The sequence below is a fragment of the Centroberyx affinis genome, unplaced genomic scaffold (genome assembly GCF_046629955.1).
Source record: "Centroberyx affinis isolate AG114_WGS23_722 - 3 ecotype Tasmania unplaced genomic scaffold, CSIRO-AGI_Caff_v1 ptg004468l_1, whole genome shotgun sequence".
Classification (NCBI taxonomy): Eukaryota; Metazoa; Chordata; class Actinopteri; order Beryciformes; family Berycidae; genus Centroberyx; species Centroberyx affinis.
The window spans coordinates 1-122,786 of record NW_027282129.1 but is presented as its reverse complement, the minus strand read 5'-3'; the positions used below and the strand labels follow the sequence as shown (position 1 = coordinate 122,786).

Below are 122,786 nucleotides of genomic sequence, written 5' to 3'. Positions count from 1 at the left end.
GGGGGGGGGGGGGGGGGGGGGGGGGGGGGGGGGGAAGGCAGTCGAGTACTTTATTTATCCCCAAAGGGAAATTACAGTGAAATTACAGTGTTGCAGCAGCAATTCACATAAATGACGAAAAACACACACAATAAGGTAGGTAAAAAGTCAGAACACGGAATTACAAAATATATATATATATATACACACAAAAACTACACTACAAATACTATAAACTATACAACTACAACTACTATATACTATACAACTACTATACTACACTACACTACAACTACTATACTAGATAAAAATAAATAGAATAAAAGTAAAAATGTGCAAAATTAAAGTGCAAAATTGTAAGCTCAATTTGAAATGCATTGGTCTTGTTTGCCATAAATCTAAGGCAAATCTTGAGGGACAACTGTGATTTGCCTCCCTGGTCATGGTCACCCACTCTAATCAGTCAGGCTATAGTGGGTTATTCCACTTCTAGTGTGATTTTGCTACTTGTCTACTATTTTGTTACTATTTCGCCACAAATTTTTCTTGCCACTGCATCAGTAGCTGAGAGAGAAGTAACACCCAAAACAAAAAAAGCAAGCTACACAAATGGGGCAGAAAAACAACAAAAACTGCCCTTGCATGCATAGTTTTCTCAGCCCCAACTTGATGGTAATATGTAGAAAGGATGGATTAAAAAGGGCGAGGGTTGGGATTCAGGGGGCCCCATGCTTGCCTTTGCCTAGGGCCCCCAAATCACTAAGTCCGCCCCTGGGTGGAGGTGGAGGTGGTGAAGCGGTTCAACCATCGTCAGTGAGTCCAGCTTTCTCTGGACGGGTCGCTGATCAGCACACGGTTCTGTATTTTGTTCTTAAGTTTCACTGTGTCACCGTACCTGACACCTGAAATTAGGCCAAATTAAGGTCAATCTACAGCGTCTCAATTAGCGGGGACGGGACGCTCTTCTCTGCTGCGGTCCCACTTTGTGATTTAGGCTGTCAGGATGGGTGTACTGTTACATAAAACTCTTGGCTAGTGCAGCTTTAATTGGACAGGGTGAAGGCACACGCCGCAAGCTGCCACGTTTTTTCACCGCCTCAAAACAGCTCGGCAACCAACGTTTCATCACCCTGTCATCTTAATAATGCGATAACGTTATACTTCACTGATCCCCATTAGAAAAGCAAGGTCAGAATTCAGGATCGGCTTCATAACGGTACCGACGGAGCTGGTAGGGACTCAAGTGTGTTGCTCAAGGACACTTCAGCAGGACAGATGCCTGCTGAAATGGAGGTTTGAACCCGAGTCTTTCAAACAAAAAGGACAGTCTCTTGACCCAACGCCCCGCTGCTGCTGTGTATAGGATTGGATCACAGTGCCACAGACATCTACTGGTTTTCATGTCTTTGCTGTGAGGAGTGCTCAAGGCAAAAAAAAACTGTGAAATAATACTGAAACTCGTCTGTGGAACTATCAGCCGCAAAACAATCTCATCCAGAACGTTCCTTCCCAGACTAAAGCGACGCCCGCTGTGAGAGCAGAGAGTGTGAGATTGGCTTTAGGAGCTTGGGTGCTACTGCAGCGTATTACTGCAGAGAGAGAGGGAGAGAGAGAGAGAGAGAGGGAGAGAGGGAGAGAGAGAGAGAGAGAGAGAGAGAGAGAGAGAGAGAGAGAGAGAGAGAGAGAGAGAGAGAGAGAGAGAGAGAGAGAGAGAGAGAGAGAGAGAGATCTGATAAACACTCCACTGCAGTCTGTGGCTGACAGAGCGGGGGAAAGACAAAGAGAGACAGAGAAAAGGAGGAGGGACAGAGAGAGAGAGAGAGAGAGAGAGAGAGAGAGAGAGAGAGAGAGAGACGAGAGATGAAAAGATTTGAGAGCAGAACAAGGCCGACTTACCAAAATTGGCGTTTACATCATCCTTCTCTACTGATGCATAGTATAACAAAGACTCACTCTGCCCTAAGAAGCAAATTTGGAGAGCCAGCTCAGATAGATACACCAGATATACTGTTTAATTAGGTCAGTGGACTCAACTGCAGTGTGGAAATAGGATTAAGGTTAGAAAAGCTGGCTGTGATTGGAAAGTCACTGGTTTGAAAAGCCAGATCTGCTGGGAAAATCTGGATGGGGGGGGAAGTACAAGCCTCTCCGCTACCTTCCTAAAAAAATGTCCTGTCAAAGTTCCCTTGATCAACGTGCTGAAGCCACGACTGCTCCAGCAGACTGTGGTTGACACCGGTCAGGTCCTGGGTATGTGTGTGTCACGATGTCAGACCAGTCATCCTCTGATTCTTATTGATCTCCTTCTCCTTCCCTGTCTGTCATGTAGTGTGTATGTTTATGCTGGTATGTGCTTGTCTATGTGGTGTCCATCTAGATCATCTCCGCCCACCTATCACGAAGCCACGCCTCACCCTCGGTTACCAGCTGTTCTTGATTATTCATTACAGCTCTGGTGTATATATACCTGACTTTGAGCTTAGTTCCCTGCTGGATTGTCCAGTGTGATTGCTGACTCGCTGTCTCGCTAATTTGATTTTTTTGTTTCATTTATTTTTGTCAGTTTGGTTTTTCTGATATCTGCCTGCCTTGATTTTTTGGATTTGGATTTTGTGTCGTCTTGTTGGATTGGATATCTGTACCATTTTTCTCTACTCCAAGTAAATCCATCTACACAAACTTCTGCCTCCAAGTGTCTGCATTTGGGTCTCTGTCTGGTCTGCCCGTTACAGTGTGTGTGTGTGTGTGTGTGTATACAATTGTACAGTAGGGCATGATGGTGCTTTATCACTGCTAGTTATCCTTGGCAGTATCATTCCCTTTTGACAAGTTAATTTCAAAGAAATATCATCTAAGCTGGCAGCCATCAGAGCAAGGACAGATAGTGGCTGTGCTTAATGAAAATATAATGGGTAATAGAGTGCATGAGACACTAATGTGAGGAGAAGCCATGGATTCTTGAACTGCCGTACAGCTCCTTGTCTGTTTTTGTGTCGATCCCATCAATAAATCCAGTTTCTAGCTCCGGCTCAGCGTTGTGATGCGCAGCAGCCCGGACGTCCTTTTCCCCAGAAACCTCCTCCAACTCCTCCCGAGGGATCCACAGGCGCTCCCGGGCATGCTGGGAGATGAAGTATCATCGTATCATCGCATCCCAGGTCTGCCCCGGGATGGCCGTGCCCGGTGCTCCTCCAAAGGGGACGCGCACCGGGGGGCATCCAGCTGCCTGCACCACCTCAACTGGCTTCTCTTAATGGCTCCTGGCTCCTGGCTGTCCCAGCACCCAGACTGAAGTCTAAGGGTGACAGAGCCTTTGCAGTAAAGGCCTCAAACTGTGGAACAGTGTTCCTGCATGAGAACTGCTGAATCCGTTGACGTTTTTAAATCATGTCTTAAAACTCATCACTACAGTTTTGCATTTTCTCTTTATCTGTCTGGTTATGGTTGCCCCTCTTATAATTTTATTTATGTATTCTTATTTACTTATTTTACTGTTTTATTGTGTCTTCTTTTTATTGTTTTATATTGTACAATGTGAATTGCTTTCATTGTTTTAATTTTTTATTTAAAGCACACACACAAAGACTGGGGCAAGCCACCCTGCGGAGAATCCTCAGCAACGTATCGGCAATCTCATTCTTTCAGTCAAAGCTTGTGAGGGTTGGAACAAAGTTCGACCTGTACATCGGGGGGAAAGGTCAGAGGTCAGAGGTCAGGGAACAGCATCCCTGGAGCTGGTAGGGATTTAGCATCTTGCTCAAGAACACTTCAGCAGGGCGGATACTTGTCAACACCGAGGCTCGAACCCCCTTCTTCCAGCTGAATGAGGGTCTCTCAACTCACTACACCACCCTGTTGTCCCATGGGATATGACACTCGTGGTCATGGGGGATCGAACCTGGGACCTCGCAGTCTCTCTAACCCCATGTGGGTACTTTGCATGATGAGAAGAGCTAAAAGCTTCCCCTGAACTTCCAACATATTATTTAAGCGGGACCAATGACAAGCTAGGTTACTGCTGACTTATCATGCAGAAGTCATGACGGTGCAGTATGACAGACAGCCAAGCCCATACACTGCTCGTAATTCACTTACCTGCACAGAGGAAAAGAGCTAACTGGGGGGGAAAATGGTGACGCTTTTAAAACTTTAATTCTTCCTCCCCGGAGTAAGGCACGAACTCTTTCTGAACCTTGATCCACATAATATTCACTTCCCCACTTCTGCATTTGTACCTCTCCCTCTCTCGCCTTCCTCCTTTCCTTTCTTCCCCCTAAATTACATGCTCGCCCTTTTTTGCCTGATTGGTAAACGTATTATTTTCTTCGTTCCATCGGCATAAGTTTCCTCCGACCGGGACCGGATTTGGGTGTTCCGCCGGGTTTAATAAACATAAAGAAAGCGATTCACTTAAAAACAATTCAGCAGCATGACTCGTTTTTTTCAATATATTGTCAGAATCTGCTTTGTCGGCGTTCCTTTATGTGCTAGAAGTGTGATTTTCAAACTGTTCCTCCGTATAATGGCAGTGAATGCAGAGAGAAAAAAAACACAATTCTCCAGTCTCCTCTACCGGAGCAGCAGATAACAGAGAATCACTGATTTGGGGGTTTTATCATGGAGGAAGATACACAACCCAAGACACTACTAAAGTTCAACATCACTTATTCTACTGCTGAACTCATTGCAAGTCGTTCTGGATACATGCTTAAAAAGCGAAAGTAAACATCGAGAAGGGAGGGAAATAAATTGGGCCGGCAGGTTGAGCTGACAGGTAGAAGGAACTAGAACAGTCACATGTGTATGTAGATCCTCATCTCGGTTCCCCAGAGGAACTTCATGGTCTCCAGTTGTTCAGTACACCGAAACCACATGGGATATTTCTGCCTGTGTATCTGTGGCCCATGATGCTAAAAATACATGCACTAATGGTTCTGAATGTAGTTTTGGATAAGAGCGTACACCAAATGATATACCAAATATTAAGGTTAAAGAATAAAAGGTTAAGCAGACATGTACTGTGAACTAATTTGAGTGGTTATGATGGGTTATGGTTATTTTTTCCCTCTTCCTATCTTTTTAATAGGTTATAATACTGTTATTTCATGTAGATTCATTAAAATGTGACATGTATTTTAACCGTGACATCAACCTGCCCCAGGACAACAGATGGAAATTGGTGGCTAAATTTGGCAAATTTACATTTGGTTTTAAATATTCGTTAATATGCCCTCTCCCTATTAAATAAATCAATCATAAATCATAAGAATGACCCAACACCATACACTGTATTTCAATCATTACACCAACTTTGGGATTTTAGGGATGCGATTTTTCAGTTTTACAGGATTTTGTGTTTTTGGACACAAATCTGGATCATTTCTAATTGAAGATTTTCTTGATTTTGCTTTTTTGTATTCTTCACATCCCTGCAGATTACTGGTTATCATACAAACAGCAGCAGTGGCCTGAGAAAACTTAACACAGCTTAGCTGGGTTTAAAAAAGGCCATGTAGCTGAAAAGGGAAGTCAAACTGCAGCGTCACTTCACAGAAACGCTTTCACCACTGCCTGCATTTCAGCACAGCACAGAAGACTCTGCAGCCTGGTTATAGTAATTCCTCATCGACTCATGAAAATGCCAACACACGGACAGCCGTCCCACATGAGCGGTGTCACCGGGGAGGGAGGCGAGAAATGACACAATGAAGCCTTTTAAAACCTTCGTCACGTCTCGCTCGGTCTCCCTTTGCTTCCTGGGTGAGAGTTTACAGCTGTGCGGGCCCTGATCGAGATGTGCAGGTGGCTGCTAACACCCCTCCCCTATTCATTTATTCACACACACACACACACACACAAAGTTGCTCAGGCTAGGGGCTAAATAGGGAACCGAGATCACACTCTCAAATAATTGCTCACTTCCTCCTCACCATTCTCAAGCCGTGGCAGGCGGCTGTGTTTAGCCAATTAGGCTGAGAGACAGAAAAGGTCGTGCAGGTAATTCACTTTTCTCCACAAACAGCATCGAGAAGCTGGAGAAATGTGACCAGACAGAAAGGCAACTCGTCTGATGCTGCTTTTTGTCTTTTGAAATTGTCTTTTGGAAAGCAGGAGAGAAAGGTGATTTTTATATACAGTAGTTTCAGTGAGAAATCAGAAGCTGCAATTACAGAAACCAAAGAGACTCGCAGAGAAACTTTAAACCTCACACTTCAACACATAAATCAAGGCAAGGTTTGGGCAATTTGTAGCTCAGTAATGGTAACTAGAGCAAAGTTAATCAGATCTTACCCATCCATTGATTACCTTCACATCAACAAGGACTGCAACAAGCAATTATTTTCTTTATCGATTATTTTTTTTAATTAATCGATTCGTCATTTAGTCTATAAAATGTCAAAAATGATGAGAAAGTTCCCAGAGCCCAAAGTGATTCTTAAAATTGCTTCCTTAGTCTGAATAGCAGACAAAAAAAAACCCCAAGTATTCATTATATAAAGATATGAAACGTAAAAAAAAGCAAGCAAATGTTTTTGTGAAGCCGTAACCAGGAAATGTTTGGTATTTTTACTTAATAATGATGATGACAAACGATTATTAAATTGATTATCAGAATTCGAATCGATTAATTTTCAGCACTACGGCCATCCATTCAGAGAACACAAAAACATCACCCACCCACACAACTCTTTCTCAAGCCGTTCACTATCTCACCGCTTTTTGAAATCCTATCCATCCATCTCTCCCTCCACCCCCCTCCCCACCCCCACCCCTCTCCCTCCCTGGTGTCTGACCTGTCTGGCCACCCTGCGGGCCTCCCAGTACGGCTTGGACTCCTCCACCGCCTTGCCGATCTTCTTCACCAGTTCGTCCAGCTTCACCGTTGCCTCCACCAGCACCGAGCGGAACTTCTGCCTCGCATCCTGACGAGAGAGAGAGAGAGAGAGAGAGAGAGAGAGAGAGAGAGAGAGAGAAAAGCTTCAGAAACTCAACTCAACCCATCTATGGAGCATTCTGCAACAAAATGAAAAATTCAGCTACACAGGTGCTAAAATCAAAGCTCACTGGCTATCATGGTTCAGAACTGAAGGTCTGTGTGAGCTTTTGCCTCAATAACGCTCATTTTTATCTTCCAGTCAAAGAGATATACTGTAGACTATTTGTAATACTGCATGTGGCACCGCCTCTTACAACAAAAAATAAATGAAATGGATTGCTCTACTTTTAAAAGGTTAGCAGATACGTAAGGGATAATGCCCAACGAGGTGTCCATTATCAGGAATTAATGGACGACAGGGAGGCCAGTCATTGTCCCCAAATCAATATCAAGATTTTCACGAACAAATGAACGGAGTAAACGGAGGCTTTGACTGCATCCCTGTTGCTATGGTTACTCGTTTTAGATACAGGCTGATACTACGTAGCCAGCGCATTAATTTAGAACGGTGAACAGACAGTTTCACTGGAACTACTTAGTAGGTGTCCATTATCAGGAATTAATGGACACCCTGCAGTCAATCAGAATCGAGTATTCACCCAGACCATGGTATAACTCAAGTTGTTATTTGACAAAATGTGATTCCACTTTCACAGACTGGATTCTCTACATTTGAGAGATTTTGAATGAAACTTCAAGCAATGTTCTTTCTTCCTATTTTCTTTTCCTGATCAATCATTGCTTCTGTATTTGGGACTCACTGACAGACATTTCCTAAGAGTTCCAAATCGAAGTAATGTGGGCCAAGTGATGAATTCATATAAACACTTCATAAAAAAAATAACTGGGTCAAAAATATTGTTGAAAAGCCAATACAATCAACGCCAAAGAGAGCTTCCAAACAAGGCTCAAGATACTCAAACAAAATATTTAATTAATGCGTTGACTTAGCCACTACAGTTTGAAAATCAGCGAGCTACTTCCTGGTTTGTGGATGTACAGCGCAGCAGCCTCCAGTTGATCGATGCTTGTTTGACTTCTACCGTACCGCCTGGTGTACGAGCACACACATTTCCCTTGCGTAGGGCTCGGCCCTCTTGTAAAGATTTAAGATTTATTTATTTTAAATAGGGACAGTGCATATTAACGAACCTTTAAAATCAAATGTAAATATGCCAGATTTAGCCACCAGGCTAATTTTCATCTGTTGTCCCTCTATTGTAAAACTCACTCTACACAATAAACAAGCCCTAAACACATAACATACAGACAACACATCCAGAGGTTTTTTATGATAGATTATGGGAGCAGTTTTGATTATCCAGTAACCATTATTTATGTTTGGTAAATGAAGTAAGGATTGGCAAATCCCTTATGACACTTGGTATCGAGATATAAAGAGCACATTCTCTTAAGTGCTGCACATTGCAAAAAGCAAATTATCCTATTTTAGTCCTCTGCCAAAAAGCCAGTCATTGAAAAATGGTATTAGTGTTTCATCAAGGCAACAGCAGGCAGTTAGCCCATGTAGAGACTCTCAAACAAGAAAGCAGAAAATTGAGTGAAAAGGGCTCTGGGGACACAGCGCTCCATTTCACCACAGTCTACATCTACAGAGCTTTGTGTTCCCCTTTAACTTCCTCTTCTATTTGCAGTGGAAATGCTTATTTATTTGTCCTTGCACTTTTCTATCAGTCGTTATCATTCTGGGACACTCTTTACATCTGTGGTCTGGGCATCGTGGCTCCGACCTTTGCCCTCCTGACTACTGGCAGGTATTGAAGCTTATTCTACCATTGCCCTCACTATAAGTCACTGTGGCTGAGAAGAACCTGAAAATGTAAGAAATCCAAGATAAAAACACAAAGGAAGTAAATAATGTGTTAGCAACATTAGCTCCCAACCTTTGAACGTAATCTAATCTGGAAAAATATTCACACCGGAGAGCCAGATAAAGCTGACGCAGCCTTCTGAGAACAAACATGTGGCAGAATGTAAGCAGCATCCCAAACAAACTCAAACACCTAGCGTGGAAAAACAGACCCAAGCCAATCTGAAGATAGCAGTCTGTGTAGAATTAATGTCTGATATGATCGTGTTAACTTGTAGGGACCAAGCAGTATGTTCAGTCTTAGAGAGCTTTTGTACTTCAGTGACACTTGTTTGTCTGCTCCTACGCCTGTAGTTGATGCTTTTCAGGTAATCCATCCGTGTTCTGTGACTACGCATCAAATGTCTCTCCTCACCTTCCCAACCAACCGAGGTAATGAAGGAGAATGGAGCGCACCACTCTCTATTATATTTATGTGATTTTGTCCATACAATACTTTATCAACAGTAATCGAAAGTCCGTTCTTTGCCGTTGTTTATGGAGTCCAAAGTACCCATAACTACAGTAAAAAAGGGAATGGGGAACGATGGCTTTTAAACAAACAGATGTGCAGTGAACTGAAACTGAAACGTTTTATTCAAGAAGAAAGAAAGATCATTAATTAGCTCTCTGGTTACCACAGCGATTTTTGATAAACTACAACTAGTCATGATTTATGGGAATAACCAACACAGAGGGAACCTGACTGAAAAGGTTGGACAGGTTGAAACTACCTGTTGCATAATGCATGATGCCTCGTATGACCACTCTCAAATCTGCACCAAATCATGGTCCCAATCATGGACATAAAGCTTGTATTTTGAAAAAGCCACTTTTCAATGGAATAAAGAATCATTCTCAGCCTTATTCATTCATTTTTTATCTTTATAATGGCTTTCGTTGGCGTGAGGGTCATGGAGTTTGCTGAACTTAATAAATAAAAGAAGAAGATTAAGAAGAACAAGAAGAACGCAGAAACTTCATTGATCCCTGGAGGGAAATTCTCTTTTCAGGGCGGGGCAGCTGCACAACCTAATAGTGACTCACTGACTTGCACAAGGACACTTCAGCAAGCGGATGTTTGGCAACACTGGGTTGGATCCCAGGTTCTCTGGTTGAACAACAATCTGTTCAACCTGTCCACCCGTCCCCAAAGGAAACCTTCAGCTCAAGCAAAAATAGCCTGGAGGTTTTCCTGTGATAGCAGGCAAGCAGTCTTGTCCTGAAACTATCTGTCCTCACTGGAAATCTGGAGGGCCAAAGAAGAGAGATACTTCCTGTGTCATCGCTCATCCTGCAAAAAAACTCCACCGTCAGGGAATCTGTCCTGCTTATCATGCAAGGGCGCAAGGTCACACCAAGCATGTGTGGAGCGGTTTACTGAGATTCTGGAGTGTTTACTCTTTGAGTTTGTTTTGCTTGTCCAAGTGAGAAAAATGCCATTCTGGACCAACTACAAGAAATAAACCAAAAACACAAAGTTTTATGGGGACAAGGAGGCAAATTTGGAGTCAAGATGAGGTGAAGTGCTTCCTCGATACATGGACCGAGGAGCAAAGGTGTTGAGGATTTGTTCTGATCCCCTCCCCCCTGCTAAAATCTCTAACCTGGTGGGATGACCGGTTACCAAAACTCTAAACGAGCTACTTGTGAGTCATGTGACTTTTGTTTACAAGCCCTGGTTCTCCTGCAATTGGGCAGCGTGAACCTAAACCAACCAAATAGAAAAATGCAACAAAGTACAATTCTCCACTGTGGCTTGCACCAAGGAAAATAGAATGTAGGTGTGTAAAAATATACCAGGGATATTCCTTGCCAGTCACATAAGGTAGGTATGGGGAAGTAAAGGCATGAATTCCCCAATGAAAAACCATGGCAATCTGTCTGCAGGTACAAAAATGTAAAAAGCCTTTATTATAGCAGCTACATAATAAAAACAGTGACTAACACTAACCCGACCAAGAAGAAGTTCTTGGTCTTCGTGATCTTTTTTGGTAATGTACCCGCCAACCATAGATCACCTGTTTTTCTATCCTCTACTACCTCAGATCCAAGAAGATCATTTCTTATTCTTTTTTCACAATGTAGGTGTGATCGCACCCAAACTCTGTGTCCCCTTGAAAGCTCTCACCGACTTCACAGACCGAGCCAGTTTCAAGCACCGACGGCTTTCGACTGCTGAATTCCATTTAGGATGTCATCATGTCCTTCCAGTGTTGTGGTTTCTCTGTGAGCTCTTGTATAATTCATGTAATGAATGGATAAATCGCTGTCTCATTTCTGTAATGAATGAGCGCTGTATGTAGCGTCTGCTTTTTGTGTAGCGCTGACTCTCTGGATGTCCAAGACAAATCCCCCTCTGGACTAATAAAGATCTATGTTACTCTGTTCCACTCTATTAAGTCTGTTCTCAAACTCTCTTACAAGAACATCTGACAACTTCAACCCATCTTCATCATCATGTTTCAAGGTTCTTTTACAACTTCTGCACGTTGTACTGCACTTATATGCAATCCAAAAAAAAAAAATCAAAGACGAAGGACAATTTGGACTAAAAACAGTCAAAGTCACACAGAAGACTGACTTCCCCAAAATGATATCTTCTACATTTTACATTTACATTTCAGGCATTTCTCTGATGCTCTTATCAACAGCAACTTACAATGACAGCAACACAAGAATAAGCTTCAGTTGCCAGTATTACAAGAAACCAATGGTAAGGAGGTCAAAGGTCAGAACCAAATGCCCCCAATAACAGATGCAAGAAATATTCCTGTGCACTTACAACGTTCATGCATAATAGAGAAGAGTAGGCCGTGCTTGGTAAATAAATATGAGGCGGGGGGAAAAGGTAGAGTTTTAAACAAGGCAGGAGCGTGATCAGGTGCAAGTAGAGCAGAAAGACTGAGAAAACTAGTATTTTATATTCATCCAGAACACAAGATGTGTGTTTACTGTACCATATTCATGCAAAATTACAAGGAGATTAGATGTGGCTGAAAGACAGACGTTTGTCTACCGTGAAAAACAACCTTTAGGTGAACCTGTAAACTCCGAGGAGAGGATCCCTCTGAGGCCAGCAGCGGAGAATCTCATTATTTCAGCCTAAAGAATAACAGACTGTGGAAACTGTGCGTGTGTTTGGAGAAGGTGTTTGCTAGTGCTTTGTGGGTAAAGAATTCATTTCACTAGAGCAGAGGGAATAAACGGCAGTCAAGCAAACAACATACAGCTTATACAGTTGATGCTGGATAGCCTTACATGCCTGAATGATCCTAGTTGATCCTGGTCATTAAATTTATATTTTTAGGCATTAAGCTGATGTTTCTATCCAGTGTCTTGCTTGAGGGCGCTTTGATAAATCAGTGATTTTCAGATATGGGATGGTAACTGGAAAACCCTGCCATCACTAGTGAGTTATTTCCCAGAATTTGGATTTGGGACTCATTTAGTATGTTTACATGCTCACCAATACCCCAAATAGTGGGAGTAATCAGCGTTAAGGCAATGTATCTCAATTACAACATTTACATGGTTCAGTTCCTCTTAATAACCCTCTTTACACTACCAGTCAACAGTCTGGACCCACCTGACTGAATGTTCTCTGTTCTTCATTCTCTTAAAGCCATTTTGATCTAAAGGCTTCTGCTTAAATGCTTGAAATGTGTTTCTTAGACAAATATAAATAGTGAAGTTAATCCTATGGATGAATTTCTTTCCAAAGCCTTTGCCTTTCCATCAAGGCAAAGGGCGGCTACTTTAAAGAATCTAAAATATAAGATAGTTTTGGTTTGTTTAACACTTTTTTGGTCGCTGCATAATTCCATTTGTGTTATTTCATAGTTTTGATGTCTTTACTGTTATTCTAAAATGTGGAAAATAGCAAAAATAAAGAAAAATGTTTTTTAATTGGTAGTGTACATGGATTCATTTAATAATCGGTCTACCGCTCGCCACTCCACTGCACAGACCCATGTCGTCTGCTTTGTTAATACAACATCCAGCTTGCTTATTCTAGTGAATTTTGACTTGCACAGTCAAAAATAAAAAGTAATCTGGCAGTTTACATGCCCCAATAAATGGAAAGACTGAGCAGAAATCTGGGTGTTAACCGGCTTCTGCTTACTCCGATTATGACTTTAATCTGATTTATATAAATCCGATAAAAGGTGTTTCATGGAAATTTCAATAGTCGGAGAACTGCTGTAATTGGGCTAAGATCAAATTATTAGCGTGGATATAAACAAACTCCCTGACAGACATTTGGAAATCCATTTAGACTTCGGATCAAGGGTTGAATTCAAAAAACACATTTCATAACTTTAACTGGCCAAAGACACTGTTGAAAAGCTAATTCACTTAACATTAAAGGCATCTTACAAAGGAAACTCAAAACACTTGACGTCTACAAACTCCCAAATAAAAGCTTAACCTGAATTATCCTATTTTAGAACAGTCATTGAAAAATCGTATTAGTGTTTCTTCCAGGCAACAGCAGGCGGTTATGTAAACGCTCTCAGGTCTCTTACAGTCAGACACTGTTTTTCCAAGTCCTGTCTGATATTTCTTCCTCTTCTACTTGCAGTGAAAATGTTTCTGTCTTACTGAAAAAGTCGTCTCCCTTTCCCCTGGATCTTATTTCTTTCTCCTTGCACTTCCTGTTGTTATCGTTCTGGGGCAGAAACTTGCAGCAGCTATGAATCCTAACAATTAAAATCATATATGGTGTTTGGTTGAGTGCTTAAATTTTTAGCATGGGGGGTAAAAAATCTAACTTCTAATCCTCGCAATTGTTGAGGAAGAAATGTAAAAGTACCTATACTATATGCTCACTTAATATGCATTAACCTTTGACCCATATTTACACCTTAAGTGCCGAAAACTCCAGAATACTGAATCTGCTTCACCATTATAAGATTCAACTCTAAAGTAACATCCTGTGTGTTTCTCACAGAACTGTGAGCCCCGAATGTGCAAATAGCCCAAATCTCATAGAAAACATTGTCATTGTTGTCATCTAAGACAGTGATTCTCAACCGTTTTCATATCAAGGACCCCTAATTTAGTCCACATTAGAGCCAAAATATTCTCAGATTTGGGTCCGAGAGACAAAATCTCATCCAATGCGGGTCGCACTGGATGAGAGTTTGTCTCTCGGACCCAAATCTAAGAATATTTTTATTGTCAGATATGATTTCGTCATCAAAACAAGTCATTCTTCTACATTCTCTCATTGCATTAACTTCTTGTAAATTGAATAATGGTGAAGTTTAACAACTCATAATTTTGCTGAGGACCCCCTAGAACCCACTCAAGACCCCTGGTGGTCACCGGACCCCACGTTGAGCACCATCTCCTTAAAGTGCTACAACTATAATTATCATTGGTTGTTCAGTCTTGTTCATATGACCTTATACTTTTTTTTTACCAATAGCCTTATTATATTCTATCTGTATTAACATAATCATGAATATTCAACTCTATAAAACTTGGTGTAATCATCCAGATTTCTTTGGCTCCCAACCTCAAACTGCTTCTCTCTTTTCTTCCACACAGTGTTAGTGTCATGCTCCATCCATTGAGCTATAATGGACTCTCATATACAAGTCCTTTGTTTAGGAGGCACTTGTTTACATGGCAGTCCAATGTGTAATGAAAAAATCAAAATGTGAATGAAAGGTGTTATGGAGAGGCTATCAGACATATCAAACGGGCCTCTGGCAGAAGACCGGCTCAGTCTGGCTGGTCGATCCAGATGACCTCAGGCTGCGGAGGGGCAGAGCAGACCAGAGCATCAGATCTGAAACCCTGAAACCAAAGTTCACTTTCACCGATGTCTGGCTTTCTTCACCTCCGTTCCGCAATCATTTCGATCTCATCCTGCCCTCCAGGCTCAGATAAATTGAGCGTTCCTGTCTCTTCCTCTCCAGGTCGACTTGCAGCCCTCGGCTATTCTGTTCATCTCTCCTCTCAATCTTTTCCTCCTCAACCCCCCCCCCGTCGTCGTCTTCATCATCTCATCAGTAAAGCCGTCTTCTCCTTTTAACCTCCATATCCTTCTGCATGGCCTCCATTTCTTCACCTAGCACCTCTTCAAAATTGCTACATTAATATTTTACTTCTTTTTTACTTCTGCTGTCGTGAAGATGTTGTTTTAAACCTTGACCACCTTACTATTTTTATCAGTAATGTTGGTGATCTAGGAATTGAAGCTTATTCTACATTGTTCAGTTCAAGTTCAAGTTCTTTATTGTCATATCATGCACAGAGAAAACAAGTTGCTCTGAACAATGAAATTATTAGTTTGCTGTCCTCTCTGATGCCAAAAATCTAAAAAAGAAGGAAACTCACTCATCGTAAGTCTCTTAAGGATAAAAGCACCTAAAATATAAATGTAAAAATGCTCGATTTCCTTTGATTCTCTCCCTCAGGTTTCTTTCTCCTCCGCTTTTCATCTCCGTCTCTTCTCCTTCTCCCTCTCCGTCCTTTCCCCTCTCTCTCTCTCTCTCTCTCTCTCTCTCTCTGTCGGATGATAATGATGTGGATGCGGAGGCTGCAGTGCAGTCTCTCTGTCCTCACACCTAGGGGTCGAACGCTCAGACTGTGACGCACTTCACCTCGTCAACATGTCAGCGCCCCCCAGGCATCACGTCTACAGCTCACGGATTTCCACTTTAATAAAATATTACTTGCATCGTGGTTTTTCAAAGTTTTTTCCACTGTTGCCAGCTGCAGGAGTGCGTCCTCCCTATCCCTCTCATCGGTGACATAAACACTTCAATCAAACGCCTACTTGGGTCAGACAATAAGACAACCGCACACTACCGGCCATTCCAATCCATGTGCAATACAGGAAGAGCTACCAAAACTCCTTTTTCAAAAGCCTAAAGTGATGATGAAGACATGCAGACAAGTGTAACACTGAAATCCGGTCGGAGGAAACTTATGCAGATGGAACGAAAAAAATAGTATGTTTACAAATGATTGTAAAAAGGCAAAAAAACAGTGAGAGACTTGTTTTTTGTACATTGTCAGAATCTGCTTTGTCAAAGTCCTGTCTCACACCTGTTTTTTCATCTATTTACAATTACTGATAAACACATTATTTTCTTCATTCCATCGGCATAAGTTTCCTCCGACTGGATTTCGGTGTTACACTTGTTCAAACTGAAAGGTTTAATAAACATCAAGAAAGCGATTCACTTAACCACAATTCGGGAACATGATTACTTTTTAAAATATTGTCAGAATCTGCTTTGTCGGCGTTCCTTTATGTGCTAGAAGTGTGATTTTCAGACTGTTCCTCCATACAATGGCAGTGAATGGAGAGAATTCTCCAGTCTCCTCTACCGGAGCAACAGATAACAGAGAATCACTGATTTTGGGGTTTTATCATGGAAGAAGATACACAACCCGAGGTACCACCAAAGTTCAACATCACTTTAAGTGAGAAAGAACAATCACTCTAGCATGGACTTGGCAAAGGATTTATGTATTTTGGGTGTTTGTATGGGCAGCAAGGCAGCAGAGTGAATAGGAAAACCACCTTTCAAAAGGAGGACACAAAAGATAATTTCCCTATTGATAAAGTATCACATTATTAGTACAAAATGGTATAGATCCATTTAGAGGCAAAAAATCCATTACCAATTTCAATATTTCTATTATCCAGAATGTAAAAGTGTCAATCAAGCACTGAAGTTATATACTATCTTTTCAAAAGTGCTATTCATTTAATTTTTTTTGCTATCAATCATAGGTGTCACTGTTTGTGTCAAGGGGTTTCTTTCATTTTGGAACAAATCTTGATAATTCTTTCATGGACAGGGAACTGAGAATTCATTCAAGGGCACATCATGTTGTTGTCGGACTGTTTGTCGTCATTTAAAATTGCATGAGAAGATGGTATCTGTCCGACCCCTTAACTCTCAATCACACTCCATTCCAAAACGTCTGAAAAACATCCACGACACTTTGTTTTTGCCTGTGCCGTGACTGTTTCTGAGTCTTTTTTCCCAGTAGACGGTCAGCGTTGTAAACAGCAGCCGTCTTTGTCAAGACATGAAAACAACCTGACTTGTGTTTACAGTCTGTGGAGCCATCAAGAAAGGGCAGAGACCTAAATCACTTAAAGCTTCAACGATTTATGCACTGTTGACCCAAAGAGACACACGGCCGGCTACGCTCAGGACAGACGCAAATAAGCTGAACTGACCAGCTGGCTCGCAAAACCACAACTAAGGAGAAAAGGGGCCTTCAAAGAGGACTGAGAAGTCCAGTATTCACATGAAACTAAGAGTCCTGGTCCAAAATACCATGTAGCAATTCTGAAGTTTAACATTCAATATTTCACAAATACAGTAATTACAGTGGGCTTTCAGGTGACGTATCACACCCTCAGTCGGCCATATTGGAGGGCCTAAGCTCTTGGCCAACATGCCTGTCATCTGATTGTGTTTCCAAGTGTACAACTCGTCCGTCTCCAACAGTTCATTTCTGTGCTATTTTTGACTGGGAACTGATCATTTCATCACTGATCTGATTTTGTGTTTAGACTGTCAGCTTGTTAGCTAGCTAACCATAGTATCTGGTCAGGTAGCTATCACCGTCTTGTTGTTAACACATCTGACTAGCACACTAGCTAACATAACATGGCTAGTAGTAGAGGCTAGCAGTTGCATGTTGATATTTACATTAGCACCTTTGCTAAATGAGCCTGCTGCCTAGTTAGCTAGCTAACAGTTTGTTCAGGTGAGCTGACTCTTCTCAAGCTACAACTGTGTTTGAGTGTTTTGGAGTAGAGACTACGGACTTAGGTTAACTAGCCTCTAAAAATTACCATACCTTGTTTTAATTTTGGGCTATGAATCATTTTGTCAGGGTAGGTGTCTCTTTTTCACCAAACTGTGGATCTGTCACTTTGGAACAAAATGAACTAGGTTGGCCTCAACCTCCGCTGCCTCAGAGTTTATGATTCACACAATGTACAGCACAAACAAACTGTGGAGCGTGGCAATACTTTGAACTTCATCTCTGTGGATCTGTGTGACTTTCACCTCAATAAAAAGGTCCATACAAGGTAACTGCCCTATATAAATGTAAGCCATCAGCCTTTATAGGCATTTATCAGTATCCAAAGATCAGAGTTATACAGCTTAAGTGGCCCTGATGGCCCAAATCACAGTCTTGTCTGTACTCCACACCAGTTTAGCCTCAGGAGTCATGTCATAAGTTGCTAGGCGGAAGGGCAGCCTAGTGGTCGGAGAGACTGTCCTGTAACTGCAAGGTCACTGGTTCAATCCCCTAACAGCCATGCGTCCTGTTGAAGTATCCATGAGCAAGACACTCAACTTGCCCAACCCCTGCTCGCTCACTGTAAGCCCCTCCCAAAATATAAATAATTATCACAATTTATTTAGGCATTTTATCCTTTTTTAGTATAACTACCCCATGGTACACTGGTCCAATGCACTGCTGGACACTCAGCATACCTCCTACTGTATGCCATATTGCCTGAATACATATAATCATGAATGAATGAATACATTTCCTTACTGCCATATGTTTTGCAGTTTGCCCTTGCACTGTATTTGAAGTCCTGTTGTCCCTGTACCATGTGTCAGTATACAGTACACACGTTAGTTATTACCTAAGATGCCAAAATGTCTCCAAGACTAAATTTAGCATTTTTATTCTGATTCTGATTCTGACATAAGAGCCTCTTGATTCAGTGATCAAAGTCTTCGAGCTTCAAGACGTGAGCAGCTGAGGCTTGAAAACTTCCACTGTATGAAAGTACAACATCCAGCCACTGCAGAAATCCCCACTTCATGCAAATAATAGAACTACAGATACATCTTTTCCTGCAATGTACACAGTATACCACACAGCAGCAGCTTGGCCTATAGTGGCAACTGAAACATCACAGGTTCGATCCCCAAGGCAGCCAACCTGTCCATTAACACCCATTATGTTCTGTCAAAGTGTCATCGAGCAAGACACTGAACCTGTTTTTGCAAGTCACTCTGGGTAAAATCATGAGTAAAATTACTTAATTAAAAAGGCCAAATCAGAATATTGTAACAAAAGTGCTTCAGCGTTTCTCGCCAAATTAGTTACCAGACGATTCCTTCTATCCTCAAACACTTTGACAGAAAGCAAAAGTTGAATTTTCCAAACAATTTGCCTTGGGGATATAGAGCAAAAGAGCAGCTGTAATTCAGGAAAAAGTGGGAATTCGAAAACAGCTGTATCTGCACACCAGTGAAACTCTCCAAACACAACATGGGTCTGTGTTACAAGAGGGAAACTGAGGTTTGTTTCACAGCTTGTCAGTCAACACTTTATCTGAGCAGAGGGGAACCGGTGAGGTAAAGTCTTATCTGCTGACGGGGGACATGTACTGACACACGGCCGCAGTGTGTGTATATGTGTATGTGTGTGTGTGTGTGTGTGTGTGTGTGTGTGTGTGTGTGTCTGCGCGTTCACCAGCCTCACCTCCAGTTCCGTCTCACATCTGTTGATGTCATCGGTGGACTGGTTGAGTTTCTCCAGCTCTCCCTGGAAGAGAGGGAATGACAGGGAAGATGAAGTACGAGAAAGAGGAAGAGGATGAGGAGAAAGAGGAGGAGGAAGAAGAAGAGGAGGAGGAGCAGGAGGAGAAAGAGGGAGAGAGAGGGAGAAAGGAATGTAATACAATAGCTGGAGGAACCAGCAACATCTGGAATGAATTAGCCTAGACTGTGTGGGGCCGAAACACTACACAGAAAATTAATTTGAGTAAATTAATTTGAAGTAAAAAGCATGCATTAGTATCACCTTTTAAATCAAATTACTTTTATCATAAGGCCTTTTTATAATCTTTGGCTTTTATTCATTTTTATCTTTGTTGCCCTGTCCTTTACTTAATTTGTTTTCTGTATCCCTATGGCTGAGTCTGCTGTTTTATTTTTTTTAATATTTTGACTAGTTTTACCTCATTGTTCTTTCTGATTTATTGATCCATGTCATTTGTTCAGTTTTTTTTATTTCTGAAGCAAGCCAAAGCTTTGTTTTCAAAAGTGCTAAAAAGATAAATTCAATTATTACTGTTGTTATTGTTGTTGTGTTTTTTGTGGAAATATAGGCTAATTGATTTGTTAGCCTACTATTATTGCTGCTTGTTTGTTTTTTGATGATGACCAGCTGATGGTCATAGTTTGCCCTCCTTTTTATTCACCACATCACCAGTCTAGAATAGATTGGCTTCCCTGCTATCCATTACCATCACTAATACATTAGCCTATATATTACACAGCAAGTGCGCAACAGCAAGCCTTTCAGGCAGTACATTAATCATTTTAGATAGTACACCGCCAACCAGTAAAGTTTAGTGCAGTTTACATTTAACACAAGAAATACACAGGAAGACCATTCAGCAAATGCAAAAACTGCGCGCATGATGAGATTTTGCTCCCCATGCTTTCTGATGCATGCACGACCCCGACACTGGGTCTGATCTGCAAAAACAAAACTGGCGGATCAATTAACCCAGTAATCAATACTTAGAATATGGACTACCTGAATTCGAGGGTCCACCTCCTCGTCTTCGTATTCAGTCTCTTCGTCCGACCTGTTCTCCTTCTCTAAATGATCCATGTTGGAGGTGAGGACAGATGTCAAAGCCGAACAAAGCCAGTCTACAGGACACGGAGGGAGCAGTGACAGAGCAGCTTCATCTGACACAGCTGTTCACACCGTGCTGGATTCAACAGCCTCACTGCTTTTCTCGCCTTAATTAACTTGTGTTTTAGAGGAATGGTCTTTCTAAGAGGACCATCGTCACTTAAATCCACCGAGCCGAGCAGCAGCGTCCTTCCCCGGTCTGCTCTCGCAGCTGACTGAGCGTGAGTCTGGGGCTGAAATGACCGGAGCTCTGTTCCAGACAGGGAACGCCCCCTCCTGAGCGGCTACAGTTTGTGTGGGGGGTGATTAGTGCCACAGAGACGCGGAGAAGCGACATTTGCTGATTCACATTTCAGGAGTGTGGCTGCGCTTGTTATTAAAGTAGGGTGACGTCCGTTTGTCCCGCATCCCGCACGTCATAAGCAGTGTCCCGCATTTCGATGATTAGGCCTATTTTTAATTTTATTTTGTAAACAACACACTTACATATTTAACCATGCATTTTCTAGTCAATACTTAAGGAAACTGGTCTGTTTATCTGTCCTATTCTTGCATAATATGTGATCTTCAGCCAAGCTATTAGCCTATTATATTTAATTCATTATATTTATTGGCTTGAATAGGTCCTAGTGTCGTTAAAATAAACATTTCATAAAGCCTACCGATGATTTAAAGCAGGTTAATATCCAACGCAACTGAAAATAGGCATTCTGTCTAATATTAAAGCGATATTTAGGCTACATAGCCTAATAATAGTAATTTCTCTCTCTCCCACGTGTCCCACTTTGTCCCGCAAAATCACGTCTGCTGTCCTGCAACGGAACAATTAAGAGGTTGTCACCCTATATTAAAGGCCAATTCATACTTTGGTGCCAGCTTACGTGCACCTCTCCAAAAACGTAACTGTGCATAGGGCAACACAACACCGCAAGAACTGTGATTGGCTGCTTTGTATTACCTCCTACCTGTATCCGGTTGATGTCCGCCAATAGTGAAGCCAATATGGAGCAGATCAGAGAGAGATGAGCTGGGGCGGTTCAGATATGTTCATCTGTACGACAGCTCATCTCCAAATCATAAAGACTACCATATTTAACTGAATTTGTGGTGAGAAATATCCAGAACATGGGTTTCAGAGAATGTAAACACTACTACTTCTTCTTTATGAATTCTGTGCTAACAAAGCACAACAGTGGCATCTAGTGTCTGGGGTAGTCTACGCACAGAATCACCAACGCAGAACTATAAATGCTTGCAGGTCAGGTTGGAGCAGGTCATACGGTGCACAGCGCCACCTAGCCCGTCAAGCGCTGACTCCGCCTACCCGGGCCAGGGAGAGGGAGGCGGGACAAGTAGCAACATCCTCTTTGCGACCGGAAGCAAAGAGGTTTATTGGAGATGTGGTTTTAATTTTTAGAAACAAAAAAAAGCAAGGCATGACACAGCAGAATCGTAAACAACAATGGCAGCAATAGAGTATGGCAGCGTTCATACACCACATGTTCTTTTATTTCAGAATTTCAGGGCGTAAATGCATTAAAAGAAGAGCAGCATCCGATTAAATCCATTCAAAATAGCAGTGACGTTGTTGACGCTTCTGCTTCTCCACCTCGTTCTCGGTGGCATTAATAACTCCTCATACCACTCCCAGCCTCTTATGTCTAGCCAGCTGATATTTGACTGCACTTCCATTACAATGATGACGCACTTAATATCTGAATCTACTATGTAGTGCATCAGCATAAAATGCACTTTTATAGACTTGCTTCTCTATTATGTTTTTGATTTTGCTTGCTTTTTAATCTTATATTGTTTCTTATGATTGTTATTTTATTTTCTGAATGTATTGCCTGAATGTATTTTTTTTATATTTTTGTTTAAAGCATTTTCCCTTTGAGTGTATTTCCTATTTTATGAGAGGGATTTTTGAGTTTTGATAAACTGAGACTTTGGCCATGGTCCAAACATTCTGTTGCACCCTCTTTTGTACCGTCCATGTCTCATTTACTGTGCAGATGGAAATACAGCACAAAATTAGGAAGGTGTTGCTGGAAGATTTTGTAAGCTCGGTGCATGGCACAAAGAACCTGTCAGTGTTTTTGGTTGGTTTATAGTAGAACTGCCATAACACAGTTGCCAATACCTTTAGTTCTCCACCATCCTCTTCCAAGTTTGGGGAATACAGGAGCCTAAAGATTACAAAAACGGGCATAAATCCAGAAGATTGTTGGTTCAAATCTGACTATGGTTGTACTGGGCAGCTCCCAGGCAGTTACTGTACTGTGTGCGAGTGTGAAGCAGGACAACGTTCATATGCATTAACCTCCGATCAAGCTAATAGAGGATTCCATGAAATGATGTGCCTTTTACAAAATCACATTTTCACCCTTTTTTACAAAATATTTTTTTTAGCATTTCCCAAGACAGGAATTGTTTTGACCCTAGCAGTCTTCACAATCAGTTGCTTGTACTGTTGGTGATCTAACAACTGAAACTTAATTATTACACTGTGTCATTCAATGTAAGTCGATGTAAACATTTACAGGGGAATTTGTGTTGGCCATCCAGAGAGCCAGCGGTACACAAAAAACAGACAGTAGCCTACATGTAGTGCTCATTCATTTCATAATCGAGACAACAATTCATCCATTCATTACATAAATTATACAACATACTCAGTAAATGCTCTGAATAACAGGGTAAATGTGAAATTATTATTATTACTAAACATATTTCTCATAGAATCTAGGAGAAGGAAAATAGGCCCTTTTCACATCGTCATGGTAACAGCTTCCGTACTGAGAAACTTGCATTACAAGTTACTGTTGGCAGCTCTGGCCTTCACTAAATCGCTCCACAACCTAACCAAAAGTAACATTAGTGAAGTACAAAGATTCACTGACCTGTTTGCATTGACTCCTGGATCTAGAGAAAGGCTACAAGTTACCTAAAGTTACCTCTTCGATTATGAAGGCGAGTTTTAGCTTCAGTTTCCCCTCAACCTCATTTGCATAACATTATAACATTATGTATCTAGTGTTAGTAACCATTACAATTTTGTTGTATTTGTTTGTTTGGTTTGTCAATAAGTCGCAAAAAGAAAGTTACCGCAGGAAGTTGTGATGCGGCAGTTTCTCAACATGGAGGCTGTTACCATGACGATGTGAAAACGGCCTATTCCCCCATCAGAACCTCTTACAGTGTCTAGCTCTAGAAAGAAGCCCTCGCTCTTTCATCCTGAGGGACTGACAGCAAAACCTGATATTTACTGTTGATGTGTTGGATCCTGAAACATTTTCTCATATCAAACTCCATTATATCTGGAGGTGACGTCACCTCGTCTACGATTGGCCAGTTATCCATGAAGAAGAAAAATACAACAAACTAAATGGGCCAAGGAATGTAAAGTAATTTGCCAATGCTTTTTGTGTTTCAGGGTGGATTTTTACTTTATTGGGTTAAGAAATAACAAATTGTGTGCTCCTCTTTGAAAAGTATAACACTTCTCAGGCTCAGAAATGTGTTTTTTCAATGCAAATTCTATTTCATGCATCTCATACTATGCAGCATGACTACTTCCCCATGCACTACTGAACACGTCACTAACAGCTGCAACCACACTGTATGCTTCACTGATGGTTATCTTTTCACCCCAGTCTGTCTGTCTGTCTGTCTGTCTGTCAGTCTGTCTGTCTGTCAGTCTGACTCTCTGTCACAAACGGATTTGGCTGGAATTTTGTCTCGGTCCAAGGGTCAGTTGATTCGATTTTGGTGTTTATCCGGATCTGGGATTTCCACCATTATTATTATGATTTTTTTTGTTTTTTAGCCACAATTATTATGCTGCATTCATGAGCTGGGTGGGAAAGTCCGACATCCGGGACTTCCAAGTCAGCTGCTAAACAGCGTTGCATTCATGTGCTGTTTTGTCAGAAAATCAAACCCGGGAAAAGCAAAAATGAACCGTTACAGAGGCGGCAGCTTTGCAAGTTGGAGAATTGTTCAGTGTGGGCGGAGGATTGCGCTCTACTGAGTGACTTCTAGTTGTATTTGGAATGTTCAGTGAATATATGTAGAGTGATAGGTATCATCTGCTATTAATATTATGTCCTGCACTGTCCCTTTGCACTAAATGTAAGATGTGTGTCAGTATGTACTGTACTGCTGTCATGGTCTGTTAGACTGTCTAGTCTGTTGGCCTGTACCATGTGTGTCAGTATGTGAAACTCAGTAAGTGGACAATATGTCTTTGCAATAAGGTCAAAAAGAGAAATTGCTGTACATTTATTGTACTTCTGATTCACTAATAGCTCAAAGTGGCTCTTTGTCATGACATAGCATCTTTAACTGAACGTAAAAACCCCCCATTGTACTGACGTCAGAATGAGGCTATTCAATTATTGCAATGCAACTATAACTTTTCCTAGAAACACTGTGCACGTAAACTGCACATAAACAATACTAATCTCTGTTTAGATATGTACAACATTTAATGCAATTATGGGAGATAGCCTTTACATGTAGGTCAGACATGCAGCATGACATAGTAGACAGTTTTATCTCATGTCATGTTAGATGTGCCAGTGTGCAGATATACACAAATACCAATTCCTTTCTGTCAAAATTAGATTATACTCTCTCCTCACTCTATCCATCATAATTTCCTGATAAATTAGCTTTGGTTTGCTCTTCGGAGCCTTCGCAGAAATTCAGTTGTGTAAGTGTCTCTGTGTTCAATGATTAAAAACATAATTTACTCTTTGGCAGCCATAGATGTTGTTAACCTAAATAGAGAACACTTTGGAGTTCAGCAAAAGCCGGTCTGTGGGCCTCAAAATGACGTAAAAAAGACAAAGAGATACATACCTGCGCTTTCTGATACGTTCCTGTTGCTGCAATCAGGAACTAGCTCTTTTTAAATGCCGTAATAGATTATGAATCTCTTTCTTTAAACCTTTATTTAATTCGATTTTTTCACTTTTTTCCCCCGGTCAAGACAGCAACAGTTAGATACCGGTAAAACCGCAATTTAAACATGTAATAAGCAATAAACAATATCACAAAAGCGAGAGACAGAAAAGAAGACAATTGAGAGAGGGCGGTGATAAAGATAGACTCTTAGCTGTTGAATAAAAAAAAAACAACTGTTACTGCAAATAATATTCTGCATTATCTGAAGACGAGAAACAGTGACGCAGTCCGTTCATAATCATATTAATCCAAGCACTGACAATTTCAAATAGATTCATCCTCCATGGTCCTAACAGCCGCTTTGAACTTAGTAAGGGGAACAAATCACTCTGCAGCTCATTTCAGTCTGCGGGTTAGAGACAGGGAGCAGAAATGTCTCTTGGGGCCTCAACATTTCATTTTACATTTACAGTTAGCAGACGCTCTCATCCAGAGCGGCTTAAAACAAGAGGGCATGTAAGGGTTCAGTATCAAAGATCACATGGCTGTCGATGGAGAAACGGATCGAACCTGTAACCTTTTGGTTAGACCTTTAGGACCTTTCCAGCCGCCAGGCCTCCCTGCTGCCACAAAGACTATTTTGAAGGCTAATTCCGCACAAAGAGTCTTTTGTAACCATGAGTGAAAATACATTTAGCATTTAGCGGCCCCGGTGAGAAATGAACCCCTAAACCTGTCAATTTTAAAGAAAAAATCCACCCTAAAACTCTTTCTCAGTGGCAATGTGTCTTGCATTCCTGGCTTCATTTAGCTGTTTGGTGTGTTTTTCTTCTCGGTGGATAACCGGCCAATCGTAGACGAGGTGACGTCACCTCCAGATATTTCCAGCAGCTACAGTGGAGTTTGATATTAGAAAATGTTTCAGGATCTAAACCAACAACGGTAAACGTCAGGTTTCGGCGTCAGTCCCTCAGAATCATACATTTTAAAAACTGAGTATCATCAGCTCAATATAGCTGTGGTAGCCAATTTTTGTTTTGGAACTATTTCAGGAGAGTAACCACGTATTCATCCGCTGGGCAGTGATTTTTAGCTGTACAAAAACTCCCATCGCCCAACACACTCGCTTCCTATGGAAAAGTAGTCCCTGCTGGTTCAAAACAGTACGTTATTTTTGTGTCATATTCTGTGTATATTTTACCATCTCCTACATAAAACTGCCAGACTTGGTCTCACATATCATTAAGATTACTTACCATTTAGCTTTAGAGCTGCTACAAGTTCTAATTTTCACACTTTTTTACCCATTAGCTTGTAAAGTGTTATAGAATAGAGAGACTATATACCAGATTATAGAATTTATTAAATAAACAAGTGCAAATGCAAGTGCCTTGGTGTGGATGCTTCAAATCTCCCGCCTGCAGTTCACCACAGAAGCATCAAAGGTGGGCTGAATGAAAATAAAAGTCGCGTCCACAATCTTCGGCTATTTCAGGGGATTATTAATGTAAACACCACAGGAAATTGAATGCCGTAGCACTATCAAGGAATATCCATGTCTTTTAAATTTGTACTTGTGGCTCATTTTCGGCTTTATTGTATACAATTTTTTACATTCGCATACGACTCTGTGCTCTGTTCAGCCATGTTGGAAAGATTACGTCACAACTCAGTTTGTGCTGTTTCTGCAATTAAAAATTCTCTGACATATACATTAGAATAGAAACAGTTCCAAGTGATGGTTGGTTACCTTGCTGAAGTGGCTGCAGAGAAGACTAACCGGTAACACTTTATAATACAGCCCGCTTTATAATACAGAGTGTAACTTCCCAACATTTACCGTGTAATTTCCCGGAACTTACGGTGTAACTTCCTTGTATGAATCAGTATATATGTATATGGGTGAAGTGCAATAAAAACAAATGCTTTTGCCCTTTGCTCATGGCAGTTGTGACAATCATTTTTTATGCATGTGAGTTCGGCAGGCAAGCTTCACCCACACTCTGGGGATTTATTATGCTTATGTCTTATACTTCATTGTATGAATTTGAATAAGAAGAAGTCGAGAAATGGGTCTATACTTTTGAAAATTAGCTCCTAGCAGACATGTTCGTCCAGCACTGCAGCAGCTCATAACAGGCAGGCTGGAGTAGAAAGCAAACTGTATGTATATCTTTAATTACACAATAATAAGGTATGCAGGGAGTTATAAAAAATGTTTTTATTCTTTAATTACACAGAAACCACAAGGTATGTGCTGTTCTCCCGTTCTTACTCTGTGAGTACAGAGTACTTAGTAAGATATGTAGAAGGATAGATGGGTTCTGTATGTACATGTGCTCAGACAGACAGACACACACACACACACACACACACACACACACACTGCTCGCATCTCTTGTTTTCATTCCCCCTGCTCACCAGAGGAGAAAGCAGAGAGAGATGGAGGCCCGCGGCGAACATTAGACAGGTTGCATAAGCCAGACAACGTGCTGCTTACCTCAAGGACAGAGGCAGACGGAGCGGCCGGGACAGAAACTATGCTGACCGAGACAAGAGGAGGAAGGGACAATCAGCCGGGCAGGAAAACCTCAACGACTTCTCCACCCGCCTTCTCCATCACACAGGCGTCTCCTCCTGTCTGGAAAGGCCCTATATGTTCCTTGATAAATATTGAAATGGCCTGGAAAATGGAATGTTAAAGTATTTGCTACTGTCAGGTTTTACATAAGAGAGTAGGTCAACCTCCTCAATTTAAATTTAATATTTTAGTTTAAAATGTTTACATGGTTCGAAGTAGGCTAATGTAATTTCACTAATAGCTAATAATCAATCTAAGAGAGATCCAGCTTTCCCAGCACGTAACCTCTCTATAAATGAAAGTGAATAGTGTGATAAGGTGGATTTGGTTACTGTGACACAGTAAACTGTCTTGTCTTTAGCCCTAGTCTCTACTCCAAAACATGAAGAGTTGTAGCTTGAGAAGAGTCAGCTCAGTTGACCTGAACAAACTGTTAGCTAGCTAACTAGCCAGCAAACACGCTGATGTTAATGTGAACATGCTAACGCTAGCTGCTACTAGATAAGTTAGCTAGTGTGCTAATCAGATGTGTTAACAACAAGACAGTGATGGTTAGCTGACCAGATACTATGGTTAGCTAGCTAACAAGCTGACATTATCTAAACACTAAATCAATCAGATGGATCAGTGATGAAATGATCAGTTCACAGTCAAAAAACTTTAGCTGTTAACAGTGACTGTTGCCCAAGAGCTGAGGACCTCCAATATCACACCTTGGCTTTACAACACAAAAGCTCTATATTTCTATATTGGGCTGGTGAAGGTGAAGACACAGGTTCACTGACCTATGGCAGATCTAATGCCTCAGAGACCTACTTTACTCTCTCTACAGGGCATATGTCATCTGTCAGACGCCACAGAGACCCTGCAGGGCCTGAAGGACACCCAGCGTCCCGTCAGCAGGTTCTGCTCCTCTGGGCTACTGGTGATTTGTCTGAATAGCAGGATATGTCCAACCCATTTCAAGAGAGGAAGAAACACACTGCTGTGTCCTCTCACTGCTCCTCAACCTCAGTCACAACCCTGGCTTACTGACCCTGTATGTGTGTGTGTGTGTGTGTGTGTGTGTGTGTGTTAGTTTGCTGTCATCCTGATATATAGCCATTTCCAGACAGGAAGATCTGTCTTCAGAAAGTAAATGACATGGTGATGTATGGAAGATAGATTGGGTGGAAGGATACTGGGAACATTATAAATACTTGAGATCTGGGTAAAATAACCTACTATTTGCAATTGATTATTTGCATCTGTTTTAAAGTAATAATCCATGAGATTTTCCTATAGCCAGTCCATGAAAGCTTTTCCATTTGCTGAATGTTGATGACCTGAATGTTGATGACAGTCACACTGTATCAACAGAAAATTCAAGCTCCGCCCACACCGTTTGATTGACAGGTGATCTCTGGGAAGTGCAGTGCAGAAACACCACAGAAATTAAGCTGGAGACTAAATCTAACTTTACTTACCACTTTAAATTGCTTGGACTAACTGAAGCTATCTGAATGGTCCTGTTGCTGTAAACTCCACCCATCTGGTACTCCAAGCAGGCCGAAACAAATGCCTAGAATGGTTGCAAATTCAGATTTGACAGGCTCTGCATGATACGGGTCTAGAAGGAGGGTTTTTAGATTAGATATTGAATGACGCAGGGGAAAGCAAGGGAAGATACATAGCAACAGATAGAGGTGTGTGTGTGTGTGTGTGTGTGTGTGGAGATACTGTAAGAGGCACATTATGAGGGAGAGAGAGCAAGTGAGAGCAATAAAACAGTAACGATAGAGGTTTAAGACGTGGCCTTGTGACCAGAAGGTTGCCGGTTAGAATCCGTGGATCAGCTAAGTTGTGGAAAGTATGGAAGCCCATTTCCGCCACCTGTTAAAAAAAAATCCAGCATGTTTTCATCATGACTTGAGATTTTTTTCTCAATATTATGACTTGGTACTTTCTCATAATTATGAGATATCAAGTCATAATTATGAGACAGTAAATCATATTGATGAGAAAGTTTCTCAAAATGATGACTTATTATCTCAGAATTATGAGAAACTTCATAATATTGAGAAAAAAATCTCACAAAAAATCCAGCACATAAAAGGTTATGTGCTGGATTTTTTAACAGGTGGCAGAAAGGTCTTCCATACAAAAGTGAATGAATGCAAAATGAAAGGAATTTAACCCCCAACTGTTCCAGTGAAGCTGCTCAGTGGTCAGCAGTAGAAGACTGTGGTTGAACTGGGCAGCTCCCAGCATGAATACATGGAACTGTGTGAATGTGAAGCAGATGTGTGGGAGAAGAGCGTGCATGCTCTTTTTGTAAAGGTTAAAGCTGCAGTAAGCAAAGATTTCTGACCATGAGAGGGCGACAGAAACTGCAACACATTTGTAAATAACACACAGCAAAGCCACTGCACTAACGGAGGCCTGCCAAGAACAAGTGGAAGGATAAATGCTAATAACTAAGCTAACCGTACCTGTAGAGAAGTGTCGCTGTTACCAGTCTCACTTGGACAGGTCTTTCTCCAGTTGGAGGTTACATGTCCCGCAATAGCAAGTTTACTAGTTTAACAAGATTGCTAGTTTAACAAGTTTACTAGTTTAACAAGTTTGCTAGTTTAACAAGTTAGTTTAACAAGTTTACTAGTTTAACAAGTTTAACAAGTTTGCTAGTTTAACAAGTTTACTAGTTTAACAAGTTTAACAAGTTTAACAAGTTTGCTAGTTTAACAAGTTTGCTAGTTTGCTAGTTTAACAAGTTTACTAGTTTAACAAGTTTAACAAGTTTGCTAGATACTAGTTTAACAAGTTTGCTAGTTTAACAAGTTTACTAGTTTAACAAGTTTAACAAGTTTGCTATAGTTTAACAAGTTTGCTATAGTTTAACAAGTTTGCTAGTTTAACAAGTTTAACAAGTTTGCTATAGTTTAACAAGTTTGCTAGTTTAACAAGTTTAACAAGTTTGCTATAGTTTAACAAGTTTGCTAGTTTAACAAGTTTGCTAGTTACTAGTTTAACAAGTTTGCTAGTTTAACAAGTTTGCTAGTTTAACAAGTTTAACAAGTTTGCTAGTTACTAGTTTAACAAGTTTGCTAGTTTAACAAGTTTAACAAGTTTGCTAGTTACTAGTTTAACAAGTTTGCTAGTTTAACAAGTTTACTCGCTCGCTTCATCGATTCGATCACAAGATTTTTTTTTCAGGAATGGGAGGGAGAGAGCGCTGCCTTTAAACAGCAAGGGAGGAGCCAAGCTAGTTTAAAAAAAATGAAAAGCTACTGAATGGAGCGGGAGGAGCTTCGTTCAGGAGCGGAGTTTGACAACAAGCTTTAGAAAAGAGGAGACAACAGCTGCTACTGTGTGGATATTGGTTTATATCATTATGTCTCAATGAGATGTCCACATAGCAGTTTCAGGACTGGTTATATGATGCGATATCGCTTATTGCAGTTTAAAAAAAAAAGAAAAAAAAAAAAGGGAATGCAAAAGAGAGATAACAACTCCAGGGGGAAAAAAACAAGAAAGAAAGAATGAGATATGACATTTATCTAGCAGAGTGAGCTCCCTCTTATCATATTCTGTTATGCAATATTCCAAATATCTGAGGTATCCCGGCCCTCAGAGGCGTGCTGTGGCAGGACGCTGTCAGCGGATTCCTGCTCTCCAATGACAACATGGAGGTTTTGTCTTGCTAAGTGTCTCGCACAAAGCCAAGTCTGAAAAACCTTATCTGCTTGGCCCTTACTGCTGTACCTGGCACTGATTCCTGGAAATTAGTTTTTTTTTTTACTCATTCTGCTGTCTGGTCACTTGTTTTGACTCCTTCTACTCTTTACTACTGGTTGCTTGCAGTGTTGGAGATCTAAGAAATGAAGCTCACTCTGCTGCTGTACTCCTTGTAAGTCTCTCTGGATAAGAGTGTCAGCTAAATGCCTACAATGCAAATGTAATTTAATGTGCGATGCAAACAATGTGTTGTGTGTGTGCAGCTACTACTAGGCAGTCTACCAGTCCGACAATGGTTGCATTCGGAGCAGAAGAGATGCGGATTGTGTTCGCTCAAACCTAATTAACCTTATTCTACTGCTGCACTCGTTGTAAGAAGCTCTGGATGAGAGCGTCAGCTAAATGTCTATAGGGAAAAAGAGGAAAAGGTGCCAAATTTGATAGTAGAGGAGAAAAGCTTGAAGACACTGAGACAGCATCAATTTTATCCCCAAAGCGCCTGGTGTTCAGTGATGGAAAACGTCCTCAAATCCTTTACTTAAGTAAAAGTAGCGCTACCATAATGGAAAAATACTTAATTAAAAGTAAAAGTCCTGCATTCAAAAGTTTACTTCAGTAAAGGTATAGAAGTATTAGCAGTAAAATCAAAAGTATACAAAAGTAAAAGTCCTCATTCTTTCAGATTGTTAAATTATTGAAGTATTTTAATGTTGTCGGTCTAACTGCTCCATATACTGTTGGGGAGTTTAAACTCTAACAATGCAACATATTTTATGAGCTTATCGTATGTTTTGCATGTAAAACCTTATTCTGCAAAGTAACTAGTAACTCCAGCTGTCAGATAAATGTAGTGGAGGAAAAGTAGAAAGTCTCACAGAAAGGAAATACTCAAGTAAAGTGCCAGAACCTCAACACTAGTAAAAAAAAAATGCTTGTGTTGCATATATCTAATGCTTACTCCATTTTGCATTTAAACATTCTGTCTTCTCACACAGTCATGATTTTACTTCAGTGGTTCATATTTAACTCCATCCAGTAGTCATTTTTTGAGCAACAATAAAGGAACAATATAATGAAAATGACAAACATTCCAATCATTTAATTATGTTAGAAAATGTCAAGAAAGAAACAGTATGAATTTCAATTAGAATGACAAAGTATAAACTGAGTTGCAGCTATTTGAAATTCATCACTGGACGTTTTTTTGTTTAAGGTCACTAGGACTCAATGCCACCAGGGAGGAACAATGTGTGTGTGTTGTGTGCGTGCGTGTGTGTGCTCAGGATATTACATAACAGCAGAGAGGTAGGTGGGTGACTGGTGCTGGACGGGACCTTGAGGCCGAGCGGGACACATGACCTCTGTGTCTCCGCCTCTTTAATTTGACTTCCTCTTTGCTTCCTATTGACAGGAAGTGGAACGGGGACGTGCTGTTCTTTTAGGGACGGCCGACAAAGTTCATACATGTACATGCCGAGCACATTAACATTTTACATTTTAGTCATTTAGCTGCCGCTCTTATCCACGAGTGACTTCCAGTGAGTGTGACAGTAGAATAAGCTTCAATTCCTGGATCATAAATAATGTAAGCAACCAACTGTAAGGAGGTCAAAGGTCAGAGCAACAGCACCTTGATAACATTCCTGGGAAATAGGAACAAATAGGAAATACATCACATTAAGGAAGTAAGATGCTCTGAAAATGCCGTTTCACTGTGACTTTAAGTTACAATAGACAGGGAGCGACTCTACACACACACACACACACACACACACACACACACACAGGCAAATATATGCATTCACACATGTGGACCGCAGTTAGACTAGCAATCCCTGAGGTGTCACCTAATCCAAATCCTGATAAAAATAAAGAATTCCTGCATGCACATATACACACAGTATACACATTCATGTACGTACACATTCACAAAACACACTCCCATCACATGCACCCCCCTCACACACACACACACACACACACACAAACATGCAGACACTCCCCCAAACACACATACACACACACGTGTACATGCATAAAAGGTACACGTGCAAAGAATGATCACCAGGAAATAGTTTGATTGCTTTAATGTTCCATCTCTCTCTCTCTCACACACACACGCACAGACACACAGACAGACAGACACACAGACACACACACACACACACACACACACACACACACACACCTTGCTTTGTTCAGCCCCCACCTGGAGTGGGGCAAAGTAAAGGTCACATGCGAACCAAAGGATGCAGTTAGGAGGGTATGAAAGGATGGATTTGAATAGCAGAATAGGGTGTGTGTGTGTGTGTGTGTGTGTGTGTGCATGTGAGTGTGTGGATGGACATGAGAGCACATAAGTTATGCAGTCAAAGCCTAGTCTAACCTTTTAGTATTTATAACCAACCAGCTGACTGCTGCTCTGCCAAACAGGATGATTGTGAGTCAGAGGCTGTAATCAGTTCAGTTCAGTTCAAACTTTACTTTCCTCTGAAAGGAAATGGTTTTGTTCTTCTGATGAACATCCAGTTCACAGATAAGATTTAGACACAGTCGACATCCAGATGCCTTGAAGTGGGACTTTTTTAAGTAGTTATGTGATTTTCTCCATGGAGATGATATGCAGGCCAAAACAGAACTCACAAAACTGATACCCAGGAAAAGTTTGCGCTCCAGAAAGCCAAAACTCATTTGTCTTCATTCGCCCTGGGCATAACGAGCGGTGATAAATAATAATAATAATAATTATAACCTTTATTTGTATAGCACCTTTCATACACAACATGCAGCTCAAAGTGCTTTAGATCAATAAAAGGCAGATAAAAGAACAAGCAAAATGCTTTCTGTTTCTTTACTGGTCCTCCATTTTTGATGCCCTATCCAAGATACTTAAAAGACCAATAGTTCCAAATCCTCTTACAGCCATTTTTGGTATCCAACGTGAGGATGATGATCTTCCTAGGGCACAGTCAAATTGCATCGCTTTTGTCACTCTTTTAGCCAGAAGACTCATTTTACTCAATTGGAAACAGGCGACCCCTCCCTGCTTTAAACACTGGATCAGAGATACACTACAGTTTTTGAAGCTAGAAAAGATAAGATTTGCCCTTCGAGGGCCTAAGGATAATTTTAGCAGCGTATGGCAACCTTTCATTACATATCTACTTGAACAGCTGTGAGGTTGTGGGATTGTTTGTTTTCAACATTTGCTGTAGAATTTGTTTATTCTAAACTGTGCGCACGCTCACACACACACACACACACACGCCTTGTCTATTATTGTTGAGTTTGTGTTGTTTTTGTCGTTGTTGTTATCTTATTATATTTTATCTTATTTGTCTGTTTGTTTCCTTGAAAAGAAAAAAAAATGTTTTTCCTGTACTTTTGTATACATAATGCTTCTTTTTTAATTGTGAAAACTAATAAACAAAGTGGTGAAAAAAAAAAAAAAAAAGCATTCTGTTTCTGTTTGCCGCTGCCTTTTATGACATTAAATAACTATTCATCTCTCACACTGCACTGTAACCTTTATTCTTATATTTTACACCTGTCTTATTCTATTTTAGCCTATTTTTTTTGTTTTTATTCTCTTAGCTCTTTAATGAACTTTATTTTTCTTGGTCTTTTATTTGAATTTTATCCTTTTCATTTTGTCTTGATGCTTTTAATGTTTTATGTAAAGCACTTTGAATTGCCTTGTTGCTGAAATGTGCTATATAAATAAACTTGCCTTGCCTTGCCTTGCATTAAAAGAATCAAGTCAAGTAAAATAGAAAGATATTTTTACCCCCTAAAGGAAACACAGAATCAAGCGGCGTTACTTCTTGGTATTGAGTAGTCACTCTCACACTGGTGACACTGTCAACCAGTATACGATTAAGTGTGCCTTACCTCTCCAAAGATAATCACAACTTAAAAGACCTTGATAATGATATGATGATGATATGATGATCTTCACATTAACTTTATCATACAATACAGCAATCAGACCTGGACAAGATTCAAATTCTGATTCAGAAAGCTTTCTTGTCTATCATAAGCATGAGAGGAAATTGTCTTTGACGTGATTCATAAAAAAGACATAAAAAAAAGAGACAAAGATACAAAGAGATAAGGGTTAAAAACATACATACGATTAGAGGTGAAAGAGTAAAACAGTGCACAGAAACAAGACAGATACAAATAGAAACAAACATATACTTATGACAGCATGGCCCAAGACCGTTTCCCCACTGCTGTGCTGTTCAGGTGTTATTTCATTGGAGTGAAGAGTTGTTTTCCCTCTAAGCTCGACTGGCTGACTGACAGCAGGCATGCAGCAGCTAAACACATCTGACTTTTATTTGGAGGCTGTAAAAATATTTGTTCACATTTCTAATATCTCTAATCTGTGTATATCTGTGTTTTTTATATAACCTTGACTTGAGATGGACTGTGTTACGGATATCGATGGTATGGCCTGTATGCTTCTCTTCCCTTACTTTTTCCCTTGTAGCTTTTATGTATTATATGTGAGATTGTTTTTTTTTATGTGAAACTGTTTTTTTTTTTAATGTGAAACTGTTTAAGCTGTCATCTTGACCTCCCTGGAAGAAGAGATCCTGTATCTCAATGGGATCTTCCTGGCTAAATAAAGGATAAATAAAATAAAATAAAAACACTGAAATAAAGCAGTTGTTTTTGATTTATTATTGGTTATAAAAGTTACTGAACATATTGCCAACACATTTTCCATGCATGAATTGAAGAAGAATATATGTGAAGATACATAAAATGTGTAACTGAATTTTGGATTAAGGCTTTAAACATTGCAAAGCATAGCTTTCTGCCAGGTTTCATAATAATAATAAACATAAATTTCACTCCCATAAATTGTCAAAACGACAAAACTTGATAATACTCTTTCACTGCTGTGTTTAGAAACCGAAAAATGTTAAGATACTGTCCTCTAGTGGTCACCAGCAGTGCGTGCAACTCCTTGTTTTCACCAAGTACATCTGAAGGGTTTCATTCCAAAGTGTTATATATTCATTTTGGAAAAGTGTCTTAAGATGACTCCTGAATTCACTACTAACCCATAATGTGCTTCACTTTCATGCCAGCTGTCAATACGAGAGAGTGGGTGTCATTTTTTTAATGGTAGATTTCTCATTTTAGAACGAAACTCTTCCTTTGCCTTTATGTTTTAGACATTTATCGAACTCTCTCATGCAGAGTGTCTTAGACTGACTGCAGCAGTGGAATAAACATCAACTCCTGAACGCCAAACATTACAAGCAAACAAGTTAAGGGTTAAAGTTAAAGCACGAGTGCCTCAGCAAAAAAAAAAAAGGTGTTTTTATCACTGTGCAAATTAAACTAGACTAACTGAAATGTCTCTGGTCTTGTTCTGGCTCACTGCAACTTGGTGCTTATGCAGGCAGGAATTTAATTATTTGGGTGATTATTCCTTTAAAGGTAATCAGATCCTCCAGCAGCCAAGCTTGGCTCTAAACAGAGTTGATTAAAAAAACAAAAACATTATGAATACATTCTACTGACATTTCCAAAACTTTTTTGCCCATTAAATTTTTTCCATGCATGGCAAACATCATTTCAAATTCTATGGTTGTAGTAAAAATTGAACTATCTCAGGCCATAGCAAGCAATGTATTTGAATGTATTTGAAAGTGTTTGAATTTTAAGGCAAGTACTCAAGTTTCTCCAACTGACTGTATCATAGTCAGACTAAAACACAATGCCACAGACTGAGAACTATTCACATAATAAAAAGCACAGACATTTGATGAAATTATATTCAGAAGAAGTACAATTTAATAAAAGAACCTATTGGAAACAAGGCAACAAAAATGTGTGTGTGTGAGAGAGAGAGAGAGAGAGAGAGAGAGAGAGAGAGAGAGAGAGAGGGAGAGAGAGAGAGAGCGAGAGAGAGCGAGAGAGAGAGAGAGAGAGAGAGAGAGAGAGAGGGAGAGAGAGAGAGAGAGAGAGAGAGGGAGAGAGAGAGAGAGAGAGAGAGAGAGAGAGGGAGAGAGAGAGAGAGAGAGAGAGGGAGAGAGAGAGAGAGAGAGAGAGAGAGAGAGAGAGGGAGAGAGAGAGAGAGAGAGCAGCAAGAGAGCTTGAAAGAAAGACTTTTGTTTTGTCTATGTGTGCATGTGTGTATCTACGTGTCTGCTGTGTTTTCATGTACGCGACATTGTGTGAGTCTTATTGAGGTCCGGTGGAGCCGGTGGATCCAGTGGATCCAGTGGATCCAGTGGATCAGGTGGATCAGGTGGATCCCTTCAGCTCTTTCTCACACACCCAGTGGAACTTTACTCGACAGAGGGCGCAGTGCCAGCTCTCCAAGCCCCCGTCCTCGGCCGGGTCAGAGTACACACAGTTGAAATAGAACGGAGGGGTCAGCTCCTCACTTTTCCAATAACTACAAAACACAACATGACACACTGTTTGTTACGGAAGCCCATTGAGGACATGTATTCATACATTTTATTTACACAGTTTTGATGAATGATAAATAAATGATAACAAGTTTACTTTCTTTGTTTTCTCAAGATATCTAGTTATTTATGTCATCATCAAAATGAAACAAAAATTATTTTCTCAAGATAATGACATACGTATGACTGAAAATCCAAACGTTCTCGTCGGCCTACCTGTTACCCGTGATGTAGATTTAATTTTATGCTTTAACATGAATTTCTACACGTTTGTTTTCACTTTGATGGAACAGATTGCTTTGCATACACCTGTAAATCCCACATTAATGCGTTTTGAAATAACTTCATAGCACAACAAAATATGCAACAAGTCAAGGGGGGTGAATACTTTTGCAAGGCACTGTATAGCATGTGATTGTTCTTTTTCCTCTTCTGGTAACATGTTTTTGTTATGCCTGCTATGAAACTTGCCCTGAGGGAATAAATACAGTTCACTGAATTGAACTGAACTGATTTGAATTGAAGAGTTCAATTACATAATGCTTTCTGTATTCATTTTTTGGGAAAAACAAAAACAAAAAAACAGCGCCTAATCATTCAGTATCTGTAAAATATTGAGCATCCAGTGTGTGAGTGATGTCACTTTGTTTACCAAGGACTCAGATTAATTGCTACCCTTTAACACCCTTTTAAATTCTGTTCTGTCAGTCATTTTGTACGTGTATGTTTCACTGTTTTCAGATAGTGATTATCTCATTGTTCAGCCGACTGAACCAAGCTGAGCTGAACTGAAACAAATACAACTGAATGGAAATGAATGGAACTGAGCAACTGATTGAACCAAATCAAATGAAAATTCAATTAAAACTGCTAATTAATACAAGTCAAGTTTGTATAAATCAATCAACCTTGAGTCTCTAGACTACAAGCTTAAAAATACATGTGAAGTTCGCGGACATAGTAGCTAAATCTGTCCATGAAAAAATATTTTTTTTCAGCAGATATCTTAGTTACAACAAGAGTGAGCTAGCAAGGCAGTTTTGTGTTTATATGTGTGGTATTTATTCAGTTTGGGAAATCTCGCGATCTCTAGAAAGCATTAGCTCAAGTTGGCTGGCTGACTCAACAGGGACTAGAAATCGTCTCTGTTGCTAGGTCGTTGCTAAGGGTCGGCCTACTTGCTGGAGTAGTAAACTAGGTTCCATTACATAGGAGTCTACTGACGTGACTGATTGTTTTCCAGTTATTAGTTAGACCCCATGTATTTCCAGGGAAACGGAGAAGCAAAAAGTTTTTTATTTTGAGAGCGAATTTCCCCACAATATGAATACATTTCGATTATATCTTTTATTTTGTTGGTAACCGTTGTATAATCGCAATATTACACTTCAGTGATGTGGTCAGGATCGAGGCGCTTCGGTAAAGCACACCCTCTCGTGTAATTTTGCTTAATTATCATTTTGTTCATGTTTGCAGCCTCTGGATTACAGCCTGGGAAATGTTCAAACCATCTTACCTAACAGTCAGGGTGCTTCCATCCACCCAAGTCCAATTCCTCTGTCCGTACCGAACTGACTGATCATTCAAGCCGATCCACACTTCACCAGCAGCACCCAGTGTTAATAACCACTTATTGAGCATTACCTGTGGGGGAGATTTGTAAATTGAATTTGATTTTGACATGCTTTATTGATTGTGTTTTGTGAGTGGGGGGTGAATAAAGTGTATCACACACACACACACACACACACACACACACACCTGTTCCGCGCCGCTGTTTATGATGACCAGGTGAGCTCTTTTCGTCTCACAGTTTTGCCTGGCCTCCTCCCAGGTCTTTTTGTCAGAAGAGAGCAGGTAACAGCTGGACAGGTACGGCTTCCATCCTGAGGGACAGCTTGGGGCGTTTTGTTCTGTGAAAGGAAAGGAAAGGAAAGGAAAGGAAAGCAAAACAACAGAAAGGGAGGGAAAGGAAAGGAAAGGAAAGGAAAGGAAAGAAAAGAAAAGGAAAGGAAAGGAAAGAAAAGAAAAGAAAAGAAAAGAAAAGAAAAGGAAAGAAAAGGAAAGGAAAGGAAATGACAGGACAGATCAGATCAGAACAGAACAGAATAAAACAGAAGAGAAGAGAAGAGAAGAGAAGAGAAGAGAAGAGAAGAGAAGAGAAGAGAAGAGAAGAGAAGAGAAGAGAAGAGAAGAAAAGAGAAACAGGGGAAGAAGCAACAAAAACCTAACAATTAAAAATGTAAAAATTGTATGAATGGCAAGTATTCACATGTAAAACATGTATGAATCAGAAGACGGAAGGTGTAGAAAATAATATTCCAGATGGTACAATCGTCAAAATATGCTGAACATGAAATATACTGTATATTCCTCAGACAATCAGCATCGATGTGCCCTTGAGCAAAGCACTTAACTCCCATCTTGTGCAGTAGTAGCAGACTGTGGTTGTGAATGTGTGGAAATGTGTGAATGTGAAGCAGTTCGATCCTGCCTGCACCGCAAAACCTGCCCCAGATAAATAAAGGTTTAAACAGAAGAAATCACTCACCCAGTTCAGAAAGTTTCATTTGCAGCTGGTCTCTTTCCTCCTGAAGTGTCTTCATCTGATCTCCTAGACGACTGACCTGGTTCTCTAACATGTTCTTATCTCTGGTCAAAGCCTTTAAACGCTGTTCCAGTTTGTTATCAGCATTGCCGGCTCTCAAGCAGTCATTGTAACTGGTCTGTAATTGTTTTGTCTCTTCAGTCGGGATGCCGTTATCAGCCTGTATCTGGTTGCATTTTGTCTGTAACTTGTCAAAACTGGTCTGCAACTTGTTCCTTTGCCTTATCAGCTGGTCTCTCTCTTGAACCGTCAGGGTGATATTGCCGGGCAACTCTTCACAAGACCCATCTGTGTTGGGAAAAAAGATAGAGGTTCAGAGGTTCTTTCAGAGAGAAACATAGGTGTGGATTCAAGTCACATAAACTTGGGCTCGAGTCAGAAGTTCAATTGCTTGAGACTTGACTTGAGGCATGAAGAGAATACTTGAGACTTGACTTAGGTTTTGGTGACTTGGGACTTGACTTTGACTTATACTTTGATGACTTAAAAAGGTTTCTAAAGTCTTGACAAAAGACTTTAGAAACCTTTTTACACAAATCTTGTGTTTGTGTAAATGACTTGGATTGAAAGTGATGAGATTTGCTCCTCCAGACGACTGAATTTAAATTCTGTTTTCTGAATTTGTATGGAATGACTGAATTTATTGAAGTTGAAACTGATTATAGAAATCAAACTCATGATGCTCTTACCAAGTTGTTATCCTATTAAAACCATATTGCATTGGAAAGTCTTAGATATTTATTCTCTTTCATAGCATTTGTTTTGATGTCTCACTATGGGATATGCTCCCTTGCGAAGCATTTATTCCACTATGCCAGCCGTGAGTGGCTGGCAGTTGTAATGTCTGCGTCTTCCCTTTAAATAGGACTGACACTGCGTCACTAGCTTAACCATTCACAGATCAGAACAGACAAATCCGTCGCCGAACGCTCATTTCCCTGGAACTACCTCCGGGTTTCGCCTACCTTCTCCATAGGTAAGGTGTTCAGAGAGATTAGCGGTAGCACTCCAGTCTGTCCAAGGGGTGTCTTTTCTGGATTTTGAGGGGATGGAAAAGCATGCCATGGCCCGTCTACCACAGATGGAACCATTGGGGGCAGCTCACCTCCACCCAAAGCTGTCGGCTGCATTGTCCAGGTCACTCTGCCGTCAAAAGCAGACCGGTTCCAGTCCACCATGACTGAGAGGTCTGAGAGAGTCTATGGTAATGATAGTGTTGCAGGAGTAAGCCAGGTGGCTCAACCTGACCAACCTATCACACAAGGAGAAGGAAGACATATTGGATGTTGTCTCTGAGGGGATATTCAGCTCTGCACTTGCCTCCATACAGAAGCGGTACGAGGCAAAGAAAGATGATGAGGCTTTGCAGCTCTGTCTCCCACGGAAGGCACAGCCCACGGCACAGTCGTCTCCCAGATAGATCTTCGCTCAGGTGGTCTCCAGGCCTAACCCCCTCTTCCGCATCCCCAAATGCCCTAAGGTCCAGGTCCCTGCTGCTGTGCCTCCCAGAGCCCCCAATGCTAAAGGCGCCTGGTCCAAGAAGCCCTTCAACCCTGCTGCTACACAGGCTAGCCGGCCAGTTCTGACTTCCAGTCAGCAGGTGAGGGGGAAGGAGGCATCTTAGGGATCTACCCCACCGCTGGAGGGACGGCCAGCTGTTCCCTGGCTTCCCTCACTCTGTTCTCCAGTGTGTCCTGGGAGGAATCCCCAGGTGCTTCCCCGCCCTGTGACGTGCAGCCCCGAGCTGCACCACCACGTTCCAGCCAAGAGGAAATGAGACATTGCTGCGGTGGCAGGCTGTTCTCTGCCCCCCCCATGTCACAAGCACACAGTTATTATTTCATAAAATAAATAAATTGTCCACTGTCGCATCCAGGCACTCAGCCGAGGGTGCAGTTAATTATTTCACAACAGATAAAAGAAAACGAGTTGTTTTTCTTTTTTTGCATTCTTGGGGGTGAATTGGCTGGCTCTGTCTTTGAAGAGAGCAAGTTGGGCAGCTTGTACAATGTCAGAGTGGGTGCTGAAGACAATAACCAGAGGTTACAGAGTTTGCCATGGCCCCATCTCAGTTCAGCGGTGTAGTCTATTCTCAGGCACAGATGGAATCAGCCTGTCTTATGCTTTTACTTGAGACATTTCCTGGTGCCAAAGAAAGGGGGCGCATGATCCTTACGATTCTGGATCTGCATGCCCTGAACAAGCATCTCAGGAAATACAAGTTTCATATGCTCACACACGCATCCCTTCTATGTTTAGTACGCCCTGGTTCACTTCCATTGACCCGAAGAACGCGTACTTTCATATCCTGATATATCCTCCACACAGGAAATATCTGAGATTTGCGTTTCAGAGCGTAGCATATGAATACCTGGTGTTGCTGTTTGGGCTGTCTCTCAGCCCGAGGGTGTTTGTGAAGTGTACCGAGGCGGCTTTAACTCCGCTCAGGGAGCGGGGGATCCCCCTGGCCACCTACCTAGACAACTGGCTTCTGCCTATGCACTCGGATCGGGAGGCTATAGCTCACACACACATTCTTATGGCTCACCTGGCCGACCTGGGCTTTACAGTGAACAGGGAAAAGAGTACATTGACTCCCAGGCAAAACATAGCTTTCCTGGGGCTGTCTCTGGATTCTGTGCTTTTCTCAGCTGGTCTGTCGGCGAGCACGTGAGCGCATTCAGAGCCGCCTTGGCCCATTTCGGCGTGGGGAGAACAGTCTCCTTCAAATTGTGCCTGAGACTATTGGGCTTGATGGCTTCAGCCCTGCTCGTTGTGAGACTCGGCAGGCTGTACATAAGAGATTTCCAGCTTGGGTGGCCTCTGTCAGGTTAGACCTGGTGCGTCACGGCCATTGCAGAGTGATGTTTTGGCGAAGTGCGTACTCACATTACCCCGCTGGAATCAAAGGTCTTTTCTGACGAAGGGTGTGCCAATGGGTCCAGTTCTGTTCAGAAAAGTGGTTACTGCCGATGTCAGCTTGTCACCTTGTCAGAATGCCCATATAAACTGCCTAAAGTTGTTAGCGGTCCTTCTGACTCAACACTTTCTCCCGTTCCTCAGAAGACATCATGTGCTAGTGACGATAAACAATACCACCTATATCATGGTGGCCTATATCAACCGTCAGGGAGGTCTGCGCTCCTGGCAGTTACACATGCTGCCATGCAAATTGATCAGAATCTGGGGGCGGATTTGCTGTCCAGAAGCAATCCTCTTCACAGGGAATTGAAACTGCACCCAGCTGTGGTAAACCAGATTTGGGTGCGGTTTGGCAGGGTGATAGTGGATTTGTTTGCATCCAGAGAGAATGCACAGTGTCTGCTGTTTTTCTCACCACTGGGAGTAGACGTGTTAGCGCACGACTGGCCGCATGTTCTGCTGTACGGGTTTCCTCAGAATGTTACAAATATCATTCAGAATGCTAGGGTGTCCTCCACTAGATCTCTGTATGATTGTAAGTGGAGGGTGTTTGAGGAATTTGTTTCCAGTGTTCGGTGGGTGTGATTCCATCCATCGTTCAGGATTTAATGGATAAGCGGAGAGCATTCTCTACTATTAAAGTGTACTTGGCCGCTATTGCTGCGTGCCATGATGGCTTTGGGGGAAAAGACAGTGGGTCAGCAACCCCTTATCTGCTGGTTCATGAGAGGGGCATGGAGGTTGCTCCCTGTCTCCAAACCTGTTTCCCCTTCTTGGGACTTGGCAGTTGTATTGGAGGCTCTGTTAAGCCGTCCATTTGAGCCAATTGAGCAGATAGACATGAAGCCATTGTCATTTAAATCGGCTTTATTGTTGGCTTTCACTTCGGCAAAACATGGGGATGATATTCATGCGTTTTCGGTGCATTCTGCATGTATGTGGTTTACCCCAGGGAATTTGCGGGTGACCTAACACTTTGTCGCTAAGGTAATCAATTCATGCTCACCTGTGGAGCAGCAACGGTTACATATGTTGTGTCCGGTGCGTGCTTTGCGTGTAAACTTGGACAGAACTGGTGGTTTTAGGAAAGGGGACCAGTTGTTTGTGTCCTGGGCTAAGCCCTACAGGGGTAAGCCCATTACAAAACAAAAGCTTTCCCACTGGATAGTGGGGGCTAGCTTGTCTGGCAATACGGGAGTGTCCATATCCCGTAGTGAGATATCGAAACAAATGCTATTGAAGAGGACTTTGCGTGAGAAATGCTTGTAGCACTGTTGCTACAATTTGGAAGCATTCAAAATTTGAACTTCTTGGAACGGCCACATGCAAGATGGCGACTGTAAGGTCAACTGCCGTGCCGCTCCTTGTCATCCTAAGGTATTTTTTACGGTCAACTGATATTATTTTTTTCTTCTGAAAGCCATCGAGGAGCAAAGGAAACTGACATCGGTGGATTTGCTGCCATGTCGCCATCATGATGTCAAGTGGGAGATATTGAGCCTACAAAACATCCTGCCTGTCCCGGTTGTTTTTACTGTAAATCCAATATGATTTGAATGTGGCAGCATGGGTCTATCATTCAGAATGCCACTCACTAAAGGAAAAAACTGTTTAAACTTTTAAACTTTTTAAAACTTTCAAACTTTTCAAATTGGTTTTCATTAGTTTCACAGAGGCTTGGTCATCTGTTGTCAGCAGTTTTACTCATATATGTATTTGCCTTTTGCTGTGTGGTGCGGACAGTGCAGTACAGGCTGATACTCACAGGCTTGTAGCCGAAGGGAAATGTTGAGCATGGACTGTAAGATGCACAGCAAGCCAAAGCTCAGTAAAACCAGCCTGTAGACCTTTGAGCCTGCTGGAGGAACACACACACACACACACACACACACACACACACACACACACACACACACACACACACACACACACACACACACACAGACTCCCACTCAGTACCGTACTTCCCCAATGATTTCATTTTCTGCGGTGTAGGGCAAAATTATTTTTATCTTTTTATTTTGCTTACTTGTCACTTTATGGATCTTTTTGTAGCATTTTCTGTCATGGTTGTGACTTTTGCTTTGTCTAGGTTTTGTATTTCTTTGTATGTTTCCCTGTCTAGTTCTTTTAGTTCTTCGTGTACCATGTTACCTGTCTGCCCCAGCTGTGTCTAATTTGTAATCACCCCCATGTGTATATTAGTCTTGTTCCCCAGTCAGTCTTGGTCGGATCATTGTGTTATGTTTGTGTCAGTTTGTGTAGAGCGCTTGTTTTTGGATTTCCTGTGTCACCTGCTATCTGTTCAATTAAACACCCAGTCCTGGGGTTTGATCACAACCTGCCTCGCTGTCCTGCGTTTGGGTCCTCACCACACCTACCTGTGACAGAATGATCCGACCAGCCTGGACCCAGCGGACAGCACCCAGCTACCACACAGCCTGCCTTCTCCTGGTGAGCCCCGCTTGTCTGCCTGACCTGCGCTCTCAATCCCCAGCGCACTCAAGCCCCAACCCTCTCGTGTCCCGGCAGTGGAAGAAAGCTCCGGGGGGTTTCAGCCCCTTTCCCTGCCCGCTTGTCTGTCTCCCTGCGCTCTCAAGCCTACCCTCTCGTCCCGGCAGTGGAAGAAAGCTCTGGGGGGTATCAGCCCCTTTCCCTGCCTGCTTCTGTTTTCCCAGCGCTCTCAGGCCTACCCCCTTGTGTCCTGGCAGTGGAAGAAAGCTCTGGGGGGTTTCAGCCCCTTTCCCTGCCTGCTTGTCCATCTGACCTCCCGTCTCGATCCCCAGTGCCCCTCAGGTCCCCCTACCTCATGGACCTTGTGGGACGTCAAGAGCCGTCCCTAGAGGGGGGGGTACTGTCATGGTTGTGACTTTTGCTTTGTCTAGGTCTTGTATTTCTTTGTATGTTTCCCTGTTTAGTTCTTCGTGTACCATGTTACCTGTCTGCCCCAGCTGTGTCTAATTTGTAATCACCCCCATGTGTATATTAGTCTTGTTCCCCAGTCAGTCTTGGTCGGATCATTGTGTTATGTTTGTGTAGAGCTCTTGTTTTTGGATTTCCTGTGTCACCTGCTATCTGTTCAATTAAACACCCAGTCCTGGGGTTTGATCACAACCTGCCTCGCTGTTCTGCGTTTGGGTCCTCACCACACCTCCCCGTGACATTTTCCAAAATATTGTGTTCTACTGTCATCCAGGTGTTTCTGTTGGCATCTTGATTTTTTGTTTTATGTTGGTGATGTTTACTAGGCCCCTTGTTTGTTTTTTAGTAAATCAGTAACTGAATCTTTTTATTGTGTTTTTTTAATCACTATATTTTATGAGATTATTTTTTTAAACACTTTACAACTATGATTTATTACTATGCAAATATAATAAACCAACCTAAACTGATTATAAAAACATAGGAACAGGAGTATTGATTTTGTGACTATTTTAACCACAGTGTAGTTGATCACTGTATTTGCAGAAATCTGTGGGAATACCACAGTAAGCTGAGGTAGCACTGATGATATAAGATAAGATACTTTTATTGTCCTCTTAGGGAAATTTGTCTTGGACTCCATGCTGTATACACACAGTACAAATGCAACATAGCATCGCAACAAAACAAAGATGACACAACCAGATTGCATACCTTATATTATATTGCACAACCCCTGGGGCCAACAACCTGTCCTACGTGTTGGCGTTAAGAGCCTTGATGGACAGAGGCAGGAAAGAGTGCTTATACCGAAAAAAGATGATACGCAAGGTGGAGAATGTGTAAGTTGGGTCAGACACTATTTTCTCAGCCTGCCTGATAAGAGACTGCTCCTAAATAGATTGAAGTGAATATTATTTTCATGGCAGTCTGCACTAGACGAGCAATCTGAGATTTCAACTGTACGGACAAATAACCTTACCATGCTGTTATCCAATATCTAATTATACTTTCTAACACTGCTTGGTAAAACAGTTTCTGCTCTACACTGAAGACCCTGAGTCTACGTAGAAAGTGCATATGTTGTTGCAGTCTAGAACAGAGACTTGCGACATGAGTCTTCAGCTGTTATCGATATGTACCCCCAGATACTTGTAGAAGGAGACCTGATTGTTTGGTTATGAATAACCACTGAATAACCACTTAGAGTAAGTTGAAATCCTTCCACTGGGTTATTTTACCTTGTTTTGCTGCACCTTTACTTCACTTTTACAGTGAATGTTTGCATGCAGCCACTAATGCTATAAACACTCATATACGTCTATACATGAAAACATTATGTATGCCAAGTTCATATGACATTACAAGTATGATTTTTTGTTATGGTTTAACGTATATAGGGACTTGTCTGTGGAATGAAAATAAAATTGCAAACTAAAGAAAAAAAAGAAACACACCTCTTCTAGGGAAAAGTGTAGCTTTTGCTCTTGCAATTTGGTTTGTTAAGTTTGCTGGTTTGTGCCATAGAGAACAAACATTTCAAGTTCAAGTTTGTCTATGTCTACAGCCCTTTATCACAAACATGTCTCAAAGGACTTAGAATGAGCCTAACTAGATCTAACTGATCGACAATCAGCCAAAGAACAGAATGATATGGGACAAACATCAGGAAGAGCAAGACACACAAAAACAGATTATAACAGCCTACCTGTTCTACATAGCCTAACCTGACACCACCAGCCTTAGACCCCCAGTGCATACATGGAAAAACTCTCATGAAAAAAACTTTGTTATAGGAAAAAAAAAAGGAAGAAATCTTGGGCGGGCCGACATTTACATTTACCCTTCAAGCAGATGCCTTTATCCAGAGGGATTTACCATGAGTGCAACAGTAGGATAAGCTTCAATTCCTAGATTACCAACACTACAAGCAACCAACAGTAAACATGTCCAGGGTCAGAGGTCACCGCACCCTGACAATATTACTATGAACCTAGAGTGTAAGAGAAAAGATCTATGGAAAGAAACAGGGAAACTAAGCTAAAACTCAGAAGGCATTCAAAAATATTGATCGATCAATATTCTGACCTGAATCACGTCTCTTTCTCTCCTCCGCTCTGTTCCTCTCTCCATCAGCCTGTGAATTTATATAATCTGCCATCTCCATCTCCTGCATGACGACCCTGTTGATCCAGCTGTTAAGAAGTACAGTATGTTGGCCGATGAAATGTTTCTGTCGTTCCAGTCCCCGTTAGCAAACGCCTCTCTGACGAACGTGTCAGACAGTGTGTGTGTGTGTGTGTGTGTGTGTCTAAATCCATCCTTCCTCATCTGTGCCTACTGATTTCATCATGACAGTCACCAACCACAGATAATTTTTTTGTTATTTTGGATCAAAACCCAGATGGCAACACAAATGGAAGTATTAAAAAACACTAATTACCATTGCTTCGTTTCATTTGAAGGGTTTCATTCCAAAGCGATCCATTTTGGAAAACTTGAGCTGTCAGTATGGGAGAGTGGGTGTCATTTTGTTGAAAGGTGCATATCTCCTTTTGGAGCAAAACTCTTCATTTGCCGTTTTAGACATTTATCTAACTGATTTCATCATGACAGTTTTGTCAGCAGCTGCAGATAATCACACATAATGGAGAAATGTGCATTTAATCCTCTATCTTTTATTCAATTCATTACATATGAATACCTTACAAGCATTGCAGAACTCTTACAGAGATTGTACAGCATCTAACTTTATATTCTCAGTTATTATTTATTATTTATTTATTATTATTATTATTATTATTATTATTATTATTATATTCTCTTAGATGTCAGTCCCACAGCCGAGGACATTTTGATTTTCAACTGTTTGTCAAAGCCAGAAACCAGAGAATTAAGACTCTAATGTGTGATGTCGACTAGTACAGTTTCTATGGACTGACACTGGGCCGACTGATGCCATCCACACACACACACACACACACACACACACACACACACACACACACACACACACACTCCCACTCATTACCACACTATCACATTATTTCACTTCCCTTCTATTCTATTTAAGTATGGTGAGAGAGGTGAGAGAATTCTATTCTCTTTTTTTTTTTTTATCTCTCCGACACAAAGTAGCCATTAGTTTTGATTATTCATTTGACATGGTTGGAAAACATCATTTCAAATTCTGTGGTTGTAGTACAAATGTAACTATCTGAGGCCATAGCAAGCAGTGTATTTTAATACTGAACTTTCTCCAACTGACTGTATCATAGTCAGACTAAAACACAATGCCACAGACTGAGGTGTTGTCTCCAAATACAAAAACTATAAACAGTCATAAACATAAGCATTACATAAAAACATATCAGTGGCAAAGCCTTCCTTCCACATAATAAAAAGCATAGACATTTGATTAAATTATAAGAAGAGGTACAATATAATAAAAGAACCAATTGAAAACACAATAAAAATCTATATGTGTGTGTGTGTGTGTGTGTGAGAGAGAGAGAGAGAGAGAGAGAGAGAGAGAGAGAGAGAGAGAGAGAGAGAGAGAGAGAGAGAGAGAAGCAAGAGCGCTTGAAAGAAAGGCTTTTGTTTTGTCTATGTGTGTGTGCATGTGTGTATCTACGTGTCTGCTGTGTTTTCATGTACGCAACATTGTGTGAGTCTTATTGAGGTCCGGTGGATCAGGTGGATCTGGTGGATCAGGTGGATCCCTTCAGCTCTTTCTCACACATCCAGCGGTGTGTTTCTCCACAGTGGGTGTTGTACCAGCTCTCCAAGCCCCCGTCCTCGGCCGGGTTAAAGAACACACATTTGAAATAGAACGGAGGGGTCAGCTCCTCATTTTTCCAGAAACTGCAAAACACGACATGACACACTGTTTGTTATGGAAGCCCATTGAGGACATGTAAGATAAGAAAGAAAATTATCTTGAGATCTCAGGATAACAAAAAACATTTTCTGCCACCCTGTGTTCGGGATACCAACGCAGATGTAGAAAAACATAAATGTAAGCACCACCGCATTGTTTACATTCGCGCTTTACATTCCATTGACATTACATTTTCCACAGTAAACAGGTAAGACGATGTATCTATCCTATCACATACTGTATCTACAGTATGTTGGGGTTGGGCATTGAGAACCGGTTACAAATTAGAACCGGTTCCAAAATTCTGATTCCAAAGGAATCATTAAGACATTTTTATTTTGATTCTGCTTATCGGTTCCGAAACAAATTTCACTCGTGCTAGTTTCAGTTTCCGTGGTGGCGGCATGCACCTGTGGTTTGTAGTCCGCCAGTAAAACCAACGAAGAAGAAGAAGAAGAAGAAGAAGAAGTTTCCTGTTTCTTTTAGTTATGCTAAGTTTAGTTTAGTTATGCTAAAAGCGTTAGCGATCTAAAAGTCCGCTAGCCGTGATGCTAATTTTCGCTATGTTCAACTCCATTGAGTTATGCTAAAAGCGTTAGCGATCTAAAAGTCCGCTAGCTGCAATCGAGTTTTTACTAAAAGTATTAGCTCTCTGAACTAATTATTTTGGTTGGTTATGAATGAAATTGTGATTGTGAAACTGAAGTAAACTGCCTATGTTGTACAACAGAAGTTTGTGAATTGGAGCATTAAGTTGATTTCATAAGCTTTACTCTATGATCAGGAACGCTCATAGAATTAGCATAAAGACGTTTAAAAACGTTTATCTTGACGTTATTCAACATGAGTTGAACATGAGTTGGATTCCTCTTAAGACGGTCCGAGACTTCAGAGGAGATCTCAGAGCCATCAGAGGAGATCTCAGAGATGCCAGAGAAACCCTTTTCCAGTACTGGATGGCGAGCCCAGCCCACAAGATACAGAACCTGTTGCCTGCAGTAAGAAGACTGTGAACTAAGGAACACTCACGTATTCCACACCTACTTCAAGTGCGGTAGGATTGAACTGTACACACACATACAGCTCCAGAGACAGACAACATACATACCTTTCTTCATACCGGCCATACCGGAGTCGGACTGTGACTCTTACAAAGACTTTGAAAAAAGGTCTGTATTGGGTTTTTTTTATGTGCGCACAACTTAGAAGTTTCTGAATATGACTTGTGTAAAGGTTTTTAAAAATAAAAGTTTTTTCTGTGAAATAAGCATGTGACCTGTTTTGACCCCGCCCCTCAAAGAATCGTAATCAAGAATCGTTAAGAACCGGAATCGATAAGCAGAATCGGAATCAGAATCGTTAAAATCCAAATGATACCCAACCCTACAGTATATACATATACTATATATGGGAAATGTTCAAAACGTCTTACTTAACAGTCAGGGCGCTTCCATCCACCCAAGTCCATTTCCTCTTTCCAGACGCAACTGACTGATCATTCAAGCCGATCCAAGCTTCACCGGCAGCACCCAGTCTTAATAACCAGTAATTGAGCACTATCTGTGGGGGAGATTTGTACATTTCATTTGATTTTGATATGCTTTATTGATTATGTTTAGTGAGATCGTCCCCCAGCTGGGGGTGAATAAAGTGTATCACACACACACACACACACACACACACACAAACACACACACACACCTGTTCCGCTTCACTGTTTATGATGACCAGGTGAGCTCTTTTCGTCTCACAGTCTTGCCTGGCCTCCTCCCAGGTCTTTCTGTCAGAAGAGAGCAGGTAACAGCTGGACAGGTACGGCTTCCATCCTGAGGGACAGCTTGGGGCGTTTTGTTCTGTGAAAGGTAAAGGACAGAAGAGAAGAGAAGAGAAGAGAAGAGAAGAGAAGAGAAGAGAAGAGAAGAGAAATAAGCAGGGGATAAAGCAACAAAAACCAAAAAGAATTAAAAATGCAAAAATTGTATGAATGTTACAGAAGACGGTGTAGAACAGAATATTCCAGATGGTACATTCGTCAAAATATGCTGAATATGAAATATACTGTATATTCCTCAGACAATCAGCATCGATGTGCCCTTGAGCAAAGCACTCGACTCCCATCTTGTGCAGTAGTAGCAGACTGTGGTTGTGAATGTGTGGAACTGTGTGAATGTGAAGCAGTTGGATCCCGCCTGCACCGCAAAACCTGCCCCGGATAAATAAAGGTTTAAACAGAAGAAATCACTCACCCAGTTCAGAAAGTTTCATTTGCAGCCGGTCTCTTTCCTCCTGAAGTGTCTTCATCTCATCTCCTAGACGACTGACCCGGTTCTCTAACATGTTCTTATCTCTGGTCAAAGCCTTTAAACGCTGTTCCAGTTTGCTATCGACATTGCCGGCTCTCAAAAGCTCATTATAACTGGTCTGTAATTGTTCTGTCTCTTTGGTCAGGATGCTGTTATCGGCCTGTATCTGGTTGCACTTTGTCTGTAACTTGTCAAAACTGGTCTGCAACTGGTTCCTTTGCAGTATCAGCTGGTCGCTCTCTTGAACCGTCAGGGTGACATTGCCGGGCGACTCTTCACAAGACCCATCTGTGAAGGGGAAAAAAGATAGAGGTTCCTCTATGTGGCTCCGTGCTTTCAGAGAGAAACTTACGGCATAGCTACACCGGTTGCATTTCTGTTCCGTCCATTTGGGTCGGATCAGATATGCAGCCATTAACTTTAAAGCAACCTGCTATTTTTGATGGACTACGCATCGGTCTGTTCCATATTTTTCCATATAAATGTATGGAAATGCCAATATTTTGTTTATTGTAGTTACTTATCACCATGTCAGGTAACAAAATAGAGGATACATGAACCAGTGTTGCTTAAATAAATGTTAGAGATGAGGTTAACCCATCTGTGAAGGGGGAAAAAAGATAGAGGTTCCTCTTTGTGGTTCCGTGCTTTCAGAGATAAACATTTGTCGGCAGGGACTCAAGTCACATGACTTAGACTTGAGTCACAATATTAATTGCTTGAGACTTGACTTGATGCATGAAGAGAAGACTTGAGACTTGACTTGGGTTCTGCTGACTTGGGACTTGACTTTGACATGTACTTTGATGACTTCACATAAGTTTTGACAAAATATCTTGTGTTTGTGTAAATGACTTAGGTTGAAAGTGATGAGATTTGTTCCAATTTAAATTCTGTTTTCTGAATTTGTATGGAATGATTGAATTTATTGAAGTTGAAACTGATTACAGAAATCAAACTCATGATGCTCTTACCAAGTTTTTATCCTATTAAAACCATATTGCATTGGAAAGTCCTAGATATTTAGATCTCTTTCATAGCATTTGTTTCGATGTCTCACACAGTTACACACTTATTTCATAAATTAAATAAATTGTCCATTGTTGCATCCAGCTGAGGGTGCAGTTAATTATTTCAGAACAGAGAAAAGAGAAAACACTGTTACTGGATCTGCGTGCCCTGAACAAGCATCACAGGAAATACCAGTTTCGTATGCTCGCACACGCATCCCTTCTGCGTTTAGTACGCCCGGGCGACTGGTTCACTTCCATCGACCTGAAGGATGCGTACTTTCATATCCTGATATATCGTCCACACAGGAAATATCTGAGATTTGCGTTTCAGGACGTGGCATATGAATACCTGGTGTTGCCGTTCGGGTTGTCTCTCAGCCCGAGGGTGTTTGTGAAGTGTACCGAGGCGGCTTTAACTCTGCTCAGGGAGCGGGGGATCCACCTGGCCACCTACCTAGACAACTGGCTTCTGCTTGCGCGCTCTGATGGGGAGGACGGTCTTCAAATTGTGCCTGAGACTATTGGGCTTGATGGCTTCAGCCCTGCTCGTTGTGAGACTCGGCAGGCTGTACATGAGAGATTTCCAGCGTTGGGTGGCCTCTGTCAGGTTAGACCCGGTGCGTCACGGCTGTTGCAGAGTGACAGATTCGGCGACGTGCGTACTCGCATTACCCCGCTGGAATCAACGATCTTTTCTGGCAAAGGGTGTGCCAATGGGTGCAGTCCTGTTCAGAAAAGTGGTTGCTACCACTGCCAGCTTAACAGGCTTGGGGGAAGCATACGAGGGCAGGATAGTGAACGGGATCTGGGACGGTCGTCTCCAGCAGCAGTTACACATGCTGGCATGCAGACTGATATTGTGGAGCGATGCGCATCTCCTATCTTTGAGGGCGACGCACGTCCCCGGGGCTCAGAATCTGGGGGTGGATTTGCTGTCCAGAGGCAATCCTCTTTATGGGGAATGGAAACTGCACCCAGCCGTGGTAAACCTGATTTGGGCATGATTTGGCAGGGTGACAGTGGATCTGTTTGCATCCAGAGAGAACGCACAGTGCATGCTGTTTTTCTCTCTACACGACCAGGACGCACTGCTGGGAGTAGATGTGTTAGCGTACGACTGGCTGTGCGTTCTGCTGTACGGGTTTCCTTCTTGATTCCCCCCACTGAGGGAGGAAAGGATGAGGGAGAATCGTTTGAGGTTAATCCCGATCGCTCATCACTGGCCCTCAATGCACCGGCTGGCAGACAGCGGTCAGCCTTGGCCACAGTCAGAGGAGTAGTTACAAAACATCCTGCATGTCCTGCTTGTTTTTACTGTAAATCCAATATGATTTGAACGCGACATCAACATGGCATAGCATCTATCATTCAGAATGCCACTCACTAAAGGATAAAAAAGCTTTTTCAACTTTGCAAATGGGTTTTCATTAGTTTCACAGAGGCTTGGTTATCTGTTGTCAGCAGTTTTACTCAACTGGTGTATTTGCCTTTTGCTGTGTGGTGCGGACAGTGCAGGACAGGCTGATACTCACAGGCTTGTAGCCGAAGGGAAATGTTGAGTGTGGACTGTAACATGCACAGCAAGCCAAAGCTCAGTAAAACCAGTCTGTAGACCTTTGAGCCTGCTGGAGGAACACACACACACACACACACACACACACACACACACACACACACACACAGTCAGTTTTCTACATAAGATATAGAGGATACTGATGGAATAGTTACATCCATATTGCCAATGAATCTACATCTCTCAAACAATTGTCTCGCTCATTCCCCATTCTTGGTCTCCTTCTGCACGCATGCAGATGCTAGCATGCAGATGCTAACACGCACACACACACACACACACAGACGCACACACGCACGCAGACGCACACGCACACACACAACTACTCAGTACCGCACTTCCCCAATGATTTCATTTACTGCAGTAGGGCAAAAAAATTTTTTTAAATTTTGCTTACTTGTCACTTCATGGATCTTTTTGTACCATTTTCCACTATATTGTATTCTGCTGTCATCCAGGTGTTTCTGTTGGCATGTTCATTTTTTGTCAGTTTTGTTTGTTATGTTTGTGATGTTTACTAGGCCCCTTGTTTTTTTTTTTTATAAATTAGTAAATTAGTAACTGCATCTAATACAAACGTATTAGATGCAAAAAGGAGTATTGATTTTGTCATTGTTTTGACCACAGTGTTCAGCGTACTTACTTACCACAGTAAGCCGAGGTAGCACAGATGATATGAGTTGAAATCCTTCCATCGGATTACTTTTACTTTGTTTTTCTGCACTTCCTTCACTTTTACAGTGAATGTTTGAATGGGTCGACTAATGCTATAAACACTCATATACTGTACTTCTATATATGAAAACATTATGTATGCCAAGTTTACATTAGAAGTATGATTTTTTTGTTATGGTTTAATGTTTGCCTTTGGAAAAAAAATGTGAGAAAAATATGTGTATGGAAACTATACAGTACATTTCAAGCTCAAGTTCAAGTTTGTTTATTTCTACAGCCTTTTATTGCAGACATGTCTCAAAGGACTTAGAATAAGCCCAGCTAGATCTAACTGATCGACAATCAGCCATAGAACAGAATGATATGGGACAAACATCAGGAAGAGCAAGACACACAAAAACAGATTATAGCGAGACATAACAGCCTACCTGTTCTACATAGCCTAACCTACCTGACACCACCAGCCTTAGACCCCCAATGCATACAAGCAAAAACTCCAATGAAAAAAACTTTGTTATAGGAAAAAAAAAGGAAGAAATCTTGGGCGGGCCGACATTTACATTTACCCTTCAAGCAGATGCCTTTATCCAGAGGGATTTACCATGAGTGCAACAGTAGGATAAGCTTCAATTTCTAGAACAACCAACAACAGGTCCAGGGTCAGAGGTCACCGCACCCTGACAATATTACTATGAACCTAGAGTGTAAGAGAAAAGAGCTATGGAAAGAAACAGGGAAACTAAGCTAACTAAAACTCAGAAGGCATTCAAAAATATTGATCGATCAATATTCCGACCTGAATCACGTCTCTTTCTCTCCTCCACTCTGTTCCTCTCTCCATCAGCCTGTGAATTTATATAATCTGCCATCTCCATCTCCTGCATGACGACCCTGTTGATCCAGCTGTTAAGAAGTACAGTATGTTGGCCGATGAAATGTCTCTGTCGTTCCAGTCCCCGTTAGCAAACGCCTCTCTGACGAACGTGTCAGACAGTGTGTGTGTGTGTGTGTGGGTTGTGTGCATGCATATGTGTAAATGTGAGTGCATTTGCATTTTGGTGTGTTAGCGTCTGTCTGTGTGTCGTAATCCATCCTTCCTCATCTGTGCCTACTGATTTCATCATGACAGTTTAGTCACCAACCACAGATAAAGAGCACTGAGCAGCTTTTTTTTTTGTTATTTTGGGTCAAAACCCAGATGGCAACACAAATGGAAGTATTAAAAAACACTAATTACCATTGCAGTCCATGGTTTCATTTGAAGGGTTTCATTCCAAAGCGATCCATTTTGGATCTTCTGTAACCAACTGATTTCATCATGACAGTTTTGTCAGCAGCTGCAGATAATAATCACACATGATGGAGAAATGTGCATTTAATCCTATATCTTTTATTCAATTCATTACATATGAATACCTTACAAGCATTGCAGAACTCTTACAGAGATTGTACAGCATCTAACTTTATATTCTCAATTTTATTCTTAGATGTCAGTCCCACAGCCGAGGACATTTTGATTTTCAACTGTTTGTCAAAGCCAGAAACCAGAGAATTAAGACTCTAATGTGTGTCGACTAGTAGAGTTTTTCTATGGACTGACACTGGGCCGACTGATGCCATCCACACACACACACACACACACACACACACCTTCCCACTCATTACCACACTATCACATTATTTCACTTCCCCTTGTGCTATTTTAAGTCACGAAACATCATTTCAAACTCTATGGTTGTAGTACAAATTGAACTATCCGAGACCATAGGAAGCAACACATTTGAATACAAGTATTTGAATTTTAATGCATATACTCAAGTTCCTCCAACTGACTGTATTATAGTCAGGCTAAAACACAATGCCACACAAGGTGTTGTCTCCAAATACACTTATAAACAGTCATAAACATAAACATTACATAAAAACATATCAGTGGCAAGTCCTTCCTTATTCACATAATAAAAGACATTTGATGAAATTGTATTCAGAAGAGGTACAATATAGTAAAAGAACCTATCGAAAACAACATAGAATAAAAATCTGTGTGTGTGAGAGAGAGCAGCGAGAGAGCTAAAAATAAAGATTGCGTGAGTCTTATTGAGGTCCAGCGGATCCGGTGGATCCCTCCAGCTCTTTCTCACACACCCAGCGGTGTGTTTGTCCACAGGCGGTGTTGTGCCAGCTCTCCAAGCCCCCGTCCTCGGCCGGGTCAGAGAACACACAGTTGAAATAGAACAGCATAGGCATCAGCTCCTTACTTGTCCAGTAACTACAAAACACGACATGACACACTGTTTGTTAGGGAAGCCCATTGAGGACATGTATTCATACATTTTATTTATGCTGTTTTCCGGTGATAACGAGTTTATTTTGTTTTGTTTTCTCGAAATATCAAGTCATTTATGTCATGATTTTGAGAGAAAACATTTTGTTTATATGATACGATAAGATAATGAGAAGATTATCTTGAGATCCCAGGATAACAAAAATTGTTTTCTCTGCTTGGAATTAACATCCTAAAGGAAACAAATGTTGCAGTCGGCCTATCTGTTATGCGCATGTTATAGTCGAACGTAAGGTAAATGTAACGTAAAGCATGAATGTAAACCATGAGGCGGCACTTACATTTAAGTTCTTATACTTTTGCGTTGATGTGTGTGTAGCATTTTGTTGAAATCCCAAACACAGGATGCCAAGTTTAAAAATAAATCACCAAAACGAAACATCTTAGAAGAGAGGAACTGGAAGCAGACATGACGACTATCACCGGTAAAAACAATGGGATCTGTTGGAGCAGTTGGAGCTTGAAGAGTTTGAATGGAATGGAAGGAACAAAAATGTCTTCCATCAACCCAGGTACATCAGTCCTCGTCCTCATATCTAGTCCAACCGTTTAATGATTTGGACAACATTGTGCTGCGAGGTGCAAGGCGACTTTGTGTTGAACCAGGCACTGAGCTTCAAGCCTTCCAGCTGCTGGTCCCAAAGCAGGAGACCCAGAGTTTGTGGGAAGATTATCACCAAGAAACTGGTCATCCCAATAGTGAGCGGACCCTCTCAGTCTTGCCCCGGCAATTCTTCTGGCCTGGCATGAGTCGTGACGTGAAGGAGTGGACAGCAAGCTGCCCCCTGGGCTTGTGTAACAAGGCTGGCCCAGACGTGAGAGCACCCTTGATGCCTATTAGCACATCTTACCCTTTTGAAGTGGTAGGTATAGATTATCTTTCTCTGGGTCGTCCAGAAGATAAGCATCCCTACATTCTTGTAATAATAACAGACTTGCTTTCCAAGTATGCTCTCGCAGTACCAGTCTGCAGATGCCACTGCTAAGGCCCTCTGCAGTGCCGTCATCCAGGTGTTTGGGTGTCCAGAGCACATACTCTCTGACCGGGGTGCTGCATTCGAGTCTACCTTGCTTAACGAACTCTGTACACTGTATGGCTGTCACAAGAGCCGCACCACTCCGACCCATCCACAGGGGAATGGTGCCTGTGAGAGGTTCAACCAAACCCTACTCTCCCTCTTTGGCTGAGAGTGATTATGCACAGTGGCCAAGTAAGTCGCCTGCACTGCTCCAAGCCTATAACAATACGACACACAGCACTACTGGGATGACCCCACATTATGTGGTCTTTGGACGACATGCCCAACTCCCCATTGACTGGGCAATGGGAGTAGCACCACCAGCAGAGCCACATGATCTCCAGGGTTGGGCACAGGAAAGCTATCATTCTCTTACGAAGGCATACCAGCTTGTACAGGAACACACAAAAAATAGGCAAGATCGAGACCAAGAACGCTACAATCGCTATGCCTGAACACTCCCTGCTCCCAGGAGAACGAATCCTTATACGCAACTTCCACCGACGAGCAAGAGGGAAGCTGGCACCAAGGTGGTCACCAGAGCCATTTGTGGCAGTGTCTCTATTAAGCGAGGGTCACTCGGAAAATAAAGAGGGTCCCAACCGAACCATTCAACATAACAATCTGCGACCATGTCCCCTTAATCTATTGCAGGTGACCCAGACGAACCCAGCCCCATCAGCGGAGGGAGGCCAGGAGAGAAGGCCCCGGATGAAGGGAACACCCCCACCCACTTTGTGGCTCCCTAGTTCAGTGAGGTTCCCTTTGGGCCGCCCTATGCTTCCTGCAGCTTGCCCTGCACCAGCCGACCCACCTGAGCCTGCAGAAGCTGGCCCATGACCACCCATGTGGCCCAATGTCCCTGAACAGAATGTGTCAGAATGAGACTTTATGATGCTTGAGAAGTTGGTAATGGATTCTGTGGGTATGCTATTATAATTTGACTGCAGTGAATACTTTGGTTGTTGTGTATATTTTGTGTGTATATTTTTATTGCTGTGCCACATTGTATTTTTGGGTTGCTGTGTGATATTGCTTTGGCTATTGGCTATCTTTTTTCTTGGGTTATTGTTTTGGTTTTTTTTTGCATGTTGTGCTTTTTGTTACTACTCACAGACTGAAGTTGCTGATTGGCAAATGAGCATAGCTGTGCTTCCCATGAGGCTCTTCCCTGCCCAATTCAAGGATAGATCAGCTAATGAAGAAAAGCGGATTCACCTGCGGAGGACGGGGCGTGCTCTGGCAGAATGACTTGAGGCAAGCCACAGGACACGACAGAAGACTGCCAGCCTGATCCGAGTAACCGGAACTGACCAAGCCGGCCAGGGACCCCACAACACAACCGACCGCTGAGACCGGGGGAACGATGTAGCGTAACGCCCTCCACCATCAACTGTACACCAACGTGACGACAGCCTCTACACAAGACGTTCCCAACCGCTTCCATAAAGGGAAGTGATCCTCGGTCCTGGGTATGTGTGTGTACATCTCTCAAGTTTTCAAATCAGTAATTGCTACTGTCTGCTCTGTCGCACCGAGCTGCTGACAGAGAGGAGCTGCAGAGGGCCTCCCGAACGAGAAGTCTAGTCATCGCGCCGCCGGACTGAGGACGGACTGAGTAAATAGGCCATCAGGACACGGTGAGAATTGAAGGGGGAATTTTCCTGTCGAGGAACTCTTCATGGACTTTTTAGTTGTTGGTCTATATTACGTAACTAGGCTGTGTTGTAGATTTTGGACAGGCTCGGCAGTTAGAATTTTGTTTAGGCATTTGTTGTTTACCCAGTTTTAATCCCTTTTAACAGTCAGCATGTCGTCATATCAAGTGTGATGCACCGGACTCGGAAATCTCCGGGAGCATTGTTTTTAATATTTTGGTAACGTGTTTTTTTTATGCCTGCCATGAAAATTGCCCTGAGGGAATAAATACAGTTCACTGAATTGAACTGAACTGAGTTGAATTGAAGAGTTCAATTCGATAATGCTGTCTGTATACATTTTGGAGAAAAAAAAATCAGTGGCTGAAGTTCATCATTCACTATTTGTAAAATATTGAGCATCCAGTGTTTGAGTGTTGTTACTTTGTTTACCAAGGACTCAGATTAACTACTACCCTTTAAAAAGCAACATCTGATTCATGAACATCATGATTGCAGCTCTGGATTACAGCCTGGGAAATGTTCAAACCGTCTTACCTAACATTCAGGGCACTTCCATCCACCCAAGTCCATTTCTTCTCTCTGGACCGAACTGACTGATCATTCAAGCCGATCCACGCTTCACCATCAGCACCCAGTGTTAATAACCACTTATTGAGCATTACCTGTGGGGGAGATTTGTAAATTGAATTTGATTTTGACATGCTTTATTGATTGTGTTTTGTGAGTGGGGGTGAATAAAGTGTATCACACACACACACACACACACCTGTTCTGCTTCACTGTTTATGATGACCAAGTGAGCTCTTTTCATCACACAGTCTTGCCTGGCCTCCTGCCAGGAGATTACGTCAGAGGAGAGCAGGTAACAGCTGGACAGGTATGGCTTCCATCCTGAGGGACAGCTTTGGGCGTTTTGTTCTGTTCAGGGGACGGGACGGGACGGGACGGGACGGGACGGGACGGGACGGGACGGGACGGGACGGGACAAGACAAGGCAAGACAACACAACACAACATAAGAAAAGACAGGACAGATGATCAGAATAGAACAGAAAGAAGCAGGGGATAAAGCAACAAAAGTGTAAGAATTTAAAATGTAAAAATTGTATGAATGGCAAGAAAATGTGTTCATGTAAAATGTGCATGTTTTCTTGCTTATATGAGTCAGAAGACGGTGTAGAACATAATATTCCAGATGGTACATTTGTCAAAATATGCTGAATATGAAATATACTGTGTATTCCTCAGACAATCAGCATCGATGTGCCCTTGAGCAAAGCACTTAACTCCCATCTTGTGTCTTGCAGTTGGATCCTGCCTGCACCGCAAAACCTGCCCCGGATAAATAAAGGTTTAAACAGAAGAAATCACTCACCCAGTTCAGAAAGCTTCATTTGCAGCTGGTCTCTTTCCTCCTGAAGTGTCTTCATCTGATCTCCTAGACGACTGACCCGGTTCTCTAACATCTTCTTATCTCTGGTCAAAGCCTTTAAACGCTGTTCCAGTTTGTTATCAGCATTGCCGGCTCTCAAGCACTCAATGTAACTGGTCTGTAACTGTTCTGTCTCTTCAGTCAGGATGCTGTTTTCGGCCTGTATCTGGTTGCACTTTGTCTGTAACTTGTCAAAACTGGTCTGCAACTGGTTCCTTTGCGGTATCAGCTGGTCGCTCTCTTGAACCGTCAGGGTGACATTGCCGGGCGACTCTTCACAAGACCCATCTGTGTTGGGAAAAAAGATAGAGGTTCCTCTTTGTGGCTCCGTGCTTTCAGAGAGAAACTTACGGCATAACTACACCGGTTGCATTTCTGTTCCACCATTAACTTTAAAGCAACCTGCTGCACTGGCTGCTCTGTGGCACGTTGACGGATCTGCTGACGGAGCCGGATCGGAGCCGCAACTCTGGAGATACGCAAGACTTCTATTTTTGATGGACTACGCATCGGTCTGTTCCATATTTTTGCCATATAAATGTATAGAAATGCCAATATTTTGTTTATTGTAGTTACTTATCACCATGTCAGTTAACAAAATAGAGGATACATGAACCAAATAAATGTTGCTTAAATAAATGTTAGAGATGAGGTTATCCATGGATAGCCACTGACTATTTGGCGACAGTACACCTAAAAAAAAAGTGACAAAAGTACTGTACACTGTATGGTACATTAATGTTCCTTACGGTACAACTTGAGTTGTTTATGGAACAATAAGCAAAACAGAACGGGCAGACCGCGGACGGAACAATTAAACTGCCGAGCTGCAAGTGGGCCGCAAACAAATCCGGATACGCAAAGGGAACCCATGCTGTGTAGTTCTGGGGTGAGAGAAGCTTTGAAGCAATAAGAGAAATTATTTTTTTCCCCCAACGCTAGCTTCTTTTTCTCATTGTTTGTAATAGAAAGGAGGCACTGTTGTTACAACTTGGAAGTGTTCACAAGTTGAACACTCGTTGGAACGGCCACATCCAAGGTAGCGATCGTAAGGTCAACTGCCGTGCCGCTCTTGTCATCCCAAGGTATTTCACAATCAACCCATATTATTTTCTTCTTCTGAAAGCCATCGAGGAGCAAAGGAACCGATCGGCCACGTTCGCCATCGTGATGTCAAGCCCCGAGCCAACAAAACATCCTGCATGTCCTGCTTGTTTTTACTGTAAATCCAGTATGATTTGAACAGGGCATTAGCACGGGTCTATCATTCAGAATGCCACTCACTAAAGCAGTGGTTCTCAACATGGGGTCCGGGGACCACCAGGGGTCCTTGAGGGGGTTCCAGGGGGTCCCCAGCAAATTGATGAATTGTTAAACTTCAGCATTACGTCATTTACAAGAAGTTAACACAATCAGAGAATGTAGAAGAATGACTGTTTTGGTCATAGTTACACTGTTATCTCTCTACCTACAATACAGACAGTCATGGAATTCTGTACAAAATCATATCTGACAATAAAAATATTCTCAGATTTGGGTCAGAGAGAAAAAAATCTTCAAATGGGGGTCCGTGGCCCTAATGTGGACTAAATTAGGGGTCCTTGATATGAAAAAGGTCGAGAACCACTGCACTAAAGGATACAACTATTTAAACTTTTCAACTTTTCAAATGGGTTTTCATTAGTTTCACAGAGGCTTGGTTATCTGTTGTCAGCAGTTTTACTCAACTGGTGTATTTGCCTTTTGCTGTGTGGTGCGGACAGTGCAGGACAGGCTGATACTCACAGGCTTGTAGCCGAAGGGAAATGTTGAGCGTGGACTGTAAGATGCACAGCAAGCCAAAGCTCAGTAAAACCAGTCTGTAGACCTTTGAGCCTGCTGGAGCAACACACACACACACACACACACACACACACACACACACACACACACAGTCAGTTTTCTACATAAGATATTGAGGATACTGATGGTAATAGTTACATCCATATTGTCAATGAATCTACATCTCTCAAACAATTCTCTCGCTCATTCCCCATTCTTGGTCTGCTTCTGCACGCATGCAGATGCTAACACACGCACACACACACACACACACACACACACACACACACACACACACACACACACACACACACTCCCACTCAGTACCACACTTCCCCAATGATTTCATTTTCTGCAGGAGGGCAAATTTATTTTTTATTTTGCTTACTTGTCACTTTATGGATCTTTTTGTACCATTGTCCACTATATCGCGTTCTGCTCTCATCAAGGTGTGTCTGTTGGCATCTTCATTTTTTGTTGTTTAGTTTATTTCATAAAGTGATGTTTACTAGGCTGCTTGGAGTTTGTTTTTTATCTCAAGTGCACAAATTAGTAACTGCTCCCTTTCATTGCTTTTTATTACTGTATTTTATCAGTTTATTTTTAATACGGTACAAATAAAATAAGCAAACCTAAAATAACCTAAACTGATAATACAAACGTGGGAAAAGGAGAATTGATTATGTGATTGTTGTAACCACACTGAGGCTTTGCAGAAGAGATGAATTCCCCAAAACAATGACAAAGAGGAAGTGGCTGTATTTGAAGAAATCTGTGGAAATACAGTATGTAAGCCGAGGTAACACTGATGACATCAGAGTGAGCTAAAATCCTTCCATTGGATTACTTTTACTTTATTTTGCTGCACCTTTCCTTTAACTTTTACAGTGAATGTTTGAGTAGGGCCACTAATGCTATAAACATGGAACCGTTTGGTGCTTTAGATAAAGTGTCCGCAAATGATGAGTTTCTGTTTACAACTTTCTGGAAAATAACTCACTAATGATAAAAGGGAAAGCCAGTGACTAGAGAGGCCATCCTGTAACCATACAGTCACCAGTTTGATAACTGGTTGAATAAAATGAAAGACTTTTCTCTGACATGCAGCCTGATTTTTAGGCCAGAAATCTTTGTTTAAACACCCTGCCTTAAATGTCTTCCCATTAAAACATTATGTGTACCCAAGTATGATTTTTTTGTCTGTTCTTGTTACTGTTTAATGTATGCCTTTGGGGAAAAAAAATATATGAGAAAAATATAAGTATGGACTGGTCTGTTGAATGAAAATTAGGAAATTGCAGTGGTTAATATTTCCATTAAGTTTGCTTGTTTGTGCCATAGAGAACATACAACACAACAGCAGAATACGACTGGCTGCACTTGTCCCCCGTTTAAATAACAAGTCCACCAAGTCCTCCGCCTACCCGGGCCAGTTTCGGCGTATGCCAGGTGGAATTACAAGTGGACCCATTCAATTCCTAGATCACCGACACTACGAGCAACCGACAGTAAAAATGTCAAGGGTCAGAGGTCACAGCACCCTGACAATATTACTATGAGCCGAGAGCGTAAGAGAAAAGAGACACGGGAAGAAACAGGGAGACAAAAAGCTCAGAAGGAATTAAAAAATATTGATCGATCAATATTCTGACCTGAATCACATCTCTCTCTCTTCTCCACTCTGTTCCTCTCTTCATCAGTCGAATTGATATAGTCCATCTCCATCTCCTGCATGACGACCCTGTTGATCCAGCTGTAAAGAGGTAGCCTACAGTATGTTGGCTAATTTAATCTGTGTGTCATCCCAGTCCCCGTCACCCACCGCCTCTCTGACATACACGTGTGCGCTTGATGAGAGAGAGACAGGGTTGTGTGTATGCATATCTGTAAATGTGAGTGTGTTCGCAGTGTGTGTGTGTCTCAATTAATCTTTCCCCATCTTTCCCTACTGATTTCATCATGACAGTTTTGTCACCAACTGCTGATTTCCTTTTTTTTGTTTTCATTTTGGGGCAAACCCCAGATTGCAACACAAATGGAAACATTAAAAAACACTACCAATGCGGTCCTTGGTGGACACAATAGACTTAAACACCTTTTCTCCTACAGTAAACAACTTCCAATCACCAAATCACCCGACAGTGATCCAACCTATATCCAGTTCATGAAAGCTTTACCATTTGCTGTTCCAAACACCAGATGTCTGCGATCTTTTTACTGGGAAAAATCCTCTGCCACACATGAAGTGATGCGTTTAATATTTCGAGTTTGCTCGGAATAAATAGAAGAACTGGGTAGTTAACATGAGCAGCAACAACCACCATGGCTGAACTACAGAAACGCAAACTTCATCAACAGAAGATCCAAGGAAATACACGGCACAGCACTGGCCACAGTGTTTGATTGACAGGTGATCTCTGGGACGCAGCAGTCTGTTCCTTTAATACGAGGCCACAAAGTCTTTCAAAACAAAAAAAAAAATGTGAAAACAGCTTTACTCTCTTTTCAAACAGACATAAACACAGGCTAGTACAGGAAATGAAAAAAGTACCCAAGACCCCAGATTGCTTAGAGGTTCTATGAAAGTAACTGCTTGAATCATAAGGCACTCATCAGCGAATGAGGATGCACCATGCAAGGCAACGTAAATGCAGGGTTATTATGCAACACCTTTTTAGAGCAAAACCCAGCACTGGAAAGGCGGTCTCTGAGCTCTAGCTTTAGTTTTAACCCTCAGGAAGATCAAAAGAAGGTGCTGGGTGTGCTGTTGGTCAGAGGCAGTGGAAACATGACTCTATAGCTGAACACAGAGCAACAAAACCTCCACCCACACGACAGTACACATACGCTGAATGCAGAATGCGGTGGGCGTACCTGCTACAGTAAAGTTCAACCGAAAGTGATGATGCTTTCAACTCGTCTCAGCCACATTTATCCTCTGCTGTGTGTCTTCAATCTTCCAGTGTCTTTTCTTTGTATAAGTACAAGTGTGTTGGAGGATGACTTGGCTTATTGGACCTAAACTGCTCTTGGTGCTGGCTTTTTGTCAGTGTGTGTCGTCTGCCCAGGACACAGGTTAGTACGGTTGTTAGTGGTATGTTAATGTAACATGTGCCATTTAGTGGGGGATTTAATCCAAAGCGCCTTATAGCACCACGAGGTCGTACATTATTAGCATGGGTAGCCAGAGTGGAAAACAAACTTTTAAACCTGGCAGTGTAAATGCCTTGCTCTGCCAACTGAGCAATAAAGACATTATTATTACTGTTACAATCCGTGGCAAAACGTGAAGAACTGGTCCTCAAATCGTAGATTATCCAAACATATTATTATTAACCAAACCAGCCAATACATTAGTGTTTGATTTGAGTTATTTGATCATTTCAAAACACATTTAGCATTGTCTATAATGTTTTTTATTTGTTTCACTTGTAAAATGATTAAAAAGTTTAAAAAACTTAAAAAAACAAAAAACAAAAACAGCATTAAGTCTTTTGAGGATGTCACAATTAAATCAGAGACGTACTTCCAGTTTGGTTCCTCTTATGCAAATATGGCATGGCAGGATAGCCAAAATACATTCAACATTAGCGATAATAACAGATTAAATGTTGCCCTTAATAAAGTTTTTAATGGGTACAACAGGAACCTTGTCTGTCCTGAATAAATACACACCCATGTCCAACCTGCCATTTTATATCCAAGGTTTTAGAAAAAGTAGTTTCAAATGAATAGTTATTTGACTGACAATAACATCTTTGAGATGTTTCAATCTGGTTTAAGATAATTTCACAGTACAGAAACCACACTTAAAGTGTATATAAAGAAAGTTTATTATTATTATTGCTATTGATTTAATTTTTAGTGTTTCTTAATTGTAAGACTATGTACCAACAAGTTCAAAGTGCTCAAAATATTACATCTTGAGTTCAAAAGTCAGTATAACATCAGTTCTGATCAGTGCTGAGAGGTGGTATAGAGGGACATGGCTCTGGGATGCAATAATAAGTAACTTAGTAAGTGTGTTGTATAATTCTAAGACTAAATACAAATTCAAAACTGCCAAAAATGTTCAACTTTTGATTTTTGATCGTCTTTTACATCATTTCCTGTGTCCTCCAGAAATCGTAGAGGTCCTTTACCCGTCGAGAACCATCCGTGCTGCCAAGGGCTCGTCGGTCACACTAACCTGTCGGGCAAAGTACAACTTCGAACTATGCGGCCATGTGCAAGTCGCATGGTGTGCGATCCAGACCAAGGCTGAGCTGACAGATCACAACTGGTACACTACTACGGTTAACGAGACGATCTTGGAGGACGGCACCATGAGACTCAGACAGGTCACGACAGAGATGATCCACCTGACACCGGAGGACAACGGCGCGTTTCAGTGCAACGCTAAATGTGAACGCGGAGAGATCGCACAGGGACATTTCATCAGGATCCACGTCACAGGTATTGTGGTGATCAAGGGAGGAAGTAAAACCTAAAGACCCAGTCACATCTAGAACGAAAAGCTATAAACTAAACCATACGATAGCTATAAAAACTATAACGGTACACTGATGTTCAAGCATTCACACTACAGCAATATCGTTTTATTAATGAGTGTCAAACAAAGCCATTACTGCAGTGAGCTACCAAATTCTCCCACCCCTTTCTTAGAACTTTAATTTGATTGATTGAAAATGTTTGTTGTTGTCTCTGCCTTCAAAATTCGCTCTGAGATTGAACCAAAAATATAGTTATAGTTATTGTTTATGATGTTATTATAGTTATTGTTTTAGGAACGCAGACATTCTAGTTTTTAATGTTTTTTTATAATTTATAGTTATCTTTATAGATAGGTGTGAATGGGCCTGAACTCCTGTTATTGTAACGGAGTAGATTTTTTGTGTGCCTGTATTTAAGTATGTCTTTCCCTAAGCATTAACATACTTTAAGATTAAATGGTCAAATTTATCCATGATAGTTAATGATAGATAGTTAATTAGCATGCCATTATTGTTGTCTGTGTTGCTCTGTTGCCTATATGCTCTTGTTATTTGTATTGCTCTTGTTGTCTGTAGTGCTTTTGTTGTCTCTATTGCTCTGTCTGTACTGCTCTTTGTGTCTGTATTGCATTGTATCTTGTATGCTGTCTACTGATCATCTAACATTAGCCAAAAGCTGTTGTTGTCTAGCTAGTTCGTTCGCTAACCAGCTGGATAGCTAATAGCAACAGAAACATCATGAATTTCATAGTCTGACTTTAGAACGCTCAACATCATCTACAAAAACATACAATATCACACTGAACTCTCTGTCCTCTCAGCCATTTTGCACTGCATTTGCACTACATTAGCTACTTTTTAATTTTACTGGAGTATACTTGAAGGGTTTCCCACCAAAATGCTATGTATCCACTTTGGAAAGAAAATTGCCATCCGAAATTCATCAGGCAAAATATGAAAAACATAAATGACTGTCCTCAAAAAAAAAAGATAACTCCTTCTAACCCTAATGTGCTTCACTTTGTTTCAGCAGTCAATATGGAGAGTGGGTCATTTTTTTTTTTTTTTTAAATAGTGGATATCTCATTTTGGAAAGAAACTCATTCTTACACCAGTAACAGTACTACTCAAGTAAAATTTCAGCAATTTCTCCCTTTCCTGCAACTATACTGCCAGAAAAAAAGGTTCAGATTTGTACCTTCGGTCACTGGAGCTGAAGCTTTTTTCTGACAACGGTTTCTTTTGAATGTTATACTGTTGAATTAGCACCACATCTTGTTTTATTGTAAGACAAAACTCTAGTGTTTCCTAAACAGTTCCTCTTGGGGATGGCCCCAGTGCCGTAACAGTTTGGTAAAAAGTTCAAAGTTCAAAGACTAAATCTGCATCTCTATCTGTTGTGAAGGTTTTCTTTCATTTTATTTCCTTTTATTTGCCATTTACACGTTTTGTTGTTGTTCTACTGTTCTGCTGCATGTTGAGTTTTGATGTCATTTGCTTTACTTTCTGTTATGTTGTCATGTGTTTTGCCATCTTGATTTTATTTTAGATGTTTGGTGAGATTTTTTTATAAGCCACCTGGGCTTTCTATATTGGCTTCTTTCAGTGTTTTATCATTTCTACAGTTCTAACAACATCTTCAATCCAACCAATATTCCTGATTAGAGGGTGACACTGGTTGGTAATGACAGGTTTCGATCAAGTCTGGGAGGGAAAATTGGGTGTCTAGTCTAGTGCTATTGTTTACTTTACTGTATTTGATAAGAGGGAAAGCAGTGGCAGTCTCATACTCTACATGTATACTGATGCCTTGTTCTCTGCTGTCTTCTTTTCTCTTGCAGATTGATCGTCTGCCTGAACCAGTTCTGTTCACAGACAGTTTCAGTCAAGTTGCTATGGATTTCCAACATCATTTCTTCATCTGTCATTTTTTTCAGTTTTTGATGGTTCATCTAATTTGTTATAAATGTTTTAGCGGCCTATATGCTCAGCCAGTTCTCTGTCCACATGCTTAGCAACAGCTAACTAGACAAGTTAGCTAACCAAGTTAGTTAGCTTTAGTGTCACTAACATCTGGGTTTGTGACTTCTTGGTCCATAAAAAGCAATGGCACCGCCCTTTTCTTTATATATTCTATATCACCAGTACATCTGATTTTGTTTTTTGGTGCAAACTGCAGACAAAGCTTGTAGGACTGAGTGAGACTAACCCGTAATTGTGGCATCTGCTGCATACTAATACTTTAATTTTTGGGGAACAAATATAAGTCCTGGAACCTCAGCATCTTTTGATAATCCATAATGAAGGCAGGGTGATTTTGATTAGTTGGACAAGCAGCCAGGTGGCTACTGTCTGACAGGGCGCCTCATTTACTATGCATACTGTTGACAAATCAGAACGTTCATTGAAATCTGGGTATATTTGACATCATTTACATCAGGAAGTAGATTGGATTACTAAAACGGTTTTATTAACAACCGGAGGGAGATTTTCCCCCAAAGGACATTTGTTAAATTTCCACAACAATGACAGTTATAATATTTTAGGTAACTTTACATTAACATGCCCAGTGTTAAACAATGTCGTGCGGAAATGCGATTCTCATTACACTGGAGCTTCAAGATTCTTTTGGGAAACCTAGACCTGAGCATATTTGTGAAGGCAGGAAATCCATGGAAACCAGACCACATGCAAATATGGAGTGAACTTCTCCAACCACAAACATCTTTGAACACACTGATTTGTCTAAATGGTGACAACATATGCAGTTGCTGATCATTCTTTGACCGAAGAAGAAAACATGATTATTGATTTTGTCAAGAATAATTTTTAAGTGGAATAACTAATAAAATATCAACAGTTAAAAATTGCATCAAGTGTGCAACTTGTTTGTTTGTTGCTCTTTCAGTTGTCTGCAATTTCCTCTCACCGCTCCTCTCACTCGCCTCTTGTGTCTTGAGGGCCGTAAAGCCCAGCTACAGGGCAGGAAACCACATCTGTTGCAGAAACGGCAGCAGAATGATGTGGTGATTTATACAATGGGTATTTTAAACCAAGCAATCTGATCATAGTCAAAACACATTTCACCATGCTGATAATTCCCACAAAGCACAGCAGTCCTTAGTTTAACAAAGATGGAACTGGTTGCCGTGTTAACTCTTGCGTTAACCGGGGACCTGTTTGTTATTCTTCAAAAAAACTTTTCAATCAGCGCACATACACACTATTTTTGTGATTTTATATTTGTCCATTTATTTTTATCTTGTTATTTGTTTTGTTGTTTGTTTTATGTGGAACCGAGGAAGAGTAGCTGTTGCAATTGTAACAGCTAATGGGGATCCTAATAAAATTCAAACATACATTGGTAAAATGAAAACGCATTCTTTACTGTGATTAAATGAGATATAGTTGTATCACTGTCATACCCATCATCACAGTAAAGAGTGAACCTGTGGGAGGTGTTGCTATTTCATCTCAACCTTCTAACTTCCCTGTTTGTTCCTCGTCATGGAGGACAGAGGAGGGCCATGCAAGCCAAACCACAGGGCAGGAAACTGCATCAGTTGCACTAACAATAGCAGAATGTTTAAGTGTATGTTGCCAGAGCTTGTGGACAAGGGCTGTTCTTTTGAAACCATGTTTAGTTTTAGAGTTTAGAGTGTCTGGTGCGCCATGACATTGATTAATAATAATAATAATAACTTTTATTTGTATAGCACATTTCATACACAACATGCAGCTCAAAGTGCTTTACATCAATAGAAGGCAGATAAAGGACAGATAAAAAGATAAAATTCATATAAAAGAACAAGCAAAATGCACTGCATTAAAAGAATCAAATCAAGTAAAATAGAAAGATATTTTTACCCCCTAAAGGAAACACAGAATCAAGCGGCGTTACTTCTTGGTATTGAGTAGTCACTCTCACACTGGTGACACTGTCAACCAGTATACGATTCAGTGTGCCTTACCTCTCCAAAGATAATCACAACTTAAAAGACATTTTGTCGGCCTCACGGGACAAAAATATGTATAGCGCTATAACTTTTCGGAGAGTGAACTCCCTCATTTCTTCCTGTCAAAAGGAAATCAATTTAGATGAGATCATGAAGGATTCTTAGAAGGAGCATAGATTCTTTCCGGTGGTTTTACCCCGCTGCATAGGCCGGCCCCACAGCCCTTATAGGACTTGTCAAATGTTCCTTTAGATTAACGGGGAATACTAGAGTTTAAGAAGTGCTATGTGTTATTACTGTAATGTAGGACAGGGGTTTTCAAACTTTTTTGTGTCAAAGATGGAAGTTCAGGCGCTTTACACCACAGACTCCCATTTGATAAAGATTTTGTTCCATGGACCCCGATCTGAGAAGAGTTTTGCAGTACGTGGGGAGATAAAGAGTGAAACCTATGATTGGATTAGTGATTCTTATACATTTTCTCATTGTGCTGACTTAGTAACACTTAGTAACTTCCAGTGAATTCATTCAATAACAGTGAAATTAAACAAATCCTTGTTTTGGCTGGAGACGACCTGAAACCCAGTTTGAGAACCAGTGGACTAAGACTGTCCAGTTGATATTTGTGAACATGAACAACTCTCGTCACAAGCCCGGACACAGAGAATGAAGACTCAAACCTGTCATGTCATCAGGTGTACAGTGTGGAGCTGCTCCATAGGCAATGAATGGGAGACTGATGCTGTGGACCCACAGAATGTTTCCAGGTGCATTCACACCAAGCATGGTCTGAGCGGTTTATAACCCGTTCTGCAGTGTTTCCTTCATTAGTTCAGTTCATTTGTCCAGGTGAGAACAATGACCTTTGAACTCTGGTGGCACCAAATAATGGGAGTCTCAGTCCTCTAACAAGAGAACTGCGGTTCATTATGAGTGAGAACGTAATCCAACCGACTATACAGGAAATGACCCCAAAACACAAGGGATTATGGGTAGAAGGAGACTGATGTTGACATCTACAGGCCAGTAGTTCCTCATGCTTGGAAAACATGGCATAACAAAATGAACCAAGTGCAAATTTGGAGTCAAGATGAGGTGAAATGCTACTTCAATATGTGAGCCGAGGAGAACATTCCCAACTCTTTGAAAGAAAGCACAAAATACTGAAGCATCACCAATCTTATCTAAAGTTACAGCTGTTAGCCCACAGCTGGTTAGTTGTTTTAAAAAAATTTTTTTGCACAAATAATAATAACAAATAACAAATGATTTTTCATGTCAGCTTGAACAGGGTACATGAAAACAGGTTTTTTAAACACACTTGCTCGTTAAACATCAAATTCTGTTTCTAAGACTTTGTGTTTACTGCTGTTGTCAGTTTCTCGAATAATTCTCTTTGTAAGATCACTATTCAACTATTTATCTCTCTCTCAGTTTAATATTTTCTCACCTTCTGTTTTGCCATTTCTGCTTTTGCGGTCACTGAAGGCTCAGTGACACACATCAGGACATCAGTTGGTGGCAGTTCATACATACAACAGGAAACCATATTTAGAGCATGTTGCTAGACGCTGGGGACTGATCCTTGGCGGCCTTTCTGGTGTCTTTACTTAAACTTGAGTGGCTGAGAAGGTTTCTGCTTGCCTCACACTATTCAAAGATAACATCTGTTTAAAGCTGCACTGGGGAAGATTTTTCTGTTAAAATCTGTCACTATATAATGTGTCATATAATCTCAAATTATTCATATATTCACTTATTTGTACGGTTACTGTACAGGCGGCACAGCTCTTAAAGTAGTATTCTGTGAGATTTGTGTTTTATTCAGTTTGTCTTTATCTTTGTTGCCATGGTGGCGCTGCTCTGATAGCTTGGTCACACATGTACACAAACACACACATTTAAATGCTTTATTTATGTCCAAATAAATACAAGCATACAAAGGACATAAACATGTGAATGCAGTCAAATATTAGGAGTCAGTCAGTTACATAAGTGCCTAATTGGCAACCACATTGCTGCATACACACACACAAAAAAAGGATGATAATAATGGCAGGTCGAAAGATAACAGATAGTATCCACTTCATGAGTATAAAAACCAAAGCCTTCTCCATATTGAGTGACTACCAATGATAGCAGATACTGAACAAAACCTCGCTAACTGCTTGGCCCTTCTCTTAGGGAGACCAGCCATCTGAAGCCCCTCACAACTCACTGCACATGACCCAGGCTGCCAAATATGAAAACTAACAGTTTACACTTGTGGGCTAGCTGTGAAATGTTCTGCTCCAGCTTTCAGTATCTCGGTTAGAAAGGCTTCCTCTAGGCTCTAGTCAAAAGTACAGCCAACCTCTAAAACGAACAACGTGAACACCTCTCTAAGATCCTCACTGACAACAACAACATCGGGGGTGTTGGCTGTAAAACAAGTCTGAATCCTGAACATGCTCGGCTTGACAGTAGAATGCTTATAAAGCATAGATGACCTGAAAATAGATGCAATATCTTTTGATATCAAATCCTATTTTGTCACGCACGCACGCACACGCACTTTAATTTTAGTACAACATTGTTTTTGGATGTTGTTTTTAGTCTTGTGATCTCATCTGTTTTGTGTGATGTGTGATGTATGTTGTTCTGGCGCTGGTCACAAAACAAATTTCCATTAAAATGGACAAGAAAGTGTAATCTTTATCTTAATCTCAATCTCACTGCTGTGGTGTTTCTGTGCTGCACTTCCCAGAGATCACCTCACTGTCACTCAAACAGTGTGGGTGGGACTGTGCTGTCTTTTTCCTTGGATTTTCTGTTGATACAAGTCTTAGAAAATCCATAGAAAGAGTCATAGGAAATATTTTTTTCAAGGCAGGACAAACAATAGACACATTAGAGTGGCAAGGGGTGTGCTTAAAATCAAAGTTTTTTTTTGTTAATTTTTCTTAAGATTTGCGTTCCAGGTACCCAATAGTAGATATTAGAAAATATTTCAATCACAAGTATCAATCTATTGGCGTGTTTGCATGCGTACACTGATACCTACAAAGTGAAATGCAACGCTCTCGTGGCAATCAGTGACCACTTCCACCTTGGCAAAAGACTCTATCACTTAAGTTGTGCTGAGAACAGGTTAAACCAAACAGGTTTCAGCCACACTGCAGTCACACTGAATAGCCGGGCGACAACATTAAAACTCCAAACATGGACTGGGTGAAATTTGGTCAAATCATCACTGGGTTCGTGATTCTCTTAGTGGACAAACAAGCTCAAGGTAATTCAACATATCCTCACTGCATTTGGTTCATTTTTGGTGTTTCTATTGTTCAGTGGTCAAAGCCAGAATTACTTTCATCGTTAAAACCAGAAAGACCCATGGGGATCTGGGGATCTGGGGATTTGGGGACCTAACAGAGTGAATGGGGTAAATATAATCATGAGTACGATTTCCATGCATGATTTTGTAAATCTAACAACACTGGTTTGTACAGAAAGTGGGTCTAGGAAAAGTCATGGAGGAAAGCTGAGATAAAAAGTAGTACTAGTCATTGTTATTTCCCTTGCCAAATTTTTGAACTGGCTACTGGCTAGCTAACACATTATCCATCTCTGTAACTGAAATGAGTGTGGCAAGGAGAGAGAAGGAATACGTAGCTTCATGATCTCCGGTGTTTTTCCACAACAACTTTCAGTTTGTACGGACAAATAATTTGGATTAATTTGTTGGCAGAGACATCCACTGGAAATAGGATCATATCATTCATATAATTTCCTGTGCAGCACTTGACATGTTGGTTCTGAAATGATCCATCTAGACCTTTGTTATGTCCACTGGACGCACACACACACACACACACACAGAGTTTGTAAAGAAAGAAAGGAACTGGCAGCAAATTGAAGCATATTGTCTAACTTTTAGAAGCAAACTACAGTGTTTCTCTAGTAAGCTGTATGTGTTGTGATGCTTCAGATTTTTTCCCTCTCTTGATTCCTGTGTGTCTCTCCAGGTCAGGGTCTGGACTGTATCCCAGACCTTACAGTGCGTCGGGGCACCGAGCTGAAAGCTTCACGTGGAGAGCAGTTAAAAATTAACTGTCCTGTAATATTCTGCTCAAACCCGCCACCGACTGTTACATGGTATAAAATAAAACCTGACTACCCTTACCCTTACCCTGTCGAAAGGACTGACCGCATCCAAACGTGGTGGAGAGACCTAACAGAGAATTCTGGGATAGCAGTTCTCCTTTTCACAAACGTATCTGAGGCCGACGCAGGTCTATATCAGTGCAGAGGAAACTTCATCTCTGTCCCGGATGTCGATACTGTGGTTAGCCACAGGATCAGTGTGACCGTCACAGGTAGGACCAAAACCCCCAACACAAATGTACCTCATCATATCACTGTACAGCTTAGGGACGAAAACTATAAAAGCACATTTATGAAGAAAATATGTACGTCTCATGAAAATCATTAATATTGTACCGAAGTTATATGAGCATATGTGCGTTTCTGACCATGCGGAGATGTTTGTTCTTTCTCTACCACAGCAGACGCAGCGATAGAAGATCCTGTAAGAACTACCATCAGCCCAGAGGGTGAAATGGCCAATCAAAGTATTAACAAATACTAATACTACTACAACGCATATTTCACTGTGTTTTAAATGAGGAAAGGAGGAAAATAAGAGTTTCTTTGCATTATAAATTGTACTTCACAAGTTTGAGATTATCATAATAAAGACTGTGATAATAGAGAGAACTAAACGCAATAAGATATATTAACTTTAGATTTTTGTGCAACATATTTGGCGATCTAAAACATCAGCAGTAAACAGGTTTTGGTGTCAGTCCCTCAGAATCAAAGAGCGAGGGCTTCTTTCTAGAGCCGCCATTTTGCACCAAGAGCCGTTCAACAATCACACAGGGAGAGATCCATTGTAGAAGAGGAGAGAGACCAATTTCTCCACCCACAGGAACAGGAGATAGACCAGAATGCAATGCAGCGACAAGAACTATTGTGTTTTGAGTAAGGGGAGCAGCCACAATCATAGACTCGCCCCAAGGTTCACAAACTAGTTGGCTAGTTAGCTTGCCCACCTTTGAGTGAAAGCAACAAGTTCACGCTACTTCTCTGGAGGTTGTCAGAAGTAATTATGGGAAATGTAGGAGATCACTAACTGAAGTAGACGAGGCAGGTGTAGGGACAGTGAGTACACCAAAAAAGAAAATTCTAACACTTAATCACAAAAATGGAATGGAATGCATTGAACCTCACAAATTGGTGATATCTAATAGTGTAACAGTATCTGGGGGTGGGTTTTTCCTTTAAATGTGGTTCAAGGTTGTGCTGAAAGAAGAATCCCCTATCCCTATCACTATTATTATGATTCCCCATTGGATTCTATATAATAACAGTATTGGAGAATAGGAGGTGGTGGGAGGCAAAAGGTGAAAGAACTGAGGTGGGGTGGTGTGTATTTGGCTGTATCCCCAAACTGGAAACACAGTGATTGGATAATTGGATCACTGGACATGACCAATATGTTGGTTTGGAGAAAAAAAACATTTGGAGAGCTGCGCGGAAATTCACGCACTGCTGTGAGTAGAGCAGATCAGTAGAATATAGGAGACTCTGCTCCAGAGCTTTTGTCATAAACTCCAGAAATGTTGCCACAACCAAAGATTAGTAAATGTGGCACATCTTCATAAAGTCAGAAAAAAACCAATCCTAACTCAGGTACAATAGATGCATGTACCAGATTTCAATCAGGACAGCTCTCCTATTCAGGTGGTGCTACTGTAAAGAAGTTCAATTTGTTTCAAATAGCAGCTCTGCTTTTCCCGCTTTTTTCCTATTCTTTCCATTTGAGATCCTTTCTTCACATTTTTGGATTTTTTTTAAATGAATGTTTTAAATGATGTGTATGATGATCTGAGGAAACAGGTCACACACCAGCTCTTAAAGACATAGGCCTTTGTTTGAGAATGTTTTTCCTTCACCAAGATGCATACTATTAGTCAGAGGAAAAGGGATGCATGATTAAAAGTGATAATACAAAATGTATATGTTAGGATACTGTTTATTAATCATGATTAAATGTGTCGATGATTTACAGAACAAAATTATTTTACTGCGCTGTTGGTATCTTATGTCAACATCTCTTTCTTTTCCAAGCCTCTTTCCTCAGTTTCCATGTGGACGTGGCACGACTCGTCCTCTTCACGGTCGTCACCTTGGTGGTTCTGGTGCTGCTTGGCATGCGGACTCTGAAGGCTAAAGGTATGGCTTCCAACAAAAATAAAAAAGTGGGGCGTCCTGGTGGCTCGGTGGTCTAAGGTTTCATACCATGTAAACGCGACGTCTTGGGTTCAAATCCAGCCCAGGTCATCTCTCTCTCCCAATCTTTCCTGTCTCTCTGTACTTTGAACTACTTGATTAAGGTTTAGCTATACTGTATGTTAATGTACAATGCATCAGACTTATTGGCGGTTTGTGTTTTTATATGTGGTCCCTGTTAAATAAACTTAACAATGAATAGAATAGAATAGAATAGAATAGAATATCTGTATTGTCATTGTACAAGTACAACGAGATTAAGTTTGTGGTTTCCGTACTCGATGCAATAAAAGAACAATAAATAGGTAAAAATAGAACAATAAATAAGAAAGAAAAATAGCAATAAGGTAGCAATAAAGTAACAAACAGTATAAACAGTGTCTGGCAGAAGTAGTAAATAGAAAAATAGAACTACAGCTCAGATGTGCAAAGCAGCAACAAAACCAGCACAGTATGGGAATGAATGAATGAATGAAGGAATAAATGAATGAATGAATGAATGAATGAATGAATGAATGAAAATTCCAAAATAATATGTATATTAAAAAATAAATACATAAAAAGTGCCTGTGCAGTAAATCACTATTGTTGGAAAGAAACGCACATATCTCCAAAAACTAAGTTCTTCAAAAATAAAGAAAAGAAAGGTTCTTGTCTCATTGTTGATGTCCATGTACTTGTGAAATTATACAATTGGGTTTTAACAGGTTTCAAGGGGCTGCAGGCCATGAAACTCACTTAACACATAAATGACCATGGAAACTTTCAATTCAGAGAATTTCAGTGCAGCAACAACAGGCATCACTTTTACACTCCTCGTGACACTGGAAGGTGATTTGGATAAAAATGTCAACCATAAAAATCCCCTTTAAATCTCTGCTTTTTTTTAAAAATTTCATTTCCATCAAGTAGGAATCATCTTAAAACCCACTTTTACTCATTAGCTTTCTGTTTTGATTGATCAGGTGTCTGTGGCTGTATGTATGCTGTGTGTGTATGTGTGCATGTCTACTTATTTTATTTTTCTGCTCTTATGTGTTTTTATTCCTCTTGTATTTTTATTCTTGTCTTGTTTTATTCTTTGCATTTTTATTATTTATTTTCTTTATAACCAATTTCTGTAAAGCACTTTGGCACAAACTTGTTTTGTTTTTTAAAGCGCTATATAAATAAACTTGAACTTTCCAAGCACGTCTGTGACCTCTGACCCGTAACTTCCTTATTATTCGGTACTTGTAATGTTGGCGATCTAGGAATTGAAAGTTATTCTACTGCTGCACTCATTGTAAGTTGCTCTGGATATGACTGTCAGTTGAAAATGCCTAAAATATAAATGGAAATATTATTTTTGTTTGTATGTTTTAGGAAAAGGCCCAGCAGCAGGGGGCGTCTCCACGCAGGGTGAAGCTGTAAAACTACAGGAAGCTGCAGAGAGCGAAGCAGCAGATCCAGATGACAGTAATGATGACTGTGTCAGTGTGGCGCTCCAGTGACATCATCAAGCTAACAAATGTGAAATAACAAAACGATTTTGGACTGATTTGAGCTCTCACTTTTTCAATGCGGTCAATGACACTCGTTCCTTTAACCTCGAAGATATTAGTTGTTATTATGAAAAAACAGTAAAAGCAAACCCCCTGGAATTTGGAAACTGGAATTTTTATTTTATATGGTAAATTCTTTATCCACAAACAGAAAAATGTCAAATTCCCGGCCGACTTTTCCCCCTTTCTTAGTTGAAATGGACTCACTCCTCAAATTGAAAAAAGTAGTAATACATTTGTAAACTATTACAGAAATATTTTTGAAGATACCTCTTAAGATGAATGATATGCTTTCCTTCTGCATGTGTGTGTGTGTCTATGCATGTGTATGTATGTTTTATTTTATATTATATTTTTAATTATTATTGGGGTTTTTTGTTAACTTTTGATTCATTACATTTGTTTGCTTTTGAGTATATACTCTGACATTGTTTGTATACTTTCTTCAATAAAGTTTATTAAAAAAACAAACAAACATCATGTTAAAATAACTCATATTTTTTGTCAGTATGTACATTGGAAACTTGGAATCTCTTCATCAACTGGCTTTTATTGAGCTTTTAACTGGAGTTTAAGCAACTCTATTTATGTTTTCTGTATTGGAATTTACTTTAAAATAAACTCATCCTTAAAATACACAGCTTTGTGATTTTGGTTTGTTTTGATCAAATCTGTACATCTCCATCCTGGAAAAAATGATTTTAGAAACATTCTAAAATTTCAACATATGTGGTATCTGGTTTACAGTGGAAGTGGTTAGAAAGCTGAAGGCATGTGACAGAGGAATCACTTGACATTCTATTATTGCATTATTTTTGCATGCTTATTTGATTGGTCGTGCTCGCAGCTGCTTTTCTCACACCTTTGAAGACAGAATGAGAATTAAAATGAAATAAGTTTTATGTAGCTGGCATGTAATGAATGGATGATGTTGTCTAATTTACTAGGACACTGAGAACTGTATGTGCGGTCTCATATCTGTGCATGGTGATGATACACACAAGACAAATTCCCTGCGGGGCTAACGAACATCTCTTCTAATTGAAACAATACAATGAAAGACTGGGCAGACACAGTGTGGACATTTTCAGTCAATTTATTGATAGAAAAGAATAATTAAAATGTAGAATTGCACATCAATATATATATTTGTATTCTTCCTGCGATGTACAAATGTGCAGGGCTGAAACTCAACCTAAACAGTGAGAGAGAAATTCAACATTTTAGCAAGACAAACATGGAGTTGTGGCTCGCAATTCAGGGTTTCTGGCTAATTAATGTACTAGGATTGGTATTCCTTAATTCTTTTGACTTTTTAATTATCAGCAATCATGAGATTGAGACCCAGTGTTAGGGCAAGGGTTAATGTAATGCATTGCCTATCATATACATCATGTTAAGATCAAAATAAAGTATTTCTCTATCTGTGACTAGAACTAAAAGTAATAATTTTGGACCAAGTGACAAAGTGAAGCAATGCAAGATTGTTTTTTTTGTAATCTAGTAGGGCTGGACGATAATTCAATATTATCGTTTATTGTCTTTCAGTGGGATTATATTGTGATGATATGGTGATTTTGGGATATCGAGACGCACAATTTTGCTGTCTAAACTAATGAGAACAACTACTTTTATTTGGAAACTCAGACAAAATGAAGTATGGTAGGAATATTATGTGAAAATTTCAGTTTATTTTGACATCACACCAAACATTACCATTAATTTGATTATTTAACGTGATTTATCTTATGTGAGCCATATCGTCATATATATCAATATCGAAAAAAATCCTTATGATTATCGTGATATTGATTTCAACCATATCGTCCAGCCCTATCTAGATAGGCAATAATGGCCAAAAAAGTCAAAATCTGCACACAACAAACAAAAAAAAATACTCACCTCATCCTTAAACGACTCACATTAATCCTAATAAAATCACTCCAGGGAAACGTCAAATGCAGCACTTCTGGTGTTTACAATGCCAAAAAAAATTGTTTTTGGTAAATCCCTCTTCAACACCCCCAAGTCTCTCCCCACAGCATCAGGACATGGTCTACACCGCCCAAAACCCTACAGTCTTGGAAGTATTCCCACAACTGGAAAATGTCCGACATTTCGAGGCGTCACAGTGAGAACTCCAGAGAGAAGGCGTGGCTTAGGCACCAACTGAATAACAGGGGGAAAGAGGTAGAGATGGTGCGTTTGAGGCATTTAAGAGACCTGTTTGTTCACTGGACGAAGATGTCTCAAGGCTCACAGGAAAGCCACGAGGCTCGGTTTTCCAGCAGTGATGCCAGAGGTTGATGTAGGCTCTGAAATTGAGTTTAAACCGATCTTAAGCTTTGAAATCAATATTAAACTGATCTTAGGCTCTGAAAATCAAGTTTAAACCGATTTTAGGCTTCGGTACCTAATACTGTTGGTTGAGGTTCATTATTTATCCAGCGAAGGGTTTTGCTGAGTTGCTGTTCAGATAGGGGAAAGCGTTATTCACCTTCTGCTGGTCTTGGGGATTCAAACCGGCAACCTTTTGGCCAACAAGTCCCCTTCTCTAACATTTAGGCTACCAACGAATCCATCCACTGAATCCATTAATGCATCCGTTCGGTCCGATTTCAGCCGGACGTTTCAGTCTTATGTTATCCGTACCTTTTGTGATTTCTGGGGTGACGAGCGGCGGGAGGGGCTCAGCGACATCAGGAGCTCTGTGATTGGTCGGGCTTGGTGAACTTGCTCTGCAGGAACACCCTGGGGACACAAAGCCCCTCCTTCTTGTTGACGGTCTCTCTCAGGACGTAGTCGTTGGCCGCAGAGCGAAGACCCGCCGCCTCAAACAGCTCAGCCAGCAGCTCTGACAGGAGACAAAGAGCCGAGTGAGACGTTTAGGAAGAGGGGGAACACACAGCAGGTTGGAGTAGAGCTGGGCGATACGGTTGAAATCAATATCATGATCATTAAATGCTTTTTTTTCCCCGATATCGATATATATTAGGGCTGGGCGATAATTCAATATTATCGTTTATCGTCTTTCAGTGGAATCATATCGTGATGATATGAAGATATTTTGATATCGTGACACACATTTCTGCTGTCTGAATTGATGATGACAAGCACATTTTACTTAAAAACTCATAAAATGAGGTATGGTAGGAATATTATTTGAATATTTCTGTTTTGTTTGACATCACACCTAACATTACCATTCGGTTCAATGAGATGAACATTAATTTGATTATTTAACGTGATTTTGCATACATGAACCATATCGTGATATATATTGATATCGAGAAAAATCCTTATGATTATCATGATATTGATTTCAACCATATCGCCCAGCCCTAACATATATATATATATCACAATATGGATCACGTACGCAAAATCGGATGTTAAATAATCAAATTAATGTTCATCCCATTGAACCAAATGGTAATGTTTGGTGTGATGTCAAACAAAACTCTGAAATTCTCAAATGATATTCTTTAAAATGTTACCATACCTCATTCTTTTAACAAAATTTGCTTATTATGAATTTAGACAGCAGAATTGTGTGTCACAATATCCCAAAATCACCATATGATTCCACTGAAAGACGATATACGATAATATTGAATCACTGCCCAGCCCTAGGTTGGAGTTTGTGTAGAAACAAGCAATATGAAAACAAATGCATACCGGATAGCACTTGACTGCTGAATTCTATTAAGAAATGTCACTCTGTCCCTCTAATGTTGAAGTTTCTGCATAAATTGTTGTATAATTCACATATTGAATGGTTGAACTGCTGTCTAATTTACTCAGGAACTGAGCACTGCATGTACTGTCTGATTTTTGTGCATGTTCATCTCTCTTTATGATAGGTACAAGACAAAATCCCCTTGGAGCAAACGAAGATCTCTTCTAATTTAAACAGTACAATGAAATACTGGCTCAGCTGCAAGAAGCAAAGACGTCTTTAACAGCAAGAAAGAGAGTGAGAAAGAGAGAAATAGAAAAGAGAAAGACAGATGGAGACAGAATTTTATCACAGCCTCTTTCTTGGAAAAACAAAACCTTCTCTCCTGCGTCTCCACTAATCTGTCAGTCTGTCACCTTCTCAGCTACCAACATTCCTACTTTCTCACTGAAGAAAAAAAAAAAAACATTAAAATGAAGGGAATGGACTACCAACTTTCCACTGACCTTTGGAGAAGAAGTAGGACCTGGTGCCGTCTTGGCGGACGTAGAAGTTTTCCCCCAGCTTGTTTCCGGCCTTAAAGCGCAGCATGGCATGGTCGAACAGGCCGTAGTCTCTGAACAGGACGACGCCTCCGGGCTTCAGCACCTGGGTGCGTTACAGGATCGTTACATCACAACATGAGGATCAGCGCGTATTAAAGTACAGGGTGGGAAGATACCACCAGACACCAGTCACATGCTGGTGAATCTTCACCTGTGGCGTCACAACCATCACTTTGAGGTCTTATTCTGTTTGAACATCTAGTTGGATGGTGAAATAGTGAAAGTGGCCGGCTGGACATTTACATAATAATGAAAATAATAATAAAACACATAATCTACAAACATAATCTACTATGGAACAGGAGTCCCTCAGTTATTACATCTCAGCAGGGCAGGTAGTGCTGAAATGATTAGGTGATTAATTGATTAGTCAATCGACAGAAGATATTATAATTTTGATAATTGATTAATCGGTTTAGTCATTTATCAAGTAAAAATTGCAAACATTTTCTGGTTACAGCTTCACAAATGCTAAGATTTGCTGCTTTTCTCTGTTTCATATCATTATAAAATGAATACTTTGGGGTTTTATTGCCTGCTGCATTTCTGGTTTTGAACAGTTTGGTCAGTGGTCAATATGATTTATGCCAATAGCGGCCCGGCAGTATGACTGTCAATTAGGCCATATCCCTCTCTATCTTAAGGTTATTCTTCACAACAACAAATATCACTGTATGTGAGTCTACAACTAAAACAAAAATTTATTAATTACATTAAATTCTATTAAATGTCCAGTCATGTGTATCAGGACAGAGCGACAACATTTTCCATCCTTTTCTGGACATTTTAGTACAACTCCCAATTTTTTCACGATATGAAACTAATCAAATTGATTTTCCAAACTTTTCCATCCGTCCCAGCCCTGTGTGAGCCTGTCACCCCGGGTCTCTCTGCTCTCTCACCCTGCTGATGTTCTCCAGAGCCAGCCTCATCTTGTCGGGGTGGATGGCCGACAGGACGAAGATGAGAGTGACGACGTCCACGCTGCCCTCCGGCACGTTTTCCCTCAGGTCGTCTTTGGTTAAATCACACTGGAAGGCGCTGCAGCGCTCAGGCCGGTACAGAGGGTTTTGCTGTCAACAGAGAGGAAAAAAGAGCTTCACTAGTATTCTCCAATGGGATTTTTTTTAATTTTTTTTATGTTTAAATGTAGCCCTCCTGGGAAGGGATTCAAGGCTGCAGATAACGATTATTTTCATTACTGATTATTTTTTCGATCAGTCATTTTGTCTGTAAAACATCAAAAATAATGACAAATGCCTATCACAAGCTACTAGAGCCCAAAGTGATTCTTAAAATTACAAGATCACATTATTCTGACCAGCAGCCCAAAAAAACCCCCAAAGTATTTATTTTTTAATGATATGAAACAGAGAAAAGCAAGCAAATCGTAGCATTTTGTTGTTAAATGCCTTGCTCAAGGGCACCTTAACTATAGTTTTTGAGGAAGGGGAGAGAGTGGCGGCAGTAGCCTGGAGGTTAGAGGGCTTGTGACTGAAAGACTGCCGGTTTGAATCCCTGTACCAACTGAGAAAACATGGAATGAGTAACACTCCTTCTCCTTCAACAGCTACTGTTGAGCTGCCCTTGAGCAAGGCACTGAACCCCCACCTCCTCCAATGGAGCCGCTCAGTGACCGACAGTAGAAGACTGTGGTTGTACTGGGCAGCTCCCAGGTATTTAAGTGTGGTACTTATGTGTGAATGAGAAGTAAGGCATCAGTGGAAAATGCGACTTTCCCCAGATAAGTAAAGGTTAAAATAACACAGAGGGTAAACAGACAGTGTGATGGATGGATGGAAGTCTTACCTTGACAAACTCCACAGCTCGCGGTGAGAAGTCGCAGGCGTAAACGAAGACGTTGAGGTCTTCCTCCAGCAGAGGGAAGATACAGTTTCCAACCCCACAGCCGGCCTCCAGCAGCACCAGCCTCTGGGACTCAAACTGACAACCAGGCAGGACAAGGACAAAGCCAAGGGATGATCTCAAATACCAGTTCAACACTTTACTTAGTTCTAAAGGATCCGGTTCACCTGTTATTCCCACAATCCTCTTCCACCAAGATACACAGTGGAGGGAAAATTTGAAACTGTATTTAAAAAAAGTGCTGCTTGATCGATTATCTATATGCCGAAATGTTCAGAATACTCTAATAATTTGTTACAGGTATTAAGTTATGTTCTACCAAAGGATCGGGGCTATTTACTACACAAACAGTAATGTCAGTTACACAACTGAATACACAGTCATACTTTACAACAAAACCTTCACAAGTGGGGTTGCTTAGGACAAAATCAAATAAAAAGTGTGTCTTAATGTGTTAAAATGGTTGAAATCAATATAAGATTTCAACCACATAAGAATTTTTCCTCATATCGGTATGGCTCACATATGCAAAATCACATGTTAAATAATCAAATCAACGTTCATCTCATTGGACCGAATAGTAATTTTAGGTGTGATGTCAAACAAAACTGAAATGTTCAAATAATATTCCTAATTTGTCAGTTTTTAAATACACTTTGCTTGTTATCATCAGTTTAGACAGCGGAATTGTGTGTCACAATATCCCAAAATCACCATATCTTCACGATATGATTCAATTGAAAGACAATAAACGATAATATCGACTTATCGCCCAGCCCTACTTGACATGCAAACGTTTGGGAACCCGCTGAAGCTCCTCCTCACCTCTCGGCAGGCTTTGAGCTCTTCAAACTCTCTGGTGGTCCAGTGTCTGTCCTTGAAGAAATTCGTCGTGTTTCTTTTATAGAACAAGTCCCAGTTTTTCTGGGCTTCCTTCTCCAGCTTCATCTGCTTGAAGTCGGACACCAGGACCCGGTCACCGGTGAGTTTATCCAGCTCCTCCCGGGTTAAAACTCGAGCGGTGGCGGTTTTGGTTTGTCCGGGGACACAGGCGGGCACTTCATCTTTCGACCCGTGTTCGGGAGGTGCAATGTCGGTACCGAAACCTTCATCTCTCGGCAGTGCCATGCTGAAACCTCGTTTTGCCAAAAAGAGCTTTTAGAAGATTACCTGAAGTTTTGCTGCTTCGCTGTTTTGTCTTATATCATCAGTTCCAATCCGTCAATCAGTGGGAAAGCAAACATTTTAATACTTTTACGGTATATTTATTTGTACATATCATTAATGACGCTAATATTATCGTACTAATTTGAAATTGTTTAGGCTATTACATCTTCACACTCATTTGAAACGACATCTTGTCCGTTGTGTAAATTCTTCCGTATGGAAATTAGGACAGGATCCTCTTTGCTCCCGTGTGATGCCATCACTGTCGTTGCTCTTTACAGAATAAAAAGGTTATGTAGGCCTATTATAAGAATTTATTGTAATTGACCTGTGGTTGATTTATCAACAATATATATATATATTTCATTAAAAAAAGAAGTAGTATTGCTAATATTTGTTCCGCGAAGCACATCGGTGATATTTGACAGCTGGACCATAATAGGAAGAGGAGTGGCCGAGGGACGATGACGGATGGGATGTTTTGCTAAAGGTTAGCCAGCAGGCTAACTTTGTGTTGCAGTTGGCTTCTTATTGTGTTCTCTCTACATTTGCCAACTTCACTTCGGTTCCTCTGAATATTTTAGATAAATGTGAATCTTAAACAGTTTAAACGGAGACATGAACGGGAGTACGAATCCGCTGCTGGATAAAGAGGAGCATGTTTTGAAGCTCGGGGAGAGCTTTGAGAAGAGGCCAAAATCTTCCTTTCACACCATCAGATGTGAGTGTTGAAAACCCGCAGTGTGTTACATCGCTGTGTCACCGAATCACTGCAGAGTGTTAGTCAACTCAGCTAACTGTTTTGGAGGATTAGTTAGCTCACATGGACAGGCAGGCTGTCTCTTACACAAGCTAGCCACTTACCTGGATAATTGAATTAACTGTGATTCCCTTGGCCAATTATTGTTAAGATCTCAAGTTATTTTTTTTTACACCACACTCAGGTTTTAGCCAAGTGTACTGAAGAAGATTATGGCCATATGTGAAAAAAGTATTTGAGTTTTGTGCTTAATCTCAGAATTCTGAGAAAAAATTCAGATTTTAAAATAGAAGTAGAATAACATCATAACTCCAATACATTTCATTCACATGTGGTTCTAATCCTCTTCTGTACAAGTGTGTAGTATCGCACTTTACTGGATTAATCTAAAGACCAAATCTATAAGAATAACAATTTAATGTTGACCCCAATGTATCTAAGGACCCAATATTAACTGCCATCTTATGCCATCATCCCCTATACTTTTTTAAGTTGTATGACTGGACTTGCACTTTAATATGTTATTATAATGTGTTATTTAATATGTCATTATACTACTGTGTAGTTTAGTCTAGATCCCAATAAATGAGGCACAACTTGGAGCTAGTCTGGCATCAGGATGGAAGTAACTAATTACATTTACTCAAGTGTAATTGACTAGTTTTTTGTGTGCTTGTACTTTTTTTTAGTATTTTTTAAGACTAGGGCTGGGTATCGCCACTGATTTCCCGAATCAATTCGATTCCGATTCACAAGGTCCCGATTCGATTCGATTTCAGATTTGATTCGATTCAATTCAATATCGTTTCGGTTAGGGATATTTCTGTTACAACATCAATTTTGCTTGGATATGAAAGAGATTCTCAGAGAACTAATGCTGTAAATTGTACAAGGAACCCTCTAACCTGGTGCAGTATTAAAAATATTAATGTTTACATTAATAATTGACCCCAAATCAGTTACATTAATGTACTTTTTATTGAACATGACCAACACACTACAGCAGTCAACACAATATAGTGCAAGTTGTGCAACTCCACAGACTCTACAGTCAGTGAGAGTGACCAGATAAGTGCTTTCTTTAGTGCAGTGTAGCTTCAAGCTTCAAGCATCCACGGGAAAAGGCATATATTAAAAGATCGATCTCTGGATTTTATGAATCGATATCGGATCATTCAAATGAAGATCAATTTAAATCGGAAAATATTTTTTTTAAACCCAGCCCTATTTAAGACCACTAATTTTACTTTTACTTAAGTACATTTTTGCTGAAGTATTGTACTGAGCTACATTTTATCGCATCCATTACACAGGACAGATTCAGCTCTTCATAAGCATCCAAAACTGGATCAGCGTAGACTGAGAAACTGTGGATCCATTCACAGTGAGAAGAGTAATCTGGCTTTACTTTGTTTCTGCGCTTCATTTTGTCATTTCCAAAGTTCCCAATTGTTCAGCAAGTGGGGAAAAAAAGGTTAGTGCAGGACAGGTGCATCAGAGAAACACAGTAAACTTTCCAATAGGATGAACTCCCGCACACTGCTACTTGCAATACAACACCTTTATTGTATCGTAACGTTTCGATCCGACCGGACCTTCGTCAGACTAGTGAGTGGATCTTGTCATTCGGACGTCTTAAATAGATAAAGCTCCACCCCTCTCTGTGTCCTCAGCTGTGAGACAATCATGACATCAGTAGGGTAAAGAGTAAACCAATGCAATATCTTATAGAATCAAATAGTCAATAATTATCCCAATAACCACATATTATATACAAAATTTGTTTACAGTATGTATACAGGGATTAAGCACCATTGTAATGGGACATCGGTCATACTTGACTTTCATAAATCATTACATGGGTCTAATTTAGTAACATAGACGAGGAGACTCCATTCTTACTACAGCATCACATGCCGTGGTATCTCATCATTCAGTCGGTTTGTTTATAGGGTTTGCAATGTGTATATCAAATACATTTCTCTCGGATTTAAGATCTTCTCTACATCACCACCTCTATCTGGTGGATTCACCTTTTCTATACCACAGAACCTGAATGATGAGATGCCATGTTGACAATCATTGAAGTTAACTGCCACTCTATCATTTCTCCTGATAGAGCGCTTATGTTCGCTTATCCTCTGTTTAAGAGGACGAGAGGTTTTCCTCTGTAAGCCAGACCACACGGACACTTTATCATATATGACATGAGAAGTAAAGTGTGCAGGAATTAATTCTATTGCAAAGTTTCCAATTAAAAGAATCTAGTTTGATCTCTCTCCTCTCGTCCTTTTACAATCACATGGAAAAGATCACAGCTAACAACGTTCTCTTTTCTAAAAAAGTAGCTTGGTAACTTTTACTCTGAGGACATTTTAAATGACACACTTTTTACTTTTCACATCAGTAACTTTACTTCTACTTAAAGCGGAACTAAGCAGCACTTTTGGCTGAAGTGGTTCTACCCTAAAATAAAAATAAACAAAATATCAGCAAAATAAAAGTACTTATTCTCGAGTAGGACATTCTAGTACCAGAGGTGGTAGAAGTACACAAATTCCCTACTCAAGTAAAAGTGCAGATACTCTTTATATTATATATATATATTTAAAAATATACTCTGGTAGAAGTTGAAGTACCATTTCAAATCCTTTACTCAAGTCAAAGTTTAAAAGTACGTGGACTTAAATTTACTTAAAGTATAAAAGTAAAAGTCGTTCTCTAAAATAGTTATTTCTAATGTTCTAAACTGGTTTTCTGTTGAGCGTTCCTCTGAATCCCAGATGAGAAAGAGTCTGCAGCTCAGATCACTAACGTTAATTCTAGCAGCTGAATTCATGAACGTTAATTCTCTCTCTTGTTGCTTCTCTCTTCTTCATGTTGCTTCTCTCTTCTTCGCGTTGCTTCTCTCTCTCTCTCTCCCTTCCCTAATTTTTGGTGTCACTTTGCTGAACAAGCAGCCAATCACATCTGGCTCTTGATCAGCTGTTTCCGGGATGGAAGCTGTCTGATGCTGAAAATACATTTTTCTTAGAACATCAGTTGATGATTTCCCAAGAGTAACGAGTCTGTTTTGAAAATGTAGTGAGTAGAAAGTACAGATTTTTCTTTTGAAATGTAGTGAGTAAAAGTAAAAAGACTTCAGTGAAAGAAAAACTTGAGTAAAGTACAGATACTTGAAAGTCTTACTTAAGTACAGTAATGAAGTATTTTTACTCTGTTACATCCCACCTCTGTCTAGTACTCTTTCTATGACTGTCTGGCATAAACAAAGTGCAACAATTTTTCCATTAATGTGATATCTTTTCCACACTATTTATATCTCCTCATGTCTTCCCTTTGCAGATGACTTCAAACCAGCGTCTATCGACACGAGCTGCGAGGGGGAGTTACAAGTTGGGAAAGGAGATGAAGTCACCATAACATTACCTCACATTCCAGTAAGGCTTCCTGCTTTATATATTTGTATACACTTCCCGTCAAAAGTTTGGACACACCACATTTTTCTTTATTTTTACTATTTTCCACATTTTAGAATTATAGTAAAGACATCAAAACTATGAAATAACACAAATGGCGACCAAAAAAGTGTTAAACAAACCAAAACTATCTTATATTTTAGATTCTTTAAAGTAGCCGCCCTTTGCCTTGATGGAAAGGCAAAGGCTTTGGAAAGAAATTCATACATAGGATCAACTTCACTATTTATATTTGTCTAAGAAACTAATTTCAAGCATTTAAGCAGAAGCCTTTAGATCAAAATGGCTTTAAGAGAATGAAAAACATAGAAGATTCAATCAGGTGTGTTCAAACCTTTGACTGTAGTGTAAAAATCCATATTGAAAAAAATTGTTTATCATGATTATTGTGATATTGATTTTTCAACTATATCACCCAACTTTAAAGTGAAGCACATTATGGGTTAGTATTGAAGTTAGGAGTCATCTTAAGATATTTGCCTATACAATAGTTAGATAGTTTAGATGAAAGAGTCATTTTTGTGTTTTTCAAATACTTCCTCGTGAATTTCAGGTACCTAAATGTTTCCAGAATGGACATATACAGGACATATAGTCATACTTCATATTCATATTGTGGGTGTTGTGCTCGCAGGGCTCCACGCCTCCCATGACAGTGTTCAAAGGGAACAAGCGGCCGTACCAGAAGGACTGTGTGCTCATCATTAACCACGACACCGGGGAGTTCGTACTGGAGAAGCTGAGCAGCAGCATCCAGGTCAAGAAAACCAGGTGAGAGGTCAAAGGTCACCAGCCGGGAAATTCTGACTGTTTTACACCAGTGAAAACAGTGGAAGTAGGGTGCTGTCTTGGGTGTGGACAGTGTAGCGGTCTGATCTCAGAGTTTTGGGGATTTTACAAGTTAAGTTAAATGTATGTAAAAGCTCTTTTCACATAGAGGTTTGTCACAAAGTGCTTCTCAGAGCAACAGTGGACATAAATACACACAACTGTTGGGGAAACAACCTTTTTCAGTCACAGTCAACCTTAAAATTTCCTGTCATCTCAGGCCAGTGAAAACAAAATTAAATGGTTATTCCACCAAAATCACAATTATAACCATAAAGCACTTAATAATTTACATTTTATTGTCTGCGTATTTTGTTTTGATTTCTTCATTTAATACAATTCATAAACATTCATTCATAAATAATCCTTTGAGGCGTCAACACTCCACCCTGGCATCTTTGGCGCCCCCTTTTGGAAGTTGGAAGCTACTAGGCTGAATTAAAAAATTGCATCCCGGAACGTTGTACATCCATTTTAGGGGGAAAAGTTCATCACTCAATATCTCTAAAATATAGTGGATCCAGGCAGTTAAACTGTTATCATTTTGTCAGTCAGTGACTTATTTGCATAGAAACCTTTAAAAAAAAAAAGTACCAGAATTTGTTTTAATGTCTTGCCTTCATTTGTTAGAGTTGGCGTCTTTTTAAATGTTGTATCTCCCGTTTCGTAAACCACATTCTTTCATTTCTGTTTGTGTCGGTGTGAAGGTGCTGTAGCGTATCGTTACTGACCGAAATGTAGTTTGTTTCTCCTCTTTATTATCTTATTAGTCCCCCAGACAATATTTTACAGTAGTGTATGGGGAAATATATGCAACATACCCAACGCAAGACCTAAGGAAAAAACGGGAGAACATGGGAGGGAAAGAAAGGAGACAAAAAGAAACACTACATCATGAACATGATTTGCTCATTGCCCAAGCCAAACATTATTTGTGTATTTTGTGTGGTGGGAAGGTGTTTTCCTTTTTTGAGTCGGGGAGAGAGGGAATTTCTTGGGGTCTTTTGTGTTTAATTACTTTTTCACCTACTTTTACTTACTTGCTTTTCTCTGCAATTTTTGTAAATGTGTGACCTACTACTTCAAAATAAAAAATATAAAACGAAAAGAATATAGGCCAGGATGAACTCTTGAAAGACTCAAAGGATTGATAATGTGTGTGTGTGTGTGTGATTCAGGGCGGAGGGCAGCAGCAAGATCCAGGCCCGGATCGAGCAGCAGTCGGTCCGGTCCAGCCAGCCCAGCTCCCAGTTCCGCGCCCCCACCAAGCCCGGGGCGGGGGTCAAGACCTCCCCCTCCCCCTCCAAGGACAACCCGTCCCCAGAGCCGCAGCTCGACGACATCAAGAGAGGTGAGGAGGGCCGCAGCAGCCCAGACTGGGACAGAACAGGGTTCAGTACACACTAGGGTTGGGGTTCGAAAGGGGGGCGGAACCTACCGAAGATGAACTGGTTGCTCCCGCAGTTTGAGTCTTAGCACTCGTCGTCAACTTGTCAAAATGCCGCACTCTTTTATTTTGATTTGATGCTGTATAGTAGGGCTGAACGATTTTGAAAAAATATCTAATTGCGATTATTTTGACTGATATTGCAATTGCGATATGATTTGCGATATTATCATTGAAAAACGTATTAAAATGATTATGGTGTGATTTTTGCGGGGATCTGTACCAAACAAAGATGTTTTCTTAAGTCTGGAGAATATGATGTGTAGGCCAGGACATCTCTGCAGCACCACGATATTTAATTTAAAATGGTATTTTGACACACATTTCACCTTTAACAAATATTGTGCCTCCTGCGATTTGAAAATTGCAGTAGGCCATATTGCAATTTCGATAAATTTTTGATTAATTGTTCAGCCCTACTGTATAGATAAATGTTTAAGCATGGCGTTGTGTGGACCTTGCCGCAAATATTGCATTTCGCTATTTGTTCATTGATTTTAGTGAAGTGCACCCACACTTTCGAACATCTGAGACGATCTACCGTGTTCAGTCAGTCCAGTAAACAAACTGGGGAGTTAACGCACACTCGTATTATGTCATTAGTTTCAGACAGCAGTTGTAGAAGAGAGAGGAGAAAAAAAAGATTTGATAAGAGATTTGTTAGACTCGGAGCTTAACGAATCTCTGTATTTTACCAACTTGTAACCGGTACACACACAATAGATCTCTTCACAAACATGGCTGACAACTTTCTGTCTCCTCTGACTCTTACTTACTCTCACTTATTTTGTGTTTCAACAGAGTGTATAATAGAGCTGCAACGATTAATCGATTAGTTGTCAACTATTAAATTGATGGGCAAGTATTTTGATAATCGATTAATCGGTTTGAATAATTTTTTAAGAAAAATAAGTCAAAATTCTCTGATTCCAGCTTCTTAAATGTGAATATTTTCTGGTTTCTTTACTCCTCTATGACAGTAAACTGAATATCTTTGGGTTGTGGACAAAACAAGACATTTGAGGACGTCATCTTGGGCTTTGGGAAACACTGATCCACATTTTTCACCATTTTCTGACATTTTATAGACCAAACAACTAATCGATTAATCGAGAAAATAATCGACAGATTAATCAACAATAAAAATAATCGTTGCAGCCCTACACCATAGATCTGTTCACAAACATGGCTGGCGTTCTTCTGGGGGGTATAGATCTGTTCTCTCCATTGCCAGCAATATTAAAAAGCCACCTTTCTGTCTCCTCTGACTCGTACTTACTTACTCTCACTTACTTTGTGTTTCAACAGAGTGTGTAACACAGTCCGGGTGTTGTCACTGACGTGTCTTTGTGTTTCTGTCATCAGAGCTGCGGGCGGAGGTGGAGGTGATCGAGCAGATGAGCAGCAGCGGCAGCAGCAGCTCGTCGGACTCGGCGAGCGCCTCGGGGAGCGGCGACGACAGCTCCAGCAGCGACGGCGAGCGCGACGCCCCCCCACCGCACGGCCAGGCCGCCTCCCCCACCCGCCACCCCATGGCCAACGGGGCGGCCGACCGGCAGCAGGGCAACAACCAGCTCATGAACACGCTGCGTGAGTGTCACAGGGTTTACGCTTCGCCTCCGGCCGCGCTCTGCTGTGTTAGCCTTACTCAGACTCTGGCCCCCTTTACACCTTGCATTAAAATGCGTCTCGTATCCAGATTGTATCTAGATATGATTTAACCTGATTACATTTACACCTGGTATTAATATGTGTCTCCAGTGTCCACACTGAGGTCCGATCCAGCTCAAACAACCGAACGTCACATCCTCCTCTCGTTTGCGCGGGTCCAAAAAAAAAAAAAAAAAAAAGATGATACCCATCCGTGAAGCCGCGCTATTGTATGGACTTATGCTTGCTTTTGGAGGCGGGGGAAGAAGCCGTCTTCAACAACTGGAATGCCGAAGACGAAAGTCTCGCGCGATTACGTATTTCCGCCCACGTAGTTGTTGTATGTGGGTTGAAAAGGCAATTGCATTTACACTTGTGTTCAATGTGGTCACGATGCGTCCCTGACCACCTCCGGAGGCGGTTTGGCCGATCGGATCACAATCCGTCCTCAATGCGTCTCGGGTGCATTTACACCTGTACTTTCATGTGGTCAAGCACTATCCGATTGCAATCCGATCACCCAAAACGCATTTTAATGCAAGGTGTAAAGGGGGTCTCTGAGTAGACGTCTTGCTTTTAATTCCATTCCTGTGATATTCTGTCACACTCACTCCTGCACTAAACTGACCTCAAACCCACCCGCTCCGCTTGTATGGGGCCATTATTGTAGCAGATCTATTTGCAAATGTAAATGTGAAAATGTGTACATAGATCTGTGAATGCGTGGACAAATCTCTAGACAAGGCAGACTACGATGGAATCTTGATTGCTTGCTGTAAGGAGTCGTAGTTAACTTTGAAATTTCCCTCCAAGATTTCATCGTAGTCTGCTTTGCATTGGCACAACTGCAGCCATAAACTACCATTTACCACTACTACTATTTACAGATTTGTCTACACATTTACAAATCTCAATACACTTGCAAATCTGAATACAGATTTGGAGATTTTTTTACACATTTACAAATCTGATTACGCACACACGGATTCTGAATACACATTTGCAGATTCCTGTACACATTCACAAATCTCAGTACGCATTTAAAGATTCTTTTTACAAATATTTACAAATCTGATTACGCACACACGGATTGAGATACAGTTACACAACTCTCCACACACATTTGCAAATAGATCTGCTACAATAATGGCCCCATACGCCCGCACCCTAAAAGTTTTGTCCCACTCCTAACAGCTTTTGAAAAGTTTTGTCCCGCGATGTCATGTTGTATTATTCTAGCTATCGAGAAACGTCTGTGATATGGAGCCATAAATTACAGTGATTTAATTCATTTTGTGTGGATCTTTAAACATTTAATTTAGTCGTGTGTAATAGGGCTGGGTGTTGGCACTGGTCTCCCAATTTGATTCGATATTGATTTGATTCAGTTAGGGGTCGATTCAGTTCTAATAGCATTACTGGTTAGATATGAAAGAAATTCTCTGAGAAATAATGCTGTGAATGCTCTGTAATATGGTGCATTACTAAAATGGTTAATGTTTAACATTGACAGTTGGAGGAGAAGAGGCCCGCGACAATACTATAACGTTTTGTGAAAATCCGCACACATCCACTGAAAAAAGGCATAGATTGATTAATCTCTGGATTTCAAGAATTGATATTGGCTTGTCCAAATGAAAATAGCAATTAATCGGAAAATCTGTATTTTTACCCGACCCTACTGTATAATAGATAAACAGATGAATATTGCGTGGGAACAATGGATTCAGTTTCAAAGTAGACTAGGCCCTTTTGAAGAGAGAGAGAGAGTGTGATCCGCCTGCTCACTCTCCACCTGCTTGGTGCTGAGCCGAAGCTTTCCGGCGCTGTCCCCGGCCGTGTCCCATGGGATTCAACTGAGGTCTCTACTCCGGAGTGTTTACTTCTTTAAGGTTGATTTATTTGGCCAGATGAGAACAATCCCATTCAAACTTAACCACACTGAGACGTCTGAAAATGCAGGTCTCTGTCCTCTAGTGCAGTGTCAGATTTTGTCTCTCAGACCCAAATGTATAGGGAGATAACAGAGAAACTATGATCACAACAGTCATTCTTCTACATTCTCTAATTGTGTTAACTTCTTGTAAATTCAATAATGGTGAAGTTTAACAATTCATCAGTTTGCTGGGGACCCCCTGGAACCCCCTCAAGGACCCCTGGTGGTCCCTGGACCACACGTTGAGAACCACTGCTCTAGAAAGGCACCTAGAAAACGCTGGTGCGCTGGTTGCACTGACATTGGCCACAGTCTGTAAGAGCTCAGCCTGCGTTCACTTGCTTTTGGATATATCAGAAAAACAAATTTACCCACTTGGAAATTTCACATGACCGCCATACCTAACCTAACCCTAACCCGGATGATGAAGTCAGAAATTCAGAGGGAATTTTGCTGCCCAAGTTATGATGCAATGAGAACCTTTAACCACAGAACTTGAATGGATGGATGGCCTTCCACTGTTTGTCATGGTAATTTGGCTAGTACAGCATAAAATGGCGATTATGGCATTTGAAGGGTTAATTGCCATGGTGACAACACAAGTCTGGGCATTAAGGCTGTAAGCATAGCATAGCATGTGAAGACCTGAGCGTCAGACTTTCCATGTTTAAATCTTTTTTATTGAGGAAACAGTCGTAAAATACATTCAGTATTACAGATTTGTCCTCGCTTTAGAGTTAGGGACAGAAGAAACAAACAAAGAGAAAAGAAAAAACAAAACAAAACAAAAACAAAGCTATCCCCTTAACCCACCCCCCTCCCACCTTCCCGGGACTTTACATCTTGTCACACCAAAGGGGGCCATCAATATTGTACAACTGATCAGTTTGAGTTATCAATGTATTGGAGAAGGGGACGCCAGATCCTGTTGAACTGTTTCAGTTTGTTTAATAGCGAGAACCATATTCTCTCCAGGTGAGAAAGTTTTACTATTTCTTCCAGCCATAATTTGACAGGTGGGACCTCTTGCCTTTTTCCAAAACATTAAAAAGTGTCAGACTTTCCCACCGGCACTTGAACGCACCGCATCAGTCCTCGGGCCAGAGAGCGGACAGTTTCTGGACTAGTGTGTGTCTCATTGTGGAATGAAACTGTTCAGTAACAAACGATGTTCTAACCGGTTTTGTCCTTCTGGTCTTCACAGGAAACGATCTTCAGCTGAGCGAGTCGGGCAGCGACAGCGACGATGACTGAACCTCCTGCTGGTCTCTCTCTCTCTCTCTCTCTCCATCTCTCTCTCCCTCTCTCTCTCTCTCATCATCACCCCCTCTCCGCTCTCCTCTTTCTTCTTTCTGCCCGGTTCCTTCGTTCCTTTGCTGTGATAGCTGACCCCAGCTGTATATCATGGTTTGACTGTAAGTTTTTATTTTTATTATTTTATTTTATTTTAGTATTTCCTTAAAGCTGGCCAGCCTGGAGATTTAAGAGTGTATTTTTATTAGATGTATATTTTGTTTTGTATATCAAAACTTTACAAAAAAAAAAATCAAACTTTAAAATATGAGAGGTTTGGAAGATTATATATTAGAGTGCACATACATATTTTCTGTACTTAGAGCAGCTAGTTTTATCTACTTGTATCACGCGGCGTCTGTTTTGGTTTTGTGTTCCTGGACGGACGAGGAGGACGGTGTTTTTAAAATATCGCCCCTCGTCCTCTCCGCTCGTCTCTTTGTGTCAGAGATAATTTGACAGAAGTTTCTCCATTTCGTGTTTTTATCAGTTCACCATAAATCAATCCATAAATCGCAGCGCTTCACAGAAAGCCTGTGCATGAACAATGAACAACAAATAAAAGAAAGTTGGGAGGCATAAAATACAGTTAATTATGTTTGTCAGTCAATGTGTCATCTGCTTTTTTGTATCAAGTATGTATTGAGATGGACACAGACTGATATACACTACCAGTCAAAAATTTGGACACACCACATTTTTCTTTATTTTTACTATTTTCCACATTTTAGAATAATAGTAAAGACATCAACACTATGACATAACACAAATGAATTATGCAGCGACCAAAAAAGTGTCAAACAAATCAAAACAATCTTATATTTTAGATTCTTTAAAGTAGCCGCCCTTTGCCTTGATGGAAAGGCAAAGGCTTTGGAAAGAAATTCATACACAGGATCAACTGCACTATTTATATTTGTCTCTAAGAAACAAATTTTAAGCATTTAAGCAGAAGCCTTTAGATCAAAATGGCTTTAAGAGAATGAAAAACATGGTACATTCAGTCAGGTGGGTCCAGACTTTTGACTGGTAGTGCAGAAACAATCAGCTGCCTAATCTCAACTTTTTGTTTCTTGTTCATTGTTTTTATCAGTATCTCAGAAAAGGCCATGGGTAACGTCAAGCTCATGTCAGATCATGAAACGGTTATCCGAGTGTGACTGGTTAAAGGGGAATTCCACCAAAATTCGCTTTCAGTTTGTGATTTTACTTTCAGTTTTTAAGCATTTTGAGTCATGAAGCTCTCAGGATCAAGGAGAATGTCGTCTCATGAGATCAAATTACACTGCCTGAGATGTTTGAGAGAAACGTTTATGGATAGTGTGTTCCCATACCAGTAATAAAGTAATAAACCACTTCAGGCTTTACAATTCAATGATGTCGTGGGATTGAATTTTCCTTGATCTTGAGAACCCATAATTCAAAACGGAGCAAAAATACATTAGGGAATTTTAGGTAAATGTCTACTTTTGCAGAAAAACAACTGCAAAGACAATTTTGGTGGAATTTCTCTTTATTGTAGCATTAGCTAGTACGAATGTTGTTTCTTAGCAGGTTTTCAGGATTCCTTACCTGTTGCTTTTCTTCTGGCGGACAGGCAAACGTTGGCAAAGCACTTTAGCTTCATTACTTTCATCCTCTCTCTCTCTCTCTCATGACATTTTTTGAACGTCATGATTAAATCCAACCAGTCACAGTATAACCAGTTACATTAGCACTTACGCAGAAAACACTGAGTGTGTTCCTAGTATTGTGGTCATTACTGCAAAAAAGTAATAAAATTCCACATTACTCATTACTTTTAAAAGTAATGAATTACTTTACTTATTACTCCCTGAGACTAATAAGTTAAGAAAGTAAATAGTTACTCTACTTGTTACATTACCTTTGTGTTACACCCATAAATTATTGTGTTACAGGCTTACAGCATTAAATTCAGACTTTCTGAGTCGTATTTCCCACTTTGTGGCTCGTTTATGTCGCTCTGCTCTAATTCTGACATTTCCAACCTGACTTAAATGGAATCTTTCATAGATATTGCACCAATAAAGAGGTTAAAAAGGCTGAAGAATGAAACACAAGTAACGAACAATGTGTTAGATCAGGAGCTGTGATGTGATTACTGAAACTGGAACAGTAATGCCTTACTTTACTAATGTGATTACAGTAGGGCATTACTTTGTAACACATTACCCCCAACACTGGTCTTTTCACGAATTAGACCGACCCGGTGAATCCAGGTTATTGATTTGAGCTGCTGAATCCACTTCAGTCATGAAGGGAGAGATGTCGATGAAAGTTTAAATCTTGAATTGAGTTGTGGGCATCAATATGAGGAGAGGCCTCTTAATGTTTTATACACTGAGTGCATAAAGAGTTTGGAGAGGTCTGCTCCAAAATGTTTTATATCCATTTAAAAAAAAAAAAAATCATTACCAGAAGTTCATTATTCAGTATCTGTAAAATGCAGAGGATCCAGTCTGGAATAGTGGTAACATTTTGTCTACCAAGAGCTTTTGTTACCTTCTGTCCTTGGCAAACTATCATTATGTGTTTAAATCTTGTCCTGTCAATCATGTGAGAGTACGTGTCTTTGTGGATATCTCACTTCAGAACCAAACTTTTCATAGAATAACCCTACTGTAGTACCATTCCAGGCCTTGCAGCATTTCAGTTTGCAAATCAAGGTGAATGTCTCATCTTCTGAAAATGCCAAAGAGTTGAACGATCCCTCGTCATAAACAGAGAACAGAATGAAATCTGAACTCGTTATGTTACGTCATGTCATTGTCATTCTGTTTGTTTTGCTTTTATCTGAGAGTGTGTGTGTTGTGCATATGAGTCGTGACATCAGTGGGTCTTGCCCTTATCCCCCCTATCTGCAGCGGCCACTGGTGTTAGTGAATATCATTCGGTATTGGTTGTACAGTATATCACTATTTATGCAACGCAACAGCCCACAGTGAAGAGTTTCATTACAAAATGAGATATCAGCCAGGGTTAGCTCGATATATCAGTTAGCTGATATATTTTACTCAACAGATTCAGAAGTGGCAGTCTGTAAAACATGCAATGAAAATCTTCAAGAGCTGCTATGAGATTTTAATGGAGAGTTTTAGTGTCCCATAATGGTGTAAATTCTGTTTCAGAGGCTTTTCTTCCCTACAAAGAATACAATTATGGGGGAACATTGAATTGTTGTAATTTCGGGGAATTATTTGGATTTTTTCTTCAGTCTTCAGAAACCCATATCGGTCAAATTGTAACATCGCTTGGACATCTTGGACATCTTCTTTTACCAAATGGTTGTTGGCCAGAAAATCTAATTCACTGTGGAATATCATTTGAGTTTTTAGCTATCTTACAAGATAGTGACAGTTCAGAGAATGTAATTTTCAAATATTTAGCAATGGACATCAGGTGAGTTTTTTTTTATTCCAAATGGATATGTAGCATTTTGAAATGAAACTCTTCAATAATTGTTAAACAGTAGAAAGGTAAAGGGTTTGATGAATATCCTCATGTTGCGAAAATTAAAATATTACCATTATCTCCTATCATATGTATTGGAAAAAGGGCCAGGGTATAGCTGGTGTTGTTCTAGGTGTTATATATCATGGCTGTGTTTCTCAGAAGCATCTTCAGATGAAGTTCAGAGATGAGCTCAGTCTTCAGACGGCTTTGGGGAACACAGCAGGACCGTTACTGACATACCACACAGTACTTGTAACCATAACAGTTGTGCGTCATGTATTCTGATTCCTAACGCAGAGTACCAGTTACTGTATATTCCTCAGGGTGGGAAATTACCATTAGCCACATACTGCTACATTTTGGCTGTGGCAGATAAGTTTGTCAGCCATTTTGGCAGGAAAACGACCATCATTCAGAGTCCTGCTCTATTCTAAACATCTACTTGGCTGGTGAAACAGTCAAAGCGGATGGTGAATTATTAAATGAACCAGCCACTGTGGCAAGTGGACAGAAAAGGAAAGTCAAATATCCTACTCTGGTATTCCTTCTGGCATCTGTAGTTTCTGACCCACTTCTGTGCTCAGACGGACTCTGTCGTATTTGGTGCTTTAGTTCTTATGTTTTTCATTAGTGCTATGTTCATGTGAAATGTGTTTCTACCAATTTGAAGTGTATTAAAAGTGTGCAAATGCATTTAAAATTGTTGTTTTTGTTCATTTTAGCATATGTTGATTGTTTTTCTTAATGAGTGATAATGTTATAACTATCGGTCAAAAGTTTGGACACACCACATTTTTCTTTATTTTTAGTATTTCCGACATTTAAAATAATCGTGACATCAAAACTATGAAATAACACAAATGGAATTATGCAGGGACCAAAAAAGTGTTAAACAAATCAAAACTATCTTATATTTTTGATTCTTTAAAGTAGCCGCCCTTTGCCTTGATGGAAAGGCAAAGGCTTTGGAAAGAAATTCATACATAGGATCAACTTCACTATTTATATTTGTCTAAGAAGCTAATTTCAAGCATTTAAGCCGAAAGCCTTTAGATCAAAATGGCTTTAAGAGAATGAAAAACATAGTATATTCAATCGGGCGTGTCCAAAATTTTGACTGGTAGTGTATGTGATTATTTTATTATATTATTTATTTATAAAATTATTCAAGCTATGCCACTATAATTTTCACTGGAGCAAATTAGGGGCCAAATTGCTCGAAGACACCTCAATGGTAGATTTTGGAAGGGAAAACAGAACTCCTTCACTTTTCCCACCCCAGATTTCCCCAGCTGTTGTGGGGTTTTGAACCGGCAACCTTTGGGTCAGGCTTCCTTCACCGTTTCAACAAGAGAAAAGACAGCAGTCAAAATTAAATTTGATAAAAGATTATATTGCTGGTCTTAAATAATTACTTAGAGTCAAGTGAAACATATGCTTGGATGAACACCTTCAGTTTGATACTCACCACAACAACCTGTACATGGAGCATAATACAATACAGTACTTTTTCCCTGCGATGGTGCAACAACTGAGTCACATTTGGGCATTTCTCTTCAAACAGTAACACAAAAGTACACGACAAATACATAAATAGCTTTTTTTCCCTTTAAATCATTTATAACGCAATTATATTTATGATTCTGGCTCTTGCTACAACATATCATTTGACCGATATATAAATTAACAATATCAACAACAAATAATAATAATTATAACAATAATAATAATACAAAAGCTGTCTGTCTTTCATATAAATCTGGCTAGTTTACAGTATGAAATGATGCAAGAGAGATCACGGGTCTGTTTGATATGATATGATGCATCGGAGAGTTTCTCCCTCAAGTCGCCACTTTGAATCTGCCAAATTCCAGATGCAGATGCTCAGCTTCTCAGTTCAGAGTCTTTATCTGTTGTAACTGAGAGATTTGGGCGCCATGTTGGCTCAAACGTAAGTCCACTGGCCCAACTTTTCCTGAGAGTCCTTGGCAGCGTGCTTGAACGTTCTTCAGTTGGGGGGGGTTCAAAGTGACTTGGCCACAAAGTCTCCAAATCAGGCCCCTGAGTTTTCTCCTGGAAACAATTCCTACCTCTACAAGACTAAAATTAGCGCTGCCCTACCCTGCGATGGGGAACGGTGTTGTGACGATACATGGTACTGATATTACAAGAGGCATGAGGAAGTGAGAAACTAAAGGCGACGGCGAGGATGTCCCAAAGTCAGGACGGACAGGGTGTCTGCCTCAAAAGCCTGTCCAGGACATTTCCCTTCAGCCCATCACCATAGTTTGTATCTCTCTCTTGAAATCACTGCGACACAACACGCTGCCTGGGGAATCTACGGACCCTGAGTACCTTGTCGCATCGGATCTGTCAACTTTAGACCATTTCGAGAACTCCCGTCTTCCCCCCCCGACTCTTCTCAACCCCTTTCTCGGCTATTTTGTGCCCCCAATAGCGACACTTCGCGAACCCCCTCCCGCCCGCGCCCCTACACCCCACCCACCCACCCGGGGTCACAAGGGTCACCGTCCGGGGCAGGATGTGGGTTTGATGCATCGGCCCTGGAACAGCACCAGGTTGGCGGGGCAGTGGCAGCCGGCCACGCAGGGCTTGTGGCACGGTCCGATCTCGTTCCAGTTGTCGCAGGTTTTGGTGCAGCCCGGCCCGCAGGTGTCGTACACGGCGCCGTGTTTACACTGGGTGGCTGATGGGAAGGAAGGTAGGGAGATGAGAAGGGAAGAGGGGGTGAAAAGAGGAGGTTAGGATTGAAGATTCAGCCGATCAGTTATGAGAATGTCTGAATAAATCTGGTGAATGGAGCAATTGATGGACTGGTGAACGTTCTTATGTAGTTTAAGTGTTTAAAAAGTCAGGAGTAGTTTTGACTGAAGCAATTCTTTATTCTTTACTAGGATCCCCATTAGCTGACGCCTCAGCTACTGCTAGTCTTCCTGGGGTCCAAAAAACAAAGATTTTACGATATAGTCGACATCATAAGATATAAAATAGATGGTACACCTTGAAAAACATTAATAGACATTGATATTACACTGTAAACATTTCAAGAAATCCAAAGAGACATTCCTCAAAAGTGATTCAAAGAGGGACGAGACGTCCCACAAAGGTGATCTAACACTAGTAAGCATTAAGCTTGGACAATACAAGATAAGGTAAAACATATTAAATTCAGATATTAGGCAAGGTTTCAGTGTTTTCCAGTAAATTGGCTAGCCATGTAGATGCCATTTCAGATGCTTTTTTTTTAAATGATAGGCCTTATCTCTCTGGGGAATGCAGTGATTGGCCATACTGCACCCACGGAGCCCTGTGATTGGTCAAGTGCGCTGTCACTCACCCATACAGGCGGTGTCGGGCCTCCAGAGGACGGGCACCCCCTCCCTCTCGCAGGCTCGGCTGTAGGCGATGAAGGACTCGCAGTAACAGTTCTTATGGACCGGACACTCACACATGTCCGTCACACACGACCTGCAGAGAGTGGGACGATGAAGGATATTATAGATTTGATCGTAACTTGCCATAATTGAGGGGTAGGGAAGGTTGTCATGGTGTTGAATTTAAGGGAGGAGGGTGTGTGCTCTTGTAGTACTTTTTGTACTTCTAGAAGTGGGAATTTAACCATTCGACTATCTCTGGACACTTGGTAGAATAATGACTATTTGCAACCTCAAGGCGTCTCCCAGTAGTTATGAAAAATAGTCTGAAAGTGGAACAAAAATCACCATTCTCTGTGTTAACACCTGCAATAGCGGGACAGGAGTAGGCATTGCTCTGTTTTGGGGGATTGTGAGCCAAAAAAAGGACTTTGAGTTACAACAGGCTCATGTGGTTCTTAGTCCGAAGGCTTCGCCCTCTACTCACCTGTAGAAAGGGGAGAAGTCGACCACGCGGTGGCACTTCTGAAACTCCCACGACTTGATCTTCTGGCACTCTCGGTGGGCGCGGAACTTGACCTTGACGCTGCCGGGGCACAGGAAGGAGGTCGGCCGGCGGGGCGGAGGCTGCTGGGAGCAAACCTCGTTGCCCTCGACGCGCCACGACTCGGCGAACTCGTCCACGTCGAACTTGAACTGTCCGTCGCCTCCCATGGTGTCGTCGCGCTTGTGGCCGTTGTAGTTGCCGCAAAGGCCGCAGAGTCGCCCGCGCAGGTGGGGGGCGGCCACCACCTCCACGAAGCTGTCACCGTCCCACGTGATCTCCAGACCTGGACAGACGGGACAGGGGTTACTTTTAATGCCTGGAGCTAATTCCTTTACCTTGTGCTTCTCTGCCCTACAAAGGCAAACTGAGGGAACTACTTGTTTTAAAGGTCAAAGATTGTGACCAGCGTTTAGATTTCATATGAGCAAAGAAATTACACCCATAAATGCTATTAGATGATCTACAGTCCACTTCTGTACCAACGATACTTGGGGGTGATCTGAACCGTAGGGTGCTACACACATCACCACTGAAACCTTTGATCGACTAAGTAGGCTAATTTACAGATGTTTTCAATTTAAATTGTGGTTAACTAATTTCTCTGATAAACTTACAGACAATAAAATAACTAATAACTAATTAACTAACTAATGCTAATCAACTCTCCTACTCAAAATCGTCCTTTACGTCCTTCTCTTCAACTGCACTGTGGATGTTTCATGTCTATACTATGCTTGTGCCAAATGTTGTAGCTTCATCAACATCAGCTCCTTGGCAAAGGTGGAGATTGACCATTTGAATAGTAATCTAATAAAACAAAGTGAGTAATCCACTACACTACAGTAATAGGCACAAATACTGTATATTGATTTTGAGTCAACATAATGATGGTAATAGGTGCGACTGTCAATTTAACATTATCCTTTAAAGCTGTACTAGGCAACTTTGCACTCTGGCGGCCCCAAGTGGCAACGAAGTAATTATTTTAAAAATGGGATTTGTAAGCTGCACACAGCACGCTCATGTTCACCAACCCAGCCAGTCTGTTATCAGTTATACCAAAGGAAACCATAGAGACAAGAGAGGAAAAGATCTAAGTTTTTTCATTTGGGCAAAACAGGGCGAATCTATGGCATCTCATTCTGAGGAGATGGGACGATTTCAGCCCCACCTTGTGATTTAGGCTGATAAGACGGCTGGAATTTTACATAAAATTCTTGCCGAGTGCAGCTTTAAACTGAGGGGCGAGGCCTCCACAGTGCGGTGAGCTGTGTGTTGTGTGCTGACCCGCTATGGTGGTGAGTTTGAGCAGGTATCCGTCCAGGTCGATGTGCACCCCGGGGCCGTGGTAGGGCAGGGCGATGCGGGTGCCGTTCCTCCGGACCGTCAGGTGCTGGTGGAGGCTGAGACTCAACGCTCCCAGCCTCAACTCAACTGACTGAGTCCAGGAGAAGGAGCGAGTCCGCCGGGCGTCGTTCTTCACCAGAACCTGGGAAGGTAAAGGAAAGAAAAGGTCAACGTCACTCAAATTAGTTGTAGAAATGGAAGTGAATAAAGTTGAGATGAGTTGATTTCAGTTTAGTTCATCTTAGTTTAATTATTTTTCACATATAAGCTACATGATAAAACAGAAAGGAGAAAGCAAAAGAAAAGAAAGAAAAAGAAAGGAAACTTAAACGTGTATATACTGTATATTTGTGCAGGCGAAAACCCAAAGAGGATAAGCCTCTTTCATTGTGGAAAAATGAAAATGCAAAAGAAGTGGAAATTGGGGAGATCAACTCACAAATGGCTTGATAAACACAGAAACACTTTGATTAACAGTTTTACAGTTTTGATCTGATAAAAAGATTCTGTCCCTCCTATCATTTACCACTACTGACATGTATCAGTCAGCAAACTGTAAACTACAGGTGGTGGTTCGAGAGACTCATAACCAGACTGCAGTGCGCCATGTAACAATTCAAATACTCTAAATTTCCTAAACTTAAACTCCCGTCGTACCGTGAAGCTGGAGTCTGGGCTGTTGATGTTGTTCCCCGGGCCTCCAGAGGGGGCGCTGCCACAGTCGCGGGTGAGAATGTACTGGCAGGTCCCCTGGAAGTTAAAGGTTCGCCCATCGAAGGTGTTGTAGTGAGGGTCGCCAAAGACCGTACACACACCTGGCTCTGGAGGGGCGAGAGGCAGAGGCAAAGACAGAGAGAGTGAGAGAGAGAGAGAGAGAGAGAGAGAGGGAGAGAGAGAGAAAATTGTAAATATGTGGTGAGAAAAGCGTGCGATATTATTGCAAAATGTTTAAACTGCACATACAGGGAAATAAGCACCATCACTGAATGAAGAAACTTGACTAAATATCAACGAATGTAAAGAATCTGTCAATATCTCTAATTTCATAGCTGTATCAAAATGAAACTTAATTGAAAGTAAACCTGAATAACATGCTGAGGAAATTAAGACCTTTAATGATGGTATTTAAGATATTTTAAGACTTTTTAAGGCCTCAAATTCAAAACTTTTTTCGGACTTTTCTTAAGGACCCGCTGATCCCCCTGGAGAATATCCCACAATTCACTGCATGGAGGGATTTAAAGAGGAAGCGGAGGGTAAAGAATAACTTACTCACTTTCAGTGCAAACTGGACAGCAGCCGGTCCTGTTCAGGATCTTATTCTGTGAGACACAAACACACACAGGGTTAGATTAGAGAGGGATTACACAGTTTAAAAAACAAGATGTCTGTCTTCCTGAATTCAAAACAATAAAAAATTTCAATAAATGTCTATATGAGCCTGTCACAACACAAAGACACAGGGAAAACTAATATCTGAAAAAAATATGCATATTGTATGTCCTTTGATGAATTTGTCTATTGATATTATTATTGATCACATTGATATTATTGATCCATTTGTTGCTGTACAGTACATAGACAAAGGCATGTAGACTAGAAGTCACTCAGTAGAGCTCAAACCTCCACCAACATTGAACAATGCTCCAACTAGATTCCTTTTGTTTATTCTAAAATTGTACAGTTCTTGTTAAATGCCTTTTTCTAGTTCAAAAAGCGATATTTTAAGCATAAAACACTTTATTAATACAAAGCTGCAGATTTCGTAATGGTTTTACGCTTGTTTATCATTTGTCTTCTAGGTTTGATTTTTACGACAACATAGCATGTGGACGCAGCATAGTAGTTCTGACTAAAAAACAAAAATCACTCATCTGTCATTCAGACAGATGGGACTGAAATGAAATAAAAGGCAGAAACAGAAACAGGTTCGCGTTTTGACAAGTTCACAGTCAAACCAGGACAACTACAAAAAGACACTGATACTTCAACTGTCTCTGTAACAGGAGACTCTGTGTGTGTGTGTGTGTGTGTGTGTGTGTGTAAGGGGGGGTAGAGGGCATATGTTTCAACTTCCATCAGAAGTGCACATCAGAGGACTCTTTCACACACCTACTTTTTGTTGCCTCAGGGAAGCCCTTCACTCACACACACACACACACACACACACACACACACACACACACACACACACACACACACCCCACCCGTCTCTCAACACATACAGACAGCCTACACACACTCAACACACACTCCAGTGTCCTAACCTCCACACAAAGGGCGCTCTTGCTTTGAAGAGGGCTGCCTTTTGAGAGAGACTGGGGAAACACACACACACTCACACACACTCACACACACACACACAGATTGGCTTTCAGGGGCCTAAATATAGGGAACCTCTTCTTCGCTGTCACTCAAATGTCACACAGACAAAAGGCGGTTCGGAGACACACTGTCTCCAGAGGGACACACACTCTGCCGACCTGCCGCTGACCGCAGTGTGACGGCATGGGAGCGGGTATGTGTGTGTGTGTGTGTGTGTGTGTGGTGTGTGTGTGTGTGTGTGTGGTTGGGAGGGTTTGGGGTGTGATGACCCCTGTGTAAGAGAGGTGAGTCACACTGATGGACGCATGTTGTTATGATAACCTGGGACAGGTGTGTGTGTGTGTGTGTGTGTTTGAGTGCTTGATGGATGGAGGTAATGTTAATTTGTGACCTTACAATGGCCGCTTGTTGTGAAAGTGTACGACAGGTGTGTGTGTGTGTGTGTGTGTGTGTGTGTGTGTGAGTGTGTGTGTGAGAGACAAAGACCAGATCATGAGCACTCAGTGGCTCTGTAGCAGGTTTGGGACAGACTGTAGTTTCACCTCACTCCATGTGTGTTCATGTGTGTGACGGTGAAAACGAACAAATGCCAAATACGATCTTCGTTCAATATCAATCAATATTTCCATCTGTATAAAATGTTTTAAGGTGCTGAAACGGGAGGTAATGCTGTGTTCACGTCACGTCGGATTCATCGTAAATATGAGTTGCCCCAACTGCGAAAAAGTGTTCACGATGGCTCCTAACCGAGGCGGGGACTCGAGTCACATGACAATTTTCACAAGTCACAGTTTTAATAGCTTGAGACTCGACTTGATGCATGAAGAGAAGACTTGACTTGACTTGACTTGACTTGACTTGACTTGACTTGACTTGGGTTCTGGTGACTTGGGACTTGACTCTGACTTGTACTTTGATGACTTGAAAAGGTTTCTAAAGTCTTGACTTGAGATCTTGTGTTTGTGTAAATGACTTTGATTGAAAGTGATGAGATTTGTTCCAGCAGACGACTGAATTTAAATTCTGTTTTCTGAATTTGTATGGAATGATTGAATTTATTGAAGTTGAAACTGATTATAGAAATCAAACTCATGATGCTCTTACCGAGTGTTTATCCTATTAAAACCATATTGCATTGAAAAGTCCTAGAGATTTAGTTTTCTTTAAGATATTAAATTGATACTGGACTCTTGATTTGTTCTGACTTGACTTGCTGTTCTACATTTAGACTTGAGACTTGACTTGATGCATGAAGAGAAGACTTGAGGCTTGACTTGACTTGGGTTCTGGTGACTTGGGACTTGACTTTGACTTGTACTTTGATGACTTGAAAAGGTTTCTAAAGTCTTGACTTGAGATCTTGTGTTTGTGTAGCCTCAATGACTTTGATTGAATGATTTGATTGAAAATGATGAGATTTGTTCCAGCAGACAACTGATTTTTTTTTTACATGTTTGAAGCCTGTGCAGTGTTCCTTATCTGATCAACACTATCCAAATTTGATTTTAGCTTATCTACCACCAAGCTGCTGCAAAATGTAGTTAAACCACGAGTTTAATTCGATGTAGTGAATGAAACACGGGGACAAAACCCACTGCAGACTCCCTCCATCTGCCTGACCACAAACAACAGGTGAGGGCTTGTTGTAACGGCTGGAAGCGTGTGAACGCTGCCACCGCCACCGGCTCTGACTGCGTGACCGACAGCGCCCGGCGGAATGCCAGGAATCCACTTCATCACCGGCCGGCCGACAGACGACCCCGGGACGACCCCGGGACGACCCCGGGACGACCCCGGGACGACCCCGGGACGACCCCCGCGACAGGTGAACGCAGCGTCACCCTTCCTCCCCGCCGCCGTTTCTCAGAGCGTCTGACAGCCAACGCCACGCTCCGGCCGCCTGAAGCATCGCTGATTTATTCAAACGGCGCCCCTGACTCTGCCGTGTGGCGGAGTTAGCCTCGCCGTTAGACACTACTGTCCTGTATGAAGTGCTGGAAAAATGTCTTTGGTTTGATCCCTGCTGAAGTGTCTTTGAGCAAGGCACTGAACCCACAGCTGCTCATTATCTGTAGGCAGGATGTGGAGGAGGTGAACCAGCTCAGTAAGAAGAAGTGTCAAACTGATGGAACTTATATGACGATTGGGTCTTTTAAAAGAAAAAAAAAATCAAAATTCTCTGAAATTATTGTCATTTTTATTGCTGTCGTTGTTGTTCTTATTATTACCGGTACTATTATTAACAGTACTTTATATGTTTGTATCCCTGTGTGTTTAACTTGATTTCTAATTTTCTGTATTTGTTTTTATTCTTTTACTGTTTTGTATTCATCTGTAAAGCACTTTGAACTGCATTTGTATGAAAATGTGCTATAAGAATAAACTTATTGATTATTGATTTTTGTTCATACTGGTGTTTGTCTTATGATGACCACTGACTGAAGGTTAGGGTTTTTCATTTACATAATTTACATTTTTATTTACCACTATATCACTAAATGTCCTACATAGAAAAAAGGTGGAAACAATGAGGTTATTTTTAAATTATTTTTTGTTAAGTCAAAAGAGAATATGAGGATATCAAATAACCTCTGACAAAGTAAACAAATTACATTTTCAAAGACTTTCTGACAAGTGGTTTATCTGGGCACTAAAAGCCATTTAAAGCAGCTTTTCCCAGCTTCACACTCAGCTGTTCCCGCCTCTTTGCCTCAGCAGCAGAGTTCAGTGTTTTGGTTTTGCAGTTTTCAGGTGAAACGGTTGAAATCGGGGGAATCGGTTATGGCCGCTCAGCCGGTAAATCAGGGGAAAGCCGTTGTTGCATTGCGTCACGCGTGTGAAGTGAAAATGATGCAGTTAGTCACGGGCTGTAAAGAGTGAGCGTCGGACAGGAGAGAGAGAGAGAGAGAGAGAGAGAGAGAACATGCAGGAGAGTGACAGAGACAGAGACTGGAGGGTCGGACCGGTGAAGAGCCGTGAAAATGGACAAATCTGGTGGCAAATTACATTTACAGTTTAAAGCTGCTACATGTGGGATTCTAACATCAATAAGTCACGACTAAATTAATTTTGAGACAGCACTGATGTGACATCAGTAATGCTACTGTAAACAAATGAGAAGCCTGTCAGCCTCTCTCAGCCTCTGTCAGCCTCTACTCTGCATCCTCCATAGTTTCTCCACCTGGTGGATCTGGAGGGAAATCTGCTGGATCGCTTTTAGAGCTGAACAATTAATCAAAATTTTATCGAATTCGCAATCTGGCCTACTGCAATTTTCAAATCGCAGGAGGCGCAATATTTGTTAGAGGCGAAATGTGTGTCAAAATACCATTTTAAATTAAATATTGTGGTGCTGCAGAGATGTCCTGGCCTACACATCATATTCTACAGACTTAAGAAAACATCTTTGTTTGGTACAGATCCCCGCAAAAATCACACCGTAATCATTTTAAAACGTTTTTCAATGAAAATGAGAATAATGATGTAAAAATTATCATTCTCTCTAATATTGCAAATCATATTGCAATTGCAATATCAGTCAAAATAATCGCAATTAGATATTTTTTCAAAATCATTCAGCCCTAATCGCTTTAGGGCACAAAACAGGAAGAGGTTCTGTTCTTCCAGAGCAAACGGAGCTAAAGAAGCTTTCAGAGTTTCTGGCAGCAGATGGTGGAAGAAGGGAAAGGAAAATGGAGAAATCACTTCCAACATGTTGATCCTCTTCAGGGAGGGGGGGGGGGGGGGGGGGGGGGGGCAGGAAGCAACGGGGCTGATGGGAAATGTAGTCTTAATGTGGAGAAACACTAGAACTATTGGGTTTAGGTTTCAGTGGGAAGAGGATGATGTGAGGTATTTCTTCAAAAGAGGAAGAGGTTTATTTAATGTATCATGGTGAATAATGTATTTTCAAATCAGTTTCATATATGCTGTGGAGTCTATCCCTAATCATGTTCTGCCAGCTTGCTTACATTTGAAGGACCATTATTGTGTCATATTGACAGTTATAGCGCTGCATGCTTCTTCTTAGCAGATTCCAGTATATGGTGGACAGAGTGTGAGGCTGTGATTGGCCGGCGGGCCTGTCACTCACCGCGGGGCAGCTGCTGATTGGCACACAGTGTTTGGGCTGGCACTCGATGTTTCCTTTGACACAGGCACACAGGCTGCAGTTCACTGACGACCACATGTCCCCTTCCTGCAGGAGGAGAACCAACAGGAAATGAGTCAGAACGCACATCCATCCATCCAGCTGTATATCTATCTATCCATCTGTCCATCCATCCATCCAGCTCTACATCCATCTATCTATCCATCTGTCCATCCATCCATCCAGCTATACATCCATCTATCCATCTGTCCATCCAGCTGTACATCTATCTATCCATCTGTCCATCCATCCATCCAGCTATACATCTATCTATCCATCTGTCCATCCATCCATCCAGCTATACATCTATCTATCCATCTGTCCATTCATCCATCCAATCATCCATGCATTCATGTAAACAGCCCATTCATCCATTCATCTGCTCATCCAGCAATCATTTTACCCCATCCATCCATCCATCCATCCATCATTATCATCCATCCATTTATCTATCCATTGATCAATATTTTCATCCACCTGTCCATCATCTATATATCCAACATTATCCATTTATCTATCCATTGATAAATCGTTTCATCCATCCATCCATCATTATCCATTTACCATCCATCTATCCATTGATCCACCCTTCCATCCATCTTTTCAGCGATCTATCCATTTATCAATCCATCAAACCATCAAACCATCATTCCATCCATCCATCCATCCATCCATCCATCCATCCTTTTATCTATCAACTGGTCTAACCCATCCTTCCATGCCTCCGTCAAGCATCATTTATCTATCCGTCGATTAATTGTTCCATCCATCCTTCCATTTTTCCATCCATTTATTTATCTAATCAATTGATCTATCTTTTTATCCATTCATCCAGTCGCATCCATCCATCCATTCATTCCAACCTGATCTCACACAAATATGTGAAATGAACACAACTGGTTAACACCAAATTACGTGTTGCTGCCACATAAAATGTTAAAAGAGTTTCTGCTCATTTCACAACTTTTTATGAGATCATGTTGATTCATCCATCCATTCATTCATCCATCCATCCCTCTATCCATCCCCCCATCATTATATATTTGATGTGACTCGGTGCGACTCCTCCGTGTCTCTGGTTTCTCACCCTGTAGATCTTGTTCCTGACTCGGCAGTACTTCACCTCCTCCACCTTCACGTAGGACAGGCACTCCTCGCAGCACTGGTCGCCGTGGCAACTCCCCGGCCGCGAGCACCGCTTCTTGCACACCACCGTGGAATCCTGGGAAGGGAGGCGGAGGAGGAGGAGGAGCCGGCAGGGGAAGAGGGGAGGGGGGGGGGGGGGGTCAAAGGTCAGCAGGCTGATCAGATGAATGTTTTTATATCAGCTGTAGAGATGCAGGGATATCAGCAGCAGGGCCGGGTCAAATGTTTGGTGTTTGTTTTAACGTGTGTGGAGGGCCAGGTGGGCGGGGTTTACCACATCAAGTTGTTCATCACACTCTGGGTTTCCATCCAGATATTTTTTAGGAGAATTAATGATTCTATGTTTTCAATTAGAAAAGCTGAATGGAAACAGCAAATTTTGATAAAAATTCCTCAGTGTTGCAAATTGTACTCTTGCTTGAGGTGGGAAAGATTTTTTTTTATGGAATAAATAGTGATGGAAATATTTTTTGTTGAATAAATAATGATGTAGCCCTGAGATTGCAGAAATATCATATGTGCCGCCTCCAATGTTTACGTCCCTGTTGTGGTTGTATGGCTATTGTATTATATTTCCAAGTGCATTTCTTTTTTAATCTGCAGATAGCATGAAATATAACAAACGCTAGCTGACATTAAAGAGCGATAACAACTTGCCCAACACTAATCAATACTAATCAATTCTTTAAAGACTCTGTTTTGCATGGATGTGGTGTTTGCTGTTTATTTGCTTCCACCCAGCTGATGGAAACACAAATTCGCATTATATATTTTTTGCAGCATTTCAAAAATTTGCTTAAAATTTCCTTGACAGTTGGTTACAATCATAGCTACAGAAAAGTGTTCTTAATTAACTTTCAGTTTCTGGCAGTGCTTGTTTTGTCCTCCATGACAAACACACCACAACCCTAAAAAGTCACACAGTGTGACTGGAAAAACTGATCCAAGCCTCTCCAACAGTTTTAATGCCGAAGGTGGAGGAGGAGCGTTTGATATGCAGGCTGGTACCTTGCAGGTGCAGGTGGTGCAGTTGTCGTGTTTGAAGGAGGTGCCGTTCTCATAGACCTCACTGTGGAAGAGACAGCTTCCTAAAGACAGATCAAACACCTTCCTCTGGCCTGGGGGGGGGGGGGACAAAGAGACTTGATTAATCAGAATACAGAGAAATAAAAGAGAAGACAAAAAGAGAAATGCTGAGGAAGGCCAAGGGCTGAAATGCGTACGCTGCTGTTGCTGCTGTGCAAATTAAAGACTGTCATAAATACAAACTACATTTTTCTATAGTTTGTTTTTTTGAGTCAGCACCCAATGAAGTTAAAGTTTTTGAGTCAAGCACACCTGTTCTCTCCACTCAAAATAAAGTCTAATTTGGTGCAAGGTTATTATCGTTAACGAAAACTAACGAAATAACAAAAACTAGGTGTGAAAAAACATTTTTGTTAACTGAAATAAAAATAAAAATGAGGCTTTACAAAAAAATTATAGCTAACTGAAACTGTATTCTGTGTTTACAAAACTAACTAAAATAAAAAAATATATATTTAGAGATATAATATTTAATAATTTTGATATAATATTTTATAATTATAGATATAATTATTAAAAATAATATTATAGAGAAAATGTCTTTAGTTTTTGTCTTTGTCAATTTATTTCATACATTAGCCTAGTATTTTGAATTTTTGAATCTCGCTCCTGACAAATACCCCATATTACAAAAAAAAGACTAAAACTAACACTGAAACTAATAAAAACTAAACTAAAACTAAGCATTTTCAAAAAATAAAAACTAAACTAAACTAGCAAACCCACTTTAAAAACTGAACTGAAATTGAAAACAAAAAGTCAAAACGAAATAAAAAATAAAAACTAATGAAAAATGCAAAACTATAATAACCTTGATTTGGTGACATTTTCTAGTTATTTAGCTCACACCAGTCCTTCAGTTATAGTTGTGCTTCAGCCTTTACGGTAACAACAGGCAAACAGGGCAGGAGAGATGCAGCTTTTCTCTAGGTGAGGGATGGAAACCCTGAGCCACAGAGGCCGAGAGTCTGCAGGGTTTCATTCCAACCAGACGCTGCAGCAGGGCTGCGTTCAGAGCTGTTAGCGTTTTGATACGGTGCAAAACGTTTTCCAGGTTGAATGTTATCTTTGCTCCCAACAGCGTGAAACGTCTTACAACGACCGTTGAGGTGCGTTTGGGCCCGTTTGGTGGGTGTGTCGGGGGTGTAACCCTGAAGCAGCAGTGATGGATACAAACAGCTGATTGGAAACAGTCATCCGGCCCCATGGCTTCACAGTCACATTTATTCTACCAGTGCTTTGGCCGTTGTTTTGAGCGCAATTTGCAATATCAGACAGGCATTTAAACCTTCACTTTTAACTGGTTTGGAGAATTCTTCAAAAAGAACGCACAGAATCACCTTCTCAGCCGCCATAATAACATAACAAATGCTTTGCAACAGGACGTTCAACACACTGCCGTTTCCTTCCAAACTTTTGGGCTTTTGAACGCGACCCAGGTGATTTCACTGGTTAGTTCCTCCTCTCTGGTTGAAGTTGTGCTGATCCAGATACAGTAGACTGTGTCTCGTTTTCAAGGTATTACACAATATGGCTCCTCCGCCACTCCGTACTTACATCACATTAAAAACCAGCCAAACTACTAGAGCAATAACTAGAGGAGATTGTCTAACTCCTGGAAGACAAAGTCATTTTGGCAAATCTGTCAGAGCCTCTCAGGATTGGAACAACTTACCGCAACACATAATAAACTGTGCCAATTACCATTCCTTCTCCACAACACTAAGAGCCTGGCTTATTAGAAATTAAACTTGTGAACACTAGAACAGGGAGGTGTTTTCCTGTTGTTTGTTGTCTTATTTGTCATTATTATGCTTAGTGTCAGAGCTGCTCCTGCTTATCATAGGCTCTGTACATAATATCCACACTTCACCAGACTAACATTGTGTCGTCATTTGTTGATTTGTTGATTGTTGTCATGCTATTGTTGATTTTGTGTGTTATAAGAGCTGTCTTTCTTGTCTCTATGTAGTGCAGGCTCTGTTTGTATCTGTATATTTTTCACTGTTTTTATCGTTGATTGTATTTCCAATGTTTTTATTCTTAATGTTTGTGCTTTCAACTATTGCCTGCCCGGGGACTACAGATGAAAATTAGCCTTTTTGGCTAACTCTGGCATATTTTCAGGAATGTTATTAATATGCACTGTCGCTGTCAAATAAAGTAATAAACTAAAAATCAGTGAAATCAGCTGCTGTAGTCTTTGGTTGGAATGAAAACCCGCAGACTCACGCCGTCGCCCGTCCCTCTCGGCGATGCAAATTGAAGCGAAGAAGGATGTCAACCAAACCCAGTAATCATAACGGCTTTGACTAATTTGGTCCTGCACCTTCCAGACTTCGAGAATCCCCCACAAACCCAGCTGCTGTAAACCAAACTGTGCAGATGCGTCAGTGAGTGAACGTGTCTGTCGGGTGTTTACCGAGGCATCTGGGACAGCACTGCCCGGCCGGGGTGTGGCTGAGGTGGGCGGGGCAGGACAGCACAGGACACGCCTCCCTCACGCACAGAGTCCGCCCGCCCTGAGACAACAAGACAACAAAACAACAAAACAACAAAACACAGTTCAATAACCAGCAGTCAGCATGATGACAGAGCTGCATATAGTTCCTTTAAATTAACATAGAGGAAGGGAGATGTATTTATTTATCAGAACATAACTATCGCTTTCAAATATTGAGGGAACATGCTGGACAAACCAGCCAGGAAAACCATCCCACCTGTGTGTGTGTGTGTGTGTGTGTGTGTGTCTGTGGGAGTGTGGTGTGTGTGTGTGTGTGGGAGTGTGTGTTCCCCTATTAACGAGCCTGCAGGTCGCTTTCCTCTAGGTGCCAATGCGTTAATGGCTGTGATGTGTTTATGGACGCTCGCCCCGGTGGTTTGTTTATGAAAGGGGAGGGAGAGAGAGGGAAGGAGGAGGGATGGAGGGGAAGAAGGAGGGAGGGAGAGAGAGGGAAGGAGGAGGGATGGAGGGGAAGAAGGAGGGAGAGAGAGGGAAGGAGGAGGGAGGGAGAGGGAAGGAGGAGGGAGGGAGAGGGAAGGAGGAGGGAGGGAGAGGGAAGGAGGAGGGAGAGAGAGGGAAGGAGGAGGGGTGGAGGGAAGAAGGAGGGAGAGAGAGAGAGGGAAGAAGGAGGGATGGAGGGGAAGAAGGAGGGAGAGAGAGAGGGAAGGAGGAGGGAGAGAGAGGGAAGAAGGAGGGAGAGAGAGGGAAGGAGGAGGGATGGAGGGGAAGAAGGAGGGAGGGAGAGAGAGGGAAGAAGGAGGGAGAGAGGGAAGGAGGAGGGAGAGAGAGGGAAGGAGGAGGGAGAGAGAGGGAAGGAGAAGGGAGAGAGAGGGAAGGAGGAGGGATGGAGGGGAAGAAGGAGGCAGAGAGAGGGAAGGAGGAGGGAGAGAGAGGGAAGGAGGAGGGAGAGAGACACAGTGGGAAGGAAAAAGGACATGGAGACAGAGAGGGAGGAATATGGGGAAAGGAGGAGAAAAACCGAGGAAGAGGATGTTGTTCTAACCAACTGTGTGACTCCCAGGAGACTCCAAGACAAACTGACACACACACACACACACACACACACACACACACACACACACACACACACACACACACACACTGCGTTCACATCATGAGAAGCAGAAGAACAAGATGGCGTCTCGCTGTTGACGTGTTCAGCTCATTGGAACGCCACATCTAGCCCACAAACACTTTAAAATCAACTGTAAACAAACTGCAGCAGGTGTTGCTCTCTTCTTGTAAGCAGAGTTGATTGTTTTAGTGTGAATATAACTGATCATTTTGATTTTTACTTATTTTATCTATTATGAACTGCCAGCATCGGTGGATTTGCTGCCATGTTTGCTCCCTGTCTTTTATTATTCCCACATGTTCTAACTGTAATCACCACTAGGAGGCCGAAGTGAATGTTTTTCCCAGTCGGCAACTCTTATTTACGATATGGCATGAACGCAGCATGAGACCTGACCTTGGAAATGTTAACTGACCACAAATCTAATTGCTGAGATCCAGGAAGTGTGTGTGTTTGTGTGTCTCTCTTTCCTGTGGCGTACATCCCAAGTGTGTCTGTGCACGAGCGTGTGTGTGTGTGTGTGTGTGTGTGTGTGTGTGTGTGTGTGTCACTCACAGTGCAGGTGCACCTGATGCAGGGTTTGCCCTCTGGACTGAACTCCTCCTTCTCTTTGTACAGACGGCCCTCGAAGATGCAGCCTGGAGGAAGACAACACACATTACACACACATTATACACACACACACACACAGACACACACACATACACACACACACACACACACACACACACACACACACATTACACATACACACACACACACACCCTGCACGCAGACTAACAAATCACTCACTTTTGTTTCGTTCATGTTCAATTATACTTGTTATCCACACAAACAGAATGTTCTCAGCTGGTGCCAAACCTCATGTTCTTATCCAGAGGAATTTAAAATGAATGCAACAGTAAAATAAGCTTGAAGAGTTTGTTCCTAAATGAGATATCCAACATTTTATTATGTGACAGCTGCTCTTACAGCCCAATAGCACAAAATGAAGCCGAAAATTCTGCTTCTTTCTAAAGGACAGCAGGTAACTGAAATCCTCGACTGACAAAATGACAAATTTTACACACTGGACCCTCTAGATCAGTGGTAGGCAAATAGCGGCCCGTGGGCCAAATTCGGCCCTGCAGAAAAAATATTTGGCCCCCTGATGAAAGTTTTGACTATAATAGTTTACATCAAATCTTTTACTTATTTTTTCACAAATCTACTGTAGATAACATAAACACAAGGCTCCTGTAAATCCCAATTATTGCAATATAACCTTGTTACAGCTATACATTTATCCCCCACACCATAAAACTAAGGCTGCTATTTGAACACTGCATGGTGCTGAAATTAAACCTACCAGAAATTAAAGTTTAATGTGTGAATTCTAACAACTGTTTTAATTCCACAGCTTTAGCCTATATAACCATAACAGATTTGTTCTTCACAAACACAAATGGTTGGCAGTCAAACAGACATGGTGTGTTGATGCCATTTATTCCCCCTCAGATACAGTCCTTAACACTGTTATAAATCTATTTAATCTATTTAATTCGTAAATGAATTAAAAGAAATAAATAAAAAAAAAATAAAAAAAACATATAGGCCTGCGTAACGGCCCCCCAATGAAAAATCATGAAAAAACTGGCCCATGGTTGAACCTAATTGCTGACCCCTGCTCTAGATTGTGGAGATATTGAATGATGAACTTCAGGTAATGATTTTAAATTTCAAGAACACACCACTGTGCTGCACTCTGTCCCTCTGAAAGTGCTGAAGTTGCAGTTTTGTATGATGGGAGAGGCGGAGTGGGGATTGTTTTAAAAACCTGTGATAGTATTATTGGTTGGAATTTTTTATTTACGCCTACTGGTACGACACGAAGTGACCAATAAAACTACAGTAAAAAGGTAGCACTTTACATTACGGCAGTGATTCTCAACGTGGGGTCCGGGGACCACCAGGGGTCCTTGAGGGAGTTATTCAAAAACTTCACCAGTATTTCATTTACAAGAAGTTAACACAATTAGAGAATGTAGAAGAATGACTGTTTTGAGCATAGTACAATACAGATAGTCCTGGAATTCTGGACAAAATCATATCTGACAATAAAAATATTCTCAGATTTGGGTCCAAGAGACAAAATCTCATCAATGGGGGTCTGTGGCACCAATGTGCACTAAATGAGGCGTCCTTGATATGAAAAAGGTTGAGAATCACTGCATTACGGTAGACAAATTACAGGTTAATTACTGTGTAATTACATAGAAATGATCAGGAGGTAAGTGGTAATTTCTGGTAATAACAAGTAACTATTTGGAAATTATAATGTGTAATTTCTCAGTTGAATGCTGGTAATTATTAGCATGATAATTAATAATTAGTGTAGTAAGTTGTGTAATCATTACGCAATCACTATGTAATACTAAAAAAAAGTACTAGATAA

At 41.0% G+C, this 122,786-nt stretch overlaps 9 protein-coding genes across 16 annotated transcripts; 3 read left to right on the top strand and 6 right to left on the bottom strand.

Annotated features, from left to right (window-relative positions):
* Positions 1 to 2,951: 2,951 nt before the first annotated feature.
* Positions 2,952 to 20,638, bottom strand: LOC139665152 (SH3 domain-binding protein 5-like; the record flags this gene model as incomplete). The annotated part of the gene is made up of 4 exons (XM_071544125.1): positions 20,346 to 20,638; positions 19,284 to 19,346; positions 6,774 to 6,902; positions 2,952 to 3,100 (listed from the first exon to the last, which is right to left on the bottom strand). Coding segments are annotated over exons 1-4 (419 nt in total), but the record flags the coding sequence as incomplete, so codon positions are not given.
* A 17,110-nt stretch (positions 20,639 to 37,748) lies between these two features.
* LOC139665151 (CD209 antigen-like protein A) lies at positions 37,749 to 41,882 on the bottom strand. Its single transcript, XM_071544124.1, has 5 exons — positions 41,810 to 41,882; positions 40,648 to 40,992; positions 39,858 to 40,009; positions 39,613 to 39,740; positions 37,749 to 38,080 (listed from the first exon to the last, which is right to left on the bottom strand). The coding sequence occupies exons 1-5, from the start codon at positions 41,880 to 41,882 to the stop codon at positions 37,927 to 37,929; spliced, it is 852 nt and encodes a 283-aa protein (XP_071400225.1). The 3' UTR covers positions 37,749 to 37,926.
* Positions 41,883 to 49,221: 7,339 nt separating this feature from the next.
* On the bottom strand, positions 49,222 to 56,913 carry LOC139665154 (C-type lectin lectoxin-Lio3-like). Of its 4 annotated transcripts, none has more exons than XM_071544127.1 (6): positions 56,789 to 56,913; positions 55,277 to 55,369; positions 52,675 to 53,019; positions 52,130 to 52,281; positions 51,861 to 51,988; positions 49,222 to 50,412 (listed from the first exon to the last, which is right to left on the bottom strand). In XM_071544127.1, exons 1-6 carry the CDS (start codon positions 56,874 to 56,876, stop codon positions 50,259 to 50,261), a joined length of 960 nt encoding a protein of 319 aa, XP_071400228.1. In that variant the 5' UTR covers positions 56,877 to 56,913; the 3' UTR covers positions 49,222 to 50,258. The 4 variants fall into 4 exon arrangements, with proteins under 4 accessions (XP_071400228.1, XP_071400229.1, XP_071400231.1 ...); XM_071544128.1 differs by having other exon boundaries at positions 55,277 to 55,366; positions 56,789 to 56,910; XM_071544130.1 differs by lacking the exon at positions 56,789 to 56,913 and adding an exon at positions 56,594 to 56,612.
* Positions 56,914 to 57,379: 466 nt separating this feature from the next.
* On the bottom strand, positions 57,380 to 66,024 carry LOC139665155 (asialoglycoprotein receptor 1-like). Its single transcript, XM_071544131.1, has 6 exons — positions 65,921 to 66,024; positions 64,233 to 64,322; positions 62,391 to 62,735; positions 61,783 to 61,934; positions 61,551 to 61,678; positions 57,380 to 58,261 (listed from the first exon to the last, which is right to left on the bottom strand). Exons 1-6 carry the CDS (start codon positions 66,000 to 66,002, stop codon positions 58,087 to 58,089), a joined length of 972 nt encoding a protein of 323 aa, XP_071400232.1. The 5' UTR covers positions 66,003 to 66,024; the 3' UTR covers positions 57,380 to 58,086.
* Positions 66,025 to 67,096: 1,072 nt separating this feature from the next.
* On the top strand, positions 67,097 to 71,631 carry LOC139665153 (uncharacterized). Its single transcript, XM_071544126.1, has 3 exons — positions 67,097 to 67,343; positions 68,391 to 68,723; positions 70,603 to 71,631. The coding sequence occupies exons 1-3, from the start codon at positions 67,268 to 67,270 to the stop codon at positions 70,605 to 70,607; spliced, it is 414 nt and encodes a 137-aa protein (XP_071400227.1). The 5' UTR covers positions 67,097 to 67,267; the 3' UTR covers positions 70,608 to 71,631.
* Positions 71,632 to 75,866: 4,235 nt separating this feature from the next.
* On the top strand, positions 75,867 to 80,861 carry LOC139665156 (B- and T-lymphocyte attenuator-like). Of its 2 annotated transcripts, XM_071544133.1 has the most exons (5): positions 75,867 to 75,988; positions 76,722 to 77,072; positions 77,262 to 77,327; positions 78,889 to 78,993; positions 80,416 to 80,861. In XM_071544133.1, exons 1-5 carry the CDS (start codon positions 75,919 to 75,921, stop codon positions 80,541 to 80,543), a joined length of 720 nt encoding a protein of 239 aa, XP_071400234.1. In that variant the 5' UTR covers positions 75,867 to 75,918; the 3' UTR covers positions 80,544 to 80,861. The 2 variants fall into 2 exon arrangements, with proteins under 2 accessions (XP_071400234.1, XP_071400235.1); XM_071544134.1 differs by lacking the exon at positions 77,262 to 77,327.
* An 862-nt stretch (positions 80,862 to 81,723) lies between these two features.
* Positions 81,724 to 88,093, bottom strand: mettl6 (methyltransferase 6, methylcytidine). 4 transcript variants are annotated; one of them, XM_071544120.1, is made up of 6 exons: positions 87,570 to 88,093; positions 86,688 to 86,822; positions 85,781 to 85,951; positions 84,780 to 84,921; positions 83,247 to 83,448; positions 81,724 to 82,763 (listed from the first exon to the last, which is right to left on the bottom strand). In XM_071544120.1, exons 1-5 carry the CDS (start codon positions 87,870 to 87,872, stop codon positions 83,294 to 83,296), a joined length of 906 nt encoding a protein of 301 aa, XP_071400221.1. In that variant the 5' UTR covers positions 87,873 to 88,093; the 3' UTR covers positions 81,724 to 82,763; positions 83,247 to 83,293. The 4 variants fall into 4 exon arrangements, 3 of the variants coding, with proteins under 3 accessions (XP_071400221.1, XP_071400220.1, XP_071400222.1); XR_011696859.1 differs by having other exon boundaries at positions 81,725 to 81,789; positions 82,497 to 83,448; XM_071544119.1 differs by having other exon boundaries at positions 81,724 to 83,448.
* A 299-nt stretch (positions 88,094 to 88,392) lies between these two features.
* Positions 88,393 to 103,474, top strand: eaf1 (ELL associated factor 1). The gene is made up of 6 exons (XM_071544122.1): positions 88,393 to 88,632; positions 92,017 to 92,111; positions 92,785 to 92,921; positions 94,157 to 94,329; positions 95,791 to 96,015; positions 99,216 to 103,474. The coding sequence occupies exons 1-6, from the start codon at positions 88,530 to 88,532 to the stop codon at positions 99,263 to 99,265; spliced, it is 783 nt and encodes a 260-aa protein (XP_071400223.1). The 5' UTR covers positions 88,393 to 88,529; the 3' UTR covers positions 99,266 to 103,474.
* Positions 103,475 to 105,303: 1,829 nt separating this feature from the next.
* bmper (BMP binding endothelial regulator) lies at positions 105,304 to 120,990 on the bottom strand (the record flags this gene model as incomplete). Its single annotated transcript, XM_071544118.1, has 11 exons — positions 105,304 to 105,485; positions 106,137 to 106,267; positions 106,661 to 107,003; positions 108,008 to 108,209; positions 108,725 to 108,888; positions 109,344 to 109,389; positions 114,486 to 114,590; positions 115,630 to 115,764; positions 116,697 to 116,806; positions 119,197 to 119,296; positions 120,908 to 120,990. Coding segments are annotated over 11 exons (1,601 nt in total), but the record flags the coding sequence as incomplete, so codon positions are not given.
* Between the last annotated feature and the right edge of the window lie 1,796 nt (positions 120,991 to 122,786).

Bases quoted from the DNA above. Each gene is read 5' to 3' on its own strand.
- LOC139665155 (XM_071544131.1), bottom strand. From the start codon at position 66,002: ATGCAGGAGATGGAGATGGACTATATCAATTCGACTGATGAAGAGAGG. The intron at 64,323-65,920 runs GTCAGAATATTG...TTGCTCCAGCAG, and splicing joins GAGAGAGAGATGTGATTCAG to GCTCAAAGGTCTACAGACTG. The intron at 58,262-61,550 runs GTAAGACGGTTT...CGTGTTTTGTAG, and splicing joins GGAAGTGCCCTGAATGTTAG to TTACTGGACAAGTAAGGAGC.
- mettl6 (XM_071544119.1), bottom strand. From the start codon at position 87,872: ATGGCACTGCCGAGAGATGAAGGTTTCGGTACCGACATTGCACCTCCC. The intron at 85,952-86,687 runs GTAAGACTTCCA...CTCTGTTGACAG, and splicing joins GAGCTGTGGAGTTTGTCAAG to CAAAACCCTCTGTACCGGCC. The intron at 83,449-84,779 runs GTCAGTGGAAAG...GTCTCCTGTCAG, and splicing joins GTCCTACTTCTTCTCCAAAG to AGCTGCTGGCTGAGCTGTTT.
- eaf1 (XM_071544122.1), top strand. From the start codon at position 88,530: ATGAACGGGAGTACGAATCCGCTGCTGGATAAAGAGGAGCATGTTTTG. The intron at 88,633-92,016 runs GTGAGTGTTGAA...TTCCCTTTGCAG, and splicing joins TTCCTTTCACACCATCAGAT to ATGACTTCAAACCAGCGTCT. The intron at 92,922-94,156 runs GTGAGAGGTCAA...TGTGTGATTCAG, and splicing joins ATCCAGGTCAAGAAAACCAG to GGCGGAGGGCAGCAGCAAGA.
- LOC139665156 (XM_071544133.1), top strand. From the start codon at position 75,919: ATGGACTGGGTGAAATTTGGTCAAATCATCACTGGGTTCGTGATTCTC. The intron at 77,328-78,888 runs GTATTAACAAAT...TTCTTTTCCAAG, and splicing joins GGGTGAAATGGCCAATCAAA to CCTCTTTCCTCAGTTTCCAT. The intron at 78,994-80,415 runs GTATGGCTTCCA...TGTATGTTTTAG, and splicing joins GCGGACTCTGAAGGCTAAAG to GAAAAGGCCCAGCAGCAGGG.
- LOC139665154 (XM_071544127.1), bottom strand. From the start codon at position 56,876: ATGCAGGAGATGGAGATGGCAGATTATATAAATTCACAGGCTGATGGA. The intron at 55,370-56,788 runs GTCGGAATATTG...GTGTTCCTCCAG, and splicing joins GAGAAAGAGACGTGATTCAG to CAGGCTCAAAGGTCTACAGA. The intron at 51,989-52,129 runs GTGTGTGTGTGT...TCTCCCCCACAG, and splicing joins TAAACAGTGAAGCGGAACAG to ATAGTGCTCAATTACTGGTT.
- LOC139665151 (XM_071544124.1), bottom strand. From the start codon at position 41,882: ATGGTGGACTGGAACCGGTCTGCTTTTGACGGCAGAGTGACCTGGACA. The intron at 40,993-41,809 runs GTGAGCTGCCCC...TTCCCAACACAG, and splicing joins GCCGACAGCTTTGGGTGGAG to ATGGGTCTTGTGAAGAGTTG. The intron at 39,741-39,857 runs GTGTGTGTGTGT...TCTCCCCCACAG, and splicing joins TAAACAGCGGCGCGGAACAG to GTAATGCTCAATAAGTGGTT.
- LOC139665153 (XM_071544126.1), top strand. From the start codon at position 67,268: ATGACTTGGCTTATTGGACCTAAACTGCTCTTGGTGCTGGCTTTTTGT. The intron at 67,344-68,390 runs GTTAGTACGGTT...TGTGTCCTCCAG, and splicing joins GTCGTCTGCCCAGGACACAG to AAATCGTAGAGGTCCTTTAC.